The 144,179-nt window shown below is 45.3% G+C and overlaps 2 protein-coding genes across 3 annotated transcripts in view; one reads left to right on the forward strand and one right to left on the reverse strand.

Moving 5' to 3' along the window:
* LRRC63 (leucine rich repeat containing 63) overlaps positions 1–2,637 on the forward strand; it is a 98,980-nt gene extending 96,343 nt beyond the window's left edge. The window contains exon 11 of the mRNA XM_075334389.1: positions 106–2,637. Within this exon, the coding sequence (XP_075190504.1) occupies positions 106–286 (181 nt within the window). The 3' untranslated portion in view covers positions 287–2,637. The remainder of the gene's footprint in view (positions 1–105) is intronic.
* Positions 2,638–23,041: 20,404 nt separating this feature from the next.
* RUBCNL (rubicon like autophagy enhancer) lies at positions 23,042–107,217 on the reverse strand. Of its 2 annotated transcripts, none has more exons than XM_075334391.1 (16): positions 107,065–107,217; positions 70,274–70,371; positions 69,924–70,026; positions 68,172–68,819; positions 48,261–48,346; positions 45,306–45,495; positions 43,070–43,177; positions 42,812–42,869; positions 42,602–42,725; positions 39,850–39,992; positions 34,683–34,747; positions 30,402–30,640; positions 29,223–29,284; positions 27,870–28,023; positions 25,223–25,313; positions 23,042–23,748 (listed from the first exon to the last, which is right to left on the reverse strand). In XM_075334391.1, the coding sequence occupies exons 2-16, from the start codon at positions 70,343–70,345 to the stop codon at positions 23,609–23,611; spliced, it is 2,283 nt and encodes a 760-aa protein (XP_075190506.1). In that variant the 5' UTR covers positions 70,346–70,371; positions 107,065–107,217; the 3' UTR covers positions 23,042–23,608. The 2 variants fall into 2 exon arrangements, with proteins under 2 accessions (XP_075190506.1, XP_075190505.1); XM_075334390.1 differs by having other exon boundaries at positions 27,870–28,026.
* Between the last annotated feature and the right edge of the window lie 36,962 nt (positions 107,218–144,179).

Raw genomic sequence — 144,179 nt, forward strand, 5'->3', positions numbered from 1 at the left:
TATACAGGTTGGCCTTGATGTAGTTTCTAAAGTTTCCTTATTTAGTTGGTCTTCCCTGTGTGCACTCGACATCTAAGTTTTTATTATATTCTCTTTTCTATCCAGTTTAACAGTGTGTGACTGCTGCCGAGGTGTCTTATCAGGGGAAGGACTTCGCTTTATTCGACCTTGTGAGAAAATCTTTGGAGTCTGCAAGCTGCCATTTCTGTTTCATGCTTGCTCGCCCTCTTGTTACAGAAGCTTTATGTGCCAGACAGAGTCACTTACTCATCTCTATGACAGCTAACGTGCATTCTTTATAATAGTAAATGAGCGCCATCTTTTTAATGAAAGAAAACCTATCAAGTCCCAATCCGCCACCCCTATAATCTACAGGCATATTCCTAAAAAAAAAAGTTTCTACCGGTTCAAAAACTACTTTAAAACAAGCCCGATAATTATTTAATAGCCAAACCTGTGTAAATGAGTGGGTATTGTAGCGCAAGTGAGTTAATATTCTTACTGATCACAGTCTTCTCCAATTTCTGGCTCACATTGTGCTCTTTGTTACACTGTAAGGGGTACTTTACACGCTGCGGCATCGCTACCGATATATCGTCGGGGTCACGTCGTTAGTGATGCACATCCGGCGCCGGTAGCAACATCGCAGCGTGTAACACAAATGAGCGACGATCAACGATCGCAAAATCGTTCGAAAACGGTGACCGTTGACACGTCGTTCATTTCCTTAATATCGCTGCTGCCACCGGTACGATGTTGTTCGTCGTTCCTGCGGCATCCCACATCGCTATGTGTGACACCGCGGGAGCGACGAACATCTTACCTGCGTCCACCGGCAATGCGGAAGGAAGCAGGTGGGCGGGATGTTACGTCCCGCTCATCTACGCCCCTCCACTTCTATTGGTTGGCCGCTTAGTGACGTCGCTATGACGCCGAACGCACCTCCCCCTTGAGGGAGGGATTGTTCGGCTGTCACAGCGACGTCGCTGACCAGGTATGTGCGTGTGATGCTGCCGTAGCGGTAATGTTTGCTACGGCAACGAGCACCAACTGTCGCACGAGCGACGGGGGCGGGTGCTATCGCGCTCAACATTGCTAGCAATGTCGCAGCGTGTAAAATACCCCTTAGTCTATGCAACCTCAGAACGAAGCTCCATAGACTTACATTGTAAAAGTGACTTCCGACTCACACAGCGAGTCGAAATAGAAGTCAGCAAAGTATTGGAGTGGCACCATAAACCAGAGAAAATGGTGAATCGTAAGTATATTAACACATATACACTACATTAGATACAGTTATTCAGGTTTGGCTAATAAGAGTATTGGGAGCACTTTTTTTTGTCTTTTCATATGGATATTAACCAAGACTAGTCCAGCATCTGATCTATAAAAATGTCTTGTTCATCCCCATCATATCTTCTGCTCTGGAAATCTTTCATGCGATGTCCTACTTGCCTGGGCATGTGCAGTGAAACCAGGTGTACTCTTCCTGGCTTCATTGTAGCACTGCACATGCCCAGGAAGGCATAATAATGACAATTCCTGGACTGAAGGTATTACTGCTATTTGCAGTGCCTGGATATAGCCAGTGTACGAGCTGCAATAGCACAGCTCAGCTCTGTTTACTATGTTGTGGCCATTCTCAGCTCTTGTTGAGGTGTATGGAACCTGAGTTGCAGTTGTGCCGACCCCGCGTCAGCAGCCGGGCTGCTCGGATCCAGATCCGCAGTGGCTCAAGGGGTCTCCGGACCTGGGGTCGGGGTCATGCGGCCACTCAAATAAAAGGGGGAGTATTTTCATGGGGCTGTTTGGTTAAAGTTCGTGATGCCACCCGTGGTGTGTGGTAAGGGTGAAGTGGCGTCTGCCACCTAGTCAGCTCAGGTAGTCTGGGAGCTACAACCCCCGACTCCCACTTCACTCCTTTCACTTCCTTTGCTCAACTCTTTCTGTGTCTCAGCTCTCTCTGACGTGTTCCCTCCCCTGACACCTCAGGACCCCTAGGTGGGCGTCACCATCTGCCTGGCCCCGTCCACTGGTGTGTACCTATTGTCCCGGGGGGTGACTAGCCTTTGTGGCTGGTGTTTGTACCTGTGTGTGGGGTTGTGTTGGTATGCCAAGGAGGATGGAGTCCTGCACCTGGAAGATTTGTGCAGTCTCTGTGACAACCTGGTTTTGCCAGAGCGTCTCACAGTACTTGAGAATGGCCACTATAGGAGCTGTGCTGTGCTAGCTCTGTGCTGTTCTGGCATTGTGCGCTGGGTACATCCGGTGAAACTGATCATTAGGGGATTCCGGATGTTGGACCCCACCAATCTCATGTTGATGTTCTCTACCATGGATAGGTCATCAGTATCCAAACCCTTTTAATCCTCTTGCTGCAAAAATGTTAAATTCAAGTAATTTATAAATGTGAACATCTGGTTAATAAAAAAAAAGAAAACCTGATTGAATTTACATAGAATCATTTCTTAGTTATTACAATTGAAATACAAAAGCATATTCAAAATAATTTGTTTCAAAATATTTTTTTTTATTTCTTTATTCCAAGGTGAATAACCCCAAGTTTAATAACCTGTATTGGTATTGCATTCCCCCCATTCCTAATAACCTTGGTTGCTCTTCTCTGCACCCGCTCTAGTTCAGGTATGTCTTCCTTATACACCGGAGACCAAAAGTGTACACAGTATTGTAAGTGTGGTTGCATTAGTGACGTTTATAAAGGCAAACTATGTTTCTTTTAACCCCTCACCGACATCCTTGCACAATGTGGCAGTGGCAATATGGGCTGAGCTTGACCCATACCCAGCAGCTAACCGCTGTGTTACAGCCAGGACTTGCCTCTAAAAGCCACACATGGTGCAGATCTCTGCCCGCTATTGTTAACCTTTTAAATGCCGCTGCAAACTCTAACAGCGACATTAATAGCCCACTGACATGGGGGCACGCCATTCTATGTACCTGTTGGTACTCCTTTGGTAAGGTTGCAGCGTGCTGATTTATTGCTATAGTCTTTTCAGGAAAGAACGGGGGTCATCGCCGTGCTAGTCACCAATGCCAGTAAGGGATTATTGATCCAGGTCCTTTATTGCATGAACATATACAAGTCTACGTGTTTCAGGGGGTCTCTGCCCCCTTCCTCAGGACAGTATATAATAGGAACAATAACAAAGGTATTGTTCCTGTCTGTTATATACTGTCCTGAAAAGACTATCTTGATTCCTGCGTGGCTGCAGCTTTCACCTCCTGGGACTAAGCGATTTGGGTGTTATGACCTTTCACAACACTTTTAAGGGAGTGTAATTTAAAAATGTTTCCTTCTTTTTAATCTGGTAAGACCCTATTGCGCCCTTCTCTCCACAGTTCCTGACATCTGATGTATTGCTATGACAGCCGGGGTTCTGTTGAAGACCTCTATGCCTTTAATCACAAAGCTCCCTTGAAACTCAGCCAGTGGCCACGCTTCAAAGGAGACCATTATTTTTACTACATGCAGCAATACTGTGGTATTGCAGAGTGTAGCACAAGAGATCAGATGATCGCAGGTTTAAGTCCCTTAAGTGGATTCTTAAATTCAGTAAATAACTAAAAAATAAAGTTATGAAATAAATACTGTATTAAATTATCCTTCTATGCATGGTTTAGTATCTTCTGAAAATATTTAAATGCTACACTGTATGTTCTCTACAATGTGAATAATAAATATATTAAAAAGATTAGGGCCCAATACTGAACCTTGTGGTATCCCACTGGTAAATGTGACCTCAATCAGAGCATGTTCCGATATCCTCAAGTTTCCTATCACTGAACCACTTCTTAACCTAATTACATATATTTTATCCTAGTCCAATTGCTCGAATTTTCTGTAACAACCTTCCATGTGGCACCGTATCAAACGCCTATTCATTATTAGATTATGAGCTTCCATTACCTATGTTAAATTTGACACATCTCTCTCCTGTTGCCTTTCATTTCCACATTACCATTTTAATAATCTAGCTGTAGCATAGGCGCTTCTTTAGAAATATTAGTGAGTGATCCCTGGTGCAGTATCTTTGATCTTGTGTCATATATTTAGTCATCGCCACTGAGACCAATGAACGGCTGCAGCGGTCATGTATGCGTGTATGTTCCGAAATCACTGCAGGACAACTGAAACATTGGGGCCTACAGAAGTGATGGTGCTGCAATTATTTATTTTTACAACATTGCCTGCTATTAGGAAAAGTCAGGAACAACCCCTTTTAAAATAATATCCCTCATATACTCTCCAGACATACTTTATTCACATCGAGAGCTGGGGTACACGAGAGGAGTGGATTTTAGAATTAAAACTTTCTCTTGCGCCCTTCTTCCCATACCATCCCTATAGCTCTTCTAAGACTGTGGTACCTACATGTAGATAGTCTGTATATGTCTGCCATCTGGTGGATCCAAGGGAAATTACATGAGAGGTTTACTTTTAAAGAGAATCTGTCACCACATTAGACCTATCTTAACTGTTACTATGGACATACAGGTTATAGAATGCTGAAAAATGCCATACCCGTCTGTCTCATATCAGAAGCCTTGTAGATAAATCATTTTCAAGGGCGGCTCCAGGTTTTTGTGGGCAAATGAGTCTCAGTGGGCCCCATCCACACATAGACATGCACAGATACGTACACATACAGCATAGGTACACATACATATTTAAAGAGAAATTCACAAAAACACATATAACTAGACATAAATCTAGACACAGTCATATACACTGACATAAATGGATACAGACATCATACATGCACACACAGACACATTAGAGGGAACCTGGCAACAGCCTCATTCACCTCCCCCGCTTGTCTCCATCCAGCTCCTCCTGGGCATGTGTCTGTGCCGTGCTGATTGGTGGCCGTCACTAACAGACATGGCCGCACATAGAGCACACTGACACTGCTGTATATACATTACAAGAGAGGCTGGGGACATACACAATACTGGGGGGGGGGGCATACATATTACTGAGAAAAGGGGTATACAGCAATCGGGAGCATACAGCCCTAGAGGGGGGCAGTGGCTCTGGGGTGGGGGTGACAAAGCAGCCCCCATATAGCACAATGCAGACCCATATAGCATTAGTCACCTTCATGTAGTATACAGCCCCCATATAGCACAATGCAGACCCATATAGCATTAGGCATCCTCATGTAGTATACAGCCCACATATAGCACAGTGCAGACCCAGGTAGCATTAGGCACCTTCATGTAGTACACAGCCCCCATATAGCACAATGCAACAATGCAGACTCAGATAGCATTAGGCATCCTCATGTAGTATACAGTCCGCATATAGCACAATGCAGACCCAGATAGCATTAGGCATCTTCATGTAGTATACAGCCCCCATATCATTTAATGCACCCCCATGGTCGTCTGGCCACAGTGATTGAATACATATTCACTTCTCCTTGTTCCCCCGCTGCCCCGGTCTCCTCAGCGTGTCCACTGCTGTCACTCTGACCTCTCAGCACTCACTGCAGGCGTGCAGTGTTGATGTCATCGCGCTCCGCTGCTGAGCTGTCAGAGTGCCGACAAACACAGCGGGAGAATGATGAGAGAGGCAGCGCGCCACTCCATCTCATCATTCATTGCTTTCAATTGTATTAGTAAATGCGATGCCGATACAATTGAAAGTGCAATCCTTGGTGGGGGAGGGGGGGGAGGCCAGTGACAGTGCTGGCACCAGGCCCCCCTTACTAGCGATGGCGTGGCCTGCCACTATGAGTGGCCCCCCCCGGCAGCCCAGGGCCCCTGCATTTGACTGGGTGCTGACACCGGCCCTGATCATCTATTATCACTTTTGCAATTTTGTTGCAATACAGCGGAGCACAGAGAGCTGCTAAAAATGTTTATGCAAGAACACAAAGTTAATTTCTCCTGTTCTGTTAATTATTTGTCTCACATTGGTAACGTCTCCTCCTATTTTAAATAATCTGTGGAGGCCGTGTTATCTTCCAGGCAGCATCCGCCCCATAGCCTGGAAGAGCTCAATTATATAAATTGATAAAAGATGATTTAACCACAACAAGGCTTATGATATGATGCAGACAGGTATGGCATTCTTCAGCATTCTATAACCTGTATGCCCATATTAATAGGTCAGATATGGTGATAGATTCCCTTTGGGTTGCGTGCCCACTATTAGGAATAGCAGCATTTTTGATGCACCTTGTTTTTGCTGCTTCCAAAATGTTGCATTGTACAGTACAAGCTCAGTGTATGGAGTTTATAGAAATCCCATGCCCTTGTTTTCTCCGCAGCATAAACTGACCTGCGGCGCAGCATCCTGAGCCGCAGCATGTGAATTTATGCTTGCAGACGCCAGTATTCTCAGCGGGAGAACACAGCGAAAATCCACTGACCCCAGAACCCTGATCGTGGGCACATCTAAAATGCAGCATGTCCGGATCGTGGGCACATAACCTTAATCCAGCAGATAGAAGACCAGACCAGTCAGAGAGGAGGGGGCTCCAGTATGTGGCAACAGCAGTCATGCTAAGCAAAGCTCCTCTGTCCTAGTAACCATCTCCACCTTTGTGTAGGAAACCTAGAAGATATTTTTACATTACATGTCACAGTGGGGCACAAAGAGTACAGTGGGGAAAAACAAAGTATTTAGTCAGCCACCAATTGTGCAAGTTCTCTCAGGGTATGTTCACACATCAGGTTTTTGCTGTGCGGCACAATCCGGCGCTTTTCTGAAGAACCGGATGCGGCAACAGCTGTCGCCGCATCCGGTTTTTCCCCATAGACTTGCATTAGCGCCGGATTGTGCCGCATGGCCTTCCGTTGCATCCGTTTTTTGCCGTATGCGGCATAATTAGCCGGTGCGGCGGCCGGATAAAACGTTGCATGCTGCGTTTTTTGCTGCGGCGAAAAAAAACGCAATGTGCCGGATCCGGCGCAATGCGGCGCCATTTACAATGCAAGCCTATAGACGCCAGATGCGGCGTCCTGCGGCAAAAAAACGCATCCGGTTTTTTGAACTGCGCATGCTCAGTATCAAACTGGATCTGGAAAAAATGGACGGGCCGCATGGAAAAACTTATGCAACGCATCCGGTTTTTTCGCCGCATCCGTTGCATAGGTTTTTGAGCCGGATTCGGCCAGACAGAAAAAAACTGATGTGTGAACTTAGCCTCACTTAAAAAGATGAGAGAGGCCTGTAATTGACATCATAGATAGACCACAACTAGAGAGACAAAATGAGAAAACAAATCCAGAAAATCACCTTTTCTGATTTGGAAAGATTTTTTTTTTTTGCAAATTATGGTGAAAAATAAGTAGTCATGTAAAAACATGTAAGATTTCTAGTTCTCACAGACCGGTAAAAACTTCTTTAAGAGGCTCTTCTGTCTTCCACTCATTACCTGTAGTTATGGCACCTGTTTGAACTTGTTATCAATATAAAAAACACCTGTCTACAACCTCACACTCCCAACACCAAAAGCAGAGGTGTATCTAGGCTTACTGGCACCTGGGGCAAGCCTGCAGTTTGGCACCCCCCAATGTGACCATTCATATGTGATCGGCACACTCACAATCAAGTGATGACGACGAGCTGCTCTTCATAATTTAATTCTCTCAATGTTCAAAGAGAAACATAGGAAGAAAAGCCAGTTGTCACATGCAAGTATGAAAATCATATGATGGCCATATGATGACTACTGGAACCAGAAGCAGAGCTGAATCCTGACAGGGAGTATATTACATGCTGTTATGATTGGGCTACAGTGCTTAATTTTAAAGTAAAGGGGTTGTCCAGGTTTGAGATGAAAATCTGAAGTCACTATGTGACTGCAGACTTCTGACTTCTCACAGTGGGCACCTCATCGGTAGAGAAATACATAATCAGAACCACAAGCAGTACATGGTACATCAATTATAATGTCAGGTCAAACCCATACACATTTGTATTGCATGAACCTACAACTTCCAGTACATCCAGGGCTGGCTCCAGGTTTTTGTGGGCCCCAGGCGAAAGAGTCTCAGTAGGCCCCATACACACATAGAAACGGACATATACATATTTAAAGACAAATTCACAAGAATACATCTAAATAGACAAATCTATACGCAATCATATACACTGACATACATAGATACACATATATGCACACACAGATGCATTAGAGATATTTTTAATATGGGGAATCCGGCAGCAGCCTCATTCACCTCCCCCACTTGTCTCCCATCCAGCTCCTCCTGGGCATATGGCTGTGCCGCGCTTATTGGTGGCCATGGCTAACAGACATGGCCGCACACAGTGCACACTGACACATACAGCTCCAGAGGGGGGGCCATACAGCTCTGCAGTGGTATACAGCACTGGGGTGGGGGGGATATACAGCACTGAGGTGGGGGAGATACAGCTCTGGGGTAGGGGGACATACACCTTTGAGGGATATAGCGCACTGGAGTGGGGAGTCAGACACTTCGGGGGGGGGGTATACAGCACTGGGTCAGGGGAGAGACAGTTCTGGGGGTCTACAGCACTGGGGTGGGGTGGGAGACAGACAGTACTGGGGGCATACAGCACTGGGGTGGGGACAGACAGTACTGGGGGTATACAGCACTGGGGTGGGAGGGACGCCATACAGCTTGGCGGGATGTTGATGCATTCGGCTGCTCTCTTAATCTGTGGGTTGAGCCTAGAATGTTTGGGCTCCGTCCCGGTTAGTGGTCATGACCAGCTTCATGACAAGTTAAGTCATACCTGGAAGGAGCCCATATATTCTAGCATCTACCTTCATCTGTGGGACGGGAGCGCAGTGCACACTCTGTGCTCGGTCTACCCACAGACGAACTTAGACCCTGCCCGCAGCAGTGAAAGCTGCGTGCAGGTGTGGATTTAAGAGCTTGCAGCCAGGAAAGTGCGGCTGCTAGCATGAACGTTGCCGGCATGAGCACTGTGGTCCCCGGAACTTGGCCGGCGGCTGCATCAGCCCAGTTCAACGGCACCACCCTGATACTGCGCCCGGGGCACGTGCCCCGCCAGCTCCCCCCTAGATAAGCCTCTGTCAAAGGACACCAGAAACAAAATTGTAGCCCTGCACCAGGCTCGCAAGACTGAATGTGCAATAGGCAAGCAGCTTGGTGTGATGAAATCAACTGTGGGAGGAATAATAAGAAAATGGAAGCCATACAAGACCACTGATAATCTCCCTCAATCTGGGGCTCCATGCAAGATTGCACCCCGTGGGTTCAAAATCATCACAAGAACGGTGAGCAAAAATCCCAGAACCACACAGGGGAACCTAGTGAATGACCTGCATAGAACTGGGACCACCGTAACAAAGGCTACCATCAGTAACACACTAAGCCGCCAAGGACTCCGATCCTGCAATGCCAGACGTATTCCCCTGCTTAAGCTAATACATGTCCGGGCCCATCTGAAGTTTGCTAGAGAGCATTTGGATTATCCAGAAGAGTATTTGTAGAATGTCATATGGTAGAAACACAACTCGTCATATTTGGAGGAGACAGAATGCTGAGTAGCATCCAAAGAACACCATACCTACTGTGAAGCATGGGGGGTGGCAACATCATGCTTTGGGGCTGATTCTCTGCAAAGGGACCAAGACGACTGAACCGTGTAAAAGGTACACCACGTCTGGTCAGAAATTAGATGGCTAGTTGTCACACCCACTTTGGATAAGTTTCAACTTGTTTGTGTAACTTTGCATTTCAGAAAAATGTTGGGAATTTTCAGTGTTTCATGCCACAAAACTTGTCCATTTCAAGCTAATAAAAAATATTTTATTCTGGAAAAAAACAGATTGTCTTCTACTATATCCATATGTGTTATAGAACCCTTCTAAAATGTGTTTTTTGTTTTTTCATTCAAATCCATTCATCTTTTACAGACTGATGGAGAACATTCTCTGTCTGGCTTACCAAGAGAGCCCCACAACCACAAGTGCTCACCAGTGTTGTGCCTATGCTAGCACAACTCGACAAGGTGGGGTCATTTTCTACTTTTCTTTGAACCCACTACTTGAGTGGAGCACCGCTATTTTTTTTTTTCCCCCACCCTGCAGATTTCTCCATTTGGCAGTCCGATTAGTCTGGGATTGTCAAGTACCAAAAGAACATTATCTGCCTGACTATTGTATTAACTCATTTTTGATGGTGGAGGTATTGTGTTACAGCACTCTTTCAGGCTTTGGCTAAGGCCGGGGCCACACGGGGGACTACTGCGATCCTCGCATGACACACTGCTCACGCTGGCAGCACAGTGTCATTGCAACCGAAGTCCGATCGTGTGATGAGACCACAGCTGCGGGGGGCGGGCCGTCACTGAGGAGGGGCGGGAGGGATTTATCTCCCTCTCTCCTCCGTTGCCGGCTATTGCCATTCTCGACCTGCACTCACGGTACACCGGTGTACTGCGAGTGCAGTGCGATTTTTTTTTTTTTTTTGTTTTTTTCTCTCGCCCCATAGACTTGAATGGGTGCGAGAAAATCTAGGATCGCATTACAGTCGCAGCATGCTGTGATTGTTTTCTCGGTCCGATTAGGGCTGAGAAAATAATCGCTCATGGGTGCTGGCACATAGGCGTCCACCATCTTCTGACCTGATTGCCAGACGTCCATCATACATATCCACATAGTCGTACCTGTCAGAAGAAAAATCACCCTTGTATCACTGACAGATGTCCAGCATATGCATCTTTACAGGCTTCACTGGCTATGATCAAAGAAAAACCCAATTTGAAGGGTCAATGATTTATAAAGGAAGGTGCTAGTGCTTATGCGTATGCATTGTGACAATAGGAAGAGAAATCATATCCTGTATCACTGACAGACGCCCAGCTTATGCATCCTTATGGGCTTTTTTGGCTATGATCAGAAAAACCTCATTGAAGAATCAATGATTTATAAAGGAAGCTACTAATACGTATGCATTGTGACAACAGGAAAAATCATTCCCTATATTACTGACAGACGTTCAGCGTATGCATCTTTATAGGCTTTACTGTGATCAAAGAAAAAACCTCATTGAAGGGTCAATCCTATCCAATGATGTTATAAACAAAATCAAATCGTGTTTTTGATCCCATTTGGACAGCCCCTGAGGAACCTCCGTTTTTATTGGAAGTCCTGGAGGGGAAACGCGTTGGGCAGAGAGCCGCAGTTGACGGCAAAGGACAGGCCATTTGAGCCAAGATACTTATGATGACATATCTATATGAGGCTGCATAGCAAATGGACTGTACCCTTGACTAGTTCCTTGTATCTCGAAAAATTATATTTTAATTTGCAGCATTGAGAATCATATGTCTGTTTATGGGAAACAGAAGGAGAAGTGTGTCATTAGCACCCCTGATCCATACAGACCAAGATTGTGAGAGGCATTAATGTGTATCACCATATATATCCTGTAAGACCCCTCACTCTAGCATAGCAGCACGAACAAGTTTGCAGCAAAGGGACATCCAGGGCCAGTCTACGGTTTGAGTGGGGGCACCATAGCGTCTATACTAGGGTGCCGACCCCCACGGTCAGGAAGGGGGAGACCAGGGAACGAGCCCATGAACCCATTCCTGAACCATAATCTATGCACCCACAGTTTTTAACTTGCACTGATTTCTGAGAATATTAATAAAGTATATATATTTTTTATAAGGGCCTTTTTTGTTTATAGTGCTGGCACATAGGCCAATATTGGTCAGAGTGGAATGCAATGTTTTATTGCATTCCACTCGCTCCGATTTACATGTCGTGTGTCTAAAGGATGCTTTACACGCTGCGACATCGCTAGCGATAGCTAGCGATGTCATGCGCGATAGCATCCGCCCACGTCGCTGTTTCGTTATGGGGGTGATTGCTGCCGTAGAGAACAATATTGCTTCGGCAGCGTCACACGCACATTCCTGCTTAGCGACTTCGCTGGAGACACTGAACAATCTCTCCTTTAAGGGGGGGTTCGTTCGGCGTCACTAAGGAACATGCCGCCCACCTCCTTCCTTCCTCATTGCCGGTGGACGCAGGTAAGATGTTAATCTTTCCTACGGTGTCACACATAGCGATGTGTGATACCGCAGGAACGATGAACAACCAGCGGCATGCACCACCAACGATATGAAAAGGAGCGATGTGTCAACGATCAATGATTTTGGACGTTTTTGCGATCGTTGATTATCGCTCCTTTTAGTCAGACACAACGATATCGCTAACGACGCCGGATGTGCGTCACGAACACCGTGACCCCAACGATATATCATTAGCGACATCGTTGTGTGTAAAGTACCCTTTAGGCCTTAGAATTCTTAGTTTCAGTTTAGGGTAATCTTAATACTTGTGACAGTAGTTTGGGGAAGGCTAACAGCATCTCGGTACCAAACTCTGTACACCAAGCAAGTTTCATACAGGCTTAGCTATGAGACTTTAGAGAGGAAGACCTTGACTCAGCCACATCCAAAAACATGTTTTTTTTTCTGCTCATCCAACATCAGTGTCTGACCTCACAAATGCTCTATGAGGCCTGAAACACACTTCCGCATAACAAAAGTACGTGTCTCACGTTCCGTTTTTTATGGGCGTTTCTCCGGTACCTGTGACATCAGTGTGATGGCGTATGCTTGCCGTGTGTGCGTACGTGTAATGTCCGTGTGGTGTCCGTATGTGTTGATCTGTGTGTGTTGTAAAATGTCGTTGCTATATACCCGCTGACAGCCGACACAGACAGATGAGCGATGAGAATGAACTCAGGTGAACCTCACCCGACTTCATTGTCATACCATGGCTCCGTCTGTGTGTGGCGTCCTGATTAGTGGACCTCCGCGATGGAATCACCGGTGTCCGCTAATCCCCTGAGTAACTGAAGATAGCGACGACATTGGCGCTGCCGTCACTCAGGTTACCCGCGGCTAGCTGGAGTCACCCACCTGACACAATTCACCTGTGACTTCTTCGCTGATCGTGCAGCTCACTTCAGTCACTTGTGTGACTCGCTGTCACAGGTGGAGGATCCAGTGGTGGCCGCGAGTAACCTGACTCATGTAAATCGGTGATCGTGTGGCTCACTTCAGTTGCTGCTTGGAGCTGATAGAGAGCGGTCATTGTGTGTGGCCGGTCCTGTCACCTTCATGTAGCAGAGCTGAGAGCGTCGTGGAACATCCAGGCAGACCTGGATGGGTTTTTTGGTTTTATTAAATTGGTGAACGATGGTGTTTGTTTTAATTATTATAAATAAAGGATTTTTTGAATGTGTGTGTTTATTTAATTTTAATAACAGGTTGAACATGGAAGTTATCTTGGGGAGACGGCTGCCATGTTTAACCTAGGACTTCGTGGCAGCTATGGGCTGCTGCCATTAACTCCTTATTACCCAAATTGCCACCGCACCAGGGCAATTCGGGAAGAGTTGGGTAAAGTCCCGGAAATGTTGCATCTAATGGATGCGGCTTTTCCGAGCGGCTGCTGGCTGATATTGTTAGGGTGGTGGGCTCCCCATAACGTGGGGATCACCATCCTGAGAATACCAGCCTTCAGCGGTGTGACTTTACCATGGCTGGTATCAAAATTGGGGGGGACTGCATGCCGTTTTTTTTAATTATTTATTTTACGGCACAATAAAGACACGCCCGCCGGCTGCTGTGATTGGTTGCAGTGAGACAGCTGTCACTCAGCGTGGGGGCGTGTCTGACTGCAACCAATCATGCGCCGGTGGGCGGGGGAAGCAGGGAATAGTAGATTGAATTAGGAGTGGCCGGCATTTTCAAAATAGTTAAAGCCGTCGTATCTTTTGCACAGCTGTTCTTCGCCGTGCTGGTGATCGGGGATCGGTAAAAGTATGAGACGGGGGAGATACAGACCGACCGACAAAGGGATATTGACGGACAACCACAGAAGAAAAGGGATATTGACTGACAACCACATAAAAAATAGATTGACCGACATCGCTCACAAAAAAACGCACACGGACGGTATGTGTAGCACACGGACTTTAGCGGGTCCATGCCTGCGTGATTCCGGCGAATAACGGACATGTCGAGCGTGTTGGAAAACGCACCCACGTACAAATGACGTTCCGTGTGTTTTTACATGTGTGTGCCTGCTACCATAGGGTAGCATTGGTCTACGTGTCTCTGTGCCGCCGGTACGTGCAAAAACGTACCAAACACGTACCGGCGGCATGGATGTGTGTCGGAGGCCTTAGATGAATTGGCAAAAATGCACACAGATGTCTCCAAAATCTGGAGGGGGGGATGCACACATCATCTTAATGCCCATGGATTTAGAATAGGATGTACAGTGGGTATGGAAAGTATTCAGACCCCTTTAAATTTTTCACTTTTCGTTTCATTGCAGCCATTTGGTAAATTCAAAAACGTTCATTTTTTAATTATTAATGTACATTCTGCACCCCAGCATGACAGGAAAAAAAAAACAGAAATGTAGACATTTTTGCTAATTTATTAAAAACAAAAAAACTGAAATCACATGGTTAAAATATTCAGACCCTTTGCTCAAACACTCATATTTAAGTCACATGCTGTCCATTTCTTTGTGATCCTCCTTGAGATGGTTCTACTCCTTCATTGGAGTTCAGGAACCAATTGAATGACCAAAAAGTAAAGATAGCTACACTCATTTAAGCAGTAAGAACCTATAAAGATGTGAGTGAACCAGCCAATATAAAAGTATATAATCTTTATTGAAAAATTTGTTAAAAGACAAACACACAGAAAATAAATAAATAAAACAGACAATGATGAGGACACATACAATTAACCTCAGGTGAACCAAAATATACAAGCAATAAATAGCATAAGTGCATAATGGTCATGTATCGGGAAAAAAAAAAAAAAAAAAAAAAAAGTGCACCAAAAAAGGTGCTGTCCAAGTTTCTTTGAAGAGCCAATAGTCTTTAGGTAAATGAAGAGTGTCCCAAAGAACACCAATAAGGTGGAACTATATTAAATTTCAAGCTAAACAAAGCTTTTTTCTTCATTCAAGACTAAATGTATGAGAGCCACAATCCTATTGCTACAAAACGTGGCATATAACAGGGGAAACAAAGAATACATGTGTCTATGATATTACCAGGATATAATCCTATAAAATGCAAACATAATAGTTTATAAAAAGCAAATCCTGAATGGATCAGGTGGTATAACCACAACAATGTTTCCAAATGCCTACAGTCCCAAACAGGGGAGAAGCAGGATCTCAACCATACATATAAAGAAAAGGCAGAAACTGACACAAGTGTCAAAATATAACACTTTTTTCCACAGGGCTGGACTAGGAGGCCATATTCCCAGTGTTATAATCAGAAAAAAGGGCGGAATGGCTGCATTACCACAGTACTATACCTTTACAAGGAAACAGAGTCAGCCATAGGACCGACCCAAACACTGTGGTGAATCCACAAAAACACACACCAGAAGGGTGTTACAGGGCCCAGACTAAAAAGCCATATTCCCAGTACTATAGCTCACAGAAAGGCAGCATGGCTGCAATACCACAGTAATTTGCCCCTACAAGGGAACAAAGTCAGCCATGAGAACCAACCTTAGCACTGAGTGGCAAGCCCACAAAGACACAGACCAGGAAGATAATAACCTGAGGATAAAGGTACCCCGACACGTGTTTCGCAGAAAAGCTTCTTCCATTGTCTGTTTTATGTGTTTGTCTTTTTTCATTGGAGTTCAGCTGTGTTCAATTAAACTGATAGGTATGTGCCTTTCGAAATCAAGTCCTGCCTATATAAGACCTCACAGCTCACAGTGGATGTCAGACCAATTGAGAATCCTGAGGTCAAGAGGAACTATCCAAGGAGCTCAGAGACAGAATTGTGGCAAGGCACAGATCTGGCTAAGGTTACAAAATAATTTCTGCAGTACTCAAAGTTCCAAAGAGCACAGCGGCCTCCATAATTTTTAAATGGAAGACGTTTGGGACCACCAGAACTCTTCCTAGACCTGGCTGTCCAGCCAAACTGAGCAATCGTGGGAGAGGAGCCTTGGTGAGAGAGGTAAGGAAGAACCCCAAGATCACTATGGCTGAGCTCCAGAGATGCAGTAGTGAGATGGGAGAAAGTTCCACAAAGTCAACCATCACTGCAGCCCTCCACCAGTCAGGCCATTATAGCAGATTGGCTTAGGCCGGTTTCACACATCCGGCTTTTTGCCGGTTTGCCGGATCCGGCGCTCTCCCATACATTGACTACAGTACAGTGACAGCGCAACAAGCGCCGGTCACGTGCTGTCATGTGACCGGTGCATGTGACCCGGAAGTTACAGTTCTGTCACTGTACTGTATTGTCTGTACGGGAGAGCGCCGGATCCGGTAAACCGGCGAAAAGCCGGATGTGTGAAACCGGCCTTAACAGAAGCCTCTCCTCAGTGCCAAACATATGAAAGCGCGCAGAGTTTGCAAAAAAATACACAAAGGACTCCCAGACTATGAGAAATAAGATTCTCTGGTTTGATAAGACGAAGATAGAACTTTTTGGTGATAATTCTAAGCGGTATGTGTGGAGAAAACCAGGCACTGCTCATCGCCTACCCAATACAATCCCAAGAGTGAAACATGGAAACATGGTGGTGGCAGCTTCATGCTATGGGGGTGTTTTTCAGCTGCAGGGACAGGACAATTGGTTGCAATTGAAGAAAAGATGAATGCGGCCAAGAACGGAGATATCCTTGAAGAAAACCTCTTCCAGAGTGCTCTGGACCTCAGACTTGGCCGAAAATTCACCTTCCAACAAGACAATGACCCTAGGCACACAGCTAAAATAACAAAAGGAGTGGCTTCAGAACAACTGTGACCATTCTTGACTCTCCCAGCCATAGCCCTGACCTAAACCCAATTGAGCATCTCTGGAGAGACCTAAAAATGGCTGTCCACCATCCAACCTGATGGAACTGGAGAGGATCTGCAAGGAAGAATGGCAGAGGATCCCCAAATCCAGGTGTGAAAAACTTGTTGCATCATTCCCAAGAAGACTCATGACTGTACTAGCTCAAAAGGGTGCTTCTACTCAATACTGAGGAAAGGGTCTGAATACTTATGACCATGTGATATTTCAGTTTTTCTTGTTTAATAAATTTGTAAAAATTTCTCCATTTTTCTTTTTCTGTGGGGTGCAGAGTGTACATTAATGAGAAAAGAAATGAACTTTTTTGAATTTACCAAATGCTGCAATGAAACAGAGTGAAAAGTTTAAAAGGGGTCTGAATACTTTCCATACCCACTGTAGGTGTAAAGTACAGGTATCTCAATACTTTATCGCTTCATTGGGGGACACAGGAAACCATGGGTGTATGCTGCTGGGACTAGGAGGTGACACTATGCAAATAAGAAAGTTGACTCCTCCCACGTAGTATACACCCACTGACCGGAGCTGAGGAGATCAGTTTTTGCTTAGTGTCCAAGGAGGTTGGACACGCAGGGGCTGCTCTCAGCCCCTCAGGTTTGTATTGTTGTGTTTTATTAATCTTTTTCCTTTTTTTTTCCAGACACAGCTCTTCGGGCGACAGGGTGTAATCGCTCACCCTGCTCTCCCACATAGAGACCGGTTGCACAGAAGTGGGGTCCGTCCGCCACTTCTGTTGTCTTCCGTGTCTGTCTGGCAGGACCCTACCCCCCTAACACTTTCAAGCGGTTTGGGGGGCATCCGCACAGAGGGACAGGCGGATGGTCCTTGCCCCCCTCCCCAAAAACTCTCTCGCTCCCGAGCCTGATTGTGGGGTAGGAGCACGAAGACCGTACCTAGGATGGAGAGGTACCCTTCCGGTCTCCCTTATCCCCGGGACGACCGTCGAGATGTCTTCACTCGCCTTCCAGGACACATCCAGGATCAAGGACAAGCCGGGAACTCAGAGTAAGTACTCTGCACTCCCCCGTCCCGGGTTATGGGGGGGAGGGATCCCGTCTATATAATCCCCACAGCCCCTTCTCCATTTGGGTCAGGGGGTCCCATATCTCCCTTAGAGCCCCACCCCAGGCCCCCCGTAGCTTCCTGTAGCGCGGCCTCCCTGCGCTCCCCCGATCGCCCCCCCTGCCGTGGCGTCCACTACCCGGCGTCCCCCCCCCCCCCCGTTCCCCCGGCGGCCCACCTTTAAACTTTAGTCCCCGGCTCCATTGCAGCCCGGTGTCCCCCCCCCCCCATCCCCATCCCCCGGCGGCCTGCCTTTAAACTTTAGCTCCCGCCTCCATTGCGGCCCGCAGCTCCATTGCGGCCCGGCGTCCTCCTCCGGCGGCCTACCTTCAAAATTTAGCCCCCGGCTTTGCGGCACCCTCAGTATCTGCGTGCCCGAGAGGCCACGCCCCCAGCCGGTATTCTGTCCGCGCGCGCGGGTTTTTCAAATCTCCCGCCTCTTTTCCCCTCGCGCGGCCTCAGTCCTCCCGACGTCTGACGTAATTTCCTGGCGCCAATCCCCGGCGAGCGTCATCCCTGCACCTTCACCAGCCCTTCCCACCGGGTAAGTGGCGCTGCCGCCGCCGCGAAATCCGACCCCCTCCGCCCGGGTAGGTCGACTCTGCAGCCGCCGGCGCCGCCGCCACGCCCGTGCTTCCGCCCGGGTGAGCGCTGCTTGCGCCGCCGCCAGGCCCGCTCCACCGACCGGGTAAGCGTTCCTGGCACTGCCGCGACTCTCCCTTCCCAGGCTGTCTGTGCCACCACCGCCGCAGGTTTGCGACACTACGCTCACCCGCAGGCAGTGCTGGACCCAGCGCTCCCCACTGGCAGTGATTAGGCCACTGCTCCCCTGACCTCGGGGTCTGTCAGCGCTCTTGCAGCATTCAGTGCGCCACATCTGAGCCCTCCAACAGGCACCTAACTCCCCCTCAGGGCTCATTCTCCAGGGTACTGTTCTCCCTGAACATGCAGTCCTGTTGGTGAGGGGACAGGCCCATTCACTAGGATACCGCTTTGTGAAGCAGCCGTATGTCGCACAATTTTATTGTCTTCTGTCTTGTGTTGTACACACATTCTTCCTAGCCCAGATGTGCGCCTGATTTCTGGGTGTTCATTGTCAGTTTGCCATTCTGTCTCCCAGATATTTACCGCCTGTAGCACTAATTACGAATCCTAGGTGTCCAGCGGTATTATGCGCCTGTGGCACAAATTACGGACGTCACTACAGCATTCTAAATCTTCCCCAGAGTATTGTCCTTACACCCGGTTATCCGTAAAATTACGGATAGATTATTGCGCTCTACCCAGCAATCAGAAGTTCACATCTCGCTACACACGTTGTTACCCGGTGGTCCAAGACTTGGCCTTTCCGTGATCGTTCCAGTGTCTCCGTGAACCGGTCAGTCTTTTCCAGTGTGTTCCATGGTTACGCCCTGTGTATTCATATACCTGTCCTCTGTCCCACGTGTCAGTGTCTCTGCGTGCCACCCGACGGTTACAGTGCGCAGTTGCCTTTTTCTCTACACTAGTTTCTACCTGTGCGCAAGTGACACCAGTGTGCCTGTTTCTTTATGTACTAATTTTCATCAGTGTGCTAGTCTCCTACTTGTCCACTATCCAGCGTTTCTCTAGGCACTGACCTGCTTCTGTGTGCCGTTTCCCTGTACCTGTTCACTTCCCAGTGTGCCACTGTCTGCGTCAAGCCTGATGTTCCATTACCCAGGTGCTTTGGGGCTCCTGCCCGCTGTTCCGTGGGCCAGCGTTTCCACATACATTTGTTTGCTTTGGTGTGTCAGGGTTTTCACAAGCCTTTACACTACTCAGTGTAACAGGGTTTCTATACGCACCTGTCTACACCACTGTAACAGCGTTGTGTGAACCTTCCCACTGTTTAGGGTGTCAGGTCTCTATGTGCACCTGTCAGTATCAGTGTGCTAAAAGTTTTTTTCTATCAACCCGTCCACCATTCTGATTGAGGGTTCCATAGACCTGTCCACTTGCCTGTGTACCAGTGTCTCTATATGTCGGCCCATCTCCCAGGGTGCCAGTATCCATTATCCAGTGTTTTCTCTATCTACCTGCCCACCATCCGGTGTGCTAGTATTTCTAAGACGTACCCTCTATATATTGTGTGAAGCGTTTCTATATCCCCCTGTCTACTACAGCGTGAGAGTGACTTGGGGAGCCTGCCCACTTACTTATGGGCCAGCACTTATCAGCACCAGAAGCCGGATACAGCAGCAGGCTTGAGTGCCTTGTTCAGCCTTCCGCTCATCTTCGACCTAGGCGAGAGCTCCATCCAACACTGCCCTATGAGGCGGCCCGCCAGCAGCTGTCGCATTCAGTGCCAGGATTCAAGATCAGTGATCCTACCCACTATCCAAGGGACTAGCTTTTCTCCTGATCAGAAGCTGGTTACCGTAACAGGTATGTGTTGCCCTGCTCACTACCCAGCGAGTCAAACGTAATACCTCACCTGGCGGGTCAGGTATCTCCTTCATCTTTGACTGAGGCGAGGACTGTGGTCTCCATGGACCCCTAACGTGGTACGGCAGCAACTGTCATCAGGTCGCTTCCCAGTGACCCTTGGGTTTTCTCCTGCTTCAGACTACTCATTCAGGTAACCTAGGATCCCCCTGGCCAGTTCACTTCTCGGCGATCTGCAGCCATCTCCTACCTCACACCATACGTGTAACGTGATCTTGAGGTAAGGCAACACGCGACCTTCTGACTGGAGGGTCGTGTGATTCACTCCCTGCAGCAACCACGGACCCCATGACGCAGCACAGCAGCAGCTCCTCTCATTTGGTCGCTTCCCAGTGGCCAGGGACCTTCTCAGACCTCGCACCATTCATCTAAGGTAGCCACAAGGTAGGGTTTTTCTCTCTTGACCGTACGCTGGCTGCATCGCTTCTTGAAGCAGCAGTCATTTTGGTTTTCAAATGAGGTAAGCAAGGTGCAGCTCTGTCCACTAACCAGTAGGTTGTCCGTTTTACTTCCTGCCACCGTCCCCGGATGGTTCGTGGTAATTCCGGTATCTGCCTATTCCTTGGTCTAGAACAGCCTTGGCCGCACCCCCCACTAAGGTTCCGGCCAGGCACTGTAAAGGTTTTAAACCATATATCGTTACTTACATTTTCTCTCTTTCAGATAGAGATCAGATTTCCTCAGTCCCTTCACAGTCAACAGATGAAGTTAAGAACCAGGCACAGGATCGTCTAACCAGTATTGATTCCACGGAGGACCAGCTTCACCAAGGGACTTCTAGTATCCTGACGGCCCAGTATTTGGGCCCACTCTTCCGGACAAGCTGTAAGATTTCAAATAACTGTCTGTCTACTTTCCACAGCAGAATTCTTCAGGGAGCCCTGAATGCTCAGACCACTGGGTGTTTCCACCCGAACACTCAACACTACAGCGACTGGTCCACGTCTGATCTGCCAATCTCAGTTAACACCTAGACATGACCTGCTTCCGTTTCAGGCCAAGAGGGGTCTTCATTTCCCCTGCCCCGGGTCTACCTCTTTTTCCCCCTCTCGTAGTCATTCTGGATGGCTCTTGGGGATATGCTAGATCTCTCCGATGCCCCTGACATACCAAATTCCGCGACCACTCGCCACCGCTTGGTCTCAGACGCTTGTGCATTCCTGCAAGTTCCTGCCAGACCATTTATACGCTCATATTCTCATTTCCTTCCCTTCGTCGTCATGCCTTGTTGTGACGTGATGACGCGTTTTATAATAATAAGAAGAATATTTCATTCATTCTTCCATCACATCTTCCTTGACACCTTCCAGGGATAGGCGTCACTCCCCTGGTCGGTTAGCGCTTCAGCCGACGACATAGTCCGAGCCCTTTCTCGGAGTCCCCCTCGAAAGGGTTCTTCCTTCTCCCACTTCAGGTCATACATGCCAGGTCTTGTGCCTTTTGTCACTCACAGGAGCCCTCCCCCATGGGGGTTCTCCTTCCCATAATTCACCGCAATGGTCACCCAGTACCCGATTCCAGGGTTCGAGTTTCCCAGTCACGTCATTATAGATGCTAGGACTCCCTTCTCTTGTCTGTCACGTCATAGTGAGAATTGGTTCTTGGAATTCCTTTGGCTCCTTAATCTTGTCATTTTTCTCCGAACCTCACAGGTTCTCTGGACCCCTTCCATACACAGGGGAATTATCTCCCATATTATTTTCCCCGCCTGCAGGCTGTTTCGTCCACTAGAGTCAGATCACTTCTCTCAGGTGCTATGGAATCAACAGGTCAGGTTCCCCTATGGCGGAATCCCCTTACACAATAATGGGCAATAATAATGGGCCAAGGCAATAATGGGCCAAGGCTCCTTTGGCCTCCGCTTACCTGGCACCTACCTCTACCAGGTGCCCTAGTTCTTCGCTCATTCTTCCACTCTCAAACGTAGTACCAGGGCCTGTCGGGTTTTTTCTTCTTAGCCCGATCTATTGCTGTCAGTCGCCTTAGCTTTCTTAGGTACAGACCTCAGAGGATGCAGTTTCTCCCTGATCATCCTATTCCCCATGCATTTTACACTAGTTCTTAGTACTCCCTAAGTACTCTAACTCTTCTCCTGTACTTCGGCCCCTGGCCGGGTAGGGGTTCCTTACAGGGTTTAGGACCAGGTTCCGGTCACAGAACCTTTGTCTCTTCTAATCCTGTTTTCGAGTCTCTCTTCCCACCCCTGGGGACTGCTTTAGGACGTCCCATGGTTTCCTGTGTCCCCCAATGAAGCGATAGAGAAAAGTAGATTTTGGGTACTCACCGTAAAATCTCTTTCTTGGAGCCTTCATTGGGGGACACAGCACCCGCCCTTTTCTAAGACTTCAATGGATCCGGAATGTTCTAGTTTTCAAGTTCTCCTCGTACTGCTTTTACACAAACTGATCTCCTCAGCTCCGGTCAGTGGGTGTATACTACGTGGGAGGAGTCAACTTTCTTATTCGCATAGTGTCACCTCCTAGTCCCAGCAGCATACACCCATGGTTTCCTGTGTCCCCCAATGAAGGCTCCAAGAAAGATATTTTACGGTGAGTACCCAAAATCTACTTTTTATCCATATGGCATGATCAAAAGTTAAAAAAAAAATACAAAAGAATAAAACCATAAAAACAATTCTAGACGCGAGTATTCAAACAGTCTGTATTTTTGAGAAAGGAAAAGATCATTAAATGTTACATTTTCAAAAAAATATGACTTATTTTAATACCTGAAGCTTATGTAAACAGTTGTATAAAAATTTAGTTTTCTATTTTTTCATTTACAGTAAAATTTCAGTTGTAAAAATAAAAAAACACAAGTAATGGAATTGTAATAAAAACTGGGGTTGAAAATAACTTGATTGCACATTGCTCCATAATTCTCCGGTCAGTCATTACACTTCTGGAAAGTGACCATTTCCAGTCCTTTTTATTATTTAATTTTTTTGAGGAGGGGGAAGGGGGGGGGAGCAGGGCAACATTTGAAGGACAAGCTTATTAGCGGCAGCCACTGTCGCCTACAGCTTGTCAGAACATCATTTCAAATTAAGGCACAAAGTAATGACATCCTTAAGAAAAATAAAGTATTAACATGCTCCTTACAATGTCTATATTTAATAAAAATTTACCAAACCAGTTCTACATTCTCATAAATACACTCTGTACACTGCAAAACAATATTCAAAACAAAATATACAAGTTGTTCATTTTGGCACTCAGGCCAGTGAGGTTGAGTCCACTTCTTCACTTGATGTAAAGGAAAGGTCTTGGTTTAGGGCTTCCCTTGCCTTGATCCTTATGCATTTCGGACAGTCATTGGTCTTAAAACATTCCTTGTGATAGCACATTTTACAATCTGAAAAAAATATAGATATATATTATATGGCCTATAGACAAAATACAGAGTGATAGCTTCTACTCTTAAGAAAAGTATGGTCTCAGAGTAGAAAATACATCCTTATAAAAATGAATCATAGGCTCTATGCACATTGCCTCTGAGCCTGTCATTGCCTGACCAATGCCTTTGATGTATGCCACTGTATGGGCACAGAACGGCGTACACTGCGCATATGGATGCACTTTCCTATACAGTTAAAACTGCACGACTTAAATTTAGACATGTCAATCACTCCGACAGACTAAAAAGACCCTCCTGTGGCCTCCATCTAGGAAACAGGGCCTTATATATTTTTAATAAATACATTGTGAGCTTTACCCATCAAGTGATGTGTTTTCCAACACTGTTTTAAACAGCAGTGATCTAGTTTTAATCCTTGTACCAAGTTCTAGTAATAATGTGACATTATGACAATAGCAGGGAAGCCACAAACTGGGGTCCAATAGCTACATGTGGTTCCTGTGCCACCGATTAAAGGGAATAAGTCAGCAGGTTTTTGTTATCTAAGCTGAAGCCAGCATGCTGCAAGGGTTAACACAAAGTTCAGTCATGCCTGCTTTGTCACAGTCCAATCTTTTGTTTATTTCCTATGTTTGTTTGTTTAGGCAGCAGGACCTTTATCATTACAGGGCTAGAAAACTCACATGCAGGGCAGTCCGGCACGCCCCCACCTGTGAGTGACACTTCACTGTCAATCTCTATAGAGAGCCTGGTGTGGGAGGGGGACAGCTCTCTGGACTCCGCAACATGACTAAACCTAAAAATTCAGATTGTGTCAGAACGGCTGCAGCCAGTAATCTAAGTTCTGTATTGTTGGATTCAGTGGTGAGAGGTTTTTCTCAGTCTGTAGGACCTATACAGGCTTGTCTCTGCTGTGGTGAGCGTTTCTTCTCAGTCTGGGTTTTTTGTCAAAAATTGTTGGATTCAGAATCTCTTTGCCTCCATCATGCTGCTCTCAGATGAGGTAGCAACAACCTGCTGACAGGTTCCCTTTAAGGGAATTCTGACATATGGTCATTGATATGACCAGATGGACAACGAAGAGCTCAGTTTCAATATCCCCCCACCCCCCAACATACACTATTTATACATATTAAAAACGTTTCTATAGGGTCGATATGTATTGTAAAACCGCTGCTGCTGCAGAACCACTTGCTTAGGAGGAATTTGTAGCCACCATTTTAAATCACATATTGGTTGACATAGGATTTCTCTAACAGCCGCAGGGATACATACCCCAGATATATTTAGAAAATACTAACATAATACAGAAGGGGAGCCCATGATTTCCCTCCCAGTATGTGGCTATAAAGGGTCCAAATTTCAAAAACACCACATCTCAAGAGAACACTTCTAGTGTTCCAAAATAAGCCTGCAGCCATAACATTGACAAAAGGAAATTAAGCAAGACCCCAGCCTTTACTAGACATACCTTCACATCTTCTGCAAATGTCAGTCTGGAAAGGAAAGATCACATCGGAATGTCGGCAAAATTCACAGAAGAAACCTTTGGCTTTGCACAACTATAAAAGAAAAACAACAAATATGGTACTTTATTGAATCAAATCACCAATTTTCCCCCTTTAATGGTGTTGAATTTATTCTTTAAAATTGTCCAGACGACAGCCATCCCTCCATACAGGACAGCTGAGCGGGCACATATAGGCAGTGTGAAGCTACCAGACACTTCTAGCGGTGGCTGATCTCCTCAAGAATAAAAGTTATGGACCATCAAGAACTGAGAAACATCGCCAGAATAAGGAATCGGGAATAGCATGGCAGCTTTTCAACCACACACTGGATATAAAACATAAACGATCAGCTCTTTTGTATGCAAAACTCTGGGACAAAAGAAAAATATAGTACAAAAAACGAGTGACTCAAAGTGCAAGAAATGTTTCCAATGTGTATAGAGGTGGCTTCAGAGTGCAATCAGCTGTATTTTTTACATTAGAGGGAAACCAGCCTGGTGAAGCAAAAACGAAATCCTACTTGCCAACGGAATCGGCCCCACTTCCCTGTTCTCAAACTTTGCTATATCAGAAGCGTAGACATCAACCATCTGTTATTTGACCCTGCAGCCGATCACTGGTGGTCATGAAGTCATTGCTTCCAGTCCAGTGGAGACCACTGAAGCAGCAGCCAGATTCCATTGAGAAGTACATACACCTTTTTTTTATTTTCATCAGGATGGCTTCCCACTTTTAACTTTAAAAATAAAGCGAAAAACCCTTTAACATAGGCTGTTCAATCAATACAGATTTCCATTAAAGCTCATACAACTGCAAAATTACAAAAGGTTATAATAATGATGGGTTTTCTGGCTTTGCTCTCTTCCCCATTAGGTAGTGAGCAGTGCTCATGATGATCCACAGATATCTGATGTGATGTGTACACAATTTATAGGAAACTAGTATAATATCAATCATCCACGAGTAGGACATATGCATGATGCCTGCCGATCATGCATACGTCACACCAGTTATGTGTAGATGAGATACCTGCCGATCGTGCACACGTCACACTAGGTATGTGTAGATGAGATAACTAGTGTGACTTGTGCACGACCGGCAGATATCTCATCTACACATAACTGCTGGGATGTGTACACAGTCAGCAGGTATCTCATCTACACATAGCTGGTGTGATTTGTGCACGATTGCCAGGTATCTCATCTACACATGGCTGCTGGGATGTGTACACGATAAGCAGGTATCTCATCTACACATGGCTGCTAGGATGTGTACACAATCAGCAGGTATCTCATCTACACATAGCTGGTGTGACTTGTGCAAGGAGAGCTCTAAACAAAGTCCATTCTTAAATCTTTACATGAACTATCAGACAGACAATCGGACTACACTTCTCACATCATGTCCTTTTGGTGGTACTTGAGAAACTCTTCTTCGGGCCACAGCTACAAGCAGACTCAGACCATGCAACACATTATGCTAATCTCAGCGTCACGATGCAACATAATAAAAGTGAATAAAATGGGAGCTACAACTCAAAAGTTGCAGCTACCATGACCCACAAGAAATCCAGCAGGTTTGGCATCTCTCACTATGTAGTAATGTAGGATCTGAATACTGCGTTCCCTGACTGCACAGCACGTTGCGCGGCCAATATCTCCGTGTAACCTTAACCTAAAAACCAGGCTGCATGCATCCAAAACTCTGTCCATAGTAATGCCCGACAGCCATGATTTCTAAACTGAATTGTGTGGCCATTAGAGTCATGGCAGTCACAGTTTCAGATGCAGGCAGCCAGCCATGGCATCTTTTATTGTCATTAGGGCTTCTTTGCAGATTTGAACCATGAAAAAAAAAGTTGTTTTTTTCTCCCAGAGTGCAGCATGTCAATTCTTTCTCCATTTTTGCAGCATTTTTCCAACACATTGAAATAAATGAGGAGGGTGTGGGGGGAGGGGGAAAATGCACATAAAATGCCTGTCTTTCACTCAAAGCTTTCGAGACTACTCAGGTCTCTTCATCAGGCATGGTATAACACAAAATCTGAAGAGTCACGTATTTATACACAACAGGACTTAGAATAGTGCAGTAAAAAAAAAAAAAAAAAAAAGGTATCAACCACTGAGGACTCTCTGTTCTTTTAAACAATTTTTTTTATCTCTACTGGCTAACACGGTACAAAGATATATTTTACTTGTCTTTCACTCAGTGTTTTTCCTGCTTGCACTCTTTTTGGGGCTGAAAAACCTACTGCAAATACTCTGTATGCACATACCCTTATGTTGGCAATTCATGATCAATGACAATTAGAGGGACTGTACAATACCTAATCCTGAAAATATCACCTGTTGTGGCTACCATGTTCTCCATCATGATGCCTTATTTCACTCAATTTAGAAGATCAGTGAAGCACAACATTACTTGTAGAATGCAAGTTCCACAATCAATGCGAAAAGATGAAATGATGATTTTACCCTACTGATAATACCCATCCTCTGATGTGTGGGGGAGTCAGGAGACTTAGCGGTCACCCAACTGATCACTCATCCAACAGTCATCTACTCAGATCCTCTGGTCTTCAGTATCAGACAAACTTAATCCACGTACCTCACATTCTTCCACATGGGCTATAGCCAGAGCCAGGAGCTCACGGAGATTGGGCAAGAGGGTCTTCTGCTTCACGTTAAACAAATCAGCCAATGTGAAGAGATGCAGCTCCTCAGTTAGGTGAGACGGGACATCTTCAAAGGCCTTTATAATACTGCTTTCAAGAAAAGAAATCATTCTTTGCATACAGCCCATGAACGGTTTGCAAAATAGATGGGTCAGAACCAATAACATAATAAAAGAAAGAGAATTTACTACTTGTAACAAAAATAAAAATATACAAAACTTTTGGGACGGTCATAAGAACTTCTCCTGAAATGGTGTTTTAAGGTTTGTTTATCTAAGTAATAGACCCCCTTCCCCCACCTGAACTCACTAGTCCTATCCAATTATACCTCTTGGCCATTGGTAGACCAAAGGTGCCCATAAAACACAGATATTGGCCACATGTAAACTAATAAGTGTTTCTTTAAATAATCTGTGTAAAAAGGAGAGGTGAGAATAGAGATTATCAGGGACCCTGTTCTAGCAGCCAGGTCAGTATTTCGTGACCACTGGACGGAAGTCCTGAAAATCGCCTCTTACCTGATAGCATCCGCGGCTCCTCTTTTGATTAGCAGGATTCATCGCCGCGTTACCCACACCCAACATGTCAGCGATGTCAATCAAAAAAGAGCCATGAATGCAGTCCGGTAACAGAGCTCCTGATTGGGCTGCTGAAAGTCTTGAAAATCAATTCTCTCATCTCCAGTTAAAAAGGGATGTCCGAGATTTCGAATACTAATAAGATACCTGCATAATCAATCTAGTGGTCCCCACCGGACTTGTGATTACACTACGACCATCAGACCTTGGTGGTGACCCCGAGGCTAGTGATTGGCTGCAATAGTTATGTGACTGATGGACATGATGTCATCGCTGCAGGTCTGGTGCGGTCACCGGAGCAGATGGCTATTTCCTATTGTAATATTTAGGCTATGGTCACACGTGGCCTTTTTTTTTTTTTTTAAAACACATCACAAACAGCCAGTTTAGTTTGTTTGTTCAGATTCGTACACTTTTTGTGTTCTGGTTTCAAAGACCATGATTATTTCAAGCACAAATGTTAATTCTACTATACAAAAAAAAAAAAAAAAAAAGGGAAGCAAGTCAGAAAATGAAACCCTTACTTTCACAGCAGGAATGACAAATATACCGAAAATTAAAACAAAAAACATAGTCCTTCCTTATTGCCCAAGACCTTCTAAAATGTCACACACATTGCCATTATATTCCGACTTCACTTATCAGCCACACACTGAACCTCTAAGTGCCCAGGATGGGGAAACTGTATAACAGAAACTTGTATCTTACCCATCAGCGAAACGACAGGTCGTCACCAGCCTCCTGATGTGAATTAGCTGTTGCTGCACTTCCTAAGAGGACAGAATAGAAATGTTCTTATGTCTATACATCGTGTGGAGAGGCTTACATGGCAGAGCATGTCATTCTGGATCTGCTAGCATTCAGTCATATTGTAGAGCGCAGTCATGTGAGATTATGTAGCATTACTTGCAGAGAAACAGGATAAAAAACAGGTCACAGTAGCATTTTCCACACTTTTTTTTTTTATATATATATATATATATATAGAAAATAAAGTTTCTGTTTCCCATTCAGACGTCCATGTGGCATCTGTTTGTTTTTTTTCCCCAAGTGCATATGACAGCTGACACACACGGGCATCGGCCCCGACCGGTTTTGGATCGGATCAGGCCGATAAACCCTTTAAATAAATACTGTTGTGAATTGCAACAGCAGTATTTAAGTAGTTTAAAGGGTTTAAAAAAAAAAAAAAATAATAATACAAACAACAAATCTTTTGGCAGCATCGGCCCCTGGTGATCGTAATTGCGGGTGCAGATTGTTGCCATGGTACCCTGAGGTCATCTGATGACCACAGGTTATGATGACCTGTTAGATCCTGCTATAATAAGCAGGGTCTAACAGGCTCGGTCAGGGAGACACTAGGTCTCCTGTACTGCTGTACACAAGTACAGCACTGCATGAGACCAGGGATCAAAAGGATAACATATTAATGTCCCACAGTGGGACTAAGTGGAGAAAAAAAACAAAAAATATTTCGCTACTAAAAAAATGTGGCTTTAAAAACAAAACTAAAAACCTGACAATTCAATCATGGGGGCATTTGGTGAGCAGTTAAAATGTCACCACGCTAATAATGTTAGCGCCAGCTGTAAGCACGCTCCAACACTTTGATTGACAGATCACTCTGCACAAACGTGCTATAAAGCCGGCTGTCAATCAAAAGTGTGCTTCCAGCTCTGTGCACGCCTGAAAGTCAGGCAGGAAGGAAATAAATTAATTGTCTCTTACTTTCAGTAACGTGACTGGGCAGCATTGTAGTGCCATTACCTGCAGAGAAACCCTAGATCTGGGAAGGGAGGGGGTGGGGTGGGTTCTGTGGTGACAGGTTTTCTTTAGTAGGCAAGATATTATATCTATATGTGACACATGAGAAACCTTACTGACCTGGACTCGGTTCAGGTCCTTCACTTTTTTGTACAGAGCCGGGTTTTCACTCTGCACATTGAATGTGTGACTGTCCCATATTTTGTCGACAACATTTTTAGAGAAGTTACTGACGTAGTATTTACTGAAATTCCATTTTGAGAGAATGCGGCCAGGAATGGAGCTCTCTGAGTAATGGTGACAGCAGTCGCAGAAATACTTCCCTAGGTAATCACAATACCGCAGTCGGCTGGTGTACCCTGCACACAGAATATCACATGGATCAGATCAGAAAACGGATGACAGTTACACCCATCATCCCAGAGACAATGCGCTAATAGTACATGAATGAACACAAGAATGCAGAAAAATGTTTCAATACCCCATCTTTGCGGTGTGGCATTGTTATCACACACAATATTGGAATTTAACATTTGGTGCCATAAGCACGTGGCATGCTTCTGGCACGTGCAATAATATAGGGAACATAATCAACTGCCAAATAATGTAAAAATCAATGCATAATAAAATCCATTAAAATCCCCTTATGTGTCATGGACAATTTTAATTTTTGCGTTTCACTTTTTCCCCTCCCCTTCTTCCAAGCGTTATAATTCTCAACGTCAAAAAGGTATCAACCTCCATGGTTGATACCTTTTAATGGCTAACTGAAATGATGGTAATAAATAACAAGCTTTCGAGACTACTCAGCTCTCTTCATCAGGTAGGTATAACAAAATCTGAAGAGTCAAATATTTATACACAACAGGACATAGAATACTGCAGTAAATAATACAAGTTATGTGAAGCAGAACTATCAGTATGGGAAAGGAGACAAGCAGTTGTGGCAGTAAATATTGGAGCAGTTCCTAGATAAGGCGTGTGAAAGTTTCTGTCCGCTGATTGAGGTCTGGTCCAGGGTGGTTATGCCCCCAAATGGTGTGAGGAGCACATTCCTTAATTGTTGTACGGACATGAAAGACAATTCTATTAATTTTTGCTCTGAATGTGTCAAAGGTCATCACAAGTTTGTACTCCAAAACTACAGACCCTTGTGACCCATATAACAAGGAAAAGAAACTACATAGACTGCACCTCAATTCAGAACTCAATACAGTTACGAAACAAAGCCAAAAGCCTGACAACTTGGACAACCATGCCATTCGAGATACAAAAGTGTCTGTCATCAATCTCTCAGATTACAAACCCAACAAAGTGGACCTTATAGTGCTTTCTAGGGTGAACTCTCATTTTGTCGTACTAAGGCCCAAGATAAAACTGAACTTCTTTAGTGACATGGAAAATTACTTCAGGTGATTGTGCCAAAGGGAATATTTCAATGATACAGAGGATTCAGAGCCCACATTGACTGAAGGAAGAGGGATCTTCTCAACTAAGAAGAGATCAGACTGGACACCTCCACCTGGGCGCAACCCTCATAATGAAAAATATACAGACTCTTTTAGACATTTGGTAAAATCCATCCAACATCAGTGCCCAGCCGTTAAGGGTCATACAATCTTTGAAAGCCAACAAAAGAAATCATCATTAAACCTGCAGACAAGAGTGGTGCAATAGTCATGATTAACAAATCAGACTGTCAAGGAAGCAAACCGACAACTGATGGACAAAAACCTAGTACAAAATATTGGGGTCTAACCTTACACAGGACTATTACAAGAAACTCACTAAGTTTGTCTCTTGTCTGCCTGACAAATCCTTAAGAAATGATGACCTGGTAGCAGAAGGTTCAAGAATAGGGACATTATATATGCTTCTCAAAATCCACAATCTGGAAATCCAGGAAGACCCATCATTTCATGTGTGGGCACCCCCAGTGAGCAAGTTTCTGGTTGGGGAGATGGTGTTCTTAAAACTCTCGTAAAAAGGATATACTCCGCTACATTCAGGACACAACTGACCTATTGAATAAACTAGCAGCAATAGGCTACCAGAAGGAACCATCCTCGCCATCATGGATGTGGAATCTTTGTAGGCATTTAATCTATGTGGATTAGAATACAAAGTCTCCATGAAAAATACAGGAATTGATGCACATTCTGTGGTGAAGCTTATAAAAGTCATCCTGATCCATAATTATTTTGCATTTGATAACATATTTACAGGAAACTTGCACAGAAATGGGAAGCGAAATGGCACCACAGTATGCAAATCTTTTCAGGGCCAAGCTTGAAAATGACTACTTGTCCTCTTGTCCCATCAGGCCTCTGGTCTATTACCGTTATATTGGTCCAACATCTCTAAAATGGGATAGTTTTCATCCCAAATACATCTATATTGTGTATCGGCAGTCCATCAGATACAATTTGATATTTTCCATCCCTAGAGATAGAGACAATCGCATTGAGGGCCTCAGAAAGACCTTTCTGAATCAGAGCTCCCATTCAACAGTAATTGAAAACCAGATTACAAGAGCCACCAGAACATCAAGGAACCATTGTATACATTCCAAACTAAAGCAGAAAGCAACTGGGTACCTCTCATAGTCCGCTACAATCCAATTCTGGAGGTGCTACAACCGTTATTTCAAAAAGATGCCAGATTTATATTTGTTTATATAATTGTAGTTTTTATTGAATTCTATAAACTTCAACAGATTATATCAGTTAACGTAAGCCCAATGCATTTGTACAGTATATCAATGCAAGAAAACATTGCTTATCCATACAACTTTAGACCCTCTAGCGGCTTCTGAACTAACTGCATATCATTGCAGGAATTATAGACTTGTGAAGCTAAATGACTACAGGGCCTTAATACAACTTTCTCTTAAACAGTTAACCTTAAAGGCCCCCAAATCTGAGAAACATCTTTTTCAGAAGCTCCCTGTCCTCTCCAACAACAGTAGAGTTTCCCTGCAACTAGACAAAAAGTAAAAAAAAACTTTTTTTTTTTTTTTTTTTTTTATAAATTACAAATGGACAAAATAAGGATTCCCATCTCACATCAGGACTACAACATCTCGGGTACTTCCAGCTGCACCACAGCTAATGTGGTGTACCTAACTGGGGTCTGCATGTAAAAAAAAGCCTAGGTGAAGGATGAATTGTCAAGGCCACACAAAGAAAAGAAAAAAAAAAAAAAAGAAGAAGAATAACCTAACTGGCCAAATATTTCTGTAACCTTAATCACAGCATCATTGACATGAAATTGTCTTTTTACATCAGTTGACGAACGTGCCCCTCAGACCATCTGGGGGCATCACAACCCTGGCCCAGACCTCAGAGGACAATAAAACTGTCACACGCCTCATCTATAAACTGCTCCAATATTAACTGCCCCTTCCCATACTGAGTCATGTCCCTTATCTTATTTACTGCAGTATTCTATGTCCTGTGGTGTAGAAATATGTGAATCTTCAGAATTACCATGCCTGATGAAGAGACCTGAGTAGTCTCAAAAGCTTACTACTTATTACCATATCATTTCAGTTAGGCATTAAAAAGGTACCACTGGCTAACACGGTACAAATATATATTTCCAAGAGTTATAATTTTTAATATATTTAATTTATTTGCAAAACTAAAAGAACTGCCAGTAGGAACATCTCAAACCTCTATTATAGGATATTTAAAGAAAAAAAAAAATATTTATTGGCCTTCAGCTCAATCTCAAGCCATGGCAACTTTATGGATGACCGCTCTGTAGGAAGACCGATCTTGTGAAAGCCTAGATTGGTCCACCAGGGTCTTCTCTGCGGTTCTCTTGATCATATCAAGCCATCGCATTGCTGGACTTCCTCGTTGCCTTGTTCTTTCTATTCTTCTGACCATGATGTCCTTCTCCAGTGATTGCTCTCTTCAGATGTTGTGTCCAAAGTAAGCAACTCGTAGCTTAGTGATACTTGCTTTGAGTGACACGTCAGGCTTAATTTGTTCCAAAATTGATTTGTTTTTTCTTCTTACCATGTTACTGGTAACATCCTTCACCACATTTCAAAGGAGTTGATTCTGCTTGTCTGTTTTCTTTATCATCCAGGTTTCGCATCCATACGTTACTACAGAGAAGACCAGACTATGTACGAGCCGTGGCTGTCACCAGTGAAATATTCCTCGATTTGAGGACCTTGTCAGTGACTTCATTGTTGATTTGCCCATAGCTATTCTCATTCACTTCTTGAGTCATCACTGCATCTTGAGTGATCATTGATATTATCGGATACCAGATTGAATTTCATTGTAATAAATACAAGATTATCCAATATACTAGAAAATGCACCCATAACTAGACCATAGTTTTATTTAGGAGAAACCTTTAACTACACAATTCCCATTTACTTACTTTGCTCTACTTTTGTTCCACATCCAGCACATAAATAATTTTGTGATGCTACGACTACATCCCTCCTGAAAAGACAAAGAAAATATTATATATAGTAATATAATGGTCTGATTATGCTGCTGCAATCAAAATTATTCACACATCCGTTGGAAATCAGGTTTATTAGCAAAATGTACAAAACTTTGTGCTGTTTGCAATAAACCAAACATGAACAAAATTAAATAGCATTACAAGTAATACAATTGGTTTCTCCAAATTTCCTGCAGACGTCAGAAAACGTTCCACGGTAGAGGCTGCATGAAACAAGGTCTTTTTCGCGGTCGTCTTCATATCGTAACATACTGTATTTCTGCAGTCAGTTCAACAAACAGAGCATGTTACCCTCTGACGATGAACACTGAAGTGAGACATACATTGCTCAAGACAAACATTTTACAAAGTAGGCAAACTATATCCAATTATAAGATTTTCAGTCTCTTAAATTCTTGTATTGCCACAAACTGTTAAACCACAGTTCCCAGTTCAGCTATGGGATATTAACTCCTACAAGGACAACAGCCGCATTAATAAATGCATTGACCGCTCATAACATATCGCAGAGCACCAGTCATACACAGTGACCCGGTCACACAACGGCAGCACTCACTTCCCTGTATAATCTGCCTATCTTATCTCCTGCAGCATTCACTTTTCCTAGAAAACAACACTCCCCTACCAAGGTTAAAAGTCTAATATGACCGCAGGAGACAAAAATGCGCTAATTTTGCAGTATGTCTACGTGTATATTATGACGTGTTTTAACCCCAGGTCAAAGCAGTGTCATAAAACTTCAAATATCACAAATTCATCAAGTGCAAAGTGCACGACAGTTTAGAAAACTTTATTCTTTACATCAAGTTCACAATCACCAGTACAATACAAAGATGAAAACAAAAAAAAAACAAAAAAAAAAAAACAACAACAACCAACACCTATCAACACTGCATTTCATACTTCTCTTTAGATCAAAGCCTGTACAACGTCTGGAATAATGCTACAGACCTGAATGCACGGTGTACCCCTGTATAGTGCCTTGCCGAGGCACCAGATTTAGTATAATGGCACATGGAGCCTGTGTGGAATAATGCTACAGACCCGTAGGCACTGTGTACCCTGTATGGTGTCTTGCTGAGGCACCGGATTCTTGGTACAATGGCACATGAAGACCACGTAGAATAATGCTTCAGACCTGTAGGGACTATGTACCCCTGTATGGTGCCTTACCGAAGTTAAAAAAATATTGTAACATTTTATTTACACACCACAATTATTGTGAACAAGTATTCCTAGGAACGCTTATTTCATGAGAACTGCAGTCTAAAAAGGCTGCCGATTACCCCAAAAATGAGCAAAACACTCGTTCGTCAGGTGAAATATCTATTCTGCAGACCAAAAGATAACTGTTATCGTCAGTGCATTGTTCTATGTAAACAGGATCAGAGCTGCGGAGAACAATGGGCGCCCATTGACACAGACCGATGTACTATGGATCGTTTATCAGTGTCAATAATCCTTAAGAAAAATACCCATATGATATGGCATGCCATAGAGCAAGGCAAAAATATCAATTACTAATTCAAACAAACAAACAAACAAACAAACAAACAAACAAACAAACAATCTGTGAAAGCAACAACCTGGGTAAAACTAAAGCACATGAAGCTTCAGAACGAATCCCCCTGTAGGATCCATGCAGCACAGATCCTAAATATGGCCATGACAAAAAGTCTTAACCTCCAAACCACTTTTGTGATACTAACTATGGCATAACATAAGAGTCTACGGAGATTCATGGATTCTCGTGGCAATTGCACATAAATGAAATTAAGGCTGGCCATACATATTATTTGGCTGTCAGTCATCTCAGCTAACACTTCCATACTCTGGAGGGCATGCTTGGCCAAGTGCTTGTTTCTTCTAAGAGAGCGCGACTGACATCTCTCTTGACCATCAGTTGGCCAGCGTTCCTTATACACATTGGACTATCAGCCAAATCCATCGACATTGGCCAACATTGATCTACTGTGTACGGAGGGGCGTTAACAGTTTCACTTTGCATAACAAATCCACCTCTCCCCTCGCTATTCCCCAGCCTCGCCACTCTGCCAATCCCTTCACTGGCTTCCCATCGCCGAACGACTCCAGTTCAAAACATTAACCATGACATACAAAGCCATCCACAACTTGTCTCCTCCTTATATCTGTGACCTAGTCTCCCGGTACCTACCTGCACGCAACCTCAGATCCTCACAAGATTTCCTTCTCTACTCCTCTCTTATCTCCTCTTCCCACAATCGTGTACAAGATTTCTCCTGTGCCTCCCCCATACTCTGGAACGCTCTACCTCAGCATATCAGACTCTCCCCTACTGTGGAAAGTTTCAAGAGGAACCTCAAGACCCATCTCTTCCAACAAGCCTACAACCTACAATAACCCTAAGGGGCACTTTGCACACTGCGACATCGCAGGTGCGATGTCGGTGGGGTCAAATTGAAAGTGACGCACATCCGGCATCGCATGCGACATCGCAGTGTGCAAAGCCTAGATGATACGATTAACGAGCGCAAAAGCGGCGTAATCGTATCATCGGTGCAGCGTCGGCGTAATTCATAATTACGCTGACGCGTCGGTCCGATGTTGTTCCTCGCTCCTGTGTCAGCACACATCGCTGTGTGTGAAGCCGCAGGAGCGAGGAACATCTCCTACCGGCGTCACCGCGGCTTCCGTAGGATATGCGGAAGGAAGGAGGTGGGCAGGATGTTTACATCCTGCTCATCTCCGCCCCTCCACTCCGATTGGCCGCCTGCCGTGTGACGTCGCAGTGACGCCGCACGACCCGCCCCCTTAATAAGGAGGCGGGTCGCCGGCCACAGGGACGTCGCACGGCAGGTGAGTGTGTGAAGCTGGCGTAGCGATAATTTTCGCTACGCCAGCTATCACCACATATCGCTGCTGCGACGGGGGCAGGGACTATCGCACTCGGCATCGCAGCATCGGCCTGAGATGTCGCAGTGTGCAAAGGGCCCCTTAGTCCAGTACACCACTGCGCAACCAACTCTGTCCTCACCTATTGTACCATCACCCATTCCCTGTAGACTGTGAGCCCTCACGGGCAGGGTCCTCTCTCCTCCTATACCAGTCTGTTTTGTACTGTTAATGATTGTTGTACGTATACCCTCTTTCACTTGTAAAGCGCCATGGAATAAATGGCGCTATAATAATAAATAATAATAACAAATGTACACAAGTTGTACTCCCAAGATTGTAACTGCTGTATCTAAAACGTCTCTTGTCAGATCCTTCAAGGAAACGGTTACAAAGCCAAAAGTCCCTATTAACATCTAGTAGTGAAGCCACAAAATTGAGTAGCTACCAGACATTGATGGCCTCTCTAATCTTGGGATAAATTGGAACTTAAAGAGAAAAATTTAAACGTTTTCCTCAATAGAAACCAGTGCTCAAAATGTAGCCAGTCTGAAGAAAAAAAATGATAGCATGACATATACATACACTACAGTTCAAAAGTTTAGGGTCACTTAGATATTTCCTTATTTTTGAAAGAAAAGCACATTTTAATTTAATGTTCGCTTCATTGAAAAAAACCCCAGAAATATACTATAAATTGTTAATGTGTTTAATGACTATTCTTGCTGCAAACGTCTTGTTTTGAATGCAATATCTACATAGGTGTATAGCGACTCATTTCCAACAACCACCACTCCAGTGTTCTAATGGTACATTGTGTTTGCTAACTGTGTTAGAAGGCTAATGGATGTTTAGAAATTCCTTGAAAACCCTTGTGCAAGTATGTTAGCACAGATGAAAACAGTTTTGCTGATGAGAGAAGCTAAAAAAATGACCTTCCTTTGATCTAGTTGGGAATCTGGAGCATTACATTTGTTGGTTGAATTAAACTCTCAAAATGGCCAGAAAAAAAGAGAACTTTCATACGAAACTCGACAGTCTATTCTTGTTCTTAGAAATGAAGGATATTCCATGCAAGAAATTTCCAAGAAAATGAAGATTTCCTACAACGGTGTGTACTACTCCCTTCAGAGGAGAGCACAAACAGGCTCTGGGAGGTCCCGCTGCACAACTGAGCAACAAGACAAGTACATTAGAGTCTCTAGTTTGACAAATCTACACCTCACAGGTACTCAACTGGCAGCTTCATTAAATAGTACCCGCAAATGCCAGTGTCAACGTCTACAGTGAAGAGGCGACTCTGGGATGCTGGTCTTCAGGTGTTTGGATCACACACAAAAAAAAAAAAATTGTGAGACGCAGAACTACTGAAAAGATACTGGAAGAGTGCCTGACGCCATCTGTCAAGCATGGTGGAGGTAATGTGATGGTCTGGGGTTGCTTTGGTGCTGGTAAAGTGGGAGATTTGTACAAGGTAAAAGGGATTTTGAATAAGGAAGGCTATCACTCCATTTTGCAATGCCATGCCATACACTGTGGACAGCGCTTGATTGGAGCCAATTTCATCCTACAACAGGACAATGACCCAAAGCACACATCCAAATTATGCATGAACTCTTTAGGGAAGAAGCAGGCAGCTGGTATTCTATCTGTAATGCAGTGGCCAGCCCATCACCAGATCTCAACCTTATTGAGCTGTTGTGGGAGCAGCTTGACCATATGGTATGCAAAAAGCGCCCATCAAGCCAATCCAACTTGTGGGAGGGAGGCTTCTGGAAGCATGGGGTGAAATATCTCCAGATTACCTCAGCAAATTAACAGCTAGAATGCCAAAGGTCTGCAAAGCTGTAATTGCTGAAAAGGAGCATTCTGTGACAAAAGCAAAGTTTGAAGGGGAAAATTATTATTTCAAGTACAAATCATTATTTCTAACCTAGGTCAATGTCTGGACTATATTTTCTATTCATTATGCAACTCATTTGATAAATAAAAGTATGATTTTTCATGGAAAAGACAAAATTATCTGGGTGACCACAAACTTTTGAACTGTAGTGTATACATAAATCTAAGGTTAATGGGAAGCGTTAAAATAATACAAATTTAAATATATTTTAAAATACATATGGCTTAAATCTAATTTGTAACAGAGTTTGTACATTATAAATGAAAGGAACAGGTAATAAAAAGGAGTGTGAGTAAGTACCTGATGTATTGGTGCACAGTGGTGAGAACCTGAAACCGTGGAGGAGACCAGTCTTCATCGTCCAACATTCTGAAGCGCTTAATCTCCTCTACAAGACATACACTAGACTCAAATTCTTCTGGAATCATGTTTGCATAAGACCGCTAAAAAGAAAAGACAGACTCAATGTCATTTTACAGGATTAGAAAAGCAACAATTTGTGGTGCCTTTCCTGTCCATAGGTTGGGATTATACAGTTCAGACGCATTCACTTCAATAGGAGCTAGGCTGCAGTCCTTGAGACCGACCAAAGAGCGAACTGAGCTCAGCTTTTCGGATTTTGCAAATAACTGTGGAAAAGAAAGCGCAATAGGGTCTTACCCCAATAGGGAAGGGGTTAATTAATAATTCAAACTCCCCTATAGAAGTTGTGCCAGTCACAACTCCTATATAAGCATGTACACTCCAGGTCAAAGGCTGCAGTCCCAGAATTGGCAGATAGCAGAAAGTAAATCGAGATGGGTTTTCAACACCGCGCCAATGACCAAAAAGGATTGAAGATAGGATTAATGTTTCTTTATTTTCATGCACAGGTCAACGCGTTTCAGGAGTCTCAGCTCCCTTCATCAGGACAAATAGGCAAAAGAACATCAAACCTGTCAGAGATTTGATGTTCGTTTGCCAGTTTGTCCTGATGAAGGGAGGGAGCTGAGACTCCTGAAACACGTTGACCTGTGCATGAAAAGAAAGAAATATTAATCCTATCTTCAATCCTTTTTGGTCATTGGCTCGGTGTTGAAAACCCATCTCTATTACTTTCTGCTTTCTGATTTTGCTCACAGTTGAAAATTTGCATACTTCCAGAGCCAACAACAGCTGATCAATATCAGTGGGGGTGCTGGGTGCCATGACATATTCTTAGGATAGAAAAGGTTTGGCTATACAGTGCTCCTGACGAGTGCTCAAAGTAAGGTTCCACCCCAACAGTAAAGAACTTTGAATTCTGCATTCAAGACGCTGTGTTTTATTTAGTACATTCCTACTAGCATTGTCCTATGACGTTTTGGTCTTGCATCAGACCTTCATCAGGTTAACAGATTGCAAAAGAAGATAGAAAAATCATGATATGACATTCACTGTATTCTTAATACTATAACACTATAGCGTCTTGAATATGGAGTGCCATGTTTTCCTTTCCTATTAGGATAGGTCTTCAATAATGAAGTAGAGGACAAACCCTTAAAAGGATGGGTATTGTATTTAAAAGGGTTGTCTACTACTAGGACAACCACTTCTGCTTCTACAAGTTTCCCCATTTTCTGGCCGTGCCTACAACTTGTGTAAAATTCTCTCTTTCATCCGGATGGCTTGCACTTTTAAAATGGATAGGAAAAAGAACATAAAAATACTAAGACGGAACTTTTTTTTTTTTTTTTTTTTTTACACCGGATCTATCACATCAGTTATACCACAAACTGCGATGGATCCATCACATCAGACACAAACCGGATGGTGCCGGACGGCAAAAAACGGATGTGTGAAAGTAGCCTAAGAAAGCCTATACTCGCCTCCTGTACCAATGCCGTTCTACTGGTGATAGGGCTCACGTAAAGTTGTGATGTCATGCGAACCCCGCGTCCAATCAGCGCCGGCTTCCGTCTCCCTGCTTTCGGACAAACAAGTTAACGAACAGAAAGTGAGCACTGCAGCTGTTGCTCATTTTCTGTTGATTGTGCCCGAGTTCAAAGGCGGGGAGACAAAATCCAACGCTGATTGGACGCAGGGCTCGCGTTACGTCACAACGCTACGCAAATCCCGGCACTGCGGGAACCATTGCTGGCCGCGGAGGTCAGTATAGGCTTTATTTTACCTATAGAAAACATGTGGAATAATAAGGGGTTGTCCAAGTAGTGTGCAACTCCTTTAAAAAGGGAACCTGTCACTTGCTCGAGAAAAAAACAAAAAAAAAACACTTTGTAAAAATCCCTGAGCGCCCAAAAATCTGCCACCTTCTTTCATCACGCTATTGCCGAGATATTCACAATTGCTGTTTTTGGAGTTTCCTTAGAGCCTTCTCTGGAGGTGTGCTCTTTAACACCTCTCTCCCAGGTGCTGCCAATCACATCGTTGCTGCTCATCTAGCAGTCTTGTCTTTCTGAGCTGTGATTGGCAGAACCTAGGAGGGAGGGGTGAAAGCCCACGCCCCACAGAAGAATCTAAAGAAACGCTAAAAAACAGCAATTGTGAATATCTCTGCAATGGCGTGATGGAAGAGAATGGCAGAATCGGGGGAGCTCAGGGAGATTTCACCTATTGTGCTCCAAAAGCAGCAAATGTGAAGCTCTCTGCAATGGAGCGACAAAGTGCAAACGGGGGGAGTTTAAAGATGGGGAGCTCAGGGATTTTCACAAGGTATTTATCGCAATTTTTGTAAGTTACTTTTTAACTAATGTGACTATAGGAAGGGAGCCTCTTACATAGTAATTTATGTACAAACCCCAATTTTCTTTCTTGTATGACAGATGTGATGGTATGTGACATCGCTGTATATCACCATGAAGTCATTGTCAAGTATTTTGTCACACCTACAGTAGCAATGTAAGACTAAACCGCTGGTGTGTCTGCACTACAGAGTTCCTTCTGTGTGGGAACACCCTGTGAAGAACCTTACTCAGACTAAGCGGTAGCCTTGCTGTACATGATAGGTAACTAGACATCTGGCTAGAAGTGTGGATAATAGTGAAATGGTTTGGAAGACTCTTGTGGAACATACCGTGTTGGTGGTCAGTTTTGCAGGGAGCGGTCCATCAACATCAATCAGAGTCCATTGCTGGCGGAAAGCTCTGTACAGATTCCTGGCCGTTTGTTCAGCAGTGTTCGAGACTGTAGGACCAGTTCTAAAAAAAGATAATTACAGACGTTGTTAGAAATGTATCTCATGACACTACATGTATATGGGTACGGCCTTAGTGTCGGAGCATACCCTGCGGTCGTGTCCAACACATTATTATTCGTTGTCAGCTTCTCATAGTCCTCCATTTCTGTTGGGGGGAAAATAAAAATTAACATTTTCCATCAATGCGAATTTTTGGACATTAAAATGTCATACAAATTAACCATTTAAAGAGCATCCCCACATGAAAATAGAAATGTACTGAGGGGAAAGAATTAACCATTGCTGAGCACTTCACATCATCCATGACTATGTATCTCAAAATCATATTCATAAGAATCAAGTTACCAATTATCACATAATCGGAGTCGTAGTCTTCGTCACAGGTTGTGCTGTCGTTAAATTCTTCCTCCTCCAGAATGGTTTCCACAGGAGAACTCTGCACTGCAACTAATCCTGTAATTCCCAAAACAGAAAAAAAATTGTCAGACTCATAATATAACTGTTCATTTCTTAAGACAATTACCCTAAGACTTGTAGACTTTAAAAGGAAAGGTATCATAAATAAAAAAAATAAATAAAAACTTTCAACAACTGAAAAAATGTAAAGTATTAATGTTTTAATGTTGTTTAAATATTATTTGTTTTTAATTGAGAAAAATCTAAAAAAAAAAAAATTGATATTTTCCACTCAAACACTAGGGGGATAAGCTGCTGAAATCCTACTGTAGAACTAGCTCACATTACAACTGCAGTAAAAGTAGGTGGAATCATATGTGTGATGTCATGGATCCCCCTCCCGTTCTGGGTGTTTCAAAACGGATAAGGCAAGATGAAGTTTAGGATCACAGTGCAGAGCCATTTTGTTGGTGACCACACAGTGATCCTAATGTCTAAAAGGTCTCTAAAGGCAGCTGGCATAGTGCCCCACTGTATCCCACGCCCCCATGCACTGTGCTGCCGGCCAGGATCGGAGGTTCGAGGTGACATGCGGTGAGGAGGGGGTGATCTGAAGCCTGAGCGGCACTGCACCACAGATGTCACACCGCGATCACTGCTTCCATCTGCATGCACTCACCTCAGACCTGCACCCTCGACAGCCTGTACTGTCAACCTGGTGTCTGTTCCTTACATCAGCGACCACAGCACAGAGCAGCGAGCAACTGAGGCACTAGGTGAGTAAATGCAGGGAGGGGGTGGGTGAGCGGAGGAGTGGGGAGCAGCATGCCAGGATCAGTTATGGTGCAATCACTCAGCCCATCCCGGCGGGTGACAGAGGAAAAGTGCAGCACACAGCATACGCTGTGATCTCCATAAAGATGGCGGTGATATTCTCCCTCTGCTGTGAGCTGGACAGCCCAGGTGGTGTGTTCAGCTCACAGCAGAAGCTGTCTCTGTTAGAGAATAGGGTCAGAGCCCGACAATCAGAATCAATGCACAGGGGGCTGCCATAAATGAGGTCAGTAACTGTTACACACAACAGATCCAAGATGGCAGCCCCCAGTGTTTCAGTAAAAATAGAAATCAAATAAAAAACTAAATAAAACAGTGTTTAATTTTGTATTAAAAATACTTTATTCCATAATCAGTATTAATACAAAAATAAAAAAAGCGACACCTTACCTTTAATACAACACACCGGCGTATCAATGGCATTCTGAAGATCACAGACATAAAATACAATACTTTATGGCATAGTTTAATGAGTCAAAGATCAGTACTGGGCAAACTGGTTTGCATTAAGACTACCTGATAACACGTTACATCAATACAAAAGGCTTAAAAACCGGTTGTTCTGCCCATTACCTCAAGACAATTTAATATAATTGAATCTGATGTAAACTGTCTGTATACTCAAGGATTCTCTAGCATTTTTCAAAGCATTTTACCTTGGTCAAGCAAGAGGCCAAATATGCCCATTACAGGGGTTGTCCATTACTGGAACAACCCCTTCTGATTCCACTTGTTTCTCCCCGTTAAAATAAAAGATGTTGTACTCGCCTCCGGTTCTGCCATCGTTCCAGCGCGGTAGGTCATCGCGGTTCAAGGGTCAAGTGAGATCACGCGAGCCACATGTCCAATCACCGCCGGCTTCTCTCACCAATGCCTACAGACCAAATGAGCGATCAACAGGAAGTAAGTAGTAGAATCACTTCCTGTTGATTAACTCATTTGGTCCGAAGGCTGGAAGAGAAGCCGGCGGTGATTGGACACCGGGTTCACATGACGTCACAATAATCATGTGAGCCCTGAAACGGCGCCAGAACGTGAGGCGAGTACAGGTTCTTTTATTTTAACTGGGAAAAACAAGTGGAATAAGAAGGAGTGGTCCTAGTAGTGGAAAACCCCTTTAGTATGGTAACACCAAGTGCTGAACTAATTGATCACCTAATTCTAGTTTTACAGACAACTGGAATTCCACTTGTTCTCCAACCCATTTTTTCTGCAAGTGCAAAAGTGTATCGACTTCTATTACATATCAATATACTGATAGCTCTTCCTTTTCTACAAATTATTCTAGATCTTGGTCTTAGTTTGTAAAGTTAGTACATACAGACAAATATATGTACAGCTGAGTATATACCGTCATATCCACTATCAACAGAAGTGGCTGATTCAGAGTTGGCTTTGTGTCTCCGATAGCACGGCTCATCTGGATCTTTCCGGAGCCAGTACATTCCTCCTTCTGTTCTGAACTGATCAGACTGCCAACTGGTCTTCATCATCTCAACCACGGATATAAAAAGGTCGGCTGCCAGAAAGTGCTCATTTTCCTGCAAAAAAGGGAAATCAGTGTGTCATTTATAGAAGGCGCACTTATTTCCTTATTTCTTAAAATTAAAGCTACACACTACCATAATATATATATTATATATATATACATACATATATATACACACACACACACACACACACACACGAAAAAGTTAAAAGTTTGGGCACCCCTATTAATGTTAACCTTTTTTCTTTATGACAGTTTGGGTTTTTGCAACAGCTATTTCAGTTTCATATATCTAATAACTGATGGACTGAGTAATATTTCTGGATTGAAATGAGGTTTATTGTACTAACAGAAAATGTGCAATCTGCATTTAAACAAAATTTGACAGGTGCATAAGTATGGGCACCCTTATCAATTTCTTCATTTGAACACTCCTAACTACTTTTTACTGACTTACTAAAGCACTAAATTGGTTTTGTAACCTCATTGAGCTTTGAACTTCATAGGCAGGTGTATCCAATCATGAGAAAAGGTATTTAAGGTGGCCACTTGCAAGTTGTTCTCCTATTTGAATCTCCTATGAAGAGTGGCATGATGGGTTCCTCAAAACAACTCTCAAATGATCTGAAAACAAAGATTATTCAACATAGTTGTTCAGGGAAAAGATACAAAAAGTTGTGGAAATGGAAGAACACAGGCACAGTTCTTGTTAAGCCCAGAAGTGGCAGGCCAAGAAAAATATCAGAAAGGCAGAGAAGAATGGTGACAACAGTCAAGGACAATCCACAGACCACCTCCAAAGACCTGCAGCATCATCTTGCTGCAGATGGTGTCAATGTGCATCGGTCAACAATACAGCGCACGTTGCACAAGGAGAAGCTGTATGGGAGATTGATGCGAAAGAAGCCATTTCTGCAAGCACGCCACAAACAGTCGCCTGAGGTATGCAAAAGCACATTTGGACAAGCCAGTTACATTTTGGAAGAAGGTCCTGTGGACTGATGAAACAAAGATTGAGTTGTTTGGTCATACAAAAGGGCGTTATGCATGGAGGCAAAAAAAAAAAAACCACGGCATTTCAAGAAAAGCACTTGCTACCCACAGTAAAATTTGGTGGAGGTTCCATCATGCCTTGGGGCTGTGTGGCCAATGCCGGCACCGGGAATCTTGTTAAAGTTGAGGGTCGCATGGATTCAACTCAGTATCAGCAGAATCTTGACAATAATGTGCAAGAATCAGTGACGAAGTTGAAGTTACGCAGGGGATGGATATTTCAGCAAGACAATGATCCAAAACAACGCTCCAAATCTACTCAGGCATTCATGCAGAGGAACAATTACAATGTTCTGGAATGGCCATCCCAGTCCCCAGACCTGAATATCATTGAACATCTGTGGGATGATTTGAAGCGTGCTGTCCAAGCTCGGCGACCATCAAACTTAACTGAACTGGAATTGTTTTGTAAACAGGAATGGTCCAATATACCTTCATCCAGGATCTCATTAAAAAGCTACAGGAGGCGACTAGAGGCTGTTATTTTTGCAAAAGGAGGATCTACAAAATATTAATGTCACTGTTATGTTGAGGTGCCCATACTTTTGGAAAGGTCAAATTTTGTTTAAATGCGGATTGCACATTTTCTGTTAATACAATAAACCTCATTTCAATCCAGAAATATTACTCAGTCCATCAGTTATTAGATATATGAAACTGAAATAGCTGTTGCAGAAACCCAAATTGTTATAAAGAAAAAAAAAGGTTAATAACGGTGCCCAAACTTTTTCATATGACATATACATACATACATACATACATACATACATACATATATTACATACACACACATTTTATTATATATATATATATATATATATATAATTAGCGGACTATACTCAGATGCCATCCTAGTGCTCACCGATCTTTCTTTGAAGCCCTGTGCTAAGCAAAAAAAAAAAAACAAAAAATACAACTATGAGAGATTGATTTGATGGTAAAAATTGCCACAGGAGTCATGTTTATGGAGCTGTGACCCCGGCACACAAATGGACATTTCTCTCTTAAAGGAACCTGTCACCAAGTTTTTCCCTTATGCGCTGCAGCCACCACCAGTAAGCACCTGTGCACCGATTTGCCTGGCTGAGGGTAGATAAAAGTATCGTTGTACTAGGCTGGGCAGATCAGAGTGTACATGCACAGGAGTGCAATGTGTTGAGGATGTAGGACACGTTATGGCTGGGCAGGAGTACAGTGATGGAAGGAAGAGGGGAGGGGCCGGACCGAGACCATAGACACCCATCGGACTAGACCGCCCCCCCCTAAAAGGATGTTATTTACGTTCTACAGAGCATCGCCTGGGCTCTTATATACAGTATTTTCAAATGCAGTGTATAAGAGCTCACTGGTGGTGGCTGCAGGTCATAAGGGGAAGGTTACCTTTAAGCGGATGAGGAAAAAAAAAAAAACACAACAACAACATCTGAATGAGGCCTGATCCAGTGGAAAAGGCAACTTCATAAGAGACTTGGCACTCCAATCTATGGTTGCAAATTTTATTAAGGCAATCTAAAAAGGAAAATGTATAAATGTTTCACCACTTGATCAAGTGTCTTCATCAGAGACTGCTTTGTTATCAAAAGCAAAATTAAAGGAGTAAACATGTGACCGGATAAATGATCCTGTGTATAGTTATGGGTAACCAGTCTAATAAAAGATTAATATTTCCACTTTATTACACCACTCTGTAAAAGATTGAAGGATAAAGATCATACACTGCCTATGTGATCTCATGTAAAAAGGCAGATTATGAGCACTCCTTACTTTCTCCAAGTTCACAGTTGGTTCAAATACATTTTCCCCGAAGAGCTGCAGGGCTTCTGTGCTGGAGGCCGGAGGAGTCCCAGAAACTACAACAAAAAGTCAACCAGGTCAATTCGAACAATAAAAAAAAAAAATCTGACACCACCTTCTGTGAATACACACATAGTATTGTCTTTAAACGCACCGCACCTTGCTGGTGGCCTCCACGGATCACCTGCAAACAGGAACGGTTCCAGGAGAACGGCTGTACAGAATTAATAATAGCGCTAATCTATGAAGCTTTTATGGAGAACTCTGCAGTTTGCTTGTTATCACATAAAGAACAGACACATGGGATTGGCAAATAGACAAACTAGGAGGGAGGGGGATAGGGGTGAGGGTTAAAAAAAAAAAAAAAAAAAAGTATAATTTTTTGTTTCAAAGTAAAAACAACACACTGTCCATAAACTGACTGGTGATGTAGCTTTGCTCCATTTGGAAGAGCTCAGACAAGACAAGCATTTTCAGGGAAAACTAGAAAATCACGTTTTTTCTCTTAAAATATTTTTTATACAATTTAAATGTTTTAACAGTAGAACAAAAATATATATATATTATATATCTTCCATCCGTTAACAGATTGTAAGAAAAAAGAAAAAGAAAAGAAAGGGAAAGGGGTAGTATAGTATGAGGGGCACAAAGACAATGGAAAGATACAAATCAGGAATTGGTGAGGATATAGAATGGTAGAGTTGGAAGGGACCTCAAGGGTCATCGGGTCCAACCCCCTGAGGGTGCAGGCTTTCCTATAAATCGCAGTTCTAGGTTTATCCAGTTTCTGCTTGCAGCTTTCCACTGATGGAGACCTCACCACCTCCTGTGGTAGCTGGTTCCACTCCCCGACTGCCCTCACCTATGATAACCCTGTGTTTGGTATATGCGGATGGGCACACGGGTCCCAGATCCTGAAGAACTTAGCCACAGTCATTTACGACTCTACTGAGTAGTTCATTGGTCCAAAATAATTGATTTGGGATGGAAATTACAAGTATGATACAAGCCTTCTCCCCCACCCCTTGTCTGTTTTTCTGCTAAGCAGAAGAAAGAAAGGCGTACTGCGGGGCGGAGAGTGTAGATTTGTGGTGGGGAACTGTCGTGCTTTTAGATTCTTATATAACATTTTACTTTTGTTCTGAAAATCCAGTTACTACAGGTTCAGTCTGCCATCCTGATTGTAGGAATTGCTGCCTACAGAGCGCATTTCTGGTTCATGCTCCATGAGGCCCAAAGTGATGGCTAAACATCAGCAAGACATAAATGTGAGTAGTTAGTAGTAGGACAAAACTATATTTAGTCATATAAAGAAACTGCACTTAGCTTTTTAATAACAGAGGTTTGCATTATTCTGTGGGGGCCCACATTTTGAGACCCTCATAAAAAGCTGGAAACTTTTGATCTGGACACAAGTCCACTCTTTGAAGCCCCTATTGTCCATGGGTATATGTGTAAATACTGGATGGTCGCCATGTTCACCTGATTTATCCACGTGAATGCCTCAGTGCTTTCAGCACTTACACAGACAGGACACAGCCAAGGAGGTGGTCATATGTGTAAATCAATCGACTTCTATCATGCTAAGACTGGTATCACAGATTCGTGTTTCAATGTTTGAGTACAGGTCATGATATTCAGACTGGTCACTGGTCTCCTGACTAGAGATGAACAGTTCCATGGAGGTTCGGTTCGCATCTAAAGAGCCGAGCCTCCACTGGTTCAAGCTTGACCCGAACTGCAGAGTTCGGTTTGAGTTTGAGTCTCCGCCCACATATAGCCAGCCATAGGCAGAATACTTTTGGGGGAGGCTGCACATCAAACTTAGATAATGGTATAATGCCTCAAGCATATGGACAAATATTGGAATATACAATGAAAAATGCTACTTGCTAATTTGAACATGTGAATAATGAATTGCATACCTGCCATGAATATTAGGAAAAAGGAGATATGTAGCAATCGCATTGATCAATGTAACTGAGCCCCAAGGCCTCGTCAAGGCATATCTCTATATTGGGGTCCCTAGCTCTGTGACCCTAACTGTGTGTCATCTCATTGCAATTAAAAACTGCTATGGGTGGAGAGGGGTAACTAAGGACTTTCTTATATAGGAGATGGAAAAAAACATGGCCGAAAGGGGCGGAGCTGTGTTCACATTCAGAAAAAAACTACATATAACTGAATAGGATAACTGAAGTGAGCACTAATATATATATTATGAGTGCAAGCCAAAAATTACATACTATATACGGATAAGGCTGCACATCAAACTTAGATAATAGTATAATGCCTCAAGCATATGGACAAATATTGGAATATACAATGAAAAATGCTACTTGCTAATTTGAACATGTGACTAATGAATTGCATACCTGCCATGAATATTAGGAAAAAGGAGATATTTAGCAATCGCATTGATCAATGTAACTGAGCCCCAAGGCCTCGTCAAGGCATCTCTCTATATTGGGGTCCCTAGCTCTGTGACCCTAACTGTGTGTCATCTCATTGCAATTAAAAACTGCTATGGGTGGAGAGGGGTAACTAAGGACTTTCTTATATAGGAGATGGAAAAAACATGGCCGAAAGGGGCGGAGCTGTGTTCACATTCAGAAAAAAACTACATATAACTGAATAGGATAACTGAAGTGAGCACTAATATATATATTATGAGTGCAAGCCAAAAATTACATACTATATACGGATAAGGCTGCACATCAAACTTTTTTCATTTTTCATTGTATATTCCAATATTTGTCCATATGCTTGAGGCATTATACCATTATCTAAGTTTGATGTGCAGCCTTATCCGTATATAGTATGTAATTTTTGGCTTGCACTCATAATATATATATTAGTGCTCACTTCAGTTATCCTATTCAGTTACTTTTGGGGGAGGGTTGGCAGGCTTTTTCAAACTATTTTTTGGGTTGCACACTACATGTAGTCGTGCTGATGTTGCCCCCAGTGTGTGCCATTCAGGCACTGCGGGCGTCTCGCACTGGGCTGAGCATGGAGTGTACCTGAGCAAACCGTGCTCCCGAAAGTGAAGTTCACACGTAAAGCATCCAAACCCTGAACCCAAGCCTTGATTTTTTTAAGTTGGTGTTTGGTTTGAAAACCGAACCTCAGGTTCGCTCATCTTTACTCCTAACCCAAACTTTCTTCATGTGCATAGGCATATACAAGGTTGAGTAGAAGTCAGGAGACATGCACCCAGTCTGGACTTCATGGTCCACACGAATTACAGGTGTGTAAGTCAGTACCCATAGGCAACAGTGACGATTAAATGATCATACTTCCAAAAATTGTCGATTTAGACATTGATGCTCTACACGTATGTCTCCCAGGACATCTGTCGATTTATCTGAATGAAGGGGTAACGTGAGTACCATGTTCACTCCATTATTTATATAGGTATAGGTCCAAGTATCTGATAGTGGCTGTTCCCGGTCCTGCAGCTCAGTGCTATTCTTTGGAAGTAAGCTACAATACCAGTGCTTGGATAAACAATAAAGTGGGCAAGTTACTGTCATGGCCCCTTTATTCGACTGGTATCAGATGTCAGGACTGCTAATTATCTGTCTGTCTGTCTGTATGTATCTATCTATCATTGTATCTCTGCTCAGTTGTTTACATGTAATTTCCATAATTTTTTTTTTTTTTTAAACTTTAGGAAAATCCTTGTTTCCTGACTTTTACAGAACTGCAGTTTGTTGCAGTGCAATGATGACAATATTTCAGTGAAACAATAAAACTATGATATTAGCTCATATATACATGAACGTCTTGCTTATATGAATATGTACAAAATATCCTGAGCCGTAAATCTGGCTGTAAGTTTGAAGCTGCTGCTTTTACAACTTTGAGCTATAAACACATTTCCTTGCACTGGCTACAATATGAGATACTTTTATTTCTCTTCCATTTACATACATAATAGGCATTTAAACCTCATTTGTTATTACAAGGGATTAATTTTAATGGAGAAATAAAGGAAAGGGATGACAGATAAGCACCCTTAAACCTTCTCAGCTCAACAGCAAGCTTGTAAAATGCAAATACTGAGTATGATAATTTCTATATTCTTCTTCCTAATTGAGGCTTCATTTATTTTTGCTATACTGGATCGCTTTTTAGAACTCCATAAGAAGCTGCAGCATACATACAGTATATGGTGCGCACAAACAAATTGCCTATAGTGCAGTATGGTAGAGAGAAAAAAGCAGAAGCTGGGACTGATAATAGTAGGACCAATGCTTTATTGGGAATCTGTTTAGAACCTACTTCATAACACCCCAGTAGACAGAAGTCTTCAATATTGCATGGTGAAAACCAATCCTGTTTTTAAAATCTAATCAGGATTGCACTTTAGACCCCTTAAAGGGGTTGTCCACTGTTTGGACAAACAAAATCTCATTCCTCATGTTTACCCCCATTAAAATAAGAAATCTTACATTTGCTCTCCGGAGGCTCACGATGCGTCATGTGAGCCCTACACCCAGTCACCATCGGATTCCCTGTCCTCAACTTTGGATGTATTGGTAATCAACAGGCAGTGAGAGGCCATCTGCATCTCTCACTTCCTCTTGATTACTTACACATTACACATCTGAGGTGGGGCGAGGGGGGAAAGCTGATGGTGATTGGGCGCAGGGTTCATGTGACATAAGAACCTCACATGAGCCCTGGGGAGAGTAATTGCCGGCATGGCTGAAACAGAGCTGACACCAGAAGTGAGTATAAGCCTTTTTATTTAATGGGGCAAACAGTTGGAATGAGAAGGGGCTGTTCAAGTAGTGGTCTCTGTATTTGCTTTACAGAATGCCAGAGGTAACGCACAACACACAGAGAAAGTAAAGAAGTAAAGGCCCCTTTACACACAGACTTTCTAGCGATCCAGACCTTGCCAGGATCGCTGGAAAGTCGCTGGTGAGCTGTCAAACAGGCAGATCTGGCCAACGACGCAGCAGCGATACGGACCTGCAGAACGACCTCGCTGGTCGTTGGGGACGTTTCACACAGCAGCTATTTGACGACTTACACCAATGTTAGGGGCGTTGTGTTTGGCGCTGAAGCCACCTAGGTGTCCTTTTTACATGCCCCCCTCAGCTCCGATTGGTGATCGCTAGTGCGTTCTTATTGGCTACCCCGAGTTTGGAAAGATTGGCAAAAGTCGCGCTTGTATATCCTTTGTTCCTGAGCTTCTGTTGCTTAGCGGATCTTTGTAGAGTTCTGTGCGGCGACTCCACACTGGTTTATCTATACAGCATCAATACAGCTTCAATCAAATGATGAACTCTCTAATGATCCGCAAACCAGCACGCTCAGGAACAAGGTAGCTTTGAAACAAAAGGACGGAAGCGCTAAAGTTCTTTTCAGTGAAAGCCGCCCAATCAGAATACAACAGCGACCACCAATCGGAGGTAAGGGGGCGGGAAAGGGAACGCTATAGCATACTTACGGGCTGGGTTCTAATTCGCTAACGATGTCGTTGTAACAGTGTCAAACACACCGATGCATGCTGTGCAGCGGGAAACAAAGGACCAAAAAATGGTCCTGAAAGATTTGTAGCAATCAGCGACCTCACAGCGGGGGCCAGGTCGCTGATGCGTGTCACACACTGCAATGTCGCTGGGGAGGTCGCTATTACGTCACAAAACCGGTGACATTATAGCGATATCACTAGCAATGTTGCAGTGTGTAAAGGGGCCTTAACTCTATAATGTGGAAAATTTACCGTGGAAAGCATCAAGAGGAACCTCAAGACCCACCTCTTCCAACAAGCCTACAACCTACAATAGCCCTCAGTCCAGTAGACCACTGCGCAACCAGCTCTGTCCTCACCTATTCTACCAATTCCCTGTAGACTGTGAGCCCTTGCGGGCAGGGTCCTCTCTCCTCCTATACCAGTCTGTTTTGTACTGTTACTGATTGTTGTACTTATACCCTCTTTCACTTGTAAAGCGCCATGGAATAAATGGCGCTATAATAATAATAATAATAATAATAATAATAATATCTGAAACACAGGGGGTAAAAAAAAAAAGAAAAAAAAAAAAAGGTGCATACGGCATTAAGATGCCGATGGATCTTCTGACATTTTCCTAAGCGAAACCACTGAATTGTTTGGGGGGTTTTTGTTCCTGAAGAAGCTTTGCTGGCGTTTGATACTTTTTTTTTTTTCAATCATTCAGACTATACCTAGCAGCGTCCGTTACAGGCTACTTCTTTGATTTGAACGGCTTTTGAATAATGAAGTTAAAAGTAGTAATAAAAAAAAACACTGAACAAGTGAACAGGATTGTCGTTTTATATTTTGTGGCAGTTTTGCAGCACTTTTTCAGGCGACATCAGCATGAAAAAGATGTAGTGTGCACATACCCTGACTGGAGCAGTCTTTCCTTAATATAAAGCTAACCCTGCCTTTTCATTTTTCTGTCTCTGTTTCTGTTTCAGTGATGTGGGGGAGTTAGCACATAGACCCTACGCTCGATCACAGCCTCGGACACGTCTCTATGACATATACATATTATAGTGCAGTAGCAGACGGTGATTAAAGAATACATGGACTCCCAATATTGGTATGATCGATATAAAAAATAAAATAAAAAATGTAAAGTACTTAGCATTTTTTTTTTTAAATCAAAAAACGGAAAAAATATCCTACCACATCAAGGTGTACTTAAATATGGATGGTCCCTAAACACTATTGTCCTACTTCTCTAGTGTCCAACCAGAGTCATGTGAATGGGGAGTGTAAAGTGAACCATTCATCACTGGCAAGTAAAACCGTGCAGGTGGATAGTGTTTAAAGACCACCCATTATTTGGGTCCACCTTGATGAGGTAGGATGGATTTTACGCTATGATGGAAAAAAAAAAAAAAAAAGCACTAAGTACCTTAGGTTTCTAATGTTTACAGCAATACTGGAGTTCAACAAACAACCCTAATAGGCAGCCGCAGTAAATTTCTAGCCGCATTGCCTAGTTGACCTGAATTTTACTCCAAGAGGGCAATGTGATTTTTCAGCCATCTATATGACACTTCAGCCATGGAGAGTGAATTAGACTTTACCAGAAAAGGGTTGTTGGTGTTTTTGGTTTTCATAAAACATACCGTACTAAGAGCCAGAATTCTTGTTACAAAGACACTGGAAACACTAATTCTGATCGACAGCTCATGTAATATAGACATGAAGACACAAAGAAGGCGGAAGAGGAATCCAGCAATGTGAAACCAATGTGACAGCACTGGTTCTTCAGGAATTTAAGGACCATGAAGAATGGCTTAGGCCTAGGGCAAAACCATTCTCCAGGTAAGAGAGCTACTTTGTTTTATAACTTCAGATTAGATTGCAGGTTTTTGTTTTCCTTCTTACATCACATGGATTGTGTATTACAGCAGCTGATGGTGCCTCCACCATGGTCATCTACTTTTAACAATCTGATGTTCACCTCAGAAATTGGTTTCTTTAAAGTACATCTCAAAAAATAAAAAATAAAAAAATAAAATAAAAAAAAGTGTTTTGTTCAAGTAAAGCCTCTTTTATGACTCTACAATATTAGGGTACCTTAAGTAAATTAATAAAAGGTCCACCTGTAAGAATTCTTATAAGAGGGTGAAACAATTGTCTCACATGGACCTACCTTGTCCCCGAATTTTTCTTCTTCCTTCTTGAGGAATGGAAGTGTATTGCCTGTGTAGGCTTCATCTAATATAAGTAACAGCTAAGCTAATTCTAGTATCATATACTGCACCCCAAAATTACAGAATTTACTAAGCAAAATACATCTAATCTAGATGATAGATAGATAGATAGATAGATAGATATATATATACCGCAATCTCTGGCACCATTTTAATGAACACACTGCGGTGAAGATTATGAAAAGCATCGGCGGGTGTGTAGATTTTTTTCTTTACATCTATGCACGCACCCCTGCCACTCAATTTTCACCGCAGTGTGGTTAAAATAAAAAAAAAGGTGCTGGAGGTCGCAGTATGCGCGCTCCGGTGCCATTTTAATGAAGACCTGAGTACTGTGGCAATGCGCATGCACCGCTAACAGCAATGGCTGCACGATATTCGAATAAAGAATAGGGGCATGCCAGAGGACAATTGAAAGAAGGAGAGAATGATCCAGCTTTCCTTTCTAATAAAATCCATCATTAATGGTAATTTATTTTAAAATCATCAGAAACATAATGCATGATTCATGAGTAATATAGCAGGTCCAAAGGAATTGTAAGACTCACATCCGACGCGTTTCGTGCGCAACGCTCCTTAAACTTGGAGAATGTGAACAACTGGTGTGACTGAAGAGTTGAAATAGCCAATCAATTGATTTACCCATCAAAACCGTTTAATACAAAGAAATTATCCATCCTGGTCGCTTGATAAGAGCTAGGAAAATCTCCGATACTTAAGACAGGGATGTGTTGATAAAAATTATCAATCAAGTAAAAACCAAAAGGAGGGGTTAAATATCCCTACTTTGGTGTAGTAGTTAATTTAAATCTATTGAAAATATAGTCAGAGAATTTGCATGTTTTAAGAGAGCACCCTATAGTTAATATTCTAAAGGATGGCATAAGAATAGTTTCTAGAAAGGCGCGACAATCATTATCTCCTAGTTTATTGAAAAGTCATAAAAAAAAAAAAAAACTTGTAATAATTCCACTTGGTTAAACACAGTGGGATATTATAAAACGTGGTGTCTTTCCCTACAGAACATGCACTTTTTCTCTGAAAACACAAAAATTTGATAACTTTGATAATCGTAAGAAATACAATAGTCAAATTTTTAAACTGCAATTCTAATTATGTAGTGTACGTCATTCTATGCACCGAATGTAATCTTAAAGGGAACCTGTCAGGTCCCATGTGTGTTCTTCTGACCTAGAAGCAGGGTGATGTGTGGCCTAGTAACCCCTTCCTACCCATCCCTGTGTTGTAATAATGTGTAATATGAATGTATAAAAATAGGTTTTATTACTTACATGTTCCCTATGTAAATGATCAGAGGCACTAGTCCCCTAGGCGTCTGTATGCTTTCCGTAGTATCACGCCCCTGCGGGTGTGATACTATGGATTTACATGAGCGACATCATCACCAGCTCCTTGAGATCCCGCTCGTGCGCGCTTACCATTCCTGCAGCCTTCTTATCCGGGTGCTTGCTTCTCGGCTTCAGACACACTATGCGCATGGTCGGAACTGCAGGCACCTTCTGACCATGGGCAGCGCGCATCTGAAGTCGACAAGCAAGCACCCAGATAAGAAGGCTGCAGGAATGGTAAGCGCTCGCAAGCGGAGAGACGGAGACATCACTCATGTAAATCCATGGTATCACGCCCAGGTATCTCTCAAGTAGAGACTGTGACGTCACTCATGTAAATCCATGGTATCACGCCCAGAGGTAAAGCAAACACTCACGGGGTGATGCGACGCCCAGGGGACTAGAGGCTCTGATCATATACATAGGGAACATGTAAGTAATAAAACTTTTTTTTATACATTCATATTACACATTATTACAACACAGGGATGGGTAGGAAGGGGTTAATCGGCCACACTTCACCCTGCTTGTAGGTTAGAACGCATATGGGACCTGACCATATGGGACCTGACCGGTTCCCTTTAAATATATGTCAGCTCCACTATTAGGTTAAAATGCAGGATAACGGAACATCTATAGGATATTTCGGATAATTCCAATAGGAATGTGTCCAATGCCGCAAAACATTTTATCAGTTATCATAATCGCAGCACAAACACCTTTAGAGTTTTCGCGATTGAATCTATAGATAAGCACACCTGTGGTGGGGACAGAAAAGTCATGTTAAGAAATAGGGAAGTATATTTTTATGTTGGGAACTCTACATGGTTTACATATTAGAAATGAAGTAATGTTACACTTAAATGTTTTCCATATAAGATGTCATCATTAAGTTCATGATAAAATAGATGTTTATGATAGAAATTAATGTGTCAGCAAATATTTCGTATGATTACTGTATTTTTTCATGTTTTTCATACTGTCCACGAGTATATGTATTCATTGTATACTGTTTTGTAACTATTGTATATTACTCAGTGTATTTTACATTTTATTTCTGGTAGTATATTGTATAGGTGTGGTACAACTGGGTGTCAGATGTTTTGATTTACCAATCAATTGATTGGCTCGTTCAACACTTCAGTCACACTAGTTGTTCACATTCACCAAGTGAAGAGTGGTACGCTCGAAACGCGTCTAGTGGGACTCTTACAACTCCTATGGACCTGCTATATTACTCATGAATCATGCATTAGGTTTCTGATGATGTTAAAAGAAATTACCATTAAAGATGGACTTTATTAGAAATAAAACTCTAATTTTAATTCTTCTTTCAATGTGGGATCCTTTGCTTTCAATCACCGACAAACCTGAGCGGTCTCCGGGGTGGGCGGGATTTTTTTCTTCCATCTACCCGCATGCCAGAGGATGCTGGAGGAGGAATAACTGCGAGGACCTGACCCACAAAAACCTGCAAGACCATATCTTGGCCGGGCTCCTGAGAGACCTAAGTTATTGGTCACGATAAAGTGGCTAGTGCTGAGTGTGGAAACGGGCTTCTAAAGTTATTACTTATACAGCACCATTGATTCCATAGCGCTGTACATGAGAAGGGTCAACATACAAAATACAGATCTAATTTACAATAAACAAACTGGTGCAGAGGGGAGTGGGCCCCGCCCTCCTGAGTTTACAGTCTACATGATAAAGAAGGTCATAGCTTCTTGAGTGCCTTGCCCCACAGGAACACGCCTTCATTAGCATGTGAATTAAAATGGTAATTTCTAGAGAATGCACCAATAGATAGAAGATATTAAGAAGTCAATGGATTTACATTTCAACCACCTGCATGTAATTGATTATAGGGTGGGGGTGAGGGAAGGGTGTGATCTTACTGACAGGCTCCCCTTCAATGAAGAGGAACAATAGGCATCAAATAAGAAGGGATTACAAATATCAGATCGGCTGTCTTGTCCAATTAAAGGGGTGGTCATTAGTGTAATACCTGACCAAGGAAAAATCATAGCCACTCAAACATTCAGAGACCCAAAGTGAAAAATGTAAGAACAGTGGTCACAGCGGTAGCAAATCTAGCCCAATGTTAAGATTCATATCTGACCTAAAGTACTTTCTTTAGCTTTTCAATGATGCTGTTATTTGTGATTTTGTGTAGTTATTTTTTTGTGATTACAGATAACCGTGTACCAGACACAAATCAAACAAGTATGCGAGAAGGTTCCTGGACATAACGGCCTCCTGGAAGAATATGGAAGGTCACGAAGAAACCAGACTTCCTGTGCCTCTTGTAAGGATTTCCTGGACAATTCCTGTAAGGGTACCTTCACACTTAGCGATGCAGCAGCGATCCGACCAGCGATCTGACCTGGTCAGGATCGCTGCTGCATCGCTACATGGTCGCTGGTGAGCTGTCAAACAGGCAGATCTCACCAGCGACCAGTGAACAGCCCCCAGCCAGCAGCGACGTGCAAGCGACGCTGCGCTTGCACGGAGCCACCGTCTGGAAGCTGCGGAGACTGGTAACTAAGGTAAACATCGGGTATGGTTACCCGATGTTTACATTAGTTACCAACGCACACCGCTTAGCTGTGTGTGCAGGGAGCAGGGAGCCGCGCACACTGCTTAGCGCTGGCTCCTTGCTCTCCTAGCTACAGTACACATCGGGTTAATTAACCCGATGTGTAATGCAGCTACATGTGCAGAGAGCCGGAGCCGGCAGCACAGGCAGCGTGAGAGCTGCAGAGGCTGGTAACTAAGGTAAATATCGGGTAACCACCTTGGTTACCCGATGTTTATCTTGGTTACAAGCTTACCTCAGCTGTCAAGACGCCGGCTCCTGCTCCCAGCTCGCTTCATTTGTCGCTCTCTCGCTGTCACACACAGCGATCTGTGTGTCACAGTGGGAGAGCGCCTTTGAAGAAAACGAACCAGGGCTGTGTGTAACGAGCAGCGATCTCGCAGCAGGGGCCAGATCGCTGCTCATTGTCACACACAGCGAGATCGCTAATGAGGTCACTGCTGCGTCACAAAAAGCGTGACTCAGCAGCGATCTCGGCAGTGAGCTCGCTGTGTGAAGCACCCCTAAGGTTACGTTCACACGTGGCATCTTTTTTTTTGAGTGCATCGTTTTTCTGTTGTCTCAGAAAATGCAGCTTGTGGCCCAAAAAAAAACGTATGACATTTTGCCGCGCTTTTGTTAATGTGTTTTTTAAAAGAGAAACAAAAGATGATAGGATAGAATCATTGATGGATAGCTAAAATAGAGGGACAGAGATTAGACAGATAATAGATAAAATAGAAAGAAATAACAGAATAGTTTGATAGAGGAATTAAGCTAGCTTGGACAGCGGTTTAAATTTGTTAAAAAAAATATGACATGAGGTCCCCCCCATTTTTCATATCCAGCACAGGAACAGCAGCAGCTGCAGGCTGGAGGGGATCCCACTCTTTTTTTTCTTCATTATTTGACTTTTAAATAAATTAAAAAGAAAAAAAAAAAAACAACAACTAGCCAAGGTACAGCAGACAACTGAGGGCTGATATTAGGGTGGGAAGGGCCATCATTATTTGACCCTTTTGAGTCTAAAAATAGCTGCCCACAGGCGCCCCAGAAGCGGGGCATCCATAAGGTGCGTCAATTCTAACGCTGAGCCAGACTCCTCCCGTTGCCCTGGTGCAGTGGCAATCAGCGTAGTAGAGGAGTTACCGTATTTTTCGTTTTTTAAGACACACTTTTGTTCCCCCAAATTTTGGGGGAAAGTAGGGGGTGCGTCTTATAAGACGAATATACGGGGGGGGGGGGGGGAATATAGAGATGATTATATATATATATATATATACATACATACATACATTCATACATACATATACACACATATATACACATATACATACACATACATACATACATACATACATACATACATAGTGCCTACAAGTAGTATTCAACCCCCTGCAGATTTAGCAGGTTTACACATTCGGAATTAACTTGGCATTGTGACATTTGGACTGTAGATCAGCCTGGAAGTGTGAAATGCACTGCAGCAAAAAAGAATGTTATTTGTTTTTGTTTTTTGTTTTTTTTTTTAAATTGTGAAAAGTTTATTCAGAGGGTCATTTATTATTCAACCCCTCAAACCACCAGAATTCTGTTTGGTTCCCCTAAAGTATTAAGAAGCATTTCAGGCACAAAGAACAATGAGCTTCACATGTTTGGATTAATTATCTCTTTTTCCAGCCTTTTCTGACTAATTAAGACCCTCCCCAAACTTGTGAACAGCACTCATACTTGGTCAACATGGGAAAGACAAAGGAGCATTCCAAGGCCATCAGAGACAAGATCGTGGAGGGTCACAAGGCTGGCAAGGGGTACAAAACCCTTTCCAAGGAGTTGGGCCTACCTGTCTCCACTGTTGGGAGCATCATCCGGAAGTGGAAGGCTTATGGAACTACTGTTAGCCTTCCATGGCCTGGACAGCCTTTGAAAGTTTCCACCCGTGCCGAGGCCAGGCTTGTCCGAAGAGTCAAGGCTAACCCAAGGACAACAAGGAAGGAGCTACGGGAAGCTCTCATGGCAGTGGTGACATTGGTTTCAGTCAATACCATAAGTAACGTACTCCACCGCAATGGTCTCCGTTCCAGACGAGCCCGTAAGGTACCTTTTACTTTCAAAGCATCATGTCAAGGCTCGTCTACAGTTTGCTCATGATCACTTGGAGGACTCTGAGACAGACTGGTTCAAGGTTCTCTGGTCTGATGAGACCAAGATCGAGATCTTTGGTGCCAACCACACACGTGACGTTTGGAGACTGGATGGCACTGCATACGACCCCAAGAATACCATCCCTACAGTCAAGCATGGTGGTGGCAGCATCATGCTGTGGGGCTGTTTCTCAGCCAAGGGGCCTGGCCATCTGGTCCGCATCCATTGAAAGATGGATAGCACGGCCTACCTGGATATTTTGGCCAAGAACCTCCGCTCCTCCATCAAGGATCTTAAGATGGGTCGTCATTTCATCTTCCAACAAGACAACGACCCAAAGCACACAGCCAAGAAAACCAAGGCCTGGTTCAAGAGGGAAAAAATCAAGGTGTTGCAGTGGCCTAGTCAGTCTCCTGACCTTAACCCAATTGAAAACTTGTGGAAGGAGCTCAAGATTAAAGTCCACATGAGACACCCAAAGAACCTAGATAACTTGTAGAAGATCTGCATGGAGGAGTGGGCCAAGATAACTCCAGAGACCTGTGCCGGCCTGATCAGGTCTTATAAAAGACGATTATTAGCTGTAATTGCAAACAAGGGTTATTCCACAAAATATTAAACCTAGGGGTTGAATAATAATTGACCCACACTTTTATGTTGAAAATTTATTAAAATTTAACTGAGCAACATAACTTGTTGGTTTGTAAGATTTATGCATCTGTTAATAAATCATGCTCTTGTTTGAAGTTTGCAGGCTCTAACTTATTTGCATCTTATCAAACCTGCTAAATCTGCAGGGGGTTGAATACTACTTGTAGGCACTGTATTATATGTATGTATGTATGTATGTATGTATGTATGTATGTATGTATGTACCGTATTTTTCGCTTTATAAGACGCACTTTTCCTCCCCAAATTTTGGGAGGAAAATGGGGGGTGCGTCTTATAAAGCGGTAGCGGGGGGGGGGGGGTCCTGTCTGAGGCGATCGGGCGGGTGCCTGTGGCTGCATGCAAGCGCCCGGGTACCTGTACTTGCATGCAGCGGCAGCCGGGTACCCGTGGCTGTGTACGGGCGGCAGCGGGTGCTGTGTGGGGTCGGCAGCCAGGTACCTGTGCTTGCATGCGGTGGCAGACGGGTACCCATGGCTGTGTGCGGGCGGCAGCCGGGTGCTGTGTGCGAGCGGCAGTCGGGTGCCCGTGCAGGTACTCGGCTGCCGCCCTCACACAGTCACCCATCTGCCGCCCGCACACAGCCATGGGTACCCGGCTGCCACCGCACGCAAGCACAGGTACCCGGCGGCTTGTACGCGGGGTGGGCGGGCAGCCTGCTGGCTGCCACTCTGTGCATGCGGGGCGGGCGGCTGTGCAGCTTACCAGTTGTCCGCGGTCCCACTTTCAAATGATGGCGCCGGTGGAGCTCTTGGATGAGAGCTCCATCTGCGCACGCGCTGCTCCGGGAGTCAGCGCGTGCGCAGATGGAGCCCTTGGATGAGAGCTCCATCTGCGCATGCGTCGCTCCGGGCGCCATTACTTGAATCGGGACCGCGGACACACTCCACCACTGAGCCGTCGCCGCCGCTCCCACTACTGAGCCGCCGCTGCCACCACTGAACCGGGACCGCGGACACACGCCACCACTGAGCAGTCCCTGCCGCTGCCACCACTGAGCAGTTGCCGCCGCTCCCACCACTGAGCCGCCGCCGCCACCACTGAACCGGGACCGCGGACACACGCCACCACTGAGCAGTCCCTGCCGCTGCCACCACTGAGCAGTCCCTGCCGCTGCCACCACTGAGCAGTTGCCGCCGCCGCTGCCACCACTGAACCGGGACCGCGGACACTCACTGCACCGGCCTGCTGCACGGCTCACACGCCACGGCTGCTGCCGCCACCACGGACCCCACGGATCCTGCCACCGCGGACGCCACCGCGCCTGCAACCACGGCACCTGCAACCACGGACCCCGCTGCCACTGACCTGCCGCGCCTGCCAGCACAACCTGTGCCTCCTGTGACCCCGCTTCACCACCACTGCTGCCCCCCTCCGGTAAGAGAACACCGGAGTATAAGACGGACCCCATTTTTCTTTTTTTTACCTTTTTTATGTCTAAGTTTGGGGTGCGTCTTATATTCCGGTGCGTCTTATAAAGCGAAAAATACGGTATGTATGTATGATATAATATAATAAATAATATATATTATAATATATAGGTGGGGACAGCTCTGGAGCGCAGGTGAACGCTGCGGGCTGTAGCCTTTGATCTCCTGCTCCCACTCATATAATATGCACAGCCGCTGTCCATCTCCGTGGTGCTGAAACCGCACCGCAGTGACGGGCTGGGGGAGCGGTGCAGATTATATGTCCCTGCGCCCCCCTGTGATGGCACATGCCCCCCCTGTGTTAGATATGGCCCCCATACTGCTGCTCATCCTAAAATAAAAAAGCTTTACTTACCTCCTCCAGCGTTTCTCCACGGTGTCCCTGCTTCCACTGTGATCAGGCACGCAGAGATCTCACTCTGCTGTGCCGATCGCATGACCGGCACCAAGAACCAGGAAGTGGAGGAAGAGAAGCAAAGAGGGAGACAGGAGGGAGATCAGCGCTGGAGGAGGTAAGGAAAGAGTGTTTTATTTTACTATGGGCAGCAGCATGGGGGCGATATCTAACACAGGGGAACGTATGCAATCCATAGGGGGCCATAGGCAGCACAGAGCAACGTATGCAATCCATAGGGGGCCATAGGCAGCACAGGGGAAAGTGTGCCATCACAAGGGGGCTATATTCAATATAAGGGGGCCATATCCAGATTAAGGGGGCTAATTTTAGGATGGGGGCTATGAGGGACATATACCCTATATGATTTGTTAGACGGACACTGGCATTATAAGATGGACCCCATTTAACATTAAAAAAATTCTCTTTTCCTTCACCAAATTTGGGGGTGCGTCTTATAAAGCGAAAAATACGGTAATAAACAGCCCACAGCTGCTACTAAGCCCTAGCTTAGTGATGGCAGGCATCTATCAGACACCCCCCATCACTAATCTGTAACTTAAAGTAAAGTAAATAAAACACACCCAAAAAATCCTTTATATGAAATTTAAAAAAAAAAAAAAAAAAAAAAACCCACGTTTTCACCACTTTATTAATCCCTCAAACACTCCTCCAGGTCCACACGAGGTCCCACAATGCTTCCAGCTCTGCTGCATCTGACAATCACAGCGAGAGACAATAGAACAAGACTGCCCGCTGGAAGCTCCACACAGCAACTGAAGTGAACCGCGTGGTCAGCGGCGACGTCACTCATGTTACCCGCAGCCACAGCTGGAGTCTTCCACCTGCGACAGCAAATCACCCGAGTGACTTAAGTGAGCTGCGCGATCAGCGGGACGTCACTCAGATGATTTGCGGTCACAGGTGGAAGCCGTGCATGCTGTGGCCGTGGCTAACCTGAGAGACGTCACCGCTGAGCACGCGGCTCACTTCAGTTGTGACCTGAATTTCACAGCGGGCAGTTCTGTTCTATGGCGCTCACAGTGAGCTTCAGATATATAGCAGTGCTGGAAGAGTCATGGGACTTCGTGTGGATTACGTCAGACGTCAGACCGGGAGGGTTGAGTTGGGGTTAATAAAGTGGTGAAAGAGGGTGGGTTTTTGTGTTTTATTCCAAATACAGCATTATTTCGGCGTTTGTTTTTATTTCATTTCCCTTACAGATTAGTGATGAATGGAGTCTCAGGTACACGCCTACCATTACTAATCTAGGACTTAGGGGTACTTTGCACGCTGCGACATCGCTAGCCGATGCAGAGCTCGATAGTACCCACCCCCGTCGCACATGCGATATCTTGTGATAGCTGTCGTAGCGAACATTATCGCTACGGCAGCTTCACACGCACTTACCTGCCCTGTGACGTCGCTCTGGTCGGCGACTCGCCTCATTCCTAAGGGGGCAGGTCTTGCGGAGTCACAGCGACGTCACACGGCAGGTGGCCAATAGAAGCGGAGGGGCGGAGATGAGCGGGACGTAAACATCCCGCCCACCTCCTTTCTTCCGCATAGCCGGTGGAGGCAGGTAAGGAGATGTTCCTCGCTCCTGCAGCTTCACACACAGCGATGTGTGCTGCCGCAGGAACGAGGAACAACATCGTATCTCCTATTGGTGCGACATTATGAAAATGTCTGAAACTACACAGATCGCCGATTTACGATGTATCTGCGATCGTTTATCAGCGCATCTAGGCTTTACACGTTGCGACGTCGTTACCGGCGTCGGATGTGCGTCACTTTCGATTTGACCTCGACGATACCGCAATAGCGATGTCGCAACGTGCAAAGTACCCCTTAGTGGCAGCTATGGGCTGCCATTAACTTCTTATTACCCAGATTGCCACTGCATCATGGCAATCGGGATGTGCAGGGTAAAGTCCCGGCTGCTGGCTTACCTTTTTAGGTTGGGGGGCTCCCAATAACGCGGGTCTCCCCAACCTGAGAATACCAGCCCTCAGCTGTGAGGCTTTATCTGTGCTGGTATCAAAATTGAGGGGGGACCGCACGCCAGCGGCTGAGATTGGTTGCAGTCAGACAGACCGCTATCACTCAGCATGGGAACACGTCTGACTGCAACCAATCACATCCACCGATGCACGAGGGAAGCAGTGCATATTCAATGAATGTAATGAGCAGCTCGGGAAGTGAATGACCGGTCACTGGAGCAATGTGACAGCCGTGCCGGTGATTCGGTAAGTATAAAGCGCTTGCTCCTACCCCTTTGATCTAGATTCTGGTCCCCATTGACTTTATGGTTACCGGCATCTGGCCAGATACCAGGGATCAATCCCCCGCCGACATAGAGTCAGCAGGGAATTGATCTGCCAGTCCTCCGAAACACAGGGATAAGACCCAAAAAGAATTAACATGCTGCATCTGAGCTGAGTCTTCAAAAACGCAGTCAAGATGCAGCCCAAAAAAAGATGGACTGTGTGGACAGCAAAATAGAAATCTCATTGACTTTGCTGGGTGAAGAAGAACACATGCATTTAGGTGTATCTTTGTGATGTCAAAAATGCACCAAAAATGCAGTATGAACATAGCCTAAAGGCCCAGTCACACGCAGAGATAAATCTTTGGCAGATCTGTGGTTACAGTGAAATCATGGACATATTGTTCTATTTGTACACAGCCACAAACCTGGCACTGATTGTCCACAATTTCACTGCAACCACAGATCTGCCGCAGATTTATCTCGGTGTGTGACAGGGCCTTAAGAGTGTGCCTATTTCTAACATTCAATGTCCTCCCCCAACCCCAATTAATCTATCTATTGCCCTAGAATGAAACATTTTTTCACTTTTGGCCATTAGTAGTAAATATTGCGGAGCTAACATCTGATCACCTCTAGAATGTTGCAACAAGTTGAAGGAACCCATCATAATAATATCTGTAGAAGATATTAAGACGCTTTATCAACTTTCTTTACAATTATTGTATTACCATAAACGCTAAATAAAAGCGGTTAAAAATTGAGCTTCATTGTCCCTGCTTCCCTCTGGCTGTAGTCACCGGACTAGTCATGGACAGCCGTTAATCAATGCCACTGTGCAGGAGAACCACGGCTACACCAGTGTAACTGAAATTCCCGCGTGTGCTGTAAGAGCAGGGAAGAGAAGACGCCGTTCCTCTGCTCCTACTCCCCACACAAACAGAGATGTCAGATACGCGCCTACAGCAATATTTCCCCCGCGCAGCGGCATTGATGGACAACAGTCCCGGTCTAGTCCGGTGACTACAGTCAGGGAAGCTGAGACAATTAACCTTAGTTTTTAAACACATAGCTTATACAATACAAGCATTATTAAAGAGGGTATAAAAGAACTCTTCTAAAGTGCTCCTAATATCTTCTCGGCGTAAAACCTGATAACAGGTTCCATTTAACCCATACACCACATATTCACACCCCAACATATACTCGTTATAGTGCCACCTTGGCACCGCCGCACCTATGCTACGTATTATCACCACAGTGGTAAATCATTATGTTTCTCAAACCAGCTACATCCGCCAACACCAATCCATAAATACTCAGAAATCAATGTATATTACCTTTAAAAATATTGGAGCATGACATCGATCTCCGATGGACGGACTTCTCTTCTACAGTAGATGTCTCAGAGTTTGTTTCAGTCTCATTCAAGTGCAAAGCAAATTCATCTAAAATGGAAGTACACGAAGTTGGATTTACATGATGGGGTGCAACACTGGGCGAAGAAAAACGGCGTCTCTCCTTTCGGGAGTTTATGGGCAAGTTCTGTGGCGGAAAAAATTCAGATTCGGGTAGAATAAAGTCAGTGCACTTTTCGCATTGTATGTACGGAGACAAATCAAGCTCGGGTACAACATATGTGCTTGTGATGGGTGTATGCGGGTCCAATGGAGACATAGTAGAAGAGTCCAACTGGGTGTTATCCCAGGCTGCTTTGTGACGATTAAAACGAATGTCATTCTGTGCAGTTGTCAATAAAAGAGAACCATCAGGATCGCAATTTGAAGCCATATTATGGCCACGAGTGCTGGTGTCCTTCAAGTCTTCCACATCACTGTCCTCGGGATCAGCGTTCATAGACGTTGTGGAACTAACACTTCTTGGTAAGTTTAAAACTGAACAGAGGATTTCTTTAATTGCATTAGCGCTATCTGCGTAAGATCCATAGCTGCTCCCTACTCCGATCACGGCTGGTCGAGGCAATACATCTGCAAAGAAAGAAAAGGATGCAATAAAAAAAGGAAACATAATAGAGGAAAACTACTATATTGGGTTACAAATCTTATGCTTTATATATTCTACGTTTGTTTTCATTTTTACTTGAAATTCTCCATTAATTAGATTTGGCAGAATCCATTCACAAGACCCAATCCATCAGCCAGATCAGTAAACTGAGGCCGCAAGTCATGAAAACAGTGCCTCCCACCTGACAGCAGCCACGGCTCTTCTTTTGATTGGCTGGCCTTGTGGGATTTCCAATGTATTGATCTGTAGTGAGGTCCCGCCAGGCAGCCATGGATGCCATCAGGCCCAACTGACTACACTGGTGCCGATAAGCTCCACTAATGTCTAATGGAGCTAGTCTGGCTCCGTAAATTTCAACAGTAAGAAGAAATGCTGCACGTCTTTATTCTCTAGGCTAAATCTGCGGCCATAGACTTTGAACAGAGCCCGAGCGCAGAGCCTAAAAGGCAGAAGATGACATTAAATGTGGTCACTCAAACTGAAGTGAACGCTCATTTGGAGAAATGATTTTTAAGCTTGTTTGGTTATGGTTATCGGCCACACATTGTCGTATGTAAACCGGAGATATGGTGCCGATGACCTGATCTTATATATGTAGTAATAATTTTTTCTTAAAATTGCATTCTTAAAAAAAACATTAAAGTTATCAGCGATTGGCTTGCATGTAGCCAATAATTGTTTAATGGCCACAATATTCAAAATGGCTGCATAATCTGAGGCAGGTCTGACGGCTTCACCCCACCTTCCATTTTTGAGAGACATGCTTCTTCCGATGTAGACGCATAGGAGACCCGTCAGTTATCTGGAGAAAAGCAGCAGAAGCCACAGGGAACCTGCCTCAGAGTAACATGTGAAGACACATACCGCCTGGCTGGGCATGCAAAGGCGGTGGCCACAACTTTTCGTCAAAGAGAAAGCGAGAGAGAGACACACTAAAGGCAAACTTTGGTGCCCAACTCAAATTCATGAAACGTATTATTATATTAATATGGTCGTATGGACAATGAGAGGGCATTTATACCTGCAGGGCCTACTATGTGCCATGCAGTATCACTGCGGGTATTTACCTTCTGTGAATAGAACGGTCGGGGTCCTTGGCATCGAGAGCAGAGGAAAAAGTGGACACAAGATCGGCGGACGTTCAAGATAACGTTTATTAAAACTTCTCACCTAAAATTGAAACCAAAAATGTATAAATTAACGTGTAATGGGTTTCATTATATAACTGATTACACATAATGGCCTAAGCAAAGAGCAGAAGAAAGGAGAAAAAAAAACAAAAAAAAAAACACAGAAATACCCACATTTTATCTGCAACTTCCTTTACAATAACAGAACTATGTAAATTTCTCATAACCCCCCCAAAAAAAATAAAAATAAAGTGTATTTAGAATTACCCCTTTGTATAGTCACATACCTGTGCCGTTCTCGCACACTTTTTAGCCCTCGTTGTACTGTAAGTGGTCAGCGTCATAGTATGCATAGACATGGCTGGAAATTCTTCAAGTTTTTTACCTAAAGATAAAAACAAAACGTCAATGAAGAACTAATCACATAGAAGAGGCACAAACTAGAACATCAGAACTAAAAATCAAAAAGAAGAGATTTGGGCAGATTAAAAGGGAACCGGAGTCAGTGTCTAATTCTAAAAAGGTTGTGGCATTTCAGATAAAACATACTTTGAAAATATTCCCGGGGACGGTGAGCCTTGGATAATTAATCCGAGACAGGTCCCCAGCCCATCCCACTGCTCCCGATCCCCTATACAAACACACATATGGAGAGACCTATCAGTGTCCAGGAATGGGTGGGGGTCAGGAGGGTTAGAAGACACTCGGAGCCGGCCTCAGACTACTCATCTGACATGCTAAGTCCCCAGTAAAGTTTTTTCTTTCTGACGTATGGCAGCGGTGCAGCTCCAATATCACAGTCAGTGTCTGATTCATGGAGTCTGTGGCTCGAGCAGCATCAGATGACAGGTTCCCTTTAATGGAAAAGCCCAGGTAGATTTGTGTAAAGTTCTCCTTTTACTTCCCACTCTCCAAAAACATCATTGTCAATTCATATAAAAGTGTACGTGTTTATCACAGTAAATAAATGAGTTAATAAAGGGGTTTTCCTGTACCACGCAATCTTATACAAACAGCCGACAATGACATAAAACAAAGGAATCTACGTCTCCCCAATGCCCTGCTGTCCCTGTGCGGCTACCTTCCTCACCCTCCAATGCTCGGCTCACCCAGTACCAGCGAGGTCATGTCTACAAGTTACCACTGGTTATGTCTTTGACATGCCAGCACCAGTAAGGTCACAGCTACGATTATTGATAGTCTGCAGTGGTATCATTTCATCATCAGATGACAACATTACTGGAGGCAGGTAGATAGACCGGTGGTGGTGGGAATGTAAGGAGGCAAGTATGCGTCCGATCAGGAGAGCCCTGGAATATTACTCCCATTTTTAATTTTGTACCATTAACATCTGCTTGTAAAAATCCAATTCAGTGAAGGCAGAGTTGAGACCACAGATCCGTTCACACCGGCAAACCAGCGCTTATGTACACCTATACAACTGCATCCGCTCCACGCACAAAGGATATTGGCCCGGTCATAAACTCATCGCCTATCCTGTGGGACTTGTGAAAGCCATGCTGTCAGCAACTGATAAATCCTTCTGCTTTGCTCTCCTACAGAAACAAATGACATCAGCTCATATGATCTAGGGGCGAAGCAAGTTCACAGACCTCGAAAAGTGCTTTTCCTACAGAACTGAAGAGAATACATCTACACTCCGCCTTTCCGAGCCCTCCCACCATGTATGATTAAGGAACAGTTATGCACCTTCCAATTCCAATAGGAATATATCAATGTAAGTGAATTTTCAGATCTGAATCTCACTAATAACCAGGAAATTAAAATAAATAAAATGAAGGAATTAAACAAAAATACATGTGAAAGTCCCGGACTCCGTCTCCGCAGCCAACAATAATCTGCCAATAGTACAGACATGGCAGAAGATCGGACCATTTTTTTTGCTCTTTAAATTTTCTGTCCCTTTTCTTTGAATAGCTTTTTTTCTCGTCGACAACCATATGGGGGCTTGGTTTCCTGGTCTGAGAAAAGTTGCTGTTTTGACTGATGAAATTAATTTTGTCTACTCTATTTTAGGAGTTTTGACTCTTGTGCCCACGATCAGGACTCGCTGCGTTCAGAACGCAGTAAGTCCTGACTGGGGAGTGGGGCGCCTGTCACCTCCGCAGGAGAACACAGGAGACCACAGCTGACTGTGCCCACGATCAGGGTACAGTGTGCTGCGGTCTCCTGCTTGTATTCTCTCTATCGGGGACACAAGCGATTCCGCAGCAAACAATTGACAGGCTGCGGTCGGGAAAGACGCACCGCCGGTCAGTGTTTGCTGTGGTAGAAAGAAGCATCATGGGCACGGGATTTCTAGGAATCCCATCTACTATGCTTGTACTGTACACTGCAGCGGATTGGATGCAGCTGAGGTAGGCTGCGTCCAAAACACTGCAAATACTGATCGTGGGCATGCACCCTTAAACTTTTATAGATCAGACGTTTATGGATATGATGATCAAAAATAAAGTCACAAAATAACATTTAGTAACTGGGGGAAAAAAAAAAAAAAAAAAAAAAAAAAAAAAAAAAAAAAGAAAAAATTGATATATTTAAATAGTTACCTTTTTTGTTTTTTAATTGTGATCACTGTTCCGTATGCTACAAGAATACAGATTTTTTTAGTGTATCGGAAAATTGCTGGGCTTTAGGAGAGCATCAAGATGGTGCCGATTGGGGATTTTAGCAGTCCCCTTGCTGCAGGCTCATTTGCCGCTTGTGATCTTGTCACAGGGAGTGAGTGGGAAATGAATGCACGTACAAGCTACTTAAATGCCGCTGTCAAAGACTGAAAGGAGGATTTCCATGGCTAAAAACAGCAGCAATCTGAGCTAGTGCTGGTGGGTCGCTTCTGTCTGTGGCTATATAACTACTGAGCCAGCTACATATACCTGAAACCAACACAGGAGGTACCAGTATGCCTGAATGTATGTCGAAAAGGTGTTTGAGAGAATCAGTTACATCTCATGATGTTTTTCGAGTTGACAACTGCATTTCATCATTTCCTTTGTGAAAGTAGCTAGTAGCAGCAGCGGGCAAGTGTATTGGGGAGTGTTTAATGAAGTTAAGTGTGTGTGTGTTTTTATTACAGGGTTAGTAATGGGGTGTGTGTGTGTGTTTTTATTACAGGGTTAGTAATGGGGGGTGTGTGTGTGTGTGTGTGTGTGTGTTTTTATTACAGGGTTAGTAATGGTGTGTGTGTGTGTGTGTGTGTGTTTTTATTACAGGGTTAGTAATGGGGTGTGTGTGTGTGTGTGTGTGTGTTTATTTATTACAGGGTTAGTAATGGTGTGTGTGTGTGTGTGTGTGTGTGTGTGTGTGTTTTTATTACAGGGTTAGTAATGGTGTGTGTGTGTGTGTGTTTTTATTACAGGGTTAGTAATGGGGTGTGTGTGTGTGTGTTTTTATTACAGGGTTAGTAATGGGGTGTGTGTGTGTGTGTGTGTGTGTGTTTTTATTACAGGGTTAGTAATGGTGTGTGTGTGTGTGTGTTTTTATTACAGGGTTAGTAATGGGGTGTGTGTGTGTGTGTGTGTGTGTGTGTGTGTGTTTTTATTAGAGGGTTAGTAATGGTGTGTGTGTGTGTGTGTGTTTTTATTACAGGGTTAGTAATGGTGTGTGTGTGTGTGTGTGTGTGTGTGTTTATTACAGGGTTAGTAATGGTGTGTGTGTGTGTTTTTATTACAGGGTTAGTAATGGGGTGTGTGTGTGTGTGTGTGTGTGTGTGTGAAGCCCCACAGGTGTTGTATCGGTGCATACCTTCAGGGACTCCACGTAGCTGGTGCTGGTCACAGGTAGAGAATCTTCAGTTTTGATCGTGACGCCACTCTCAGTATTGCGGTCAGTGGGGACCGCCACTGCAGGTTAGGGGACGCCTGGGGCTGATGGTGGGTGCAGTCGGATATAGTAGCCTCCTGAGAGTGAGGCAAGCCCCAGGGCCCGGTGTGGGTTTGTAGTACCACAAGTCGCAGAATGACTCAAACACAGTCCAAGAAGTCTTTTAACGTGTTTACTCACTGTTTGGAGGTCACGGTGAGATGCCCGGGCGACACTGTGATAACCAGGTGGAACCAGGAATTCCAGGAGGCCGTTCTGAGGGTAGCTGTCCACTCGCCTTCCTTGCACTCTTTCTGTTTTAGGAGGATCCTTTGCTTGAAGCGTAGTAGGACCCCTCCAGGGAAGCTGTTACCACCCTGCTCCCCTCTCTCTGGCTCGTCTGCCGGCAGCGTGGCCTTGGTGGGATGGCTTCTGGCCCTGTCCCCTTATGGGCCTGGTGTGCTGCTTGGCTCAAGCTCTGTGTAGTCGTGGTGAGGGCATGAAGTACCCCCCCAACCTGTAGGTTAAGCAGCTCTGGATGATCTGCTGCCTGTTCTGGGGACCTAGTTCCCCTTGTGTGCTCGGATACTGGGATCTCCGTACTCAGCCACCCCTCTTTCTCTGGATGCTCTTCAGGCCGACCCACAGTACTCCGTTCTCCTCCGCTTTCAGCTACAGCACTCCTCAGGACCTGTCTGCACGGGAGCTTCTCTGCTCCCCCTCCATACACTTCAACTTCTTCCTCTCGACTCCCTCACTTCCTCTCTCTCTCTCTGCCCTGCTTCCTAGCAACCAGCCCCTGAACACACCCCTAGCTGGGAATTGAAAGTTAACCCCTTCTGGCTACCCAAGGGTCCCCTCTGGTGATGTGGGAGGCCTGGTCACTATATGTTTGTGTGTGCACCTCATCCTGGCCTTTGGAGATTACCTGGAAGCATTGCTCCCGCATGGGTGCAATACTCTGTGGCGCCTGACCAGGTCAGGGGCGCCACATTCCCCCTTAGTTATCATCAGCACGTCCTCGGGCTGCAAAGACAAGAGAAAGAAAAAAGGTAATTACAAACTTTTCCCACACAGGGGCAATTATTTACATTTAAACATGCCAGGTACCATTCCACCACCAACCACCCACATGTCCGAAACCCACCCAAAAACCTTCAGGAGGTAGGTCACCGGTCCTTTTGGTAACCAGGTCTGGGCCATCACATTCCCCAGACCTTTCCTCCAATCTTCCTCTCCTGAGGGGAGTGGTGTAAGGTAGGCCCCATAAACAGGCGTACCCGCTTCCGAGTGTTGGAGGGCAGGCCCCATAAACAGGCGTGCCCCCTTGTTGGTGCAGAGCCATGCCCCTCAACAGGCAGACCCTGTGGTTGGTACCAAGAAGGCAACTTTTTACAATGCAAAGTTTGTGGTTAAAGCCAGTTCATAACCAGTGGTCTAACATTTTAAGGAAGTCTCACAATAGTCCTTGTGGGCACATTTCGCTTAAACGTTGCTTAACTATAACAGGTTAAACATTACACTTCATACCATCACTTTCAACTAAACTGTACTTTGTCTATAGCGTAATGGGAGCTGACCAAAGTTGCTGCGGGTTGATCTACGCAGTACTATACTGTCATCTGTCTGAGGTTGTGTCCTCCCACCCGATGTATGTGTCTCAATGTGAATTCTGGGTGTACTGGGTACTGATACCAATGCGTGGTTTTCTGCTTCAGCTACATTTGGCACTTCTAGGTTCTGAACAGGTGCTTCTAGGTCTCCTACTTCTCTAGATTGAGTGAATGTAATGACTGGAATAACAACTGCTCCATTGTATTGAGGCCAACTTGCTGGAAAATCTCCAAGCGCAGTATGGATCATCCTTTCTTTTGGTTCTTGAACTGGCAAAGGGTTGGGAATTTCTTCAGGGATTCTTAGTTGTTCAGGACATTTCTTTAGGCGATCTCTAGAAACGACAGCTGTTGTTTTTCCTCCATCTTTGCTGATAAGGCATGTCTTTTCATTGCTAAGCGTTGATGGTAACACAGTATAGGGTTCTTCTTCCCAGTGATTGTCAAGTTTATGACGCCTTCTCTTTCCCTTGAGAACTATATCTCCTGGCATCAAAGGAACAGCAGGTGCTTTTCGATTGTAGGCCTTTTCTTGTTTCTCACGCTGCTGAGTCAGGCTTCGCTCCACACACTCTTGTACTTTCTTGTATTGGGCTTGGCGGTTGGAATCCCAATCAGCACCTTGTAGATGGTCTTCAGGGGTCTCAACTCCCATTTCCAGATCTACTGGCAATCTCCCTGGTCTGGCCCTCATCAGGTATGCCGGTGTGCAGTTCGTGGAACTCACAGGGATGTTGTTATACATGTCCACTAGATCGGGCAGCTTTTCTGGCCACTGACTTCGTTCTTCTAGTGGGAGCGTCTTCAGAAGGTCGAGAATGATGTGGTTCATTTTCTCACACATGCCATTGGTCTGAGGATGGTAAGGCGTAGTACGGATCTTCTGGCAGCCGTATAGGTTACAAAACTCCTTAAACACTTCAGCTTCAAAGGCTGGTCCTTGGTCAGTGAGCACTTGATCTGGATAGCCATGTGGTCGACAGAAGTGTGTCTGGAAAGCTTTGGCTGCAGTTTGACCTGTCAAGTCCTTGACTGGTACTACCACCAGGAATCTGGAGTAGTGGTCAACCATAGTGAGAGCGTAGTTGTAGCCTTGTCTGCTGGGTGCCAACTTTACATGGTCCAGGGCCACGATCTCCAGGGGCCGTTTAGTTTGGATGGGCTGGAGTGGTGCTCTCTGGCGGTGCTGGTCTTTTCTTCTAAGATTGCAAGGCCCGCAGTTTCGACACCACTTCTCTAGGGCAGATCTCATGCCCACCCAGTAGAATCTTACTTTAAGTAGGGCCTCCAGTTTCTTCCAACCAAAGTGGCCTGCACCATTGTGATAGGCTTCTAGCACCATCCTCGTATCCTTCTGTGGTACAATCACTTGCCACACCTTCTCATGCGTCCTCGGGTCAATGATGCTCCTGTAAAGTTTGTCTTGATAGATGAATAATCGACCCCTCTCCTTCCATAGGTACTGTGCCTCAGGTGGGGCTCCTTTGTCAAGGCTGGCGCCAGGCTGGCTGATCAGTTTCTTTACCAAGCCTACCGCTGGATCATTTTCCTGGGTCTCCTTCCAGTTGTAGTGAGGTAGTGGGTTCAGGGTCACCTCTTGGCGGTTGGCACGCGACTGCCGACACTGTTTTGCTCCATGGCGATGGAACGCTGGCAGCTCAATCTCTTCAAGATCATCTTCATCTTCACCCTCGTCTGCTAGGTGAGGCATCCTGGACAGAGCATCTGCGTTGCCGTTCTTGCGGCCAGCTCGATACTTGACAGTAAAGTCATAATTCGCCAGTCGGGCTACCCAACGCTGCTCCATGGCACCCAATTTAGCAGTATCCAAGTGGGTCAGGGGGTTGTTGTCCGTGAAGACAGTGAATTTGGTGGCTGCCAAGTAGTGCTTGAACCGCTCTGTGATAGCCCATACCATGGCCAGGAACTCTAGCTTGAATGAGCTATAATTCTCTGGGTTTCTTTCGGTAGGCCTGAGCTTCCTGCTGGCGTAAGCAATCACACGCTCTTTGCCTCCCTGCACCTGTGAAAGCACTGCTCCCAGTCCCACATTACTGGCATCTGTGTACAGTACAAATGGCAGACCGTAGTCAGGATAGGCTAGGATCTCTTCACCCGTCAAGGCCCCTTTCATTTGTCTGAAGGAGTGTTCTTCTGCTTCTCCCCAGTGAAATGGCGGGCCGGTGATCTTTCCTTTCTTCTTTGGGTGGCCTACCAGGAGCTCTTGCAAAGGCGCTGCCATTTTCGTGTAGCCCTTGATGAACCTTCTGTAGTAGCCTACCAAGCCAAGGAACTGACGTACCTCCCGGACGGTAGTAGGTGTGGGCCATTCCTGGATGACTGTGACCTTCTCTGGGTCCGGTGCTACTCCTTCTGCACTGACCACGTGACCTAGGTACTGGACCCTTGGCTTCAGTAGATGGCACTTGGATGGTTTCAGCTTCATTCCATATCGGGATAGTGCTTCAAAGACTTCAGCCAGGTGTTTCAGGTGGTCCTCATAGGTCTTGGAGTACACGATGACATCATCCAGGTAGAGCAGGACGGTTTCAAAGTTGAGGTGCCCTAGGCAGCATTCCATAAGCCTCTGGAAGGTCCCGGGGGCATTGCAGAGTCCAAATGGCATGCTGTTGAACTCACAGAGGCCCATTGGGGTGGTGAAGGCCGTCTTCTCCCGATCTTCTTCTGCTACAGATACTTGCCAGTAGCCACTAGTAAGATCTAGGGTAGAAAAGTAGTTAGAGGCTTTCAAGGCAGCGAGGGATTCCTCTATCCTTGGCAAAGGGTAGGCATCCTTGTGTGTTATCTGATTTATCCGTCTGTAATCCACACACATCCTCATCGTGCCATCCTTCTTTCTTACCAGGACCAGGGGAGCTGCCCAGGGGCTGCAACTGTCCCTTATGACTCCTGCCTCCTTCATGTCCTTCAGCATGTCCTTTGTGCGCTGGTAATGGGCTGGTGGAATAGGCCTATGTCTTTCCTTAATGGGAGGATGACTGCCTGTGGGTATGTGATGTTGCACCCCTTTGATCCTACCAAAGTCTAGTGGGTTCTTACTAAAGACCTGCTCGTATTCCTGCACGACCCTGTAAACCCCATGTTTCTGGTAGTCGGGCGTAGAGTCAGTCCCCACGTGTAGTTTCTGGCACCAGTCCTCTAACTGCTTTTGGGAGGTCTCGCCCTCTTTTGAGTCAGCTTGTGTCAGGGGACCTACAGGTGTTATGGCGTCATCTGAGCATGTAAACAGTTTGGCTATGGTAGCGTACCTTGGTAGTCTGGCTTCCTCCTCCCCACAGTTCAACACTCGTACAGGCACTCGTCCCTTGTGTACATCAACTACCCCCCTGGCTGTCAGAATCGTGGGCCAGTGGTCTGAATGAGTGGGCTCTAGTACAGCCTGGTAATCTTGTCCTCTGAGACCTACCGCTGCTCTACACCACATCATCATTTCACTCCGTGGGGGTATCACAATGGGGTTAGCATCCATCACCCGTACACTACCAATCTCACCGCCAGTCTGTTTTACCTGTTGCTTCCTCAGAATGATTCGGATCTCCTTTTGCAAGGCTCTTTGCGACCTGCCGTCAGCACCTTCAACAATCTGGTGAAGCAACAACAACACTTCCCCTAGGCAATTTTCTATGACATTAGTGCCTAAAATCATTTGCGGGTTCCTTTCTCTAACATCAGTGTCCACAACAATCAGTCCTTGTCCCTTCATTTCCTGCCTTCCCACCTTTATGGTTACCTCTTTGACCCCGATCTGGTCTATAGGTTGTCCGTTGGCAGCATAGATGGTGAGGGAGGGGTCCGGTGGTCGGAGATCGTCGTCCGACCAAAACCTACGATAAAGGACATGCGGGATCGTGGTGACCTGAGAGCCGGTGTCCAATAATGCCGGGGTAGGGATCCCGTCCAAGACGATGGACAGGACAGGACGTCCACCCACGTACTGATCACAGCAGCGACTTGGGCCTGATCTTCTTAATCCTGAGGACTGGCCCTCGGCCCCAGGTTTGACTCGTTTAAAGGACAGGCCCTTGCATAGTGACCTGCCTTCTGGCAACGACGACAGATGGGTTGTCCAGCTGAGTCATAGCGATCACTGCTCCTGCCTCGAGTTGGGGGACCCCTTCTCCTCCGCATCCAAGGGACGTCCTCTGGGTTGTCGGCTAGCAGGATCTGATGAGGGACTTTGGTCTCTGAGGGCAACTGCATTGCTTTCAGGATTTGTGCGACGTCCTTAGTGAGCTGCTGCACTTGGGAGGATAGCGTACTTATGGTCTCTGCTGGCGCGTTGAGTCCTTTTGCAGTCATCAGGGCCTGCGTGGAGGATTCTGCTCCTGCAGCCGTGGAACTGGCAGGGTCTGTGTCCACAGGGGGTTGGAGTGCTTTCACTGCCCGGTCTTTCAGAATGGCAAAGTCCACGTCGGGGTGTTCTAGGGACCACAGCTTCATCTGCTTCCCATCCTCAGGAGAGCGCAGGCCCCGCAAGAATTGTTCCTTCATCATCCGGTTTCCTTCCTGATCACTGACAGGGTCCACCAGCTTGAGAGCCCGTAGTGCAGCCTGCAGCCTGAGGGCATAGTCTCTTATACTATCTTGGGGCTTCTGACGGCAGTGATAGAAGTCCGTTCTCAGCTCTCCCTCCGTGCGGTGTTCAAAAGCAGCTGCTAGTTTGGCAAAGATGGTCTCAACAGAGCTCCGGTCATCATTGGCCCAGGACTCAGCTTCCAATTCTGCTGCTCCAGTCAATTGTCCCAGCACCACAGCGGCCCTCTGTTTACCAGTCATCGCGTGCATGTCTAGCAGGGTGTTGATCTTTTTCTTAAACCCGGTCAGCGTGTCTATTTTACCGGCGTATTGAGGCAGCCATTGCGCCCCTGGGGCATACAACAAGGACACTGGCATTATGGGGGCGACCTCGGCCGGCGCAGCTGCGACCGCGGCACCGGCACCAGGCGCTGCAGCGTCCAGCGCGACAGGGGCTGGCATCGCTTGGGCTGCGTCGCCCTGACCAGGGGCATTACCTCCTGCAGCGTCCATTTTTCTTCAGAAAATCCGCGCGCTCCCTTTCCACTTCCTGGGTCAGAACGCTCTCTGAATTGTGGGGATTCTGGGGCGGCCACACCTCTTCGTGGGCGGTGCTCTTCTCCCTCGCGCGGGCTGCAGCGCGCGCTTTTGAAGATGGCAATATGGCGGCGGTTCAATTTTTGCGGTCGGACCTCTGAGGCACACGGTCACCTGTCTGAACAGGTCTAGTCCTTATCCTGTTCGTGACGCCAGAAGATGTGAAGCCCCACAGGTGTTGTATCGGTGCATACCTTCAGGGACTCCACGTAGCTGGTGCTGGTCACAGGTAGAGAATCTTCAGTTTTGATCGTGACGCCACTCTCAGTATTGCGGTCAGTGGGGACCGCCACTGCAGGTTAGGGGACGCCTGGGGCTGATGGTGGGTGCAGTCGGATATAGTAGCCTCCTGAGAGTGAGGCAAGCCCCAGGGCCCGGTGTGGGTTTGTAGTACCACAAGTCGCAGAATGACTCAAACACAGTCCAAGAAGTCTTTTAACGTGTTTACTCACTGTTTGGAGGTCACGGTGAGATGCCCGGGCGACACTGTGATAACCAGGTGGAACCAGGAATTCCAGGAGGCCGTTCTGAGGGTAGCTGTCCACTCGCCTTCCTTGCACTCTTTCTGTTTTAGGAGGATCCTTTGCTTGAAGCGTAGTAGGACCCCTCCAGGGAAGCTGTTACCACCCTGCTCCCCTCTCTCTGGCTCGTCTGCCGGCAGCGTGGCCTTGGTGGGATGGCTTCTGGCCCTGTCCCCTTATGGGCCTGGTGTGCTGCTTGGCTCAAGCTCTGTGTAGTCGTGGTGAGGGCATGAAGTACCCCCCCAACCTGTAGGTTAAGCAGCTCTGGATGATCTGCTGCCTGTTCTGGGGACCTAGTTCCCCTTGTGTGCTCGGATACTGGGATCTCCGTACTCAGCCACCCCTCTTTCTCTGGATGCTCTTCAGGCCGACCCACAGTACTCCGTTCTCCTCCGCTTTCAGCTACAGCACTCCTCAGGACCTGTCTGCACGGGAGCTTCTCTGCTCCCCCTCCATACACTTCAACTTCTTCCTCTCGACTCCCTCACTTCCTCTCTCTCTCTCTGCCCTGCTTCCTAGCAACCAGCCCCTGAACACACCCCTAGCTGGGAATTGAAAGTTAACCCCTTCTGGCTACCCAAGGGTCCCCTCTGGTGATGTGGGAGGCCTGGTCACTATATGTTTGTGTGTGCACCTCATCCTGGCCTTTGGAGATTACCTGGAAGCATTGCTCCCGCATGGGTGCAATACTCTGTGGCGCCTGACCAGGTCAGGGGCGCCACATGTGTGTGTGTTTTTATTACAGGGTTAGTAATGGTGTGTGTGTGTGTGTGTTTTTATTACAGGGTTAGTAATGGTGTGTGTGTGTGTGTGTGTGTGTGTGTGTTTATTACAGGGTTAGTAATGGTGTGTGTGTGTGTTTTTATTACAGGGTTAGTAATGGTGTGTGTGTGTGTGTGTGTTTTTATTACAGGGTTAGTAATGGTGTGTGTGTGTGTGTGTGTTTTTATTACAGGGTTAGTAATGGTGTGTGTGTGTGTGTGTGTTTTTATTACAGGGTTAGTAATGGTGTGTGTGTGTGTTTTTATTACAGGGTTAGTAATGGTGTGTGTGTGTGTGTGTTTTTATTACAGGGTTAGTAATGGTGTGTGTGTGTGTGTTTTTATTACAGGGTTAGTAATGGTGTGTGTGTGTGTGTGTGTGTGTGTGTGTGTGTGTGTTTATTACAGGGTTAGTAATGGGGTGTCTGATAGACACCTCTCCTTTACTAACACCAGTGCTGGATGCTAGTTGACATCAATCCCATAAACCATTTTCCACAGTTGCCAACGAACCAGGGCAAAAATCGGAAAGAGCTGAGGCAAAGCGCCAGAATTGGTACATCTATTGTGATTCACCACCCCTGGGTTGGCTATGAGCTACTATTTTTAGGCTGGGAAAGGTCCAATAACCATGCACCTTCCCAGCCTGAAAATATCAGCTCACAGCTGTCTGCTTTACTTTTGCACATTTTCACAAATAGGGGGACCGCACATCATTTCAGTCTTTTAATTATTTACTGCTACTTAATAGCCATAAAATGTCATTTCGTCTATCATTGCACATCTTTACACGTAAAAGCCACTCATTTCAGTGTTATGCGTCTTTTTCCGCTACATGTCACACGGAGGGCACTTACGTACACATGAATGGTGAAAACAGACACGGCCACACATGCAGTTTTTTTTTTTTTTTAAATGTCATGTCATTGTTTAAATGTCATGGAGGTATTAGACTGTCTATAGTCTTAGATTACACCACCTGTTAGTTGGGCTTCTCTGGACCACTAAATTACACCAAATTGTGGCACAATTTAGGCAGTTTTGTGCATGGGATAGCAATTAAGGCCACACTCCTTTTCTTGGTGATTTCTTTTGATGAGTAGGTCAAAAATACACCTTGCATCATACTAAGGGCATGTACACACGACACAGACGCATATAATGCAGAGCAAAATAAATACAGTAGCGAATAAAAGTTTAGGGGTTTTTTTTGTTAAGTGTGCTTACTTCTCTCTGGTTGTTGTGATGGCATTTTCCTGGTGATGAATTGCAAGTGTGAAGTTGTCATCATGTAAGAACTTAATTTTAACCAAATTGCTATTGAATATAGGTATGGTCATTTAATTAAAGGAAACTGACTGTGAAAAGTTTTGCATATACTATTTATTGGTCACAACAGATGGTAATTAATTGTGTGAAATGCCATAACTTAGTATTTTATAACATAACCTCTTGCTTTACTTACTGTGTGAGAATACAATATATTTTTCTATGTGCTTTTTTTACTGTGAGAATACAATATTTTTTTCTATATCTAAGTTTTTTTCTACATGAGTAACAAGAGCCTGTAAGCATGTCTACACCAAGGTCAGCAGCTGATATCGTGAAACACGGGAACAGAATGAAAAAAATATATATATATATATATATATATATTGATAAAACTGGCCTGCTGTATCTGGTACGTGACAAAGACTTTGCAAGTTATGGAGTTGAAACACAGGAGGGACTGGAGGGGGAAGTCCCAAATAAAAAAAAAAAAAAAAAAAAATTTGGATAAAAAGGTCACAGGCTTTTTGCATGTGTTTTTAATATAGCCAATGGCATACTTAGGAATGTTGCTAAAAGATTACCCCATTATTATTCTATGAAACGGCTTGTAAAAAATAAAGCACGTCACTTGTGCACCTGCTCTTACTGAGAGTGGTTTATACCAGATATTTTCTGTGTGGTCTGAATTCCTTTGCTAGCACTCAGTGGACTATTAATCTGATAGTTAGCAGGCATTCACTGTTAAGAGAGATAACTTTCCCGAAACAGACGGGGCATTGAAGCCATTAGGATATTAAAGACGTTTTTAGGGATCTTGCTCCATTCCATTTGCAAATCTGTACACAATTAATCTCTATTGCCATGGGCACAGGCCCCAACTCATGCCAAAAACTGTTCTATAGGGTGCAAAACAGGTGATTGACTTGGCCATTTCAACAGGTGAACGTTTTTTGGGGGTTTTTTTGCTAACCAATTTTGAGTAAATTGGATGTGTGCTTAGGATGATTCTCTTGATGGAATTCCTAGGCCCTGCCTAGTTTGCTTTTACCATGTGGCAGCATTACATTCTCCAGTAAATCCTTGTACATGGCAACATTCATATCTCCATCAGTTCTATGCAGAGGGCCAATAGCAGATGCAGAAATGCAGCCACAAACAATGACAGCGCCACCATCATGTTTCACTGTAGGTGTTTGGTACCTTACATATTACGTTTTCCAATTGGACGGTATATATATATATATATATATATATATATATATATATATCTGCCATCACTAACAAACAAGCTGAACTTGTATTCATCCGTGCACAACACTTTAGACCAATCGGTCGCTTTCCATTGGCTTTGTTCTTGCAACCTCAATCGGACCTTCCGGTTCTTTGCAGAGATGAAAGGCTTCTTGACTGCAACTCATACATTCAAGCCTACTGCTTTTAGCCGTCATATCACAGTTTAGTGACATACTTTGACCCCATATTCTTTGTTCATTTTGTGCTAAATTTGTACAACGCTTTTATGGACATCAGATACAGACTCTCTCTTAATAATGTGATCAACTTTGGAGGAAGTTTTCCATGGTCATCCATTTCTAGTTTTGTCAGCTGTTTCATAATCTTCTTTTTCTTTCTGGATGCAGCATGGCCTCTTTGGCAGGGCCGCAAGTGCTGTCCGGAGACCGCAGCTACCCATGCCCACGATCGGTGTTTGAGCCACTGCGGTCTCTCGGTTCTCCCTGCGGAGAACGCTTGCGGCTCTGAGGCAATAAATTGACATGCTGCGGTTCAGGAAGCCACACCACATATCCATTTACACTGCTAGAAAAACTAGCACAGTGGGCATGGGATTTCTAGAAATCCCTTCCACTGTGCAATGCAGTGTTTTGGACCCAGTGAAAACACACTGCATCCAAAATGCTGTGAACTCTGATGGTGATCATGCTGCCTTATAGTTTGTGCTTTAATTCTTTGGTTATGCAAACAGATTATTGTAGCAGCTGTCCGCGTGGCTGGTTTCGGACGATGTTGTAGGTGAAGATGCCGAATGTTGAGGTCATGGACTGGTGTGGTTGCACGTGGTCTGTGGTTGTGAGGCAGGTTGGATGTACTTCCAAATTCTCTAGAACGCTTCTGAAGATGGCTTATGTTAGAGAAATGAACATGCAATTCACGAGCAAACGATCAATGGCTCTGGTGGAAATTTCTGCAGTCAGGATGTCAACTGCATGCTCACTCAAAATTTGCAATATCTGTGGCATTGTGCTGTGTGAAAAAACTGCACATTTAAGAGCGGCCTTTTATTGTGGCCATCCAAAGGCACACCTGTGCAATAATCATGCTGTTTAATCAGCATCTTGATGCGAGACACCTGTGAGGTGGATGGATTATCTCGGTAAGGCCGCTTTCACACATCCGGTTTTTTGCTGAGCGGCACAATACGGCGCTTTGCAGAAAAACGCAACCGTTTTTGTTTTGCCGTCGGTTGCGTTTTTTCCGCATAGACTTGCATTAGCGCCGTATTGTGCCGCATGGCCTTGCGTTGCGTCCGGTTTTTGCCGGATGCGGCATATTTAGCCCATGCAGTGGCCGGAACGCTGCCTGGCACTTTTTTTGTGCAGCGCAATTTACAATGCAAGCCTATGGACGCCGGATGCGTTTTTTTTGCACTGCGCATGCTCAGTATCAAGCCGCATCCGTCAAAAAACGTACGGGCCGCATGGAAAAACTTATGCAACGGATCCGTTTTTTTCGCCGCATCCATTGCATAGGTTTTTGAGCCGGATTGAGCCGCACTGCAAAAACCGGATGTGTGAAAGCAACCTAAAAGAGAAGTGCTCACTAACAGAATTAAGCAAATATATCAATAATATTTGAGAGAAAAGGGCCTTTTTTGTAAATAGAAAAAGTCTGAGATCTTAAGAGTTCAGCTCAAAAAATGGGAGCAAGAAAAAAAAAAAAAGTAAGGAGTTTATATTTTTGTTCAGTGGAGTAACAATGGAACCCATCACAGACGATAAAGCAAGATCAGGAACGCCGCTCCTCCAAAAAGTAACTAGAAACTGCTGATCTTAAAATGTATTTCTTTTTGCAGCTTTTAAAAAGGAAGTTGGTTGTGGTCACTGGAGGGAGGAATTTTTCTGTGTGTCACAGACAAGGAAAACAAGGAACTAGAAAGTGTCCAAACAACTGATCAGTTACACTCTTAAAGGGAACCTGTCACCACGGTCGTGCAGTGTGCCTTATGGGCGTCTCCGGTGCCGGCACCTCCTCTTTCGGCCATCTTTGTCCTCTTTCTGAAGTTTGGTCAAAGCAGATCAAAGTGTGCCTGCTCAGGACCTGAATGCCGGCGAGTGTGGATGACGTGGAACCCGTCATGCACCGCGGCTAAAGAAGAATGAGCACAAAGATGGACAAAAGAGGTGGCGCCGGCACCGGACATGCCCATAAGGCCCACCACAGCGACCGTTAGGTAAGTATTATAACGTGTTTTTTATGTTATACCCCCAGCCTGAGCTCTTATATACAGCATGTTAGAGTCCTGTATATAAGTGCCCGGTGGTGGTGGCCGCAGCTTATAGGCCAAAAAAGTGTTAACAGGTTCCCTTTAAAAAGGGACACAAGAAAAAAATATTGAAACCCTTTTCTAAAGAGGTCTTCAAAATGTAAGGAGTGGTAGACAATGGTATAAAATAAGAAAAGCCTATACTTGCCCCCGATAAATCTACGGCCACTTGGGAGGTCTTTGTTTTAGCTCTGGTTCCTTAAGTCTAATTACATCAATTTTAGGGGTAATTGTAATGATAATACCACCAAACATGAGGGGGGGGGGGGGGGGGGGGAGGGTCCGGTTCGATGAGTATTGCTGCTCTTGGTCTCACACCTCCTCCATCTTGTGCGATCACCGTCCTTCTGCCCAGCCCCTTGTGCATGATGCGTCCTGCGTCATCCACACAGAGGCCTCCATTGCGCTCCTCCACATGCGCACTCTGCTGAGGGCAGGGCAAAGTACTGTAATGCACAGGTGTGGGGAAAGGTGAAAGACCGCCCGCGCATGCGCACTACAGTACTTTGATCTGTCGACTGAGGGTAGATCAAACTGCACATGTGCAGGAGCACAATAGTGGCCTATGTGTGAATGACGCATTATGCCCACGGGGCTAGGCAGGACGCAATTGAACAAGCTGGAGGAGGCGCAAGACCAAGAGCAGCAACACCCATCGGACCGGACCGCCCCCTAGGGAAGTATTATGAAGGTGTTTTTTACGTTCTACAGAGCGGCCTGGGCTCTTATATACAATATTCTAGAATGCTGTATATAAGAGCTCACTGGTGGTGGCCGCAGCTTATAGGGGCCAAATCTGGTGACAGGATCCCTTTAACAAAAAAAAAAAAAAAAAAAAAAAAAAAAAGTTTCAAGACCACCATAAAGGCTCAGATAAGACTGTCAGTCATGGACACATGTTCACTACTTATAGGAATGTGCACTGACAATTTACATCTGATCTAACCTTTAATACACCTACAGTTAAAGTTTTGAGAGTGGACAAGTTTTGGTTTTCACAGTTTGGTGCGTCAGTGTGTTTAGATCTTTTAGTCGGGTGTTTCTATAGATGCTGAAGTACAATTATGAGTACATCACATTTTTAAACTTTTGACGAATACATCAAGTTTATGCAAAGACTCGATATTTGCTCTGCAGGTGGCATCGGACCGAAGAGGAGAATGGGGTAAAGTTACTTTCTCTGCCATTAGCCAGGAATTGGCACAGAAGCAGATATCCAGCAGGGCAAGGCGAAATGCAGAAGTCGTGAACAATAAGATAACAGTCAGTGTGCGCTCTGCAAAATGTACACAGTACAGCACAATGCCCAATAAAAAGCAATCTGCTAATGCACATAAGCAATATTCAGCTTGAAAAGAATAAAACGCAGCATGTACTAGTTTTAAAAAAAAGTGTGAAGTCCAGCTCATCACGTTTCTATTCCTCATTCGGTATGGAGCTTGGGCACCAGCTTCGCCATAGCCAGTGTAAAGGCCGCTTTACACGCTTCAATTTATCCTGCGTTCGCATGTGCGATCGCACCCGCCCCCCATCGTTTGTGCGGCACGGGCAATTTCTTGCCCGTGTTGCACAAAGTCGTAAACCCCCGTCACACGTACTTACCTTCCAAACGACCTCGCTGTGGGCGGCGAACATCCACTTCCTGAAGAGGGAGGGACGTTCGGCGTCACAGCGACGTCACACAGCGGCCGGCCAATAGAAGCGGAGGGGCGGAGATGAGCGGGACGTAAACATCCCACTCACCTCCTTCCTACCGCATTGCCGGCGGCCACAGATCGTTCCCGGGGTGTCACACGGAGCTACATGTGCTGCCTCGGGAACGATGAACAACCAGAGCACAGAAGGAAGTTCATTTTTTTGAAAATTAGCGACGTGTCAACGAGCAACGATCAGGTGAGTATTTTTGCTCGTTCACAGTCACTCATTTGTGTTACACGCTACGATATGTCAAATGAGGCCGGATGTACGTCACTAACGACGTCACCCCGACGACATATTGTTTGATAAATCAAAGCGTGTAACGTGCCCTTTAGCCAAAAGAAAAAAGGTTGATCATAATGAAGGGTGTCAAGTTCACCTGAAAAACGTTGAAAACACTATCCATGTGTTCACGGTCTTCCTTATGAGGCACTTTATCTGAACTGGATTAAATAAAGATTTTGTATGTTAGGGCTGCTTCTCACTTGCGAGTTTCTCGCAGTAGAGCAATGCGAGAAACACCTCGCATTGGAATCGGACACATGTTAGTCAATGATTCAGCTCGCATTTGCGATTTTTTTCTCAGTCCAAATCGAACTGAGAAAAAAAAAAAAAGCAGCATGCTGCTTTTTTGCGAGTTTCTACTGGAGTCTCTCCAATGCACCCAATCACGGCAGCCAGTGGGCGTGTCTTTACTGTGCAGTGAAATAAATAATTAAATAATTTAAAAAAAGGCGTGCGGTCGCCCCAATTTTAATACCAGCCAGATAAAGCCATACGGCTGAAGGCTGGTATTCTCAGGATGGGGAGCTCCACGTTATGGGGAGCCCCCCAGCCTAACAATATCAGTCAGCAGCCGCCCAGAATTGCCGCATACATTAGATGCGACAGTTCTGGGACTGTACCCGGCTCTTCCCGATTTGCCCTGGTGCGTTGGCAAATCGGGGTAATAAGGAGTTAATGGCAGCCCATAGCTGCCACTAAATCCTAGATTAATCATGTCAGGCGTCTCCACGAGATACCTTCCATGATTAATCTGTAAGTTACAGTAAACACACACACACACACACACACACACACACACACACACACACCTGAAAAAATAATTTATTAGAAATAAAAAACACTAACAAATTCCCTGGTTCACCAATTTAATAAGCCCCAAAAAGCCCTCCATGTCCGGTGTAATCCAGGATGGTCCAGCGTCGCTTCCAGCTCTGCTGCATGAAGGTGACCGGAGCTGCAGAAGACACCGCCGCTCCTGACAGCTCCACGCAGCAACTGAGGTGAGTAGCGCGATTAGCTGAGCTGTCACTGAGGTTACCCGGTGGCCACCGCTGGATCCGGGTAACCTCCATGACAGCTCAGCTAAAGTCTTTAAGGTGGTGTCACACACAGCGACGACGTCGCTGCTACGTCACCATTTTCTGTGACGTAGCAGCGACGTCCCATCTCTGTCGCTGTGTGTGACATCCAGCAACGAGCTGGCCCCTGCTGTGAGGTCGCCGCTCGTTGCTGAATGTCCAGCTTCAATTTGTTGGTCGTCGCTCTCCCGCTGTGACGCACAGATCGCTGTGTGTGACAGCGAGAGAGCGACGAAATGAAGCGAGCAGGAGCCGGCATCTGGCAGCTGCGGTAAGCTGTAAACAAGGTAAACATCGGGTAACCAAGGTGGTTACCTGATATTTACCTTCGTTACCAGCCGGTCTTGCGCTGCCTGTGCCGGCTCCCTGCTCTCTGCACATGTAGCTGCAGTACACATCGGGTAATTAACCCGATGTGTACTGTAGCCAGGAGTGCAGGCAGCCAGCGCTAAGCGGTGTGCGCAGCTCCCTGCTCTCTGCACATGTAGCTGCAGTACACATCGGGTAATTAACCTGATGTGTACTGTAGCTAGGAGTGCAGGGAGCCAGCGCTAAGCAGTGTGCGCGGCTCCCTGCTCTCTGGACATGTAACACCGTGACGCGTGTCGTTATGATCGCTGCTGCTTCTGCTGTGTTTTGACAGCTAAGCAGCGATCATAACAGCAACTTACAAGGTCGCTGTTGCGTCACAGAAAATGGTGACGCAACAGCGACGTCGTTGTCGCTGTCGCTTAGTGTGAACCCAGCTTAATAAGTCAGGAAAGAGAAAGATGTCGGCTGCGTTTGTCCTCCAGGAGATAAACCACTGCCAGGGGAGTCTAGCAGCAACTCTCTCACAGAACACTGAAGCATTTCACCCAACAGACAGTTCCTGTGTATGGGAGAGAATGATAGCTGTCCATCGAAACTACTACACATGGTCTTCTCAAAGTTCTGTCACTACTGGCATCCATGCACAGGTGCTTAAGGGAACCTGTCAAGTGCAATAGGTACCCAGAACCACAAGCAGTTCTGGGTGCATATTACTGATCCCTGCCTAACTGTCCTAGGCTATATATAGTAACATACAGTACTTTTTCTAAAGATCTCTATGTATTTCTAAAGATCCTTCATAATATGTTGAAGAGGCCATGGACTAGTCACAATGGCGTTGTTTCGCTTGGCTAGTTGGCCCCCTTAGTATGCAAGCACGACCCTGTGGGTGTACTAACATGCTAATTAATGTGCAGCATCAGAGATATGGTCGCTCTGACCTCTGCTACCACCGAGACAGACGCTGGATTTCGACTCATTGCGCACGATTCCCGGGCTGTCATGCGCACTATGATGCCGGATGTACGCGTCCTGGCTTCAAACTGGTGTAGGGCGCATGACCGGAAGTGTCGGGGACTTCCGATCATGTGCAATGACCCTATGCCCAGCGTTCTGAGGCGGTGCAACGGACACAAGTAAGAGTGTCACTGCCGATGAGGATGCTGGGCAGTGGGCATTGAATAGCATGGTAGCACACCACTGTGGGCATGTTACCATGCTAAGAGGGCAAAATGAGTGCAGGAAGTAACACCCTTGCAACTAGACCCTGTACTCATGAGCATATCATAAAGGATCTTTATAATACTTTTTCTAAAGATCTATGTTTGCTAATAGATACAGGGATTAGCAATAGGCACTCAGAACTGCTCGTAGTTTTGGGTACAGATTGCACCTGACAGGTTCCATTTAAGAGCAAATAAGATCTACAGTTCATGTAAAAAATGCACATCTTACACAAAAGTGCAAGATTTCAACTTGGAGAAGAACTTCTTGGGAGACAGAAACGTTGCATATTTGTGAAAATGATGGATTTAGATTTCATGACTTAAATATGGAACGCCGAGTTTTGCGTTTTACCGGTTTTCTTAGAAACCAGGACGTTAACTGCTTTCACCCTTCACCTACAAACAGTCAGCCTACATATTATTTTGTTTTAAAAGGCAGAAATATACAGTAGTTCATCAAGGCTTCATTTCCACACTGAGCTTTTGATATTGCCGAATGACTGGAGCATTTCTGCAGCTATCATGTAAACTAGGTTAGTTGCGTCTTTTTACATTAGTTTTCGGAGGTGTTGTTTTGGGGGTTTTTTTGGTTGTTCGTTTGTTTTTTTACATGAGTTTAATGTGTTTGCCTCTTGTTGGTATGGGACGTTTTAAACAAAGTTGCTTTATTTTTTATACTGCCTGGTATTTGGTTTTGACAAAACTTTGATATACTTCTGTTATTACCGGATGTTCGTTTTTTATGCGCTTCCACAGCGTAAATACACTAAAAACACAAGTGCAGTTTTTTATTTGTGCATTTTCTGCATTTGATACAAGTTCTATAGGGAAAATCTGCACAGCAAATTCAGTGTACCCGCAAGAGACAATGGCATCAGTTATCATCATAGGAGGACCAGAAAGGATTACCAGAACAGCAGCTGTGAAGTAGTGTGGGATTAAAAGGTAATGCCTAATTTATTATTTTATAGGGAACCTGTCACCCGGTTTTTCCCCTATGAGCTGTGGCCACCACCAGTGAACCCTTTATATACAGCATTCTAGAATACTTTATATAAGAGCCCAGGACGCTCTGTATAACACACACCAGATCAAAGTATCTTAATGTACAGGCGGTCTTTGACCTTTCCTCACGCCTGCGCATTACAGTACTTTGCTTTGCCCACAGCTGGGCAGATCAAAGTGCACAGGAGCACAATGGAGGACTCTGTCTGAATTACACAAAATGCCTAATGCACACGTGGCTGGGTAGTAGGACGGTGGTCGCACAAGATGGAGGAGGAGCCGGACCGAGAGCAGCGACACCCATCGGACCGGCCTCCCCAAGTCAGTATTATTAAGGTGTTTTTTGCATTCTACAGAGCGGCCTGGGCTCTTATATATAGTATTCTGGACAGCTGTATATAAGAGCTCACTGGTGGTGGCCACAGCTCTTAAGGGAAAAACCTGGTTCCCGTTAAGCACATTTATCATCATCTAGGTAACACTGAATACTTCTCAATTCTGAGGAGAAAAAAAATACAGGAATCTTCTGTGGTATGGGCTGAACCATGTGGGCTGTATACAAAATGTCATCACAAGGCCCTCACATCCCACATTCTGAGGAAAAGCTTCGGTACAATAATATTTCTTGACCAACCCCTATAATGGCAGTGGTGTGAATTGTGGCAGTTCTCAAATAGGACAACTATGGTCCTACAATGGCTGTGAGACAAGGCAATAGACTAGATTTCATTCAGACACTGAAGAAAGTACACCATAAAGAATCAATGTGGGCATGTATGAGTAGTCATGTTCTCCATCAGGGCTGTGGAGTCGGTAAGCCAAACCTTCGACTCCGACTCCGACTCCTCAAATTCTCTTGCACCGACTCCGACTCCGACTCCGACTCCGACTCCGACTCCGACTCCGACTCCGACTCCGACTCCGACTCCGACTCCGACTCCGACTCCGACTCCGACTCCGACTCCGACTCCGACTCCGACTCCGACTCCTACATATATTGCTTAGTTAGGTGAAAAATTTATTGTAGTACATGAATATGTGTATGTGAACATCAGACATTTAATAATTTTTATGATACGATAATCAAGATATTAGGATAGAACATAAAATATATTTATTGGAATACAACTTTAGAACACAAAAAACTGTAATAAATTGTAAATATGTAATACACTATGTAATATACAGTAGATTACATATATATCTTGTGTGTGTATATACACTGTGTGTATATATATATATATATATATATATTACATATTTACAATTTATTAGTTTTTTGTGTTCTAAAGTTGTATTCCAATAAATATTTTATGTTCTATCCAAATATCTTGATTATTGTATCATAAAAACAATTAAATGTCTGATGTTCACATTGTACTACAATAAATTTTTCACTTAAATATAAGCATTATACTAAATGTTATTATTTAGTAAAATATTCAGCACATTCTGCATTGCACTCCTGTCCCCAATTTATTATATATTTTAAGAGTCGGAGTCGGTGCATTTTATACCGACTCCGACTCCACCAAAATGAGCTCCGACTCCGACTCCGACTCCGACTCCACAGCCCTGTTCTCCATGAGCCATAATAGTCCCCTCTGCTTCTTATCATAGCAGTTAATGTGCATTTTACTACCTATAAAATCTCTGAGAATTCGTGTGGGCATCTATATAAAATTGGAAGCACCGAGGAAGGGTCCAAATAATGGGGTCACCTAATAGCAGTGTGTGCATAAGATCTTACAGCTTTGCATTTTCTCTTTTTCGCCTTATGGTAACATTTATAGAAACTAAACTAATATGCGCTTGACTTTTGCAGTCTACATGAATTAGCAATGGAATTAAACAGATAATGTGGAGTTATCAGCAGACGCATGCTGCGCTAACCAGAGGCGGTGCGAAATACTGCCAGGTTCTCTTATCGCAGCTTTACTCTGAAACACTATGGCAGCTCAGAGAAAAATCCTAGTTTTATGAAGAAACCTGCCAAGTAAGTGAAGCTAAGGCTATGTGCACACGGCGTCATTTTCAGGCAGATAATACGAGGAACTTGTCTGAAAGCGCTGTAAAACCACCCCATAAAGTCTCTTATGTCACTTCTGAAACGCTGAAGTGGTTAACGGAAGTGACATGCTCATTCGCCGGGCGGTTTCCATAGGGAATCCGCCCGCAGTCTACACTCCACAGTAAAGAGTAAAAGAAGCCGGTAATGGAGCCACTGGGAGAACAATGGCGAAGATGCCTAAGGAAAAAGATATAGTCTGGTTTTTCCTGAAGAGCTTTTGCCTGTAAAAACTTGGCGGCTGCTCCAGCATCTAAAAAAAATGCTGTGTGAAAATGGCCTAAAAGGGGAGATGCATCTTCCTGTGCCCGACTCGTTCCCAAACAGTGGAAACTTCAGTGCAATGAGGGAGCTGGTCACTACTTTACATAACTGGTAGTTAGGACATACTACAGACACGTTCCTTGACTATTGTCGAGACTTGTCCTAACAAGTTTTGCAGGAATTTTGTCACATGAAGCAATGTATAACTGCAGGATTTAGGAAGCCAGGGAATATCATATTTCAAGAAGGTCAGCTTTCTAGGAACAATGTCCAGCTGGTTTTCTTCCTTTTCATGTGAGCTTCAAGATATTCCTGAAAGCCTTTCATTAGTGAGAGGTCAATCCAAAAGCAGAAGGGCTGCCACATGGGAAAGTTGGAAGAGTGCAGCTTCCTTCCACAGTCTCCATTATCTTGGAAATTGGAAGCAGGATGTACACGGCACCTTCCTATAGCTTTTTCCTGCTTTATAGAAGTCCTAAAACTAAATCCCCAAATAAACAATAAGGCCTGATTCACACAGGAATATTTTAGGAAGAGTGTTCCATCAGTATTTGTAAGCCAAAACCAAGAGTAAGCCTTCCTTGGTTTGGACCCACAACTCTTGTTATTAGGCCATGTGCGCACTTTGCGTTCAATTCCGCAGCGTGTAAGTCACTACCTGTGCATCTCAGAACGCAGCCAAAAAAGCTGCGTTCTGAGACTCATTCGGCAGAACGCAATGTGCGCACATTCCTGGAGAATTCATGCGTTCTGGATGCTTTCTCTGCCATAGGGTGGGAAAAGCATCCAAAACGCACATTTTTGACAGTCCGCTCCCACTCTGCTCTGCAGCATCCCCATAGACTTGCAGCAGAGCAGAGTGGGACCGCACTGTCAAAAAAGAGCATGGCTGGCTGCGAGAGAGCCACGCGATCATAATTAACTCGGATGAACTTCACCTGACTTCATTGTGATTGCGCGGCTACATCGGAAGCTGACAGGATCGGCAGTAGAACACCGCCGCTCCTGTCAGCTCCATGCAGCAACTGAAGTGAGTAGCGCGATCAGCTGTGCTTCACATTTTGGCAGCGATTTTCTACAACTCATTGATTTTAATGGGTGTAGAACGCAGCCAAAATGGCAAAAACAATTGACATGTTGCTTCTTCAAATGCATGGGTTTTTGATAAATTTTTGGACAATCAAAACGCTGCGTTTCAAAAAGCATTATGCGCACAGATTTTAGATTTTACAAGATTCTCATAGACTTTGCTGGGGAATCAGAACGCATGCATTTTGTCAATGACACAGTGCAGTTGTAACGCAGCCAAAATGCAAAAAAAAAAAAAAAGCCTGCAAAGTGCGCACATAGCCTTATACCTTTTCCTCTCTGTAGCTTCCACTCTTGCCTTTGATGTACAAATACAGACGCAAATCACTGACCAAAAAATACAGGTAAAATATATATCTTTGTACCGTGTTAGCCAGAGATAAAAAATTGTTTAACAGAACTGAAGTTCTCAGTGGTTGATACCTTTTAATGGCTAACTGAAAAGATGGTATTAATAGCAAGTTTTCGAGACTACTCAGGTCTCTTCTTCAGGCTCAATATAACAAAATCTTCAGAACCGTTTGGTAGAAACGCAACTCGTCATGTTTGGAGGAGACAGACTGCTGAGTTGCATCCAAAGAACACCAAACCTACTGTGAAGAATGGGGGTGGCAACATCATGCTTTGGGGCTGTTTCTCTGCAAAGGGACCAGGATGACTGATCCGTGTACATAAAAGAATGAATGGGGCCATTATCGTGAGATTTTGAGTGCAAACCTCCTTCAATCAGCAAGGAAATTGAAGATGAAACTTGGCTGGGTTTTTCGGCATGATCTCAAGCACACCGCCAGGGCAACAAAGGAGTGGCTTCATAAAAAGCATATGAAGGTCCTGGAGTGGCCTCCTAGCCAGTCTCCAGATCTCAACCCCATTGAAAACCTTTGGAGGAAATTGAAAGTCCGTGTTGCTCAGCGACAAGACAAAACATCACTGCTCTAGAGGAGATCCGCATGGAGGAATGGGCCAACATACCATAAACAGTGTGTGCCAACCTTATGAACGCTTACAGAAAACGTTTCACCTCTGTCATTGCCAACAAAGGATATATAACAAAATATTGAGATGAACTGGTTATTGACAAAATACTTATTTTCCACCATAATTTGCAAATAAAATCTTGCAAAAATCAGACAAGATTGTCTGATTTTCTGGTCTTGTTTTCTCATTTTGTATCTCTAGTTGTGGTCTACCTGTGATGTCAACTACAGGCCTCTCATCTTTTAAAGTGGGAGAATTTGCACACTTGGTGGCTGCCCAAATACTTTTTTCCACACTGTATATTACTATTATTAGTACAGAACCATACGCAGGTTTTCCAATTAAGATGACTAGGTAGCTTATAGTGATGAGCAAGTATTGCCATACTCCGGTCTTGTAACGGGCAGTTGGATGCTCGGACAGGTCGACTGGATGGGAACTCGAGCATTTTTCTGGAAGGTCTTCAGGAAAAATGCTCAAATTCGCCATTGGCTTCCATTATACTCGGTACTCGAGTTGAGCTGTCTGAGCAGCCAACTCTTAGTTACGAGACCCGAGCACCCAAGCATGGTAGTGCTCGCTCATCCCTACTACCGTACTTAGTATTTGAAGCAGTTTTGATGACTCTGGAACAGAATCCACTCCAAAATCCATCTTAAAAGACTCAGACCCCGATCCATCACGGTTGTCTGTTTTTCTATTTTGCGGCTCTAGTAATTGCACCTTATTCTCTCTATAACATGTCCTATTTTTTATGTGGTCTTCCTTTCTTAAGTCTTATCTTTTACCTAATGTTGCCTCTTTTTGGGACATCTTAGACCAGTCCCTACCTGAAGTAAGGTTTTTAGAGGAGTTTTCAATATCATGCATTTTTAGAGGAACGTGTGCCTGTGCATCCAATTTCTTTAAGTATGCCATTTTGAAGCATTTGGAGAAAACACATATGGGAATATAAGACATAAAATGTGTAAAAATGTCAGTCTGCTAGCCGTTTACATTAAAGTATAGGCAAATATCTGCATTTAGGTATTAAAATATAATAATTGAGATTTACACATTGTGTAAGGTGAAATATTGTAAAGATCAGTTATAGCAGATCAAGAGTCACCCACAAGGAACCATTAAAAGGTCACTAGTTCCTATTTTAGGACACTTTTTGAAGCATTACTTCAGACCACAAAATGTAGGTCAGCAAAAAGATGACTAAAATAGAAAAACAAACTATGCAGTCTTATCTGAGGAGAATAAGTGAGTGATAGTGTAAAGACAAAAATATCTGTCATCCCTCCTCCGAACAGCTCTGGCTGTATATCTCAAGTGTCGTGGACTGCTAGGTCCAGCACTACTTTAGGCATCTATACTTTTATTGGGCTTCACTGTTTTTTTTGTTTGTTTGGTTGGTTTTTTTATTAACTGGGTTATTTGGAGTCAGGTGCAGCAATGTTCGAGGAACCTTGTTGCTCTTTATACAGAATAGTCATCTTTTCTTATCTAGGAGGGCACAACTTTATAGCTCCGTGTAGGCAGCTTACATTTAGTAGGGCCTAAAATCTCTGGCCCCGGAGGAGGCCCAACCTTGGCAATAATGAGGCCTTCGTATATATAAAGGTCCAGTCACACTAAGCAACTTACCAGCGATCTCAACAACGATAGGGATCGCTGGTAAGTTGCTAGGAGGTTGCTGGTGAGCTGTCACACTGCGACGCTCCAGCGATCCCACCAGCAACCTGACCTGGCAGGGATCGCTGGAGCGTGGCTACACGAGTTGCTGGTGAGCTCACCAGCAACCAGTGACCAGCCCCCAGTCTCCTAGTTACAGCACACATCAGGTTAATTAACCCGATGTGTGCTGCAGCTAAATGTGCACAGAGCAGGGAGCAGCGCACACTGAGCGCTGGCTCTTTGCTCTCCTAGTTACAGCACACATCGGGTTAATTGCCTGATGTGTGCTGCAGCTACATGTGCACAGAGCAGGAGCCGGCAGCACAGGCAGTGAGAGCGGAGGAGGCTGGTATCAAAGGTAAATATCGGGTAACCAAGGACAGGGCTTCTTGGTTACCCGATGTTTACATTAGTTACCAGCCTCCGCAGAAGCCGGCTCCCTGCTCACTGCACATTAGTTGTTGCTGTCTCGCTGTCACACACAGCGATCTGTGCTTCACAGCAGGACAGCAACAACTAAAAAATGGCCCAGGACATTCAGCAACAACCAACGACCTCACAGCAGGGGCCAGGTTGTTGCTGGATGTCACACACAGCAACATCGCTAGCAACGTCACAAAAGTTGTTCGTTACCAGCGATGTTGCTAGCGATGTTGCTTAGTGTGACGGGGCCTTTATACCCTAGCGGCAGTGCGCGTACAAACTACCACCCCCAAAGGACAGAAAGAGATTGTGGAGTAGAACGCCCCCTCAAATGAAGGACTATAGATTGGTGAGGGAAACAGCAGTCAGAAACTAAGTAGTTAGGGAGAGCCAATGCCAATTTGCATCTCGTTTATAAGATTTGTCATTTATTCACGTTTCTATTATTTTATACTTTGCCAAAAATATGCTAGACATTCTATAGAATAAGTCTGTAAAACAAGTTCTGGACTAATCACAGGTCTCCTGACCCAAAGCTAAACGCCTCATAGGGATAGAGGGGGCTCTGGAGTTCGGTTCAAGAGTCTAAAGGCCACGTCTCACTAAGCAACATCACTGCTGAGGCACGACTTTTGTGACGTAGCAGCCCTGTTGCTAGCGATGTTGCTGTGTGTGACATCCAGCAACAACCTGGCCCCTGCTGTGAGGTCGTTGGTTGTTGCTGAATGTCCTGGACCATTTTTTAGTTGTTGCTGTCCCGCTGTGAAGCACAGATCGCTGTGTGTGACAGCGAGACAGCAACAACTAAATGTGCAGGCAGCAGGGAGACTGCTTCTGCGGACGCTGGTAACCAATGTAAACATCGGGTAACCAAGAAGCCCTGTCCTTGGTTACCCGATATTTACCTTCGTTACCAGCGTCCGCCGCTCTCACGCTGTCAGTGCCGGCCCCTGCTCCCTGCACACATAGGGTTAATTACCCAATGTGTAGTCTGGCTATGTGTACTCTGGCTAGGAGTGCAGGAAGCCAGCGGTAAGCGGTGTGCGCTGGTAACCATGGTAAATATCGGGTTGGTTACCCGACATTTACCTTAGATACCAAGCGCAGCATGGCTTCCACTGGTTGCTGGTGAGATCTGCCTGTTTGACAGCTCACCAGCAACCCGTGTAGCGACGCTCCAGCGATCCCTGCCAGGTCAGGTTGCTGGTGGGATCGCTGGAGCGTCGCTTAGTGTGACGGTACCTTAAGTGATGGTCAGTACTCCGACATTGCAGTTAGGCCACAATGAAGTATAATAGACGCCAAAGATAAAGAATACAATGATGATGATGATTAAAATTCTAATAAATACATTAACCTGTAAGATGAAAGTGAACCTGTCAGGTGAAATATGAACCCAGAACCAAGAGTAGTTCTGAGTGTATATTGCTAATCCCTGCCTAACCATCCCTGTATACACTAGCATAGATAAAGAGATCTTTAGAAAAAGTATTTCTAAAGATCTTATATCGTATGCTAATGAGCAAAAGGAGTAGCCCCCTGGGCGTTAGTTACCCGGTCAGTCGCCCCTCATTAGCATGTTATTACACCCCTGTGGGCGTGCTATCATGCTAATGAATGTGCAGCTTCACAGAATGATCTCACTCACCTCTCCTGCCATCGCGTCCCATGGGGGATTTCGGCTCAGAGCACATAGTTCCCTTTATCTATGCTAGTGTATACAGGGATGGTTAGGCAGGGATTAGCAATAGGCATCAAGAACTGCTCGTGGTTCTGAGTGCATATTGGACCTGACAGGTTCCCTTTAAGGGTCTTGCCATGGCTGTGATAATGGACTCAGGGCTCATGCATATCGGACCATACCGGATCGATCTAACGATTTAGGTTTTTTTGGTCCAAAAGTACATTTTGACATAGAAGTTGCGCAGTGATTGGTTGCTATTGACAACAAATCATTTTTTCAGACAGTTTCACAACCCCATGCCCAGGCGTACAGAGCTTTCGCTCCTAGAACAAGGGAGAATACTCCTATGTATACACAATGTATGAGACATAGTCCCCATCACACATTATATTAATGTTGCCTGAGCAGGCTAATAGCAACAGGTTTTGTCAGCAGTCTTAGGCCGCTTTCACACCTCCGGTTTTTCCTGTGCGGCACAATCCGGCTCTTTGCAGAAAAAACGCAACAGTTTTTTTTGCCGCCGGTTGCGTTTTTTCAGCATAGACTTTCATTAGTGCCGGATTGTGCCGCATGGCCTTGCGTTCTGTCCATTTTTTGCCGGATGCGGCATATTTAGCCCATGCGGCGGCCGGATGAAACGTTGCCTGGCACGTTTTTTGTCCGGCAAAAAAACAAAAAAACGCATCGCGCCGCATCCGGTCGATGCGGCGCTTTTTCCAATGCATGCCTATGGACACCGGATGCGGCAAAAACTGCATCCGGCCGCCGCATGTGGTTTTTTGCACTGCGCATGCTCAGTAGCCTGCCACAACCGGCAAAAAACGGACGGGCCGCATGTAAAAACTTATGCAAAGGATGAGTTTTTTTCACCGCATCCGTTGCATAGGTTTTAGAGCCGGATTTAGCCGCACTGCTAAAAAACGGATGTGTGGAAGCAGCCTAATACGTATGGGGGCTCCAGCCAACAGATTGTCGGGGAGGATATGAATGGGGCATGTCCAATTTCGGACCACCAATTGTTTTTCCTTCCGCAGATAAGCTGGTAACAGATCTACCTGGCAACGGTTTGCTAAGAGAACACAGCAGCGTTTCACGAGAAAAGCCACTCCTGTATAGGAGACAAACTGCCAAGATGGCTGTCGGCTGAACGATTACCTGAAGCATTGTTTGCCCGGCAGCCATCTAACATGTACGGGGAGAGACTGGCACAGTGTACACGAGTCCCAGTATAGGGACCACTGGAGTAGAGTGAGCCTAATTCATCAGGATTTCTGGCGTATTTTGTTGAATTTGCTGGCGGACTTGACGCCCCACTCCAGTTCAACCGCCTTTAGCAAAGCTGGCGGGAACTGGGGAAAAAACAACAAAAGAGGCAAAATATTTATGCAACGTCAGGTTCCAGAAAAATTTTGCAACCCTTGTGTTTTCCACCAGAGTTCTGATGAATACTGGTTGATGAATCAGGACCGTTGTGCAGAATTAGATGTATACAATGTCTATAGTAAATCAGTGACACATACAGGGTACAATGCAGAGCCGAGACAGCCCTTTATGGTGCAAATACCTAACCCTACCATTAATAGTCTAGGGTCAGTATTAATGATCAGCGACCCACCCCCACCCCCGTGACGAGTGAAAATCCGCACAAACCAATAAATCAATGCATTTTCCACCCCCCTTGCACTTAATTTATTAATGTGGATGGATAACTTATTAACTTTTTATTGGAATTGTTGTCAAACACAATACTGACATATAGTGCCATGAAATTACAGCCATATACAGTGCACTTCAACCAATGTGATGTGATAAAATAATACTCCCAAAAATAACCCAGATAACACCGCTATATGTTTAACGTTATACTACAATTCAGTTCAGAAATAGTAGCATGAAATCAAAGAAAGAATAGTTTTAGTTTTCTCCAGGGGGTCCCTGTACACAGACACCATGTACATATGTACGGCAAAAGTCTTCCCAGTTTTTCTGAAAGGTTTTTGGAGCAGACGCAGTCCAAAAATCCTTCTAAAAAAAATGCTAGGATAACTTTGTAATCACTTCAACTGGAAATACACTTTGGTGATCACATGAGGAGTTTTCATACACATTTTTGGAACAGGTTTTCAATAAAACTTGATGGTCAATTCCTTGAATGGAATCCTGATAGAATTCGCTCCAATCTAAGCACTGATCCATCAAATGGCTGACAATAGGCTCCAAAAATATGAAAACCTCTTCAAGAAAGGAACGTTTCCTGAAGTAGGTTCTACGTGGAAAAACTCGTCATTTTTGGACCTAGCCCAAAACTAGTGATCGAGAAGCAGCAATCACAATAATCGGACTAGAACATGTAATCATTAACTAGAGGAAGTTTAGATAAAAGCCCATAACAATGTAATAAAAAGAGGACAAAAGCTGAAAGAAAACTGGAGACTTCATGGGCAGGAGATAAAAGAAAACCCAATAATCTAATTTTCTCATCTATTTACCTACAAGAAGTGATCAGTAGAATGAGGGGTTAACAGCACAGCCTCTACAGCACATTATCATATGAATGGCTTCCTCCCAGATAACAGAGAAAGAATGCAAAGTCTTCCTAAACCAGCAACACATGGGCCTGCAGCTGCCCTACAGGACCTGCCAGCCCCCCATACTGGAGAGGGGGGTGGGGGCAAACTGGACAAGATAACACTGTGAGCAAAGCATTAAGAAGGAGGTGATGATAAACCACTGATCAGTGCCATCCGTCCAGCTGTGGGCTATAACAGGGCACTGCACTGGCAACCACAACAGTCAGATGCCCCATAAACATTGGGTTTGGCTAAATGTGCAGGTGGCGGGGCAGAACATGGGGCCGCTGATCCCAAGGAAACAAGACTGACCCCTAACATCATCATATTACCTAGAGTTATCCTTGTGTGTAAGATGCACAGGATACCAGCGAGATACCACGCTGCAGGATACCAGCGAGATACCACGCTGCAGGATACCAGCGAGATACCACGCTGCAGGATACCAGCGAGATACCACACTGCAGGATACCAGCGAGATACCACGCTGCAGGATACCAGCGAGATACCACGCTGCAGGATACCAGCGAGATACCACGCTGCAGGATACCAGCGAGATACCACGCTGCAGGATACCAGCGAGATACCACGCTGCAGGATACCAGCGAGATACCACGCTGCAGGATACCAGCGAGATACCACGCTGCAGGATACCAGCGAGATACCACGCTGCAGGATACCAGCGAGATACCACGCTGCAGGATACCAGCGAGATACCACGCTGCAGGATACCAGCGAGATACCACGCTGCAGGATACCAGCGAGATACCACGCTGCAGGATACCAGCGAGATACCACGCTGCAGGATACCAGCGAGATACCACGCTGCAGGATACCAGCGAGATACCACGCTGCAGGATACCAGCGAGATACCACGCTGCAGGATACCAGCGAGATACCACGCTGCAGGATACCAGCGATACCAGGCTGCAGGATACCAGTGAGATACCACGCTGCAGGATACCAGCGAGATACCACGCTGCAGGATACCAGCGATACCAGGCTGCAGGATACCAGTGAGATACCACGCTGCAGGATACCAGCGATACCAGGCTGCAGGATACCAGTGAGATACCACGCTGCAGGATACCAGTGAGATACCACGCTGCAGGATACCAGTGAGATACCACGCTGCAGGATACCAGCGATACCAGGCTGCAGGATACCAGTGAGATACCACGCTGCAGGATACCAGTGAGATACCATGCTGCAGGATACCAGTGAGATACCACGCTGCAGGATACCAGTGAGATACCACGCTGCAGGATACCAGTGAGATACCACGCTGCAGGATACCAGTGAGATACCACGCTGCAGGATACCAGCGAGATACCACGCTGCAGGATACCAGTGAGATACCACGCTGCAGGATACCAGTGAGATACCACGCTGCAGGATACCAGTGAGATACCACGCTGCAGGATACTGGCCCTAAAATGTCTATAGCTGAAATCTGCCTGAATAAGGAGGATGGATAAAAGCTCAGGAATAGGGAGCAGGTCCAGATATGAACGATCTGCAAAAACAGCAATCCACAGTAACAACAGAGTGCGTGCCATCGGACACATACCAAAGCTTCCCAGTGCACGGCACAAGGCGCACACACACCAAAGTTACCCAGGGCGCAGCATAAGGCGCACACCAACTCACCCAGCGAGCGGCACAAGGTACACACCAAAGTTACCCGGCGCGTGGCACCAGGGGATCAAGCACGGTATTGGGCACACAACTGGATAACCACTTCTCTGACAGTGATGGCCCATCCTCCATTAAATCACTGGTGGACCAACTTTGGATTAGAACTGGCCTTTGTAATGTAATTTGTAATGTAACGAGCACAGCCCTGTACATGTGAAAAGGGGTATACATAAAAATAAGTACAATAATCATGAATAATACAAGGCACAGGCTGGTACAGGAGAGAGGACCCTGCCCGCAAGGGGCACAGTCTACAGAGGATGGGGGAGGATACAATAGGCGAGGGTAGAGCTGGTAGTGCAGTGGTATAGTGGACTGAGGGCACAGTAGGTGGGGGAATGGGTGAACGATGGGTGGAGGTACAGTGGATGAGGATACAGGGGTGTAGTGGACAATAGGTGGGGGTATAGTAGGTGAGGGGGATGGGTGAAAGTACAGTGAGTGGGGTACAGGGGTGTAGTGGACAGTAGGTGGGGGTACTGCTCTGTAGTGGACAGTAGGTGGGGGTACTGCTCTGTAGTGGACAGTAGGTGGGGGTACTGCTCTGTAGTGGACAGTAGGTCGGGGTACTGCTCTGTAGTGGACAGTAGGTGGGGGTACTGCTCTGTAGTGGACAGTAGGTGGGGGTACTGCTCTGTAGTGGACAGTAGGTGGGGGTACTGCTCTGTAGTGGACAGTAGGTGGGGGTACTGCTCTGTAGTGGACAGTAGGTGGGGGTACTGCTCTGTAGTGGACAGTAGGTGGGGGTACTGCTCTGTAGTGGACTGGGGGTTACTGCAGGTTGTAGTCTTGCGGGAGGAGGTATGAGATTATCTGCGTACAGTGAAGCTCTCGGATAAAACTGTACGGCGCCCCATCTATCCCTGCGCCCTCCATCTATCCCTGCGCCCTCCATCTATCCCTGCGCCCTCCATCTATCCCTGCGCCCTCCATCTATCCCTGCGCCCCTCCCATCTATCCCTGCGCCCCTCCCATCTATCCCTGCACCTCCCATCTATCCCTGCGCCCCCCATCTATCCCTGCGCCCCCCATCTATCCCTGCACTCCCCATCTATCCCTGCGCTCCCCATCTATCCCTGCGCTCCCCATCTATCCCTGCGCTCCCCATCTATCCCTGCGCTCCCCATCTATCCCTGCGCTCCCCATCTATCCCTGCGCCCCCCATCTATCCCTGCGCTCCCCATCTATCCCTGCGCCCCCCATCTATCCCTGCGCTCCCCATCTATCCCTGCGCTCCCCATCTATCCCTGCGCTCCCCATCTATCCCTGCGCTCCCCATCTATCCCTGCGCTCCCCATCTATCCCTGCGCTCCCCATCTATCCCTGCGCTCCCCATCTATCCCTGCGCCCCCCATCTATCCCTGCGCTCCCCATCTATCCCTGCGCCCCCCATCTATCCCTGCGCCCCCCATCTATCCCTGCGCCCCCCATCTATCCCTGCGCCCCCCATCTATCCCTGCGCTCCCCATCTATCCCTGCGCTCCCCATCTATCCCTGCGCTCCCCATCTATCCCTGCGCTCCCCATCTATCCCTGCGCTCCCCATCTATCCCTGCGCTCCCCATCTATCCCTGCGCTCCCCATCTATCCCTGCGCCCCCCATCTATCCCTGCGCCCCCCATCTATCCCTGCGCCCCCCATCTATCCCTGCGCCCCCCATCTATCCCTGCGCCCCCCATCTATCCCTGCGCCCCCCATCTATCCCTGCGCCCCCCATCTATCCCTGCGCCCCCCATCTATCCCTGCGCCCCCCATCTATCCCTGCGCCCTCCATCTATCCCTGCACTCCCCATCTATCCCTGCACCCCCCCCCATCTATCCCTGCGCCCTCCATCTATCCCTGCGCCCTCCATCTATCCCTGCGCCCCCCATCTATCCCTGCGCCCCCCATCTATCCCTGCACCCCCCATCTATCCCTGCGCCCCCCATCTATCCCTGCGCCCCCCATCTATCCCTGCGCCCCCCATCTATCCCTGCGCCCCCCATCTATCCCTGCGCCCCCCATCTATCCCTGCGCCCCCCATCTATCCCTGCGCCCCCCATCTATCCCTGCGCCCCCCATCTATCCCTGCGCCTCCCATCTATCCCTGCGCCCCCCATCTATCCCTGTACGGGGCCGTATGAAGCTGAGCCCCGGCTGCCCCGAGATCGTACATCACAGACCAGTTCTGGAAAGTTTTACACAACTTATTGCAGCCATCACACCGGGCAGAACGATCCCCTCTGCGGGTTAGAGGTGGCTCTTCTCGGGGGGTCGTACATCACTGGCTGATAGCACTGCACACATGACCCGGCTCTCCAGCAGTCAGCCCGGTGAGGAGTGCCCGGCGCCCGCTGTCCCGCCTCTTACTCACCGGCCGCTGTAATCTCGTCCAATACGATCCGGTTAGATGTGAGTCTCTCCGCTGCTCATCGCTCCGGCTGGAGACATAACGGGCGGCTCAATGCAGATCAGCAGGGACCTCCGCAGCGCACGGCAGTAGGGATGTATGTATACAACGCACTAAGCCCCGCCCTCTATGCTGCCCCTCGTGCCGCTCCGCCCATCTCGGCCCTATGGCTCCGCCCCCAGCACGCGTCTTCCGCATGGCAACTACCTGTGACGGGGTCACCGAGTGCGCAGGTTGTGTGCGGCCATTACCTGCCTTCTGGGCCTCCGGAGTGCGCGCTGCAGAGCAGTGATACTGCTGATAAGATTACAGACAACTCCGACACTTCATAGAAGTACAAACCTGAAGGGAAAACTGCAACAAAAAGGGCAAAGAGCAATTTACCCTAAAATAAAGCCGCTCAGCGCCGCCCTGGGGCTTCCCCCTCACATCAAGAGTTTAGATCAGGGGTCACCAACCTGTGGCTAGCTGGCCCATGATGTGCGGCTCTCTGGCCCATGATGTGCGGCTCTCTGGCCCATGATGTGCGGCTCTCTGGCCCATGATGTGTGGCTCTCTGGCCCATGATGTGTGGCTCTCTGGCCCATGATGTGTGGCTCGCTGGCCCATGATGTGCGGCTCGCTGGCCCATGATGTGTTTCTCGCTGGCCCATGATGTATGGCTCTCTGGCCCATGATGTGCGGCTCGCTGGCCCATGATGTGCGGCTCGCTGGCCCATGATATGTGGCTCTCTGGCCCATGATGTGTGGCTCTCTGGCCCATGATGTGTGGCTCTCTGGCCCATGATGTGCGGCTCGCTGGCCCATGATATGTGGCTCTCTGGCCCATGATGTGTGGCTCTCTGGCCCATGATGTGCGGCTCGCTGGCCCATGATGTGCGGCTCTCTGGCCCATGATGTGTGGCTCTCTGGCCCATGATGTGTGGCTCTCTGGCCCATGATGTGTGGCTCGCTGGCCCATGATGTGTGGCTCTCTGGCCCATGATGTGTTTCTCGCTGGCCCATGATGTGTTTCTCGCTGGCCCATGATGTGTGGCTCTCTGGCCCATGATGTGTGGCTCTCTGGCCCATGATGTGTTTCTCGCTGGCCCATGATGTGTGGCTCTCTGGCCCATGATGTGTGGCTCTCTGGCCCATGATGTGTGGCTCTCTGGCCCATGATGTGTGGCTCTCTGGCCCATGATGTGTGGCTCGCTGGCCCATGATGTGTGGCTCGCAGGCCCATGATGTGTTTCTCACTGGCCCATAATGTGCGGCTCGCTGGCCCATGATGTGCGGTTCGCTGGCCCATGATGTGCGGCTCGCTGGCCCATGATGTGCGGCTCGCTGGCCCATGATGTGCGGCTCGCTGGCCCATGATGTGCGGCTCGCTGGCCCATGATGTGCGGCTCGCTGGCCCATGATGTGCGGCTCGCTGGCCCATGATGTGCGGCTCGCTGGCCCATGATGTGCGGCTCGCTGGCCCATGATGTGCGGCTCGCTGGCCCATGATGTGCGGCTCGCTGGCCCATGATGTGCGGCTCGCTGGCCCATGATGTGCGGCTCGCTGGCCCAAGATGTGCGGCTCGCTGGCCCAAGATGTGCGGCTCGCTGGCCCACGATGTGTTTCTCGCTGGCCCACGATGTGTTTCTCGCTGGCCCACGATGTGTTTCTCGCTGGCCCACGATGTGTTTCTCGCTGGCCCACGATGTGTTTCTCGCTGGCCCACGATGTGTTTCTCGCTGGCCCACGATGTGTTTCTCGCTGGCCCACGATGTGTTTCTCGCTGGCCCACGATGTGTTTCTCGCTGGCCCACGATGTGTTTCTCGCTGGCCCACGATGTGTTTCTCGCTGGCCCACGATGTGTTTCTCGCTGGCCCACGATGTGTTTCTCGCTGGCCCACGATGTGTTTCTCGCTGGCCCACGATGTGTGGCTCGCGGTTTGGTGCCATAGCACCAGGTCCAGCAAACAGTTATGAGGAGCAGGTTTCCAGATGGGACTTGTGAATGTCCCCACAATGAAGAGCAGATATGGATCCTATAGAACAGGGTTCCCCAACTCCAGTCCTCGAGGGCCGCCAACAGTGCGTGTTTTCAGGATTTCCTTAGCATTGCATGGGTGTTGGAATCATCAACTGTGCAGGTGATTAAATTATCACATGTGCAATACTAAGGAAATCCTGAAAACATGCACTGTTGGCGGCCCTTGAGGACTGGAATTGGGGACCCATGCTATAGAATGTAAGCCCCCAGTCTGTCTATTGTAACTTGTATATGTATTCTGTATGTAACCCCTTCTCATGCACAGCACCATGGAATCAATGGTGTTCTATAAATAAATAATAATAATGGGAAGGGCAGGACCCCCAAATCTTGCTATATTGACTCAGTGGGATTTCTGTGGAGATGCTTTGGCTGTCATTATACCAGTACTGGGGGCTCTGGGTGTCACTACTGTGGTGGGGACAGGAGCTGGATGTGGCTCTCAAGGTTTGAAAGGTTGAGGACCACTGGTTTAGAGGGTTTGTCCTGAGGAACCAAGTCTTTCTCCAGGAAGGGTGATACTTGTTGTCTGGGGGTCTGGCTTCCCCCGTTATACTGAGGCAGCACACTTGAGCACCATTCCATTCATTCCCTATGGGGCTGCCGAGCAGTGATGGCACGTACAGGACGGCCTATCCCTTTTTTCAACTGTGACCAGCACCTCATTCCAAGAGATGTTTATCTCACAAAGAATGGTATAAAGGCTCTGAACACCTCTGACTTGGGAAACAGGATTGTTACTAATGTTAGTGGTTACCTTTACTTAAGGCCCCCGTCATACGTCCGGAGACACGGGCACATGTAGACCCATTAAAATCAGTTTGCGCACACGTGTGTGTTTTCACATGGACCGTGTGTCTGTGTGCTCCACACGTAGACATGTCCCGTTTTTCTATGGCACCACGGCTGTCGCACGGACCGCACGGAGCATACACTGACGTGATCTGTGTGACAGCAGTGTGACACGCACCAGAGAAACCCACGTGTCTGTGAAATAAAATGCTTTTCTATACTCACCTGTCTCCAGTGCTGCTGTCACTTGCTTCCAACCCCACTCATTATGCTTATTGCATATTCACTGTATAGTGGACCCGGAAGCAGCAGAAGCATCGAAGACAGCAGCATCATAGACAGGTGAGTATATAAATTCATGCTGTCAGTGTGCTATGCGGATGTCACATGGATAGCACACAGACATATGCACACACATACACACATGGACCATGCAAAACAAGTGTGTGTTTTACGGACGTGTGGAGGGGGCCTAATGAAGTGAGATTTGCCTAGGACAAACTCTGTGTAGGCACTACCCCAGATGGCACAGCTCTCCCACAGCCCACTTCAATACTCATTTGGGGGACTTGTCTCAAATGTAAAAATCTCTTGTAAAAAAAATAAAACTAATGTTATAATAGACTATTTTTTTTACATACTTTTTTGTGGTTAGAGCTGGGCATAGGGTTATGTTTATAGCTAACTTATTAAAATTGCTATTTAAATTGAAACATAAAAATGTAAAAGTAAAATTAAATATAACAGTATATAACTTTATTTTAAAATGTTGTGCCTGATTTCAGCAAAAACTGAAATTAGCCAGCGGGTGAAAGCCGAACTATAATTACACCGGTTATCAATATTGGACTGGTGGAAGGAGCGCAGAGTTGGAGGGCACAAAATACCTGCCTTGTTCTGGTAACCCACGCGTGTCTGCCATGGCAATTTCATATGGACCAATGGTCCGTGCAAAAAAATCCTAGCATGCATTGTCTGATTCATTTTACAGACCAGCCTAGCAATAGCAGGGAGCTCCATCGCTTGTCCTATTTGCGGACATGACTGGTACAAGTTTTAGTGCGGCTGCGTGTGCACCGTCTAAGGGCTCGTACAGGCGTCTCTTAAACTTGGTCCAAGCACAGATCGCAGTGCAAGTACTGTTCGTGGGTCTCCTGACCCAAAGTCGACAGTCTCATAGACTGTCGAGCTCTAATCGGGAGACACGCAGACACTCCGTGCATTGTGGTCCGCTCTCAGACTGAGTTTCACGGATTCCAGCATAGCATATTCATAAAAAAGAATTTTATTGATCCATTAAAATCCAATAAAACGGACAAGACGCGTTTCGGGGACACCCTTGTTCACAAGGGATCATGAACAAGGGTGTCCCCGAAACGCGTCTTGTCAGTTTTATTGGATTTTAATGGCTCAATAAAATTGTTTTTTTTATGAAGATGCTGTGCTGGATTCCTGAATTTTTCTGCTAACCTCTTGGCTGGAGATTTTCCGTGCACCATCTAAAAGGACTTCCAAGTGCACATGGTGAGCTGGATTTAGGAGGATTCCTCCACCTACTTGTGTGTGAGTTTCACAGATGTCTGCATGAGTCCTAAGCCTGAGAAAACGTGGGGGCACAGACAGCCATCAGAAGCAGCTCGGATTTTATTTGCAACACACTCGACTACATAAAGGATTTATCAACAATGCAGCTGTATTTAGGAAACAAATGGACAATACAAAAAGAATTGTGCAAACTTTAACTTTTAACCTATTTTAATTTAGCTAGTAGACAACTTTTTGTTTAAAGGGAACCAATCACATGGCTTTTCGTATATAACCTAAAGCCAGTGCTATACTGGCACTATCAGGCTGAGTCTCTATATACATTTAGTGGTCAGCTCGGATGTATAGGTTTTGAAATCCAAGAAAGTAAAGTTTATAAAATCAGCAGCTTCTTGAGTGACAGCAGCTGAGGATCAGATAATAGCACTGGGAAGTATTCATACTTATCCCCTGCCCCTGTTAGAATTAGCATAAGTATTATACAATCGATTCACTTTTTCACTAGCAGGACCTGTGCTGAGGTCATACTCGTGTAACCAGAAGGGGCGGGGCCTCGGCCAACAAAGCTGATACCACAAAGCAACATTTTTCTGTTGGCTGAGGCCCCGCCCCTTCTGATCACATGAGTATGACCTCAGCACAGGTCCTGCTAGTGAAAAAGTGAATCGATTGTCTAATACTTATGCTAATTCTAACAGGGGGAGGGGATAACTCAATACCCCCCCAGATATCTGATCCTCAGCTGCTGTCACTCAAGAAGCTGATGATTTTATAATCTTTACTTTCTTGGGTTTCAAAACAAACATCCGAGCTGACCATATAGGTATATAGGGAATCAGCCTGATAGTGCCAGTATAGCACTGGATTTAGGTTATATACAAAAATCCTGGTGATTGGTTCCCTAAGGCTACGTTGACACTCCATATTTTCGCTGCATCAAAAAGGCCACATTTTACAGTACAGGCACAGTGGATGGGATCTATAGAAATCCGCTCCTGTCACCTCCACGCAGCTAATGAAGACAGCCGCGCGATCAGCTGAACTGTCACTGAGGTTACTCGCGGCCAACGCTGAATACAGCTGATCGCGCTATTCCCTTCATTAGCTGCGTGGAGCTGACAGGAGCGGATGTGTCTTCTGCAGCTCCGGTCACCTTCATGCAGCACAGCTGGAAGCGACGCTGGACCATCCTGGAGTACGCCGGACATGGAGGGCTTTCTCGGGCTTATTAAATTGGTGAACAAGGCAATTTGTTAGTGTTTTTTTTTCTAATAAAGGATTGTTCGGGTGTGTGTGTTTATTTACTGTAATTTACAGATTAATCATGGAAGGTATCTCGGGGAGACGCCTGACATGATTAATCTAGGACTTATTGGCAGCTATGGGCTTCCAATAACTCCTTATTACCCCGATTTGCCAACACACCAGGGCAAATCGGGAAGAGCTGGGTACAGTCCCAGAACTGTCGCATATAATGTATGCGGCAATTCTGGGCGGCTGCTGACTGATATTGTTAGGCTGGGGGGCTCCCCATAACGTGGGGCTCCCCATCCTGAGAATACCATCCTTCAGCCGTATGGCTTTATCTGGCTGGTATTAAAATTGGGGGGGACCGAACACCGTTTTTTTTAATTATTTATTTTCCTGCATAGTATAGACACGCCCACCGGCTGCTGTGATTGGGTGCAGTGAGACAGCTGTCACTCAGCGTGGGGGGCGTGTCTGACTGCAACCAATCACAGGCGTCTGTGGGTGGGGAAAGCAGGGAATACGAGATTGATTAATGAGCGGCCGGCATATTTAAAGTAATTTTTGCCGCGTATTCTCTGCACAGCTGTTCCTCGCCATGCTGGTGATCGGGGAGCGGTAAGTATGAGAGAGGGCCGCTCACTTCTGTCACTCGGGGAATTAGCGGTCACTGGTGAATCCTTCACAGGTGACCGCTAATCAGTACGCGGCACACAGACAGAGCCGCGGCATGACAATGAAGTCGGGTGAAGTTCATCCGAGTTCATTCTCATCGCGCAACTCTGCTGTCAGCCGACATGTATCAACGACATTGTGCAACACACAAACGGACATTGCACACGTACACATACACGGGCATTTTACACACAAACACGGACATTTTACACGTACACACGGCTCGCATACGCCATCACACGGATGCCATATGTATCGGAGAAACGCCCCAAAAAAACGGAACACGGACCCGAAAAACGGACCGTGTCACATGGAACTTTTTTTTGCGGAAGTGTGGTTTAGGCCTAAGGGGTTAAAGCATAAGACTCCAAAAAGAGAAGAACTGCAGTATCAAAAACGCCATAAAACACATGTAAAAAAATATACACACAAAAATGCAGTGTAAAAAAGCAAGTACCCTAATTTAAATAATAGGTGCAGAAATGGTGCAGAAAATCTGCAACATCAAAAAGTCACTAAAATCTCATAGTGGAAACGTAGCCTAAGAAATAGCTGTACTTGAAAAATTGTGGCAAAATGAGATTTTATTTATTGTACCATGTGAATAAGCCCGTAAATCTCTGACCCAGCAAGGCAAGAGATTGTGCCTTTTCCCACACCATCAGTTCCTGGAATTCAGTATGATAGTTGTAAAATAGGCAATCATTAATTTAGTGTCTCCTTCATCTTTCCCCACCAAAAGCCTAGTGTTCTAGAGTTAGGGTTGGGACACGTGCACACGTTCAGTATTTGCTGAGTTTTTTACCTTAGCATTTGTAAGTCAATATTAAAATTAACTTTATGGTAAAACTTCGTTAACAGCAAATGTTTATAAAAATGTTATTATTGTCACTTATAGTGCAATATGATTTACTTCTAAATCTATCGTATCACTGAAGAATATACAGATACACTACAAATTGTCTTCCTCAGAGAACTACTGTACATATGAGTCTGTGGAATGCAAACCGCGTACTGATAAATTGGTAACAGATGACATATAACCACATAATTATAGAAATATGAATCCCAATTACTGCCAGATACTAATTGTTCTTCAGTAGAATATTATTGGAATATGGGGTCTTGTCAGTGACAAAGCTACTGGGGGGCCTTCCTGAGGGAGAACGGGACATTCCTGGGTGCCGCTCTCCCTCTTAGGGCTCTTTTCCACTTGCGACTTTCATGTGCGAGTGCGATCCGATAAAAAATCTGATTGTACTCGAACCAGTGTTAGTGAGGCAGTGTCCTCTGTCCTGATTTTTTTCCACACGAATCGTGCTCTTGGTGTAGTCGCAGTGTGTCACCCAGGGAAGGGGGTACTCGGTCCCGGGCAGTATTTATAATTGGTAATGTCACTTTGGTGGCCGTTGCTCGGTCCCGTGCCCTGGGCCCCTTTTGTAAGGGAAATATTTACAGGGGTGATAAGAGTTATTGTCATGTGACGCCACCTGCGGGTTGAGGTTAAGGATTGACAACCACCGCTGCTAAATGTGGGTACTCCCAGGGATGGTGGTGATTGCAGCAATGGTGTTAGGCCCTCCGCAGGTAGGGCTGTGTCTGGGAGATGTAATGGGGATAATAACGGAGACCACACCAGGTTGTCTTTAACAGTCTTTACTCACTGTGGACCCAGGGGTTGCTGGTTCAGGTCCCTTGGAGGACCAGTGCCAATGCAGTGACCCAGGTTGCTCTGTCCCCGGCACTCTCTGTTGGTTGGGTTCCCGTAGCGTTTAGCATTTGGGGCTCGACTGTCCCTTTTAGGGTACAGTTTCCTTCTCCGTACGGCGGGCAGTACGGACTCTCTGGGGAGGTAAGTGTCCGAACCCCGATCCTAGTTTACTGCTGATGCCCCCGGATTATTTGGTTCAGTGAAGTCCGTGAAGGTGTCGTCACCGGGCAGGTATTTACCAAGCCGTGTAAAACTAGCGCCTGATCTAGGGCCCTGTGCCCTATTCGTGCTCCGGTCCCAGTGGTATCTCTGGTACCCAACCTGGCGACCTCTCTCCCGTGCTTCCAGGGTCACCGTTGCACGGGCCCAGCTCAGGCACGTCCGCACATCTCTCCTGTGTGCCACACTTCTCTCAACTCCAGACTGACTGCTGACCCCTCCCAACAGGTTGGCTAAACCCAGAGACTCGTTCCCCTGGCGACCATCCCCTTACATGGTTAACCCTCTATACCCAGTGTGGAGTGGAGAACTAGGATTTTGGTTGTGCTTTGGTGGTATCGATACTGGTACTCCAGGTCCCAGAGTGTAGGTCCTGCATCCCCAAGAGGATGCAGTTCCCTGTAGTGCCCTGAGTGTCTCAGGGGCGCTACATTCCCCATTGGTTAAACACAGCACGTCCTCGGGCTGTAAGCAAGATAGAGTTTTATTGTAATCGGAAAGAAAAGGTAAAAGTTAAGCAATACATAATGTTCTTCCCACACAGGGGAGGCAATTCACTTAAATATTGCAGTGAGTATCCCCCCATCAACCCACCAACCAAAAGTTCCTTGTTACCCAAAACTCTGAGGAAGCAGGTCTCCGGTCGCTTTGGTGACCAGGTCTGGGCCTTCCCTATCCCAGACCTTTCCTCCAACCTTCTTCTCCTTGATGGAGGGATCAATGCCCTGATGGTACACAGGATTACTCTGGGAGGCACACTTGGTGCAACTATTTACAATGACACAAGTTTGTGTTGGCTGCTGCCAGTCCTGCAGCCGTGGTCCATATTTAAATTTAACTTTTCAAACAGGTCAATCAAATTACTGTTCCAAGATTATTCAGATTTTTCAAACTATGCAGATTTTCAAAGTGATGCAGAGACTTTAAAGAAAATAACAAATGCACACATAACATTTCAACATTAATTAACTTTTTAACTGCTGGGGTAGCCTGGTTCCGCTACCACCATGCAAGGGAGGGGCCACCCGGATCATCTGGCTTTCAAGATCAGCATTCTGGGTTTGGGTGCACAGGGTGAGCTCACCTCCACTGCCTCCTGGTGGCAGCTGGGATGCCGCGGTGCTGTTGCAGATATGGAGGCTGGGAGGGGAACCGCAGCAGGTTGGGGTACAGGCTCCCCTGGCTTTGGCGCCTTGCTGTCAGACACTGTAGGTCGCGTTAGCACAACGCAGACGAGCTCTCCCCCTGCAGGCCGTACCCATTCTGACTTCGGAATCAGACCAGCCATTCCCTTTCAGTGGCTGGGCACAGTACCTGAGGATAGTCGTCAGCACTGGCGGAAGCCTTCTCTGTGGCTCCCGGTGATGCCTGGGCTGCTGGCACTGTATCAGGAGCTGATGCTTGCTCCTTCTCCAGCGGAGAAGGTGATGCAACCGCTTCTGGTCTCGCTGGCTCTGGCGGAGATGCTGCCTGGCCGAAGATGGCTCCTGGGATCTGGGATGGTGCAGTCTGGTCAAGCGGCGCTCCACTCTCTCGGGCACGCATGGCTGCCACCACCTCCATCATCTTCGCCTCCCACTCCTCAATTCGCCGCAAGTTAATCCCCCCCCCGCATAGTCCAGTACTGCCGTTGGACCTCCACCTCCAACCTCTCCACAGTCCAGGGTACGGCTCTGCGACCAGGTCGCCTGCGCTCGTGGGCTGGAGGGGCAGACATCTTGCCGTTTACAGGTTTGCTAACCCTCGTCGTCTCCCTGCACCTCCATCTTGCCAGTCCCCCTCGGTCATTTCTCACCACTCTCGCGGGAACTGGGGCACTCTGGGAGCTTCCGGGTCTGGTTACTACTGGCTTCCGCCTGTGCTCTCAGTACTCATGGGCGGGGCTTCTCTTTGCATGCTTTTGCAAATTCGCGCTCTTTTGGGCACAGTGATGGTGCAGCCCGTTTTTCAGTATTAAAGATGGCGACAGTCTTTGCACAACCAGTCCATCAAACACAGTTCCTTAAGGCACACATCACCCGAGTTAACAGGCCTTGTCCATATCCTGTTTATGACTCCAGAAAAAGGGGGTTGTTTTGCCCAGGGAAGCACGTACTCGTTCCCGGGCAGTATTTATAATTGGTAATGTCACTTTGGTGGCCGTTGCCCGGTCCCGTGCCCTGGGCCCCTTTTGTAAGGGTAATATTTACAGGGGTGAGAAGAGTTATTGTCATGTGACGCCACCTGCGGGTTGAGGTTAACAACCACCGCTGCTAAATGTGGGTACTCCCAGGGATGGTGGTGATTGCAGCAATGGTGTTAGGCCCTCTGCAGGTAGAGCTGTGTCTGGGAGATGTAATGGGGATAATAACGGAGACCACACCAGGTTGTCTTTAACAGTCTCTACTCACTGTGGACCCAGGGGTTGCTGGTTCAGGTCCCTTGGAGGACCAGTGCCAATGTAGTGACCCAGGTTGCTCTGTTCCTGACTTCAAGCCATGTAAAACTGGCACCTGATCTAGGACCCTGTGCCCCGTTCGTGCTCCAGTCCCAGCGGTATCTCCGGTACCCGACCTGGCGACCTCTCTCCCATGCCCCCAGGGTCACCGTTGAACGGACCCAGCTCAGGCACGTCCGCACACCTCTACTGTGTGCTACACTTCTCTCGACTCCAGACTGACTCTCTGACCCCTCCCACCAGGCTGGATAAACCCAGGGACCTGTTCCCATGACGACCATCCCCTTACATGGTTAACCCTCTATGCCCAGTGTGGAGTGGAGAACTAGGATTTTGGTTGTGCTTTGGTGGTATCGGCACTGGTACTCCAGGTCCCAGGGTGTAGGTCCTGCATCCCCAAGAGGATGCAGTTTCCTGTAGTGCCCTGAGTGTCTTAGGGGCGCTACAGCAGCATGCTGCGTTTTGCACCAAGTCTCGGCTCACGTGTGTGTAAAATCGCACTGCACTCGCATGTTATGCGACTGCAGTGTGGTGCACGCAGAGGCAGACAACGGAGAAGATGGGGAGAAAGTGCTCCCTCCATCTTCTCCGTCGCTGTGATGCAATGTGATGCGATCTCAAGATGGCATCACAGTCGCTTGACCCTCGGCTGACACCCGCAACAGAGGGTCATTAGCATATCGCTTCAGATGCTCTCGATCGGAAGCGATACACAAGTAGAAAAGAGCCCTAAACCACATCACCAGAGTATGACATCAATATAGGTGGTAGAGCAAGGTCAAGGTCTCCCTGCTCTATTATGCTGCTCTGTACACCTATTGCTTTTTCTTCCCTGTCCAAATGCTGATGGTTTCTATTATCTTTGTTTTCTCTTCTTGGTTTTCTCCTCACCAAGTGTCTCTCATTCCCCCCCCCTTGTGGTTTGCCCTATGACATTCTGGATTGGGTAATATATGTTCACCTCTCACCTCACTTCCTCCATGTCTATATCTCTGTGTGGAATTATCTGTGGGAATTCCAGCTCTTTAGCTTAACCACTTCACCCCCTAGCGATTTTCCATTTTTCGTTTTTTTTTTTGCTCCCCTTCTTCCAAGAGATGTAACTTTTTTATTTTTGTGTCAATCTTGCCATATGAGGGCTTATTTTTTTGCGGGGCCAGTGGTACTTGTTAATGAAACCATTCTTTTTACCTTATAATGTACTAGAAAACAGCAAATAAATTCCAGGTACGGTTAAATTGAAAATAAAAGTGTGATTCCATGATGGTTTTTGGGGTATTTTATTCACTGTGTTCATTATATGGTAAAACTGATGTGTAAGTGTGATGCTTCAGGTCAGTATGAGTTTGTAGACATCAAACATGATTAGATTTACTTTTATCTTAGGGGTTAAAAAAAGTTCAGAAGTTTGTCCAAAAAAAGTGGCGCAATTTTTGCGCCATTTTCCGCAACCCATAGCGTTCTCATTTTTTAGGATATGGGGCTCAGTGATTGTTTTTTTTCTTGTGTCTCCAGCTGACATTTTTAATGGTACCATTTTTGCACAGATGCTACCTTTTTGAATGTTTTGAATGCAAAATTTGCAAAAACCAACAAACATAATTTTGGCATTTGGAAATTACGTTTGCTGCCACTAAGCCCTAGATTAGTAATGGGAGGAATCTGTGAGACCCCCTATTACTAATCTGTAAGTGAAAGTAAATAAACACAAACACCAAAAAAATCCTTTATTTGAAATAAAATACAAAAAAACACCCTCTTTCTCCACTTTATTAACCCCCATAGCATCCCTGCAGGTCTGACATAATCCACATAAGGTTCCATGACAATTCTAGCTCTGCTACATCTAAAGTCACATCACGCGATCATGGAACATGACTGCCCACTGTGAGCTTCAGGCAGAGACATCACTCAGGTTAGCCGCAGCCACAGCTGACGGTTCCAACGGCCCTCCACCTGTAACCACAGGTAATTTGACCTCAGGTGACTTCAGTGACTTATCCTGAGGTGAGGTCACTGAGTTCATTGAGGTCCCCTGGGGTCAGGTTACCTGCGGTTATAGATGGAGGGCTGTGAGTACTTCTAACTGTGGCCACACCTAATCTGAGTGACGTCACCACTGATCGAACGGCTCACTCAGTCTCTGCCTGAAGCCCACAGTGGGCAGTCATGTTCCAAGATCGCGCCCTGAGATTTTAGATATAGCAGAGCTAGAATCGTTGTGGGACCTCGTCTGGATTACAGACCTGCAGAGGTGTTTTGGGGGTTAATAAAGTGGTGAAAGAGGGCGCTATTTGTATTTTATTTGGGTGTTTGTGTTTATTTCTTTTCACTTACAGATTAGTAATGGGGGGGTCTCATAGATGCCTCCCATTACTAATCTAGGACTTAGTGGCAGCTGTGGGCTGCTATTAACGTCTTATTACCCCAATTGCCACCGCACCAGGGCCATTGGGAAAAGCAGGGTAAAGTGCTGGGATTGTCATATCTAATGGATGTGGCAATACCTGGTGGCTGCAGACTGCTATTTTAGGGGGTGCTGTCACGTCCTCACCAGAGTCCGCTCCTGCGACTTCTGCTTCAGTCACCAGGCACTGCCGTATTCCCGCTGTGGACTGTGATGGTGATGGGGGAGGAGTTGGTGCCAGTGGCTCTGGTGGGCGCAGGCTGTGCTCATCCACTAGGCTGTGTTTTCCTGATGCCTGCAGTACCAATGGCTGAGTGTAGGTGGTGTGGGTCTCTGAGGTTGCCACTATTCAGCTACAGCCAATGTGAAGACACCATACCCTTTTTATTCCCCCCTTCTGTCTGCTGGCCATTACAAGATATAGATTGTATTCCTGCTACTCTGGTTCTCCTTACTCTGATTATTGATTCCTGCTTTGACCCCGGCCTACTCTCTGACTACTCTCCTGTCTGCCGTATTTGTACCTCGCTGCCTGATCCGGATTTGACGTCTGGTTTGTTTTTGGATTACGTCCGTGCCTTCCTGATTCTGTCCCTGTTTTGCATTTTCCAGTTTGACCCTGCCTGGTTGCTACCCTCATCGGACTGCCGCCTACCATAGGTACTTATCTCCTGGGCCCTGTGTAATTCCAAATCCCTGTATAGGGGTTAAAGGGTGTCAGGTTCTCGGGGTCCTGCTTTGTGAGCAGCTTTCCTCTAGCCTGTCCATCACAGCCAGTCTGAGTCTGTGGTTCCAGGCAGGCATTACAGGCACCCAATAAGCATGGGTCTCCCCAACCTGAGAGTACCAGCCCCAGCTGTTGGCTTTATCTTGGCTGGGTATCAAAATTGTGGGGGCCGCACGCCGTTTTTTAAAATTATTTATTTAAATATTTTATTTTATTTATTTATTTTTTTAAAAAAAGAAAAGCTGCATGCGGTTCCTCCTATTTTGTTACACAGTCAAGATAAGCACATGGCTGGGGGCTGCAGCCTGTAGCCATATGCTTTATCTGTGCTGGGTGTCATAATATGGGGAGACCCTTTGCCAATTTATTTATTTTATTCTATGATATAGACTAGTCCACTGGCATCTGTGTTTGGAAGTGCCAGACATGCTGTCACTCAGCATGGGGGTGCATCTGACTGCAACAAATCAAATGATGGTGGGCGGGGAAAGCAGTGCATATTCAATGAAGGTAATGATGAGCAGTCCCAGAAGTGAATGAGCAGAAGCATACAGCCACGCCTTTGACTTGATTAAGCATGGAGCACTTGCTCCAACCCCTTTGCACCGGATTCTGGTCCCCATAGGCTTTATATGGGGACCGGCATCTGGCCAGATACCAGGATCAACCCCTGCCAACCCCGAGTCAGTGGGGGATTGATCTGCGAGTAGAGATCTCCCTTCTCTAGTGAGAAACGCTGGGACAAAATGCAAACATAATTAATATGCTACTTCTTTGTGGTCACCACAAAGATGCAGCTAAATAAGCTGCAACGTGTGCACAGCAAAAATTAAATCTCATAGGCTTTGCTGAGGAAGGAAATGCATGCAGTTTAGTGACCAAAACTGCACCCAAAATACGCGGCAAAAAACGCGTGCGCATGAGGCCTTAGTTCAAATCCTGTGGGCTTTGAGGATACCATGCCTATTTTAAGGGTTTGTATAAAGTGAAATATTTGTTCTGTTCTAAATAATTCTGAGGATGGTGGGTTATATTGCTTAATAAATTGCAGGCTCCTATTTTTAGGCTGGGAAGGGACAAATAACCATGGGCTTTCCCACCCTAATAATTAGAGACCCTAGCTGTCTGCTGTACCTTGGCTGGTTATGAAAAATGGGGGTACCCCAAGTGGTTTTTTTAATTAATTATTTATTTCGTTGCTAAATACAAGACTAAACACACCCTTTAGTGACACATGAAAGGCACAAAAGTGTGTCGGCTTAGAATATGTAGGACATTATATGTGTTTGACTTCTTTCTGTCTATCTAGATCTTTACATCCTTGCTTTGTTATTGTTGCAAAATCCAAAATATACATAGAGTATTCTTTTTATGTAAAAGATTATGTTAAAAACAAACGCCACATGGAAATCACAAGAATTTTACACAGAGGCTAAGCAAGTGGAATAACTCATAGCACTCGAATGACATATGGAATGATATAAATGGAGAAAGAAGGGACGGCACCACCTTGACTAATAAGCAAACAGAAAGGGTGAACAGCAGTATTTGAGATGTGTTGTTTTCTTATAATTAGGATGACTGGGTGGAGTTTCTACCTCTTTCCAAGTTTGCTCTAAATAATCATACCTCTTTGGCTACTGGGATCTCACCTTTTTTTGCTGTTGGGGTTTTATGCAGTTATTGGGACTTTTGAGGACTAAAGTCTTCCGTACCAGAAAAAGAGAGATTTTCTTCCTGGTTATGTAGGGTCTGGGAAGAGGTCCAAAGGGGTCTTTTGGTAGCTGGTGAATAGGCCCAAAGTGGTGCTAACCGCAGACATAGGAAGGCTCCTGTCTTTAAGGTGTAGGATTTTGTGTGGTTGTCCTCAAAGAATTTACACCTAATGGTCATGTCTATGAAATTTGCATCTAAATTTGTAGGTCTTTATTCAAATTCTTAATCCTGTGACGGTTAATTTGCAACTTCCTGTTGCTTGGAAAATCAATAACTCTTTCCACTCTTCTGTTTTAAAAAAGATTTGAGGGGACACCTGATCCTCAAGACATAATTGAGGTAAATTTGGAAGGGGTTAAGAAGTATACAGTAGACTAGGGGCCGTAACCTGTGACTCGGGAGTCACATGTGGCTCGCGTGCCCGTGATGTGTAGCTTGCTGCTATCAGCCAGCTTATTGTATTAACACCAGGTCTAGAAAATAGCTATGAAGAGCAGGTCTCCAAATGATACATTATGAGAGTAGTCCTACACAGAAGAGCAGATTTTAATGGGGGTATTGTGGAAATCCCTGGATTTTAGTGTACTACCTTGGTGTGATTTCTTTGGAAACGTTGACTGTCATTATACCAGTAATGGTGGCTCTTAGTGACACTATCATTAGAAGGACAGGACCAGGATGTGTCTCGCTATCTTCTCTCAGAGCTGAATGTGGCTCACGACCCTCTCTCAGAGCTGAGTGTGTCTCTCAGGGTCAAAAAGGTTGAAGACCACTGGAGTGGACCAATTTCTTGGTTCCAGGCGGGTCGGGTACTCTCTACAGTATCTCACTAAATGTAAGAGTTATGATCCTGTAAATAACTCCTGGGTTGATTCGAAGGATCTTCATGCAGATCGCCTTGTTAGAGAGTTCAATTAGCAACGTCAGGGGTTCTTGAGAGGCCAGTGGCCCCTCGTAGTAGGGGAGGTACTGGCATGGCTTGGTTTGGGGATTCAATCCAGTGACCTTTCTATCTCCTAATTGGTTCCTCTGTCTGCTGCGTTATTGACTTTTCTTTCCTGCGTACATGTAGATGGTTTCTATTAACGTTTTTTTCCCCTTATTGGTTTGCTTCTCACCAAGAGTCATCTTATTTGTGGTTTGCCCTATCACATTCTTGATTGGGTAATATATGTTCAGCTCTCACCTCCTCACTTCCTCTATGTGGATTTATCTCTGGGAGTTTCAGGTCTCCAGCTTAGGGGGTTTACCTAGGAGTAAACAACACCAGTTGAGTGCCTGCTGTGTGTTGGGTTTGTTTTCCTTCCCAGCTCCTCTTCCTTGTACCTTATTTCAGTTTATCTATCTCTTGGTTTCTGTTTATTCCTGCACACCTTCCTTTCCCCTTGTTGGCAGTGTATGGCTGCCTTCTCTGAGGTTCTATGGTGACTTGGCATGGTGGTCTGGGCCAGACGAAAAGTACGGGAAAAGTGAATTACCCCATCAGAAAGAACGTCAGCTGTAAGTCACTATAAATAACTACTGTAATTGGTTATAGGGCCTGTTTATCTGGTAACCTCTACTATCTGGTCACTTTTTGGCGGTTATATTATGGTGCCACATCCTAATTGTAAACATGGTTACCTAAGTTAAGGACCCACTCAAATTTGCCCCCCGCCCCCCCCCTCCCCCCCCCCCCCCCAATGTCCTAAAACACTAGCTATACTTTTTGGCTTCATTTAAAAGTGTTTATTTATGTTCCCACAGTGAGTTTTGGACTCTTGAGTATTTTCACTGTGCAAAATATACTGTGTCTTACAGTTGCAACAAGGTGGATGGGATTTATAGAAATCACATGTGGTGCTTATTTTTACATGTTGCATTAACTGACCTGCGGTGCAAGTTTGAAATCTGCAAAAAGTACATTTTGCTTTCTGGTATGCTGGGTTTTATGTGCACATTTTCCCCATAGAAATGCATCAGATGCAGAAAATTTGCTGATAAAAAACACATTTGTGTTTTTAGTACATTTCTGTTGTGGAATTACAAAAAAAAATGTATTCTGCAGATGACTATATCAATAAAAAGCCAAACACCATGAAGTATCAAAAATAAAGCAGCTTTATTTAAAACATGACATGGCAAAAAGAGCTGTAATAATGTCCCCTTCCTGTAATAATATCCCCAATTCTGGCCCCATTATGTAAAAATGTCTATCATCCTGTAATTATGTACATAATCCTGGAATAAGTATAATGTGCCTTTCCTGTTATAATGTCCCCAATCTTAAACACCATCGAGTAATAATTTCCCCCTTCCTGGCCACCATCCTTTAATAATGTCCCTCTTCCTGCAATAATGTCACCCTTCCTGGCCCCAATCTCGTAACAATGCCCCCAATCCTGGCCCCCATCTTGTAATAATGTCCCTAGTTGTGTAATAATGTCCCCATTACTGGCTCCGATCCTGTAATAATGCCCCCTTCATATTCCTAATGCCCCATTTCTATGTCTTTTATCTTGACCCCATCCCATAATAATGTCCTTTTCCTATAATAATGTCCCATTTCCTATAGTAATGTCCCCCACCCTGGCCAACATTATGTATTAATGACCACCATTGTGTCACTTTTCACATGCATATTTAAAAAAACACAATGAAATTCTTCTCACCTGTCCTTGCTCCCACAATGAACACCGTACTTTTCCCTCCTCCACAGAAGGAGCTGCCCATAGCAGTGATGTAATGACGAGCTGCCCAAGATGGGTACACCGATGTTAGTTGTCGACTTCTGATAGGCTGGTGACTGGTATACATAAATTACTGGCAGATAGCTGGTATAGGTAGTGTCTATCTTTACAAGAGTGTACACCTGGACCAGGTGATGATCGTCTTAAGAGCTCTGGTGCCTGCAGGCCATGTGTTTGAGATACCTGAATCTATAACCCATAACCTGGAATATTATATTTTTTAAAAAAGGCACCCGTCCCTCCAGGCCCTCCTGTCACTTTTTAGTGAGTCAACCAGTACAAGATCATTGTCACATGGTGTCTGGCTCGAAACAAGCTGAGTGTGAAGACTACTTCTGATGCTGTTCATGCAGCAGAGTCAGACACTCTATACGATACTGCTTTGAGTTGCACAGACAGGTTTGGGGTCGACCAGCTGTGCTTTATTGGTAATCGGGCTTGCAGGAGTTCATTTCTGCTAGCCTGCGGATTACTACTTGAGTCACATGTTGCAGGAGACTTATCACAGTCACCTCCGCCCTTTTTAAGATGGTGGAGCCTAGTCTCCCATGCCAATGATAGCTTTCGATATCCCAGTCCTTGTGCTTTGAAATCTTGTTGCTGGTGTATTTCTGTGTGCTATTTGGTGTGTTGTGGAAATACTTTTGTTGTCTGATTATTTCATCCCTTCCTTTAGTTTGCTCTTGGTTACATATTGTCTATACCTCTGTGAGTGATTGTTGTGAGTTTGAGTTTTGTTTTTTCCCCTGTCTGTTTATTTGTGTGGGATTTATCACTCCTGTCCCGACCCTCTCCTGGGTGGAGGGAGGGGGGCCCATAGACCAGGTTGTTCAAGAGCTGGGGTTAAGAAGGCGGCCCAAGCATCGCCACCTTCAGGTGTATCTTTGAGATCAGGGTCAGCGAGGGTTCCCCTAGCCTGAGGGCCAGTTTAGGCTCTTCTGTTCCTAGTGATCCCATTCCACTCTTTGACAATCATGTAGCAGAGTGTTACATAAACTCACTGCTCTTATAATAAAGAATCACTGTCTGTTATTATGATTAAACCTTTACTATAGATGTAGTGAATACTCCCTTGTCACCATTGCAGGCCTGAGTGTCAAAGCATCATTAGAAAGATCTCTGTACTGTCCATCCATATATATGTATATTGTACATATATGTGTATTGTCCTCAACATTGAAATTGAAACACGAAAAAGGAAAAGTTAAGGAAATTTCAAGAACAATAGCCAAGGCATGTATAGTGGCATGTAAACATTTGGGCACCCCATGTCATAATTACTGTCGTTGTGAATAGTTACGCACGTTTAAGATGAAATGACATCTAAAAGGCATAAAGTTAAAAATGACACATTTCCTTTGTATACTGCTCAAAAAAATAAAGGGAACACTAAAGTACCATTTTGTTGTTTAAGTGTTCCCTTTATTTTTTTGAGCAGTATATTTTATGCAAGACAAAAAAAAAATATTTTAATCTTTTACTTATTAAAAATTAAAAAAATGGAAAATGGGCCAATGCAAATGTTTGGAGATTTATGGGCTCAGATAACTTTGACTAAGGTTTCAAACCTTAATTAGCATGTTAGTGTTATGGCTTGTTCACTATCATTGTTAGGAAAGGCAAGATGATACAACTTTCACAGCTTTATAAAAACCCAGCCTGCGAAAAACAGCAGCTATGGGTTCTTCTAAGGAGCTGCCTGGCACTCTGAAAATAAAAATAGTAGAAGCCCACAAAGGCAGGAGAAGACTGTAAGAAGATTACAAAGAATTTTCAAGTTGCCCTTTCCTCAGTTCAAAATGTAATTAAGAAATGGCAGTTAACAGAAACAGTGGAGGTCAAGATAAGGTCTTGAACACCAAGCAAAATGTCTGTGAAAGATGCTCGTGGGCTTTGTAGACAGGCAAATCAGGACCTTCATTTGACTGCAAAAGACCTTCTAGAAGATTTAGGAGACTCAGGAATTGTGGTACATTGTTCTACTGTTCAGAGACACTGGCACAAATATGGCCTTCATGAAAGAGTCACCAGAAGAAAACCTCTCCTGCATCCTCACCATAAAATTCAATGTGAGAAGTATGCAAAAGAACATCTAAACAATGCATTTTGAAAATAAGTCCTGTGGACCGATGTTGGTAAACTAGAACTCTGGCCAAAATGATCAAAGGTGTGTGTAGAGAAAAAAGGGCACAGAATTTCAAGAGAAGAACATTTCGCCAACTACTACGCATTGGGGTGGATCAATCATGCCTAAGGGGTACTTCTCACATAGCGAGATCGCTACCGAGATCGCTGCTGAGTCACAGGTTTTGTGACATACCAGTGACCTCATCAGCGATCTCGCTGTGTGTGACACTAAGCAGCGACCTGGCCCCTGCTGTGAAATCGCTGATCGTTACACACTGTTCTGGTTCATTTTTTGCTCATTGGTCTTCCGCTGTGCAGCACACATTGGCGTGTTTGACAGCGGGAGACCAACGAGCACCAGCTCTGTGTAAGCAGCATACGCTGGTAATCAGGGTAAATATTGGGTAACTAAGCAAAGCGCTTTGCTCGGTTACCCAATATTTACCTTGGTTACCAGCGTACACTGCTTACAGGTTGCCAGCGCTGGCTCCCTGCACACGTAGCCAGGGTACACATCAGGTTACTAAGCAAAGCGCTTTGCTTAGTAACCCGATGTGTACCCTGGTTACGTGTGCAGGGAGCCAGCGCTAAGCCGTGTATGCTGGTAACCAAGGTAAATATCGGGTAACCAAGCAAAGCATTTTGCTTAGTTACCCGATATTTACCCTGGTTACCAGCGTACACTGCTTAGCGCTGGCTCCCTGCACACATAGCCAGGGTAAATATCGGGTAACTAAGCAAAGCGCTTTGCTTGGTTACCCGATATTCACCTTGGTTACCAGCATACACAGCTTAGCGCTGGCTCCCTGCACACGTAACCAGGGTACACATCGGGTTACTAAGCAAAGCGCTTTGCTTAGTTACCCGATACTTACTCTGGTTACGTGTGCAGGGAGCCAGCGCTAAGTAGTGTACGCTGGTAACCAAGGTAAATATCGGGTAACAAAGCAAAGCGCTTTGCTTAGTTACTCAATATTTACTCTGGTTACCAAGCACGGAGTCACTGGTCGCTGGTGAGATCTGCCTGATTGACAGCTCACCAGCGACCATGTAGCGACGCACCAGCGATCCTGACCAGGTCGTATCGTGGTTGGAATCACTGGTACGTCGTTTAGTGAGACGGTACCCTTAGCTTGTGTTGCAGCCAATGGCATGGGGAACATTTCACGGGTAGACGGAATAAACTGCAGACCTTGGTAGAAAACGTCTAATGCTGTGCTGCTGTGAAGCAAAAACATGTAGACTAAAAATAGAATTGTGATTTTTCACGGCAGCACGGTATTTACTGAATATAGTCTACAGGTTAACCCCTTCACAATTCGCAATTTTCCGTTTTTTCCTCCCCTTCTTCCAAGAGCCATATCTTTTTTATTTTTCCTTCAATATAGCCATATGAGGCTTGTTTTTTGCAGAACAAGTTGTACTTTTGAACAACACCATTAGTTTTACTGTGTAGTGTACTAAAAAATGGGGAAAAAAAATTCAAGTGCGGTGAAATTGCAAAAAAAGTGCAATTACACGATTGTTTTTTTGCTTTTTTATTTACCATGTTCACTGTAGGTTAAACTGTCCTTGCATTACGATTCTCCAGGTGGGTAGGTGTTCGTAGATACCAAACTTGTATAGTGTTACTTTCATCTAAGTGGTGAAAAAAAAAATTAGAGGTATGTAAAAAAAAAGAATAGCGCTTTTGTCGCCATTTTCCAAGACCATTCTCATTTTTGGGATCTGTGGCTCAGTGACGGCTTATTTTTTGCATCTTGAGCTGGCATTTGTAATTATACAATTTTTCGGTAGATATGATGTTTTGATCGCCTGTTACTGAATTTTAATGCAATGTTGCGGCAACCAATTTATCAATCAGATTAATTGATATTATACTTTGATAAATCGGGTATTTCTTAATGTAGTGATACCAAATATGTGTTCTGGGTTTTTTGTTGTTGTTTTATTGTCAATGTAGCAAAAGGGGGGTGATTTGAACTTTTTTTTACATTTTATTTATTTTACTAGTCCCCCTAGCGGAGTTGCAGAACGATTGCTTCTCCTGATCGGAGTGATGCTCATGTGTTACTGGAAACATGTCATGGCAGCGACAGGGGTCATTATCTGACCCCACGCTGCCATGACAACCCATTGGCACTCAATGGCACCCTTGAATCGATCCGCTCACCTTTAGGCTATGTGCGCACGTTGCACAAATACATGCAGTTACGCTGCGCTTTGTAGTGCAGCGTAACTGCATGCGTCCTGCGTCCCCTGCACAGTCTATGGAGATTGTGCAGGGGCTGTGCGCACGTGGCATTTTAGAGCGCAGCGCTTCGGCTATTGCCGAAGCGCTGCGTTGTAAGAAGTGACATGTCACTTCTTCCGTGCGCTTTGCCGGCAGCTCCTGCTCCGTCTATGGGATGAGCTGCAGGCAGAGCGCATGGAGTCGGCTTCACTACAGACATTTCTGCAGCGATTTAAAGCGCACATGTGCTCTTCAGATCGCTGCAGAAATTTCTGCAGTGACTGTATGCAACGTGCGCCCATAGCCTTAGGCGGGCTTTGCACACTGCGACATCGCAGGCCGATGCTGCGATGCCGAGTGCGATAGTGCCCGCCCCCGTCGCAGCAGCGATATGTGGTGATAGCTGGCGTAGCGAAAATTATCGCTACGCCAGCTTCACACACACACTCACCTGTCGTGAGACGTCCCTGTGGCCGGCGACCCGCCTCCTTGTTAAGGGGGCGGGTTGTGCGGCGTCACTGCGACGTCACACGGCAGGCGGCCAATCGGAGCGGAGGGGCGGAGATGAGCAGGATGTAAACATCCTGCCCATCTCCTTCCTTCCGCATATTCTACGGAAGCCGCAGTGACGCCGGTAGGAGATGTTCCTCGCTCCGATGTGTGCTGCCGCAGGAGCGAGGAACAACATCGGACCATCACGTCGGCGTAATTATGAATTACGCCGACGCTGCACCGATGATACGATTACGACGCTTTTGCGCTCGTTAATCGTATCATCTAGGCTTTACACACTGCGATGTCGCATGCGATGCCGGATGTGCGTCACTTTCAATTTGACCCCACCGACATCGCACCTGCGATGTCGCAGTGTGCAAAGCCCGCCTTAGTGTCAACCATACTGCAAAGACATACTGATTGGGAATTTAGATTGTGAGGCCCAATGGAGACAGTGTTGCTAATGTACAGGTGCATCTCAATAAATTAGAATATCATCAAAAAGTTCATTTATTTCAGTAATTCAATACAAAAAGGGAAACACATATTATATAGAGTCATTATAAACAGAGGGATCGATTTCAAGTATTTATTTCTGTTAATGTTGATGATTACAGCTTACAGCCAATGAAAATCGAAAAGTCATTATCTCAGAAAATTAGGATAATTACCACAAAACACCTGCAAAGGCTTCCTAAGCTTTAAAATGGTCCCTTAGTCTAGTCAGTAGGCTACACAATCATGGGGAAGACTGCTGACTTGACAGATGTCCAGAAGGCAGACATTGACATACTCCACAAGGAGGGTAAGCCACAAAAGGTCATTGCTAAAGATGCTGGCTGCTCACAGAGTGCTGTATCCAAGCATATTAATGCAAAGTTGTGAAAAGAAAAAAAAAGTGGTAGAAAACGGTGCACAAGCAACCAGGACAAGCATAGCCTTGATAAGATTGTTAAGAAAAGGTCATTCAAAAATTTTGGTGAGCTTCGCAAGGAGTTGACTGCTGCTAGTGTCAGTGCTTCAAGAGCCACCACACACAGACGTAACAAGGACATGGGCTACAACTGTCGCATTTCTTGTGTCAAGTCACTCCTGACAGACAATGCCAGAAGCATCTTACCTAGGTCAAGAAGAAAAAGAGCTGGACTGTTGCTCAGTGGTCCAAGGTATTGTTTTCAGATGAATGTAAATTTTGCATTTTATTTATAAATCAAGGTCCCAGAGTCTGGAGGAAGAGTGGAGAGGTCACAATCCAAGCTGCTTGAAGTCTAGTGTGAAGTTTCCACAATCAGTGATGGTTTGGGGAGCCATGTCATCTGCTTGTGAAGGTTCACTGTGTTTTATCAAGACCAAAGTCAGCGCAGCCGTCTACCGGGAAATTTTACAGCACTTCATGCTTCCCTCTGCTGACAAGCTTTTTGGATTTGGAAATTTCATTTTCCAGCAGGACTTGACACCTGTCTACGCTGCCAAAAGTACCAATACCTGTCTTAATAACCACAGTATCTCTGTGCTTGATTGGCCAGCAAACTCGCCTGACGTAAACCTCATAGAGAATCTATGGAATATTGTCAAGAGGAAGATGAGGAACACCAGACCCAACAATGCAGACGAGCTGAAAGCTGCTATCAAAGCAACCTGGGGCTTCCATAACACCTCAGCAGTGCCACAGGCTGATCGCCTCTATGCCACGCCACATTGATGCACTAATTCATGTAAAAGGAGCCTCGACCAAGAATTGAGGCATTTACTGTACATACTTTTCAGTAGGCGGCAACATTTCTGAGTTTAAAATCACTTTTTCAGTTGGTCTTATATAATATTCTAATTTTCTGAGATAACGACTTTTGGGTTTTCATTGATTTTAAGCCATAATCATCAACATTAACAGAAATAAACACTTGAAATAGATCACTCTGTGTGTAATGACTCTATATATGTGTTTCCCTTTTTGCATTGAATTACTGAAATAAATTAACTTATTGCTGATATTCTAATTATTTGAGATGCACCTGTATGTAAAGCGCTATGAAATTAATGTCTCTATATAAGTGAATAAATATTATCTTGGATACAGTAGGACAGTCCTGGATTTGGGTCTGCGTCCAGCAGTTCTGGGCGTCTGCTGAATGTCCCTATCTTCTAAATGGAAAAGAGGAAAAGTCCAGCGCTGAAGACTTAAATTTAAAGTCCATTTTGCCACAGTGTGCTGTGCGCTCTGCATAGCTTGTCCCTCTTTCTATTCTTCAAAAGTTGAGAGATATGTATCTGGCAACTTTAACTATCTTTCATTGAAATATAATGTATGAATAGTCATAGGGGGAAGATAGCCATGGTCTGAACATTTATTAACTTATATGTATGGCCAGCTTAGAATAAAGGGGAAAGTGAATACGTGCAAAATCTTACGTGTGCAGTAATCCTGATTGCTAAAAACAAGAAGGATATTTACCAATTACATTACGTATGAATCTGATGCTTGTTATTGAATAGTGCTGAAAGGAGATTGTACAATAAAGGGTCATACACAAATACTAATGACTTGAATGTGTCAGTACTCTTTCCTCTGTTACAGTGCCTTGCAAAAGTATTCATACTCTTTTCAGCATTTTTTCACATTACACCCACAAATGTAAATTTGTTTGTGAAATGTAAAGGGAAAAAATTCATGGTTCTCTAAAACTTTTCAAAATATAAGTAAGAAAATGATTACATGCATTTGTCCTCAGCCCCCTGTAGTCTGATACCCCTAAATAAAATGCTTTGTGACCAATTGAATTCATAAGTCACCAAATTGAGTACACCTAATTGAGTCTGTGTGTCATTTATTCCCAGTACAACTACAGCTGTTCTGTGAAGGCCTCAGGTTTGTTTGATAACATTAGAGATCAATCTACTTCATGAAAATCAAGGAACACACCAGACAGGTCAAGGATAAAGTTATGGAGAAGAATGAAACAAGGTTAGGTTATAAAAAGTAGCCCAAGCTCTGAATATCTCACGGAGCACTGTTTAATCCATCATCCAAAAATGTAAGGAGTAAGGCACAACTGGAAATCTACAAAAACATGGCCATCCTCCCAAACTGAAGGCCCAAGCAAATAAACCACTAGAGAAGCCGCCAAGTGGCCCAAGGTCACTCTGGAGGAGTTAGAGAAATCCACAGCTCAGGTGGCAGAATATGTCCACAGGACAACTATTAGTCATATATTCCACAAATCGGGCCTTTATGGAAGAATGGCAAGAAGAGAGCTATTTTTGAAAGCAAGCTATATGCAAAAGCCATGTAGTGGACACAGCTAGCATGTGGAAGAAGGTGCTCTAGTCAGATGAGATCAAAGTTGAACTCTTTGAGCTAACTGCAAAATGCTTGTAAATTTGTGTTGAAATAGCACTTAAATCCCAATAAAAAACATTGTTTGAGGGTGAGACATGAAAACATTTGGAAACGTTCACAGGGTATGAGTACCTTTTCAATACACTGTACCTTACATTCTGTTGTCAGTATTTGCATTCACATTATTGTATTTGCAAACTGCTTCTATTTTTCATTACATCATTCTTAAAGGAGTTATCAGGCCTTTCACAAAAGTCTGCAGTCACTCTGTGATTGCAGACTTGTGAATCCTGACACATTGTGCACAGCGCATGCTGTGAGGATTCTCCAGTGTCAGGGGGAGACCAAGCAGTCATGTGACTTTGAGTTTGTGATTTCCATACTTTTGGCCACATTCCAACTAGTGGTGCAGGCCTCGCTCAATTCACTTGCATTGTGTGAATCTGCGTATATCTAGTCAGAATGCAGTCAGGAGTATGCATATCACATACTTGCGACACTGTGACCACTCGATCTCATTACCTGCATCGGAGAATCCTCAAAGGAAACGCCACACACAATGTGAGGATTCTCATGTGTTTTGCATAGAAACACGGTCCGTGCAGTAGTGTAGTTACTTGGGGGCAGAAGAGGTGGTTGCCCCAGGATCTGGGCTTAGAGGGCCCAGAGCTACCACTACTCTTAATTGTAGTTCAACTCTGCAACAGAGCAGGGAGACATGATCTCCCTGCACTACCACTCTTCTTTCTGTAGACCGCAGGTAGTTTTATGCCTGTGGTCTACAGAATGGCAGGGTAATGTATTGGCCGAAGGACTGGCATATGCACAGGACATCAAAGTCCTGGCGTTGTAAAGGCATCGCACTGCATTAGGACTCTGATGTCTAGTGCGTGCGCCAGTGCTTTGAAGGTGGACTTAGCAGAATCATTTTTTAGTTATGGTGTTTTTTATTTTTAGGAAACCATGGTCTGACATTGGAGACATCATAAAGTATGGGGGGCCCTCATACATTGTACTGACTATTGTGGGGAACCCTCATACAGTGTGGGAGCCACTGGGGGAGTCCTTCATACAGTGTGATGGGTGCTCTGGGGGCCCTCATGCATTGTAGGGACTACTTTGAGGAACCTCCTTAAAGTGTGGGGGTCATTATATAGTGTGGGAATTAATATGGTGGCCATTATAAAGTTTGGGGTCTACAGTGGGGGCCATCATACGGTGTGAGTGCCATTACACAGTGTAAGACCTAATGCTTGGACCATTATACAGTATGGAAACTACTATGCGGGCCATTATACAGTGTGGAAGCTAATGTAAGGGCCATTATACAGTTTAAGGGCTACTGTGGTATGCCCTCATATATTGTGGGGACCCGACCCTTAAAGTTTGAGGACTAATGTTCCGGCCATTATACAGTGTGGGGGCTATCACACACTGTTGGGGCCAGTTTACAGAGTGTATGCCATCATGCAATGTGAAGACTACTGTGGGGTTCATTATACTGTATATAGGGGTAGCAGTGAGGATATCATACTGTGGATAGGGGAGCTGTGGGACCATTATACTGTGTATAGCAAAGCTGTCGACCAATCATACTGTGTATAGGCGAGCTGTGGGACCATCATACTGTGTATAGGAGTACTGTGAGTCCATCATACTGTGAATAGGGAAGCTGTGCGCCCATCATACTGTGGATAGGGGAGCTGTGGGCCCATCATACTGTGGATAGTGAAGCTGTGGGCCCACTATACTGTGTATAGGGGAGCTATGGGACCATCATACTGTGTATAGGAGTACTGTTCGTAGATCATACTGTGGATAGGGAAGCTGTGCTCCCATCATACTGTGGATAGGGGAGCTGTGGGCCCATCATACTGTGGATAGGGGAGCTGTGCTCCCATCATACTGTGAATAGGGGAGCTGTGGGCCCATCATACTGTGGATAGGGGAGCTGTGCTCCCATCATACTGTGGATAGGGGAGCTGTGGGCCCATCATACTGTGGATAGGGGAGCTGTGCTCCCATCATACTGTGGATAGGGGAGCTGTGGGCCCATCATACTGTGGATAGGGGAGCTGTGCTCCCATCATACTGTGGATAGGGGAGCTGTGGGCCCATCATACTGTGGATAGGGGAGCTGTGTGCTTACCATACTGTGTATAGGTGAGCTGTGGGACCATCATACAGCGGATAGGGGAGCTGCGTGCCTACCATACTGTGAATAGGGGAACTGTGGGCCCATCATACTGTGGTTAGGGAAATTGTGGGCCCATTATACTGTGTAGAGGAAAGCTGTGGGCCCATCATACTGTGTATAGGTGAGCTGTAGGACCATTATGCTGTATATACTGTAGGTGAGCTGTAGGCCCATCATACTGTGTATAGGCAAGTTGTGGGACTATTATGATGTGTATAGGAGAGCTGTGGGCCCATGATACTGTGTACAGTATAGGGGAGCTGTGGGCCCATCATACTGTGTATAGGGAAGCTGTGGGCCCACCATACTGTGTATAGGCGAGTTGTGGGACATTCATACTGTCTATAGGCAAGCTGTGGGACCTTCATACTGTGTATATGGAAGCTTTACATGGGGTGACAAAGGGGACATTATTAAATGTTCAATGGACACTTAAGGCCATTTTCACACATCAGTTTTTTGCCATCATTTGTAATCCGTCGAATTGTCAAAATCACGGATCCAGCGTCTCATGCTGCTGGATCTGTTTTTTTTCTCATTGACTTGTATTAGCGACGGATTGCGACGGATGGCCTCATGTTTCATCCGTCATGCGACGGATCTGTCGAAAATTGCTTGTCCAGCCGACGGAAACGACGGCCAAAGTAATGTGTTTTGCAATGTTTGATAGAATGGAAGCCTATGGGCGCAGGATCCGTCATACTATGTCAAATGACGGAATCCAATGACGGATTCCGTTTTTTTTTAACTGAGCATGCTCCAATTTGCCCCCAATTAGTAAAGGTATATAAACCAATCAACAGATCGGTATGGGAGTTTATAACATCAAAATAGCCTACAAAGAAAACTCCACAAATAAATATATATTAAAAGAAGATAGAGTATTGATTGTGAATTTTATACTTTGATACCGCTTGGACCAAGGTGAATCTTGTGTCTGTTTCTCCTTTTATGTGTTTTTAACACATTTTTGAAAAAATGTTTTGGTTATTCAATAATGATATCTTCTTTTAATATATATTTATTTGTGGAGTTTTCTTTGTAGGCTATTTTTTTTTCAGTAAAGGCATATAAACCTGCCAGGTAGGGATTCATTCCTCAATGTCCAGCCTGCCTGCCACAGCGTGTAGAGTCCAGCCTGCGTCCAGGCAAGTTTTTTGTTTTTTTTTCATTACTGTCCTTGTATTTCAATAAAAAGCTGTGTAGCTCATACTTTGTTGAATTTTTTTTTTTTTAAAACAAGTGAGTTTAAAAAAATAAATAAATACAGTGGAACCTTAGATTATGAGCACAATTTGTTCTGGGAGTGTGCTCTTAAACCAAGTTACTCTTATATCAAATAAAATATTTACTGTATTTATACAAACTTATTACAGTAATACAAAATAATGTAGTATATTCATATAAAATTACTACAGTACACTAATACAAAATACTGTACAGTACAGTAAAAACAAAGCAAGATAAACAGCACTTTAGCTTACAATAGAATTGTTGGTGTGCAGGAGGTACAATACAAAGTGCTGTACTAGTTATCAATAAGAAAGTACAATACTGTAATCAAAAATGCAAATTTATAGACATGCTGTATAGTATATACTGTACTGTATAATGGTATACTGTATACAGTACATATGTTCAGAAAGTTACCTCCAGAGCGGGTCAGTGCATGGTGAAAGGAAAAAGAACCAAAAGTGTGCATGGTGAGTATTTGCTCTTGCTGCAAAGCATTGCTTTTAAGGGTGGAAACACATCTATGCGAGTAAAATCGGTCCGACTGGGCTGAAAAAAACTCGGCTGATTTTAGTTCACGTTAGGTGCGAGTGCAACGCAAGTGCGATGCTATTTCTGAGATTTTACTAGCGTGTGTAATGCGTGTGTAATGCGTGTGTAATGCGTATTTTTTTACTATGTCATCTGCCATTCAGCGCTGCTACATGGCCGCTGACAGCAGACACAGACAGCCATGTAGCAGAGCTGAACGGCAGATGACAGCAGACACAGACAGAGCCGCACTGTCAGAATGAACTCGGGTGAACTTAACCCGATTTCATTGTCATGCTGCGGCTCTGTGCCACGTCCTGATTAGCGGTCACCTGTGAAGGGCTCACCGGTGACCGCTAATCCCCTGAGTGACTGAAGTTAGCAGCCCTCTCTCATACTCACCGATCCCCGGCGCCGCGCTGCACGGCATTCACACTGCTCCGGCGGCTTTTACTATTTTGAAAAAGCCGGCCGCTCATTAAACAATCTCGTATTCCCTGCTTTCCCCGCCCACAGGTGCCTATGATTGGTTGCAGTGAGACACGCCCCCACGCTGAGTGACAGGTGTCACACTGCACCCAATCACAGCAGCCGGTGGGCGTGTCTATACTGTGCAGTGAAATAAATAATTAAATAATTAAAAAAAATGGCGTGCGGTCCCCCCCAATTTTAATACCAGCCAGATAAAGCCATACGGCTGAAGGATGGTATTCTCAGGATGGGGAGCTCCACGTTATGGGGAGCCCCCCAGCCTAACAATATCAGTCAGCAGCCGCCCAGAATTGCCGCATACATTATATGCGACAGTTCTGGGACTGTACCCGGCTCTTCCCGATTTGCCCTGGTGCGTTGGCAAATCGGGGTAATAAGGAGTTATTGGCAGCCCATAGCTGCCAATAAGTCCTAGATTAATCATGTCAGGCGTCTATGAGACACCCTCCATGATTAATCTGTAAATTACAGTAAATAAACACACACACACAAAAAAAATCCTTTATTAGAAATAAAAAACACAAACAAATTCCCTCATTACCAATTTAATAAGCCCCAAAAAGCCCTCCATATCCGGCGTACTCCACGGACCTCCAGCGTCGCTTCCAGCATGAAGGTGACAGGAGCTGCAGAAGACACCGCCGCTCCGGTCACCTCCAAGCAGCAACTGAGGTGAGTAGCGCGATCAGCTGAGCTGTCACTGAGGTTACCCGCTGACACTGGATACAGCGGTGACAGCGATTAACCTCAGTGACACCTCAGCTGATCGCGCTACTCACCTCAGTTGCTGCTTGGAGGTGACCGGAGCGGCGGTGTCTTCTGCAGCTCCTGTCACCTTCATGCTGGAAGCGACGCTGGAGGTCCATGGATGACGCCGGACATGGAGGGCTTTTTGGGGCTTATTAAATTGGTAATGAGGGAATGTGTTTGTGTTTTTTATTTCTAATAAAGGATTTTTTCGGGTGTGTGTGTTTATTTACTGTAACTTACAGATTAATCATGGAGGGTGTCTCATAGACGCCTGACATGATTAATCTAGGATTTAGTGGCAGCTATGGGCTGCCATTAACTCCTTATTACCCTGATTTGCCAACGCACCAGGGCAAATCGGGAAGAGCCGGGTACAGTCCCAGAACTGTCGCATATAATGTATGCGGCAATTCTGGGCGGCTGTTGGCTGATATTGTTAGGCTGGGGGGCTCCCCATAACGTGGAGCTCCCCATCCTGAGAATACCAGCCTTCAGCCGTATGGCTTTATCTGGCTGGTATTAAAATTGGGGGGGACCGCACGCCATTTTTTTAAATTATTTATTTATTTATTTCACTGCACAGTATAGACCCGCCCACCGGCTGCTGTGATTGGGTGCAGTGAGACACGTGGGGGCGTGTCTCACTGCAACCAATCATAGGCGCCTGTGGGTGGGGAAAGCAGGGAATACGAGATTGTTTAATGAGCGACCGGCTTTTTCAAAATAGTAAAAGCCGCCGGAGCAGTGAGAAAGCCGTGCAGCGCCGCGCCGGAGATCGGGGAACGGTGAGTATGAGAGAGGGGGGGAAACTGACCGACAGACTGTGAGAGAGGGACAGAGATAGTGACGGACCGACAGAGAGAGAATAGAGACCGAGAGGGAGAGACTGACTGACAGAGAATAGTGACTGACAGAGAATAGTGATTGACAGACATTGGGAGACATCGCTCGTTTCCAGTGTTTTAGGAAACATGCGAGAAATTTATTTAGAAAATCGGATGTCACTAGGATGGTGTGAATGCCGTCCCGTGACATCCGATTTTTTACACGCTCCCATAGACTTGCATTGGAGAAACTCGCAGTAGAAACTCGCAAAAAAGCAGCATGCTGCGATTTTTTTCTCAGTCCGATTTGGACTGAGAAAAAAATCGCAGATGAGAGCTGAATCATTCACTAACATGTGTCCGATTCCAATGCGAGATTTTCTCGCATTGCTCTACTGCGAGAAACTCGCAAGTGAGAAGCAGCCCTAAGGCTGAGACCGCACTTTGCGTTTCCACCTGCGTTTCTGCTGCTTTTTAGGTCCGTTTTGAGAAGCACCTTTTTCATGCCAAAAGGCATGCATTTTGATTTTACAGCAAAGTCTATGGAAAATGGTGATTTTCAGACCGTACTTTGCGTTTCTAAATGCTGCGTATAATTTGCATATTTTGTGGCAAAAACCATGCGTTCAAAGAAGCAGCATGTCAATTGTTTTTGCCATTTTGGGTGCGTTTTACTAACATTGAAGTCAATGAGAAATGGCAAAAAACAAGAAACTTCAAATTCCTGCGTTTTACCTGCTTTTTATGTGAAAAAAACATGCGTTTTGGACATTAAAATAATGATTTCATATGTCTCTTTACACACACACATAGTCCGACAATTAAAATAAAGAAAAATAATACATTTTTGTTATTTTTCAAAAAAATAGTATATTACCGCTATAATTTTAATCATTATTTCTATTTTCTAAATTATTTCTAAAATTCTGTGTTCCTTTTTTTTTTCTTTTTTCATTGTTTGACTGTTTAAACTTTATTTAGCAGTGTCAACATGTTCAATACGCATCTGTCAAAACGCAGGTGAAAAAGCATGTAATAAGCGCTGAAAACGCATCTAAAACGCGGCAAATACGCATGCGTTTTTAGCGCTAAAGTTCTGAAAAAGGCAACTTTGGTCAAATCAATTAAGCCCAAAACGTGCGTTTAGAACTGCAAGTAGGTGATCGCAAAGTGCGGTCTCAGCCTAAACCAAGTTACAAATTTGTAAAAAACTTTGTTTGTCTTGCAAAACGCTCTCAAACCAAGCTACTCTTAAGCTGGTGTCACACATAACGATAACGACATCGCTGTTACGTCACCATTTTCTGTGACGTAACAGCGACCTTGTAAGTCGCTGTTATGATCGCTGCTTAGCTGTCAAACACAGCGACGCAGCAGCGATCATAACGTCGCTACATGTGCAGACAGCAGGGAGCCGCGCACACTGCTTAGCGCTGGCTCCTTGCTCTCCTAGCTACAGAACACATCGGGTTAATTAACCCGATGTGTACTGCAGCTACATGTGCACAGAGCAGGAGCCGGCACTAGCAGCAAGAGCGGCGGAGGCTGGTAACGAAGGTAAATATCGGGTAACCAGGGAAAGGTCTTCCCTTAGTTACCCGATGTTTACAGTGGTTACAGCTTTCCGCAGCTGCCAGATGCCGGCTCCTGCTCCCTGCTCGCTTCATTTCGTCGCTCTCTCGCTGTCACACACAGCGATGTGTGCGTCACAGCGGGAGAGCGACGACGAAAAAATGAAGCAGGACATTCAGCAACGAGCAACGACCTCACAGCAGGGGCCAGCTCGTTGCTGGATGTCACACACAGCGACGGGACGTCGCTGCAACGTCACAGAAAATGGTGACGTAGCAGCGACGTCGTTGTCGTCGTCGCTGTGTGTGACACCACCTTTAGTTCCTGGGACTATCCAAGTGCTCAAAATTTTTGGGTTGTGTCTCACAGGAAAGCACCTGTGGTAGTTATTTTGGTTTACGTACAATACAGAGGTGTTTGAGGTTGTATTTTAAAAAAACATGATGTATACAAATGGGGAATGCAGAAATTGGGTCTTTAAAATTTTACCAGCATTTTTAAAACATTACATCTGTGGTCAATATATATTCAAGTGAGGTTTTATGGATTTAAAGTGGGAAGGAGGGTATTTACTGTGCAATGGTGTTTGCAAGGTACTACTTGGGTGGTATGTTATGTTTGTTTGTGAAGTCCTGGAGGGGGGGGGGTTATGTTTGCTTGCGCATTGCGCATATCTAAAACCTTTTAATTACAGAGGGGGGTGGTTAGCATACTAAAGTAGTTAGCATTTTTTTGTTTGGGGAGGCATAGGGGGATTTTTTGGGGGGAGGGGTTGAAATCCTAATAGCTATGGAGCTATCTTTTTATTTTATACATCAGCGTACAACACAGAAAAAATCTTAGTATTAGGCCCCTTTCACACGTCAGTGATTCTGGTACGTTTATGCTTTTTTTAAAACGTACCAGAATCACTGACATACGCAGACCCATTATAATCAATGGGTCTGCTCACACATCAGTGATTTTTCACTGAGCGTGTCTCCGTGCAGCATGCACGCGTGGCCGTGATTCTGCTCGGAGACAAGTGAGTTTTTTTCTGGCATCACTGATGACCCACGGACCACACTATGGTGTGATCCGTGTGTGATCAGTGAAACACGTAGCAGAAAATCACGGACATATTAAATATTAAATATTTTCAACTTACCTTGCCTGCGATTCGCTCTGGAGCCTCTGCTCTCGGCAGCTTCTGCCTGGCTCATGAATATTCATGAGAGCAGGAAAACCCGACCAGGAAGTAGGTGCTGAGAGCGGTGGGCGGACGCTGGAGACCCGAGGAGATCAGTACCATGGACAGCAGGAGCGAAGGCAGGTGAGTAATGTCCATATGCAATCACGGATCATGGATCACGGATTGCCATGGACAACCCACGTGTGCCGTGAATCACGGAACACGGAGGGACATGTGCGTGTTTTACACGTCAGTGAAGAACGTCAGTGTTTTTCACTGACGTGTGAAATGGGCCTAATAGTTAACAATTGTGGTTATTTCTTGCAGAAAGTTGTATAGGCCACGACAGCCAAACAGTGTGAAATGTCTTCTTTTGGGAACCCTCCCTCACGTCATCTGCGAACTGAGGTATTTTTTATTCTTTTTTTGTGATAACATTTTTTGTACACCTAACCTTATATGCATTAATTCTTGTTTAACAGGAAGCTGAAACATCAGAGGTGCTTTCAGAAAGAAACGTACAGGGTGGAGAAAGACCCGAAATGGGCGCGCAGAGTGTACGTTTCTTCCAGGCATCGCAGAAACAGATCATCACAGTACACCCAACACATAAGCCTACATCCAAGCGCATAATGTTTTTTTTTTGTTTTTTTATAGTCTTCCGATTCTAGGGCTGAAGCTAGAGGTCCTCAAAGTGCCTCCCAGGGTCGTTGGCGTGAGCGTCGGGGCAGTCAGTAGAGAGTTTTTTTGTTTTTTTTTATTTTTTTATTTTTCAACTTCATGTGGATGATTTGAGTGTAATGTTTTTGTTTTTTGTTTTTTTTAACAGGCTTCACAGCGTGCTCCCGATTCTGACGATGAGGAGGCAGGATGTGTGGAAATCGACCTCCTCATTGATGAAGTACGAGAGCGGGAGCCGCTGTAGAACATGGGGGATGCTACCACGCTGATGTAATGGTGACCTGTCGGCTCTGGGAGGAAGTGTGCCATGCAGTGGTAGAAGATTGGGAGGACCTTGATGCTCGGGCCCAGAATCAAGCGCGTAAGTATTCACAGTTCAGTAAGTTGTATTGCAGGATGTAATGTGTTGTATACTAACCAATTTGTGCTTTCACTTTACAGAGGAGAAAGTTATGAAGCAGTGGCAGTCACTCAGGGATCGCTTCAAAGGGGAATTCAACAAAGAGATGCAGGCCCCGAGTGGATCCGGAGGACGCAGATCGAAATACAAGTATGCGAGAGCCCTGTCGTTCCACCGGCCAACTATGGTGAGCAGAAGTTAAATATTCTCTACAACATGTACTAAGTAAAAATCTTTACATGTGTGACCTTTTTTTTTTTTGTTTCAGGTAGGGCCAAGCAATAGCAATATAATAATTACAATTTTTTTCTTTCTACCACAGCACTGTCAGAAGCATTTGTGAGCCTGCGGCGTTGAACCCTTCTGGAGCGATCCAACAGGAGACCGCCACTGGGGAACACTGTGACAGACCCAACCCATCTGCACCTTCTCTACCTTCCCTCACATCTGGTCCCTCTGTCCAATCCACCAGCGCTGGAGCATCTTGGCAGTCTTCGTTACATGAAGCTGCTTGTGATGAGGTAGCTTTTCCTTTACTCTACCCCTCTGACACTGCTGCCACCAGTATAACACCTTTGGGGTCTGGGCAGCAGCGCCAGAGTGGTCAGGATAGGAGCTATGTGTGACGCCCTGGCAAAACCAGGTAGTCACAGATAGACTCCCGCACAACACCTTTCCCTCACTTAGGAAACACACAGCCGACCTGAAACCCTAATCACCCCCCCTTAGGGAAAGATAGACACACCAGTGGGCGTGACCAGGTGGTTGGGACACGCCCACCTAGGGGTCTAGACAGCCCAGGGCG

Source organism: Anomaloglossus baeobatrachus, chromosome 2, assembly GCF_048569485.1.
Source record: "Anomaloglossus baeobatrachus isolate aAnoBae1 chromosome 2, aAnoBae1.hap1, whole genome shotgun sequence".
NCBI classification, from domain to species: domain Eukaryota; kingdom Metazoa; phylum Chordata; class Amphibia; order Anura; family Aromobatidae; genus Anomaloglossus; species Anomaloglossus baeobatrachus.

What these genes read in the sequence shown, in the direction of transcription:
- RUBCNL (XM_075334390.1), bottom strand. Translation starts at nt 70,345, where the DNA reads ATGTCTATGCATACTATGACGCTGACCACTTACAGTACAACGAGGGCT. An exon ending in CAACTGTGAACTTGGAGAAA is followed by an intron (nt 45,496 to 48,260) that starts GTAAGGAGTGCT and finishes CCTTTTTTGCAG; the next exon opens with GAAAATGAGCACTTTCTGGC. An exon ending in CAAAACTGACCACCAACACG is followed by an intron (nt 39,993 to 42,601) that starts GTATGTTCCACA and finishes TTTTCTTTTTAG; the next exon opens with CGGTCTTATGCAAACATGAT.